Source organism: Athene noctua, unplaced genomic scaffold, assembly GCF_965140245.1.
Source record: "Athene noctua unplaced genomic scaffold, bAthNoc1.hap1.1 HAP1_HAP1_scaffold_31, whole genome shotgun sequence".
NCBI classification, from domain to species: Eukaryota; Metazoa; Chordata; class Aves; order Strigiformes; family Strigidae; genus Athene; species Athene noctua.
In genome coordinates, this window is record NW_027437536.1 from 1,522,401 (window position 1) to 1,638,201 (window position 115,801).

At 47.8% G+C, this 115,801-nt stretch overlaps 2 protein-coding genes across 12 annotated transcripts; both read left to right on the plus strand.

Moving 5' to 3' along the window:
* Positions 1-48,578: 48,578 nt before the first annotated feature.
* Positions 48,579-102,204, plus strand: LOC141974107 (dedicator of cytokinesis protein 1-like). 8 transcript variants are annotated; one of them, XM_074933396.1, is made up of 4 exons: positions 48,579-48,662; positions 49,364-49,820; positions 89,006-89,130; positions 102,034-102,204. In XM_074933396.1, exons 2-4 carry the CDS (start codon positions 49,793-49,795, stop codon positions 102,202-102,204), a joined length of 324 nt encoding a protein of 107 aa, XP_074789497.1. In that variant the 5' UTR covers positions 48,579-48,662; positions 49,364-49,792. The 8 variants fall into 8 exon arrangements, with proteins under 8 accessions (XP_074789497.1, XP_074789500.1, XP_074789503.1 ...); XM_074933399.1 differs by lacking the exons at positions 48,579-48,662; positions 49,364-49,820 and adding exons at positions 70,842-71,045; positions 89,439-89,534 and having other exon boundaries at positions 102,034-102,131; XM_074933402.1 differs by lacking the exons at positions 48,579-48,662; positions 49,364-49,820 and adding exons at positions 70,842-71,045; positions 89,439-89,534 and having other exon boundaries at positions 89,006-89,123; positions 102,034-102,131.
* Positions 102,205-105,233: 3,029 nt separating this feature from the next.
* On the plus strand, positions 105,234-114,399 carry LOC141974106 (protein Smaug homolog 2-like). 4 transcript variants are annotated; one of them, XM_074933391.1, is made up of 10 exons: positions 107,565-107,678; positions 110,580-111,029; positions 111,442-111,675; positions 111,756-111,865; positions 111,958-112,044; positions 112,583-112,724; positions 112,839-112,924; positions 113,023-113,144; positions 113,419-113,499; positions 113,777-114,399. In XM_074933391.1, the coding sequence occupies exons 2-9, from the start codon at positions 110,864-110,866 to the stop codon at positions 113,462-113,464; spliced, it is 993 nt and encodes a 330-aa protein (XP_074789492.1). In that variant the 5' UTR covers positions 107,565-107,678; positions 110,580-110,863; the 3' UTR covers positions 113,465-113,499; positions 113,777-114,399. The 4 variants fall into 4 exon arrangements, with proteins under 4 accessions (XP_074789495.1, XP_074789494.1, XP_074789493.1 ...); XM_074933394.1 differs by lacking the exons at positions 111,442-111,675; positions 111,756-111,865; positions 111,958-112,044; ... (3 more) ...; positions 113,419-113,499; positions 113,777-114,399 and adding exons at positions 105,234-105,345; positions 105,754-105,879; positions 107,998-108,107; positions 108,699-109,070 and having other exon boundaries at positions 107,533-107,678; positions 110,580-110,860; XM_074933393.1 differs by lacking the exons at positions 111,442-111,675; positions 111,756-111,865; positions 111,958-112,044; ... (3 more) ...; positions 113,419-113,499; positions 113,777-114,399 and adding exons at positions 105,239-105,345; positions 105,610-105,879; positions 107,940-108,107; positions 108,699-109,070 and having other exon boundaries at positions 107,533-107,678; positions 110,580-110,860.
* The last annotated feature ends 1,402 nt before the right edge of the window (positions 114,400-115,801 follow it).

Sequence of the window (115,801 nt, forward strand, 5' to 3'; positions counted from 1 at the left end):
GAAGGAAGAAGATTTGTAGCCACGTCATTCCATTCTTAATGACGTTTAACATTTGTCAGATGTTTTTCAGCTCAATCATTGTATACAGATAATTACAAGCAGTGTTAACTGTAACGGTCTGAAAATCTGATTTCTCCCTATTATGGAAAAACTTTGGGGTTTTTTTCCCTAAATTTAATTGTTTAAACCAAGTATTTCAGAATCTTCTTTTTAGTACGGAATATTTCAAATGAAACTGCTAAGTTTAAAATTTAGTAGAAACTTCCAAAGCCAACTTCTGTGCAAGTTTATTATAGCCACTCCTGGGTCTTTTTGAGTTGTTATTAATGCACAGCTTTCAGCCCTGAGAACATTTTTAGTTGGAAAATTTTATATTAATTCGACCTTTGACTTAGCTGTAAGTCTACAGCCAGTGTAAACTGAATATTCATTATATCTCACAGTTTCTTTTATATTACACTAACTTAAAACTTGCAATATGTGAATGGCATGTACTATTTCCACATGTATTCCATTATCAGGATAGCATTTTAATTGTTGAAGCAACAGACAGGTCATTTCCAGTCATAAACAACATTCAGAGCTTTCTGCAATACTCCATGTATAAAACACCCTTACAGAACCCTTCCCCTTGCTGCCAAACCTGAACACCTGAATCAGGCAGGGGAGATCTTTCAGCAACTAGTGATTGAGAACTATGTGCTGTGTCACTCAGCTTCACAGACTCTAAGTGTTTTTAACCAGCTAGTATTTGTTTCCCTCCACATACCCTCATCAATCTAAATAAATTAATAAATTAATTCAAATAATTATCAATTTTTGTGTTCTCAAAAAACTGAGAAAAAAAGCATATTATTTAAGGATGTGAATTCTTGCTTTACATGTCCCCTAGTGACAAACTTCACAATGGTCTTGCATTATTCTGAAAACCATCATGAATTTTGAGTATGTGCCTTAAAAAAATTACCAGTTATTCTGTAATTCTAAGTAGTCTCAAATTGCCTAAAATTTTTCAGTAGTCAGGTCCTGTCAGGTCTTATTCTACTTGCAGTTTTTAATATTAATCTCGCAGAAGAAATCAGCTGTTTAAAGTATTGTTAGAATTCAACATCCAGCAGCTGTTTGGTCAATTTGCGTCACACCAGGGTTCTCTGTTCTTCAGAATTCTGTGCAATCTGTGGTAGATTTGTTCTTTACAACAGCAATGGGAGCTAATCTTTTACTGACTCTAGCAAAGAGCAGAAAAAAAAACTTGCTGTTTTTCCTTAAAAAATTTACTTTTTATTAACATTTCTAGACCTTTTTCCTGTTACATGAATATGCATAAAAGGCCATTTTCAGAGAAACAAGCTACCTAATTTCATGATCACAATAAAAACTCTAAAGACAAAGAAATATTTTTTAATTAAATACATTAAAGTCATTACTAAAAATGGTTTAAAGTTAAATCCAATTAAAATTAATCATTCATTTAAAATCAAAAGTAATTTTTGATACTCAACAGGTTCACTTAATGATTTTTTAAAGAATTGTAAGCATATTGTTCAGGTATTTATTTAAAAGAAACATTAAAAATAAGGAATTATAAAATTTAAAGGAAACACCTCTTAACTAAAGCATTTGTGCGTGTTAACATCACATATCCGGGGCTTTCATGCCACTGGAAAAATAAACCAAAACCACTTTTTTACTTTCTTTCCCTCTCTCAATAGTCTTTACCACAAATTTAGCAGAAATTAAAATGTAAAGCTTTACCAGATTGTTTCTGTCCCTATATTATACAATAGACTGAAAATTGCTGAATCTTAACCACTGCGTAACTGCACCACTCCATGGTTAGCAGCCTTTTGTGGAGAGGATTAGTTTATGAAATGTTTGTGTAATGACTCCTGGAACAGTCTGGGACAGACTTGCTAAAGGGACCGGGACCTTACCTGCTTCTCCTTCAGCCATTTTTTCTGGTATTGCCAAGCGCTATAAAACTGTCCATGGTTAGAATTCTGGTTATCTCATCGCTCAAAGTCATCACATTTCATGAGCTGAAACCTATGCTGCTGTGATTATCACAGGGAACAAATGGGATGAAGAGGCACCAGGCATTGATGGGGAAGGCACAGCAATGGCAAAGATTACAGGGAAAGACCAGAACCAATCTGCTTCTATAGAAGCACCAGTTATCCACTTCATTTTCCTAAAACAACTCAGGAAAGTGAGCACCTTGAACGAGGTTACTGGAAAGAGCAATAAGGTGATATTGAAGCCATTCTGTGAAGAGGCAAAGAAAAATATTTCCACTGCAAAATGAAAATAAAGATGATTCTGCCAGAAACTCCACTGTAAAATTTATCAGTAAAATCTCAGCCCCTGTTATGGAAATGGCATCAAACTTTTTGCATCATAAACAAATTCTGCATCTCCCCACAATGGACAGGGCCCATTGTCATTGACTAGTCAGAGGATTTGCACAATTAATATTCTGCAAACATCAATGAGGTGCTCATCATGAAGATCAAAGCTCTTCGATTCCCAACAATTTCCCAAGCACAGCACAAAAACCATGATAGACCACAAAAGAATTTGTCACAGTGGGATTTTTTTTTCTTTCAAGTTAAAGTCAGTAGCTTATGGTTTAAAGACTAGCATATTAAGCAATATTATCGGAGGTTTGTTGATTACTAAACATCTAGCAGTTTATCAGTTTTACCAGGTTTACATTCCTTATCTGTTATCCACATTCCTACTGCTAATATTTTTCATCCACTCATTTAGCTGCTCTTGCTTACTCTCAGACGTAATAATTTTAATGAGATTTACTGGTTTAGCTTCAGCTATTTCCCTTAAAGTTTAGATTGTCATACAAATAGAGAGGATACACTTTTTTTATGGCAGTCAAAGTGCACAGAAATTTTAACTCACTATCATATTGTGTTACTAGTAATAATTCATCCCTGTCTGCACCCCATGGCCTGAATTAGGGAAAGAAATAAAACATATTCTAAAGTCAGAGTCTGGAACTTTGTACCAAAAAAATGTTTTAAGAATCTTGAATGCTCTTCATGAGACAAAATGTAAAGCATATTTTTGTTTCAACAAGTCATTAACAGGTCATTAAGTAAATAAATACTTTGTATAGGAACATAGATAATGTCAAATATTAGGCCCTAATCATTCTGGCAGGTCTGAAGACCATTTGCTTGAATCTCTGGAGTCTACCTGTGGAGAGGAAGAGGAAACAACCAACCCAGTCATAGAAATATTAGTTAATATTATTTTCTGTCTGAACTGTGAGCATTGCACTGTTCTGCCAACCTCCTTTTTACTTTTAAAGTATCCTCAAAAATTTACACCATAAACTGGGGGGTGGTGGTGTTTCTTTGTTTGTTTTTAAATAAAAGTGAGGACCATCAAAGCAGTTGTTTTTAAAAAAAAAAAAAAAAACAAAACCACAAACAAACAACCAAACAAAAACCAACAAAGAAAAATCCCACCACCAATAAACCTCTCTCTCCTGCACACGCCAAAACCACACTTGTTTCCACATTTTCAACTGCTGTTGGAAAAACTCCCCTGCCTAAAGCAAGGAAATACATCATCACAAGAAAGCTGTAGTTTAGCTATCTCTTGAAGATTTTGTTATCCTCAATATGGAAACACATAGTTATTTCTCTTAATATTTCAATCACAAATACTGAAAAGTGCATACATAATTAAATAATGAGAATTATAATTTGATGTAAGAGAGCAAAAGGAAAACATCTGCTATTCATTTCTAATGATTCTGATGTAACAAGAGAAAACAGAATATAAAATCCCAAAGATCTTGATAATAAGTTCTATTAATAGCCACTTGTTTCTTACATTTCTGTAAAATCTTTGGAACCAAGTCCTTTGTGTTGGCACTTTGGACTGTGGTTCAGCCACATTACTCCTAAATAATTTCCACCTTTCCAGATTCTAAATGAGAAACAACAGAATTTCTTCCTATTTTTTGTCTTAGAAAAACAACGCCAAAAAACCTTCCTCTTTAAATTTCAGATTCAACTCTTCCCTTGTCCTTTCATCAAACTCCTCAAAGAACAAGAACAAAAAAACTTTTCTTGTTTACAACTACAGTGTATTTTATTATGAATGCACTAAAGATCCTTTGAAAGGATCTGATTAATTTTACACCACTAAATGTATCATATTTAAAAAAAAAAAAAAAAGTAAAATAAAAAGCCAAGCACACAATCTTAAAGGAAAAATTAAATGGTTCCTCTGTATGTTTTAACATCAATGGAATCAATTTGATTCCTAACTTTATGATAATGTCTTGCAAAAGATGAATTCTGCATACATAGAGCACATAATCTGACTGACAATTAAATATGCAGGAATGAAGGAAACAGTATTTGACTTGAAATTGCAAGATTCTGTTAATATGTCATAGCTCAAAAGGTCAATCTATTTACATATGGGTGAGAACACTGATTTAAATCCAAACTAATAACAGTCTCAGAATGTTAATCAGACCATGCTGCAACATATAGATCTTAACTCAGTCACAGCATCACCTCGTCACACTACCTTGTAAAGTTAAAGGAACTGTTAAAATCTGTGTAATACCAGAGATCAATTCATTTAAGTTCCCATATAAGGTGAAGGGGGTTTACTGGGCATTAAGTTAGTTATCTGCTGTTGTAATTCAAATCGGATACCTTTTTTTCTGGTGAATGGAAATCGTAATTCCTTTAGCTGGACAAAAAAAGGACCTTATGTTTATGTGTGTGTTTATATATGGATGGCTACATATACTCACAGTTTTGCTGTTAACATTAGAAAGTAATGTAGAAACAAATAAATACTTTATGTGTAAAACCTACCAAGATTTCATTATTAAGCATTGTCTTAGTTTTATGCTGTAAACGTTCCCTTTTTTGTCTCATCTGGGGAAAATCCCTGGATTACAAGCGATAATATATGGAGACAATAAAAGTTGCTGCTAATCTCAGATTTTCTAGAGTATCGTATATTTTATTGGGTCAATTTTTAGGAATTTGTCATTTCCACAGTGCTTACAATCTCACGGTATCCAAGTGTTAACACCCAGCTGCACAAAGCGGTAGTTCTATCCTGTATTTCTTCTTTTAAATCTGCTGTACTGCAACAGAATCAAGTAGGTTTGAGTCCACATTTTTCTATTTGTTATTTAATAGTAGTGATATCTGTTGAAGCTTCCAGAGAGGAGTGGTAAATTTCCTTTCCATAGCTGACACATGTTACAGGAACATCGCTTAAGTGCATGTCTCCATTTCTCACCAAAGAAAGAGGAAGATTTTATTTCAGCATATATTTTCTCTCTGAAAGATACCACAACAGTCTACTCTCCTCTTAAGGACCACTGAAGATTTACTTCCTTTAGGAATGCATTCTCACCGAGTTCAGAACTGTGTGCAATGTAATGTTAATATCAGTGTCAGAATGCCATTTCCATTCTCTGGATGTTTTAAAAAAGAAAAGAGCTCCTTCCACCTCACTCCCAAAAAAACAACCCACACCTATTTAACCTATTTACTTCTGACCATAACAAGTTACACCCTTGTGTTTCTTACGGATCTGTGCAGGCTAACATCTTTACAACCACAGAAGGGATTTTGCGCCCACCCAAAGGAACTTCAGTAAACAACATTTCGGTGACAGAACACAACATTTCTTCCAAGTAACACTTCCTAGTTTATGAAGGAAAAACACACAAAAGGCTATCTTCATTCTTTCTTAGCAGTGCTTTCTGCAGCAAATTAAGTGAAGCATGATCATTTCTCATCTTAAATCTTACCAGAGAAGGATAAGATTTTCAGCTCGATGATTCTAAGAGGCCTGTTCAGGTCTGATAGAGGTTATAGGGATAAACTTGCATTATACAGCACAGTGGCTTAAAGAAGTATTTTAAGACCCCGTTTTTATTGAAATATTCACTTGCCTAAATGTGCAATAGTAAGCTGTTGGTACGCACAGAGCACTGAGTATGACATTGAATAATGTATGTCGTCATTTCCCTGTAGTCCTGTTGTTTATAACTGTAAACTATTTCTTATTTTGTACGTCAGTGATAACCTCTGGAGCAGTCACCACATGTGTTGTGTCTGACCAATGAATAAAACCCTTCTGTTCACAGCTGAAGACAATGCTACATAAGCAACTAAACTGCTACACAAAAACGGGCTGCTGTGAATAGCTGAGGACACTTGGGTAAAACTTATAATGTTACTTTTTTTTTACATTACTAATATTTTATATAGCCATATACTATTATGATTATGTTTTTTAATTTAAATAACATTTAAAGGAAATAATATCAAAGAACAACTCAGCACTTATGGAAATTATTTCTGCATAAGAGACAGTTCTTAAACAAAATTACTAGTGTTTGCACTTCCCTGTCCAAAACCCTCCAGGTCCAACTGATTTCATTGTATTTAAAAGCTTTAGACTCCCTCCCTGCCCCCCCCCCAAATTTTCTTTTGACTGGTTATCAGATGCTGGTGGGTAAAGGATTTATGTTAAAATTCTTGCAACTACTCAAACAGTGCATTGACATTAGATAAAATGTTGTAGGTGTGGAAACCAGCACACTACTACCCAAGTAAAATTATTTCTTCATTATGTGAACAAGATACGAAGTAATCTGAAGAGTTTACAATACTGTTTTATCCAAAGATGCTTGGATGCAACTAGCAAAGCAAGCTTCCAAGACCAAGTCCAGATAATAATTATGGACGTATGAAATGCATTAGATAGCCTAGCGTTTTACACTTCATAAAGGAGATGGGCTTCATTAAAAAATAAATTAAAAGGAAAAAAAAAATCACTGCTCAGAATACCCCTCAAGTTTTGCTAAGGGTGATTGGGCTGCTTTTTACTTTACAGTGGTGTAGGTCAACCGAAACAGTTTCTCTCCTTAAATCTCCAGATTCTCCTCTAATTTCTGAAAGACTCTCTTAAGCATTACAAGCACTTCCTTACTTCAATAGCCTGTTCCTTGAAACACTGACTAAAGTGAACTTCATAGAAGTCAGCTAAGCCAGGTGTTTACGGTTCACTTTTTATAGCACAAGCAGTGTCCTCTTGAACTGCAAAACCAATTCAGCTAACTCCAGAAACACATTCAGCAGTTCAAAACTAAATCTACTATACTTAACATCATAAAGACTACTTCTATTACGGGTATCTTTTTGCTTCCAGAAGCTAACTTAAAGATTTTTGCCACACACACACATCCTAATTTAAAGGAAGCATGCAACTGCATGTTGTATTTTACATTGTTGGCAATACTTTCAGAATACTTCAGAAACATACAACAGTATAAATTCTTGCAAGATGATTTTGAATTCATATGTGATGCCATGAAAATCAGGGAAGTTATCTGCTTTAGTATGGATTGTAACACAATGCATAGTAGTGTGTGAAAAATTACTTCTTGCGTATTTAACAAAAGAAAAAAAACAGTTAATAAAACTGTTGTGTACCTAGGATCAACAGATACAGGAATAAAATAATTAAGTTCTAATATTTGACTATTTAACTGAGCAGTTAAAAACAGAATTTAACATTTTAATGGATTCTAAATGTCATACAAGCTGTATCACATCTAGCCTGCTAGTTCATATTATGCACATTAATGCATACTTTCTGAGAATTCATTGTTGGCTTATTCCTAGAATTTATTCTATTTCTATCACAAAAGTATATCATAGAATGGTTTGGGTTGGAAGGGACCTTAACAATCATTTAGTTCCAACCCCCTGCCATGGGCAGAGACACCTTCCACTAGCCCAGGTTGCCCAAAGCCCCATCCAACCTGGCCTTGAACACTGCCAGGGAGGGGGCAGCCACAGCTTCTCTGGGCAGCCTGTGCCAGTGTCTCATCACCCTCACAGGAAATAATTTCTTCCTTATATCAAATCTAAATCTACCTTCTTTCAGTTTAAAGCCATTATCCTTCATCCGATCGCTACATTCCCTGATAAAGAGTCCTTCCCCATCTTTCCTGCAGGCTTGCTATAAGGTCTCCCCAGAGCCTTCTCCTCTCTCTAGTCTGAACAACCCCAACTTTCTCAGCCTGCCCTCGTATGGGAGGTGCTCCAGGCCCCTGATCATCCTCATGGTCCTCCTCCAGACTCGCCCCAACAGGTCCATGTCCTTCTTATGTTGAGGGCCCCAGAACCGGGCATAGCACTGCAGGTGGAGTCTCACAAGAGTGGAAAAAAGGGGGAGAATCCCCTCCCTCAACCTGCTGGCCACACCTCTCTTGATGCAGCTCAGGACACTGTTGGCTTTCTGGGCTGTGAGTGCACATTCCTGGCTCATAGTCAGTTTTCCATACACCACTACTCCCAAGTCCTTCTCTGCAGGGCTGCTCTCAATCCACTCATCACCCAGCCTGTATTTGTGTTTGCGATTGCCCCGACCCACGTGCAGGACCTTGGTGGACTTCATGAGGTTTGCATGGGCCCACCTCTCAAGCCTGTCCAGGTCCCTCTGGATGGCACATCCCTCCCTCCAGCGTGTCAACTGCACTCCACAGCTTGGCGTCATCCCTGAACTTGCTGAGGGTGCACTTGATCCCACTGCCCATGTTACCAAAGATGTTAAACAGCGCTGGTCCCAACACCTACTCCTGAGGAACACTGCTCATCACTGCTCTCTGCTTGGACATCGAGCCATTGACTGCAACTCTTTGAGTGTGACCTCCCAGCTAACTCTTCATCCACTGAGTGGCCTATCCATCAAATCCATGTCTCTCCAATTTAGAGACAAGGATGTCATGTGGGACAGTGTCAAAGTTTTGCACAAATCCAGATAAATTATGTCAGTTGCTTCTCCCTTATACACCAATGCTGTAACCCCAATTCATCAGGCCACCAAATTCAAGAGACATGATTTGCCCTTAGTGAAACCATGTTGGCTATCACTAATCACCTCCTTATTTTCCATGTGCCCTAGCACAGTTTCCAGGAGGATCTGCTTCATGACCTTACTGGGCACAGAGATGAGACTGACTGGCCTGCAGTTCTCAGAGTCCTCTTTGTTTCCATTTTAAAAAATGAGTTACATTTCTTCTTTTCCAGTCACTGGGAATTTCACCAGACTGCCATGACTTCTTAAATAGGATAGCTAGTGACTTAGTTACTTCATCCACTAGTTGCTCAGGACCTGTGGTTGCATCTCATTAGGTTCCATGGACTTGTGCACCTTCAGGTTTCTTAGATGGTCTTGAACCCGACCTTCTTCTATAGTGAGCAGTTTTTCCTTCTCGCAGTCCCCACCTTCACCTTCTGCGTCTTGGGCAGTGTGGCTGGAGTACTTGCTGGTGAAGACTGAGGCAAAAAAGTCTTTGAGCATCAGTCTACTCTGTATCCAAGGTGACCAAGCCTTCTGTTTCCTTGGTGAGAGGGCCCACATTTTCCCTAGTCTTCTTTTTATCACCAACGTACCTATAGAAGCTTCTCCTGTTGCCCTTGATGGCCCTGGTCAGATTTAACTCTATCAGGGTTTTGTTTTCCTAACCTGATCCCTGGCTACCTAGACGGTTTCTCTGTATTCCTCCCAGGATACCTGTCCTTGCTTCCACCTTCTGTAGGCTTTGTTTTTGTGTTTGAGCTTGTTCAGGAGCTCCTCATTCATCCACGCAAACCTTCTAGTGTTTTTGCCTGACTTCCTCTTTGTCAGGATGCATTTCTTCTGAGCCTGGAAGAGGTGATCCTTGAATATCGATAAGTTTTCTGGGGTTCCTCTTCTCTCCAGGGCTTTATCCTATGCTACTTTGCCAAGAAGATCCCTGAGAGGTCAAAGTCCACTCTCCTGAAGTGCAGGTAGCAAACTTGATGTGGACCATCCTCCCTGACCTAAGGATCTTGAACTCCACCATTCCATGGTCACTGCAGCCAGGACTGCCCTTGAGCTTCACGCTCTCCACCAGCCCCTCCTCTATCACTTGTACAAGGAAGTTATCGTCAATGCATTCCGGGAACTTCCTGGATTGCTCATGCACTGCTGTGTCATCCACCAATAGATATCAGGGTGGTTGAAGTTCTCCATGAAGATGAGGGACTATGAATGTGAGGCTACCCCTACCTGTCTACAGAGGGCCTCCATCTGCTCAGTCTTCCTGGTCAGGTGGCCTGTAGCAGTCCCTCACTATAACATCTCCTGTCCCTGCCCTCCCTTAGGCCTGATCCATATGCTCTCAGCTGCCTCCTCATCCATCCCCAAGCAGAGATCCATGCCTTCCAGCTGGTCATTGACAGAGGGCAACACGCCCTCCACATCTTCCCTGCCTGTCCTTCCTATAGAGCCGGTATTCTTCCATTCCAACGCTCCAGTCAGAGGACCCATCCCCCACCATGTCTCCATGATGCCAATAAGATCGTAGCTCTGCAGACGTCTGCATGACTCTAGTTCCTCTTGTTTATTCCCCACGCTATGTGCATTTGCACAGAGGCATTTAAATTGGGCCCCGATGAAGCTCACCAACTGGCTGGAATGTCTTTGTGCTCCTCCCCAGGTGCTCTCCTGCTGACCCGTGATCCCTTTTGAGGCTCTGAGCATCTATTGTTGGCACTGGAATCAAGTTGGTAGGAGTGGGATGGATTGAGGTTACCCTCCTCCAGCAACTTTAGTTTAAAGCCCTCTTCACCACATTGGCAATCTATGACCAAAGATGCTCTTCCCCTTCTCTGACAGATGGACCCCATCAGCCCCCAGCAGGCCAGATTTCTTAAAGCAAGTCCCATGTTCTAAGTAGCCAAGCCCCTGGCTGTGGCACTAGGCCCGTACCAGCTGTTGGTTTACCAGTTTCAACTGGTCCTTTCAAACTCCTTTTCTTTGACCAGGAGGACAGATGAAAAAACTACCTATGCTCCCTTACCACTGCTCCCAGGGCTCTGTAGTCCTTCTTGATACTCCTCAGATGGGTCCTGGCTGTATCATTGGTGCCCACGCAAAACAGCAGCAGAAAATAGTCAGTGGACTGTATGAGGCCCAGCAGTCTCTCAGTGATGTCCCTGATTCAAGCCCCCTGTAAGCACCACACCTCGCTAGAGTGTGTCCGGTCAGCAGATGGCTGCCTCTGCACCTCTCAGAGAAGAGTTGCCTACGCCTACCTCGTATACAAATTTTAATAATCTTGAAACTATTAAGAGCTAATCTGTTTTTGTTTTGTAGTGTGTTGGAAGAATGATTTACTTCTTCTGTTAGTAGTAAAAGGAGACACGCAAACTTAATTTGGCATGACTTTACAGAGTAAATCTTTTAGTTTCTATATATAATCTCCATCTCTTTTAGACAACATTCATGGTGGCCTATGTATTCCATTAAACAGTGCAAATAATATTTTATCTTTTTCTTCTTTCATACTCCACTTTTTTTTTGTTACTATTATTTGAAAGCAATTCAGGTGCTTCCCAGCAGTAAAACAGACTGCTTGAAAATACAAAGAGACGATTATCCTAATACATCAGGTGAGAAAATTAAGACATTAAAGGTCAAAAGGTCTTACTGAAGTGGTTATACTCGAATTTGATACTTCAGTGGATTCATGGCAAGCAAAATACGGAATTGTTTTAATCAGTTCAATTACACCTCTCAAATCCCTTCAGACTTGGTGCTCTGTTAACAGTGTTTTTCACATTACTATAGAAAAAATATAAAGGTTTTCCTCCCCCACTTTTCTCCATACAGCTGTTCCTATAATCTTGCTAGCTAAAGTCCTTTGGATGCAAGGCATCTTTTCAAGCAAGATATCTTCAGTGTTGCCTGCAGCCACTACAAAGCAGACATTTTCTTTGACCTCAGAGCGGCATGCAGGACAGTAAAGAAGCATTGCAAACCCCAGAGGACATAAATAACCACATTACAGAACATGTTTCTAAGGAAGATTTATTCTACTGAAGCATGGAAATGCCTTCGTATAGAAGAACTCTTGGGCTTCATCTGAGTATTTTAATTAAGTGCAAATGCCAAAACTAAAATCCTATTAAAGTTCTAGTTCTGGTCTTGTGTTTCCCCAGGTGGTAAATGTGATATGATAACATGTCACAATGGGAGGAAAACCAGGAGGTGTTCAAAGCATCGCTGAGCAGAAATACTCAAGAGTAATCTACACACGCTACTTATCACGTAACTTAAGCAGTACTCTTTAATTGAAAAGTGTGTAACATGATTTGATCTGCCAAGCATTCTTCAAGGTTTTAGTGATAAAACCCTTTGGAGATATCTTATCCTTAATAGCACAGCGTTTGCAGCATAGGATGAACAAAGCAGCATTACTGAATCCCTGTTTTTACTGTGAATATCTCAGTATGATTACCTATAAAAGTTCACAAAGACCCTCTCTTCAGAAAATGGAAATCACTGTCAAAATAAAAACCAAAAGATGTCCAGACAGACTGTTGTCTATCACTACACATAAGAGAAATCTCCTTACCTCAGAGGGCAAAACATTAGTGATAAATAAGAGTGATCGTGCAATCTCATGCTTTGTGTCAGTAGGGAACTGCAGTTAATGATCCAAGAAGGCATTTCAAGTCCTATTTGATATGGAGAGGCAAAAAAAACGCACAGCAGTATGCGTTTTTTGCAGCATGCAAACCAGAGTTTAAGAAATCAAAACAAAACAGGAACAAAACTGTAGTTTGATCAACTAGAATTGCAAATGCATCTAAAAATCTGACAAAATGTAATCAGCTGCCAGGGAAATAAAGACCAGTGTGACCAAAATACTAGATGTTTAAATACGGATTGTATAAGGTCTGCCTACAAGATCAGCAAGGGATCAAATATGTCTTTATTTTGCACACAACTAGTAGTGGAATTGTTGAACTAATTAAGGTTAAAAAGTATTTCTTAAAGAAAAACAGTATAAAAAAAAATATTGAGTATGAAAAAACTGTTTTGCACTACAAACACCCTTAAGTTAATGTTCTGTTTAAGGTCACTATCATTGCCTAAAACACCTTTTTTGCTTGGCAACTGATGCATATGAGGAAAAACCTTGAGTGGGTTTCCCACCTCTTCCCATCTCCCCCCAACAACCCCCACTCCCAACAACTGAAGTGCATTACTTCTGGAGAGAGACAAAGGACTGTGTGACTCACTGGTGGCACCTGTCTCAAGAACAAGTATATTCTAGCAGAGGATTCTCTCCCAGGATTAGCACTAATATTGTCAACAATAAAAACTCCATTCTATTTACATCCCATTTCCCTAAAATATAAGTATTTGCACAAAGCTTTTCAAAGCTCTCCACAAAGAGCATATTCAAGCTGCAACCAATATCCTCTACATTTTTCCTTAAGCTGCTTAAATCTTACCAGTATACTCACAAGAGGTGTGATCATGATTACATTTTTACCTCATGCAAAGTATAATATAAAAAGCAACTATACTTCACTAAAACTGAATTGTGACTTACATCAAATCTGAATTCCAAATTTTCTCTGAGTTTGCTTTAGTGCTTGCTGCTATATTCAAAGAGTTTGCTGATATCAAAGCATAGAAGACTGAATAATAAGATGTAAGGAAGGCATATTAGAAGTTGAAAATCACTGAAAAACACTGACAAAGAAAGGTGAAATAGTGGAGTTGCAGAAAGAGGTAAAAGGAAATACAGTATTAACAACTTTGAAATTAAGAAAACCAAATTAATAAACATCCTAGCCATAATGCTAATGTTAAAATCTTCAGTCCAGAACTTCCACCATACCATGTTAAAACTGCATGTTCTTCCCTGAGAAGATAGTGACCTCCTCCAAGTGCAGAACTATACTGACTCCATAACAGTGTGACTATACCTCTTTCTAAATATTCACATTTAAATGAAAAGTTTAAAAAAGGAAAGTCAGGGAAGTCTTTTTCTCCTACGAACTTTGAAGTTTTGCTCCTCCCCCCCCGCCTCCCCCCTCCACCTTCATAACTTTATTCTAAGTGAATAAGCTCTCAGCATGAGCACTCTATCATTTCTGTAGCACAACTAATTAATATTTATAGTTTTTTAAAGCTAGTTATCATAACCCAAATCAGGATAGTTGTATCTTTAATTCATCTCTCAATTTTAATCAATGCAGAAACTACGGTTTCATGTTTTACTTTTTGCCTCTATGGATGCAAGATCAGAGATTACTCATAAAAAGTTTAAAAGTTCCTTAGATCTAGTGTCTACAGTGTCACATAAATAGCTTCATTTTCTTTTAAGCAAAGGATGTAACCTGAGTTATATGCTGCTGAGAATATTCTATTTGCATCATGTTTACTTTGTTGCCTCCTTTCTATGGTTCTATTTCATCACTGCTGTACTCAGCCTCATTAGCTAATCTACTTGGAGGTCACCTCAGGTCATGCTTATTCAGGGCAGACAAGTTCTACTTCATGAAGCTGATAAATCAAAGGGATCACAGACTTGTTTAGAACAGAGATTTGTTTTGGATTCTTCTCAACAGTTCTCAAGGACTGTCACATCACATACAGACAACTCCAGCCAGACAGGGACGTGATTAAGGAAGGTTATCCTACAATCAATTCTAGATAGTGTTCTTCTGATGGATCCCAGCTGTTTCACAAGTCCTTCTCTGTATTTCTACACCTTTATTTCTCATGATAATTAAAAAAAAAAAATTAAAAGTCAACTCATACGATGGAGTAAGAATAAAAGACCAGATCTATATAATGACTTGGAAATTCCAACACAGAAATACTAGAGAAACGTTCAGCAGTTTCCTAACAATGCAGTTCGCTAAGCCCCCATACTCAGGATTCTGCTGTTGAAGTCTGTCCATGCCTTATGGTGCTTGTGGTGTGCCATCAATGAAATCTTGACCCCACCAAGTGCTTGGGACTTAAGGCAAGGATTTTGAACAAGTCAGCCTGCTCACCAGCTGAATACTTTGCTTATTGGCTCACAGTGTAAAGCAAAACATACTTCTTTTTCCTGTTACCAAAAACCCACCACAAAACAAAAACCAAAAAACCAGCCAGATTACAGAAGACAAAACACTAGCAAATACAATTGTTACCTGTGATATGCTAAGGATATTCTGTCTCATGAATGAAATATAACAGCTAATTTCTTCCACACTGACATCCACAGGATTACACGGGACATTTCACATAAAAATATTTTATTCACTGCTGATTGTCAGACAAGCCTGTCTTCTGAGCCTCCCCAGCTCTCTACTTTGTCATCCAAAGGAAGACTTGCAGCATAGATAATCACTACTGGGATTACCGAGCAACTAGTTATGACCACCAAACAGGAGCAAAAAAGCTAGTGTACATCATATGGCCACCCTGCAAAGAAATTTCTTAATAATCCTTCTTTGGCATCTATGCAACTTACATTTATACAGGTAGTGTGAATTTTAATTGCATTTTCACAATACTCTTCAAAAGTATGAAGTATATTCCCACTTTTAAAGAAATTTAAGAGTTTAGCCCACAAAGTCTACCATGTAACAAACAAACAAAAAAAAAATTAAAAAAAAAATCAACATTTTCAACTGGTCTCTAATACTGAAAGAACCACAAAGAAAAGCTGCCCAAAATCCTTAATCAGTATTATGAAAAAACATTGTTTTATCATTAGATTATCTAGGCCTGATTCTAAGCATCCTCCAAATATTCTTAAACAAGGCACACCCTCCAAAGACAGCAGCATTAGGAATTGTTTCTCCCTCACATTTGCCTCGTAGTTGGAGTTCTTTAAGGAGTTAAAGATAAGATTTGAATCTCTTCCTCAGGGAAGCTCCCAGGTATTTCTACACTGTGGTCATGCTGCAACCACAGGTCACCCATCCGGATACCTGAGCCAATGTCAAAAGCCAAAGGTGATTACTGTAACAGTGTAAATATGTCAGTACTTATCCCAGTACTGCCATTGTTCAACATGCTGAGCTACATGCTGCCAAAATAGTACTTTGTTTGACAGTACCCAGGTAGCCAGGTATACATACAGATGAGTTTTAATTATATTCAGTCTTTTTAGCTAAAATGACTTTTTTTTTTAAAAAAAAAAAAAAAAAAAAAGGCTTCCAGATAAAATCCTGGAAAACAAATGCCTATAAGCTTGACATCTACATTGGGAAATGTAGCAGAAACTACCACAAGAGGACAAAAAAGTAAAACAGCAACCCTAAAACACACCAAAAGACACAACACTAACTATGATATCAGAGTCAGAATGTTTTTTCAAAAGTGAAAGAGCACCGTTAGGCTTGGGAACTAGCATTTGAAATAGTTAACAAGTTTGTGGGTAAGGGAGATCCACTGATACTGTCAGCTACAAGGCTTTCAAGATTACTTGCCAAAGCCTCTTAAACAAGCGAAGTAGCCAGGGGTTGAAAGGAAGGTGCTCTACAGTTTGTTGAGAGATTGGATAAGGTGAATTTTATAGCAGAGAAAGACTGTGAAGAGGGTTTCACATGTGCTGGATTACATGCTCTTCAACACTACAGATACATAAATGACCTGGAAAAGAGAAAAAACAATGAAGTGACAAATGTTGCTGATGAAATTACATTGTTCAAAATAGAAGAGTTGAAGGATGACTGCAAAAAACTCTTAAAGACTTTATGAAATTTACTGGATTCTAAATTGGCAGATGAAATTGAACATAAAATTGTGAAGTGATGTAACAACAAAAAAAAAATCCCAGCTGTCTATAGATATTAATGGGCATACCCCTATTAAAAGAAAACAAACTTTGGAGCTACAATAGATAGTTCTGAAAAAAAATGACAGTTTATAGCATAATAGCAGTCAAAATAAACTTAGTAATTATTAGGAAAGCTGCTGTGATTGACAGTGTCCACTGTGAAACTATTTGGATCTCAAAAGTCCCCAAACATCTCTCAAAAGGCTCAGAAGCTGAAGTGTAAATTAAGAGCTCAGAAAAACCCATAGTTGAGAGGTAGTTGTTTTCAGAACATGTTAGAAGCCAGCTATGTGGAATGATTTCTCAGTAACAGCACCGAAACAAATGGACTCGTAAAGAAGAAAGCCTCTTTCAACGAACATACTGCACCAGTTTACTCCGATCACAGAAATTTACATGTACTTGACCAGTGCTTACAGAATAACCAGTAGAAAAATTCATATGAGCAGCATTATATTCCTTTACAAGATTTTAGAGGTTATGTTTTCTGTGTTGAGCCTGATACCTGTTATGATTTCTCCTAGAATCAACCTAAGACAGGGGAATTTGCTCTTAAGTAGTGGAAAGAGCATGACAGTCACATAAGGGCTTCCCTTTCAAAGTAGGTCATAGAATTGCTTTATTTCTGGGATTCAATTTGACACATTCCTAAATATTCTCAAAAATAACTGTAGTCAAATTTAAAACATCTCTCATGGGGTTTGTCTTGTAAATTTATTGTTACTAGGATGGATTTATTTGTATGTTATTTTTCTGCTTTATTGGTTATGAAGTCATTTACGCAGCAGATTTCTCTTGCCCAGCTGTTCTTCCTACTTTGATGCTGCAGAAATAACTAAAACTAAAGAAATAGAATGTTACTTGATCTTCAAAATGACACTATACATTCACAAATAATACAACCCCTTGAATATTTCAAGTTCAACAGTTAACTTTAAGTAGACTCTTTAAAAATGTAGATCTAAAGGACTGTGGGTTAAAAGAAAGACCCCTTACTAGTGATCATAGGCACATGGTATCCATCATCTTACACTGAGAAGTTTGATACCCAGTAGTTTGTACTGTAGCTTTGAGCAAAACTATAAACCCTTTGGATTTCCACCAGGTATACACTACAGTTTTATTCTCTCTTCTGGTAAAGTAACAAGTTACAGTAAACACTTGCTGAATAAACCCCCAAGTAAACAGAGCCAGAATACGACCCACAGTTAGAGCACAAGCAAAATCACACATGCATCTCTGTATTTGCAAAGTATTGACAACTTCTCAAAAAAACCCCCAAAATCTGCAAGAAGTAAGGTGTTTTGCTGAACATCCAAGGAAATAAACAGAAAAGGAAAAACTTAGTGGATTAGGGTAATGTGCAGTGTGTTAACTATAAACCACAGCTTCCTCTTCTAGGTACAGTAATCTCTGCAACCACCCCAGGAGCATTTGGCTTACCTAACAGAGCCTTTAATCAAATCTACAAAATGTGCAAACCTGCAAATTTATTTGATCGGTCATAGTTTATAACCGGTACAAATGCTTCTCCAAAGCTTTTAATATATTAAGACATCTGATGGAGAGGATTCTTTTCTAGAGCTGCTTCTTCAAAATTATAATTTTGTACATGTTAGTCATTAGACAGTGTTCCATAAAGAATCCCACAGTTTCAAAGATCACATTTTCATTTCAAGTGTAGTGTATTTGGCTTTTGTGGAGGTTTGAAAAACATATCCAAAGACATCAACTTTGTACCGAAAAAAAAGGTACATATTAATATAGATATGTTTTTCATTAACTTATTTCATGGATTTTTTCCAATCGGTAAGAAATTAAGAGACAGGTTACTAAAGCCATAGAATACTTTCTATTTAATAATATTTCAAGTATAATACCCCAGTTGTGTTACTTGCTCTGATGTTGCTTTGAAAGGAGTTAGGGGCACTGAAGCCTATATTTGAGACTATACTGGAAAAGAGCCTGAATGAAGTCACACACTGCAATATTCCAAGTAAATATTTATTTTTTCCTCTCGTCAACTTTGCTTTCACAGATGCATTGCTTTCACTTTCTTGATGTGGGAAGAACCCACCTCAAAGCAGAGGGGTATGTGGCACCTCCTGATGCTGCCCTGTCCAGCACCAGCAAAGCTTTCAGTAAGTAGGAAGAGCACGAGGTGTAGGGACTGATAACCAGTGAAGTAAGATAACTAACCAGTGTATCTGACTAAGCTATTCTGTATTTGTCCAGCTCCAAAGTCCATATTTAAATGTTGTGTTCCCTCCACATGCTAATATCTATGACAGGCTAAAACTCCAAGAACATTGTCGCTTTAGCTCATTTGAAGACTACAAGCAGAGATGGAGCTTTCACTTAAAATGAGTGGAGAGCTCTGATCAAAAAAATAGTGTTCTCTTTTCCTTTCTCATGGAATGCTGGGTTAGACTAAGGGATGCCAAGTCCTGGCAAATCTTATTTTCAATTAGTCTTGTATCTTTACAGTTGTTGTCATCATTGACAGTAAGTTATGGTATGCTTGGAGTTTTTGTGGAGAATATGTTTAGTGGTTTTGTGGTTTGAACTCGGCTGGTAGCCAATCATCATGTGGCCAGTCATTTACTCCTCCCCCCAGTGAAATAGGGGAGAGACAAAAAAAAAATTCATAGGTTGAATTAAAAAGAAAAATAATTTGGTAGTAGTAACAAAACAACAGTAAGCCCAAATGGGTAAAATACAGCAGTTACCCACCCACCAGCAATCAGTATGCAGCCCACCCCCAGCAGCAACCCCGACTCCACCAGAAATCCCACTGCCAACTGGGAAACTGAAACCAAAAATGAGAAAGCGTGCATCCCCTCATATACTAAGCATGACATCACATGATATGAAATACTCAAATGATTGATCCAGGCCTGGGCCTCTAGCTGTGCTCCCTCTCAGCCCAAGGAAAGTTAACTCTATCCTGGATGAAACCAGGGCAAGTGTCATTCATCACTGTGATTTATGGAGATCCCATAACAGCAATTAAAAGTGGTTATTTAGTCATATGCTGTCACCAGAAGAGGATATAGCCCATAAAGTGGAATGGTTCGGGAGCCTGCAAAGATTTTATTTGATAGTCACACCTAAAATACCAGCCAAACAAATGATTTTTTAGGGTCCTTTACACATTTCAAGAAATCCAAAAGTCTTGGCCAGTAAAGAATCTTCGGTTTAAATGCTTGTTTTGCCTCTAAAATCAAATGAAACACTTTATTAACTCATTCATAGCCAAAATTCAAAATTACAAAACAGATGACTGGTTTTCTTTGTAAATAACTCTGTGCTGCTACTGGTAAGCTTCATTTGGTGTCAAACAGAAGATCTGAGTATAAATGCCATACTTATTATTCATCCCTTGATCAAACCGCTGTTGCACAACGCATATCTCGGTGCATAAACTGCAGTAAAATTTGCTGGAAGATTTAGACATAAAGGTGATGAAATAAAAAAGGAAGCATTTCTTTTGCTCCACAGCTTGAAGCTGTTCTTCACATCAGGGTTTCAGAGAGACATACAGAAACACAAAGCTTTGTATCCTGAAGATCCTGTGGTGATATATACAAAGGATAATTTAAGTTTTGGCATTCCTAAAGTGAAAATAAACAAGGGGGTTAATATAAGACTACCATATCTCACGTAATAAATAATTAAAAATCACTAATAAGTACAAGATACTTTTCATCAATTCTATCCTGTTAGGGCACACTTCAGAGATTTATAAATATCTGCTCAGCAAGCTCTTTGGAGTGGTGAAATAAATTCCAGGGGATATTACTAATCAATAAAAGTACATGCAGAAGTGTCACACTGTGAGCTGTCTGCAGCACAGCAAACAACTGCTTCGCGCTGCAGTGCAACTGCATGGGCATCCATGCCAATATTCAGTGAAACAGCAAATCTACTTTAATAGACTCAACAAATCAAATAAAGGTGATCACTCCTAAGTGCAGCGGGAAGTGATGCATATCCTATAAAAAACATTATTTCACAGAAGCAAGTCTATTGTAAGTCTCCAAAACTATCAGTGAAATAGCTGGTGTGACCTTCAGTTTCTAATCTGCAAGAATTTTTAGCAATCTGTAACTGTCATAGTTGATGAAACTTTCTGCTACCATACCTAAAAGCTTTGTAAAGTTTTCTTCCTGAGTAATCGGTAATGATGTGCTGTTGTTCTAACACGTGCTTACGCGTGACTGCAATATTAAGAACATACGCTCTGATTTAAAGCAGAGGTAGCTTAACAGGAAGTAGCATATTGATTTTCAAATTTTCATAGCTGGTTTACTTTAATAACATTTCAAAACTTCAAATAATTTCTTCCTTCTGCTGTAGAATATTTTAATAAACACTAAAATCATTACATTTATCTACTTTCCCAGCTAAAAGATTAATTTGTTTAATGAAAACTGCAAGATGGAAGAAAAATCATGATGAAGCTGTTATATGTATATCCCTGCAACACCAAGTTAGGAAATTTAATTGTTGTGAGTTCTTAAGTCAATCCAAAGTTGAACACAATCACATTTTTAAAAGACATTATTATAACCAAAGGAAAATCTAGAACTTTAGCTTAACTAAGTATATCTTACTTGCTAAGGTTACAGGAGATTTGGTGTTTATTCAGAACTGTTCCTCTCCGCATATTTTTCTGTGGCACTTAAAACTAATTTACAGGAATTATTAAACAGTTTCTTTGAGAACCAGGAAAATAACAGACAAATATACTTTGAAAAATTTTCTGGTTTAAGTGTGGATATCAAACATCAGGTCACACAGGTATTCTGCAGTTCACTTTAACTACTCCTCAGGGAATGTATCACAATAGAAAGCAGATAGAGAAACACCTCGTAGTACTCAGTATAAGTTATTAACAAATATTTGTGTTGGGTTCATATGGCAAGGTTATGACTGTGGAGTCACGCAAGGTGGCTTCTGTGAGAAGAGACCAGAAGCTGCTCTCCATGACAGACAGAGCCAGTTCCCACTGGCTTCACTGCTGCCCAAAGCTGAGCCCATCAACAACACTGGTGGGTGCCCCTGTGATAACATATTTAAGAAAAGGTAAAAAAGTGCTGCATGTCAGTTGTGAGAGAGAGGAGTGAGAGAAATGTGAGAGAAACAGCCCTGCAGGCACCAGGGTCAGAGAAGGAGCACGAGGTGCCCCTGGTGCCGGAGCACATGGCCTGCAGCACACGGAGAGACCACGGTGAAGCAGGTTGTCCTGCTGCAACCCATGGAGAAGGCCACATCAGAGCAGATATCCACACTGCAGCCAGTGGAGGACACCACATCACAGCAGGTGGATGTGCCCTGAAGGAACCTGCAACATGCAGAGCACCCACACAGGAGGGGGATGCTGTCAGGAACTGCAGTCTGGGTAGAGTGGCACATGCAGGAACAGTCTGTTCCTGATGGACAGTACTCCATGGGAAGGGCCATGCTGGAGCATTTCATGAAGCACTGCATCCCATGAGAGGAATCCCACACTGGAGCAGGGGAACACAGTGAAGAGGAACGCAGCAGAGATGAAGTGTTATGAACCCCCATTCCCCATCCCCCTGTGCTGCTTGGTGGGGGAGGATATAGAAGCATCATGAGTGAATTTGAGCCTGAGAAGGGAGGGATGGGGGGAAAGTGGTTTTAGTTTTGTCTTTGTTTCTCACTATCCTACTCCATTTTTAATTGTCAATTAATCTTCCCCAGTCGTTTGTTTTGCCCATGAGGGTAATTAGAGAGTGGTCTCCCTTTATTTATCTTGACCCATGAGCTTCTTTTCATCTTCTGCCTCTGTCTTGCTGAGGAGGCGGATCGAGAGAACAGCTGGGTGGGGGTCTGGCAGTCAGCCAAGGTTAACCCACCACAATATTGAAAATCTAGGACAAAAATTATGTAGCTCTAAAAGACTCTGGAACAGCCTTCCAGAGTCATCTGAAACCAGAAGTTAATTGTTTTATGAAAAGGCTGATGTGGTATTATTTACTGCAGAGTGACACAGGACATCAACAGCCCCAACATCTTTTGTACTGAGACCTCCAAAAGTCATACCACTAAAAACTGCCAACCAACCCAAAACAAGCTATTGAACTGTTTTGATCTGCACTTAGCACAAGAAAGCCGGTGCTATGCATAAGACCTTTTAATCAGACCCTTAATGCATCTCTTCAGATAAATGCCTTTAGAAGTGTATTCAGTGATGACCATTATCAACATTTTGGAAAACAGCAGCAAGTGAATGTCAGTGACTGATTCCTGAGAGTATTCAAATCTAAATGAAATAAACCTTCATTTTATATTACCCTGACTACAATTTCAAACACTACTAGTGATTTTGGATTCCCGGTCTGAAATCACTTAGAGTGTGATTTCTAGAAGCCAGGTACTCAACATTGTCTGAAAATCCTTTAACCCAACAACATCTTTTAAAAAGACTCACTTTCAGAATTCCCATTCCAGTTTTACTTACAGATAATTCTCAGCACAAAGGCGTAGTTACTTTAGTTTAATGAAAGCAAACAGGAGAGAACAGAAAAAAAAAAAAAAAAAAAAAAAGCTCTGTGAAAGAGTACCAGCTACTGAATGTAATAGCTTTTTGTGCAGGAGCACAAAATGCCCTTACTGAGCTGTAATATAACATTTCTTGCTTATACAGCTAAATTGACAATATTAAAAATTATCCATCTTTAAGGAACTCGAGTATGGTCTGTGTTTCAAATGAATATTGGAGTAAGAATAACTTCAAATTAAAAAAATATCACTAAAGGTTTATCATGTCAACAGAGAATTTTAGATGTTTTTTTAAAAATACCCACATGAAAGCAGAATGTAAATAAGACCTGACAATATACACAAACATCCTGAGGAATATCAGTCTAAGGGAAGAATTCCGACTTCTACAATAGTTTTTTTCTCACAGTACTATGACATCCAGTGTCTTGCAGATAAAAAAGCAATAAAAAAGGCTATCCTGGTTGTAAGCTCTAAAGTAAAGGATTACTGTGATAAAGTCAAGCAGTTGTCTCTGTAGAGCATTTTACATTGTCTACAGCAAAACCAAGATGAGAGTTAGACGTAAGTTCAGGAAGAGACTCTATCTAGTAGCGTTTGACATTAACTAGTGAAAAGGCCCTCAAACTGTGAGGCTGGTGCTCCTTCTTCCTAGAGCTCTTACCATGTTCCTTCAGGCTGCAAGGTGTTGAAAGTTTGGGTTGGGTTGTTGGGGTTTTTTTGTGGCAAAGAGTACATGGTAGGTTCTCCTGATTTTCCAGGAGAACTCAGACATCCACATACATAAAGTGGTGAAATCATAATCACAGTATTAAAAAAAAAAAATGTTGAACACAACACTTACGGTGTAAAAGTACAAAACTCTGGGGAAAAAGATATCACTGTAATTTCCCAGTGGCTTGGAAAGAATTGATTCCAGGTGCTGCAATTAATTCATTGGGAAAGAAATAAATGGGTAACAGCAGAGAATACCAAATTCCCAAGGTTGATTTATTCACAATTATTTGTATGCCTGAGCAGGTGTCTTGATGGCAACATCAGCAGCAAATTTTACAATTCACAGGTGTAAGGCCCCTTTCAGAACGCCAGCAAAGACAGCTGCGTTTGAACAACTTCATCCTGCCAGCAAACAGTTTCTCATATTCCTACTTTTCCCAAGATGCTGTCCCTAAAACTGCTGCAAGCTTGTTCCACTCGTTCACTACAAAGAAACTAGTCTCTTTGTGCTTAGGCACAATCGTAAGGTTATTTGATGTATTCTTGTTTTGTGACTACATATATAGCAGGATCAGCAATTCACTAGTATACAGAAGCAAGGTTTGCAGTCTTGAAATTTTCCTCAGTTACAAGTCATGAAAAAGTCCAGTGAAAAGTTTGAAGTTTGCTCCAGAACTTAAAAATCCATTTTAGATATTCATGTCTCTTCCAAAGGCGGGGTAGGTGACTCACAACCAATAATGTATTTATCTTTATGCCATCTCTGTGGAAGATTATTACCTTGATTTACAGGGTGGGACATCTGAAACTAGAATCCTGAATCCACGTTACACAACTGTGACTCAAATGTCTAGTCATTAAACAGAGGAAAAGTCAGTAATTTCATTATAGGATTAAAAGGCACCTCAAGGCTTCATTGATAAAAAATTGTGTCATGGGTGCAAAACTAAAATATGCTTTGTGCTGTGGCTGCTTTATTTTGACATACAGGAAGAAAAGATAGTTTTATTATTAATTCTCAGTATGGAGATATTAAAATTGCAGTTTACATGTGCTCTGTATATTCTCAGATACAACAGATATATTCTGATTCATTACTGGGGTTTTTTTTCGATGGTGTGAACACAGTTTAAAAAAATTATTTTAATGGGTATTTGAACACAGTAAAGGAAATCAACATGAGGAAAAAGTCTCTTCATAGTACATTTTGTTTATTAAGCTATTGGTGGCTATTAAAAGCCACCAAGGCTGAGGTACCAAAGAGCATTAATTCAGTAACGCAGCAGATTTATTGTTCCACCGATTTTCATGGCTTATCCTCCCAAGGTCTCTCTGGTCTACATATGAAAGCTAAATCTTTTTTCCTGTTGGATATGTGGTCTAGCTATCCCAAGGAGTGAAAGCACAAGGCTAGTAGAGAACAAAAGCGACTGCTGCACTGAAGGCAGTGCTTTTAAGAGTGACATTTCAGTTCTAATGAATCTCTTCCTGACATCTGAGATACCAGAAGTACAGCTTTTTTGTACCATTGTGATCTTGGTTCCCTGCTCCTCAGTCAGCAGGGGCTGAGACTGACAGCTCATTTAACTTCATAAGGGGAAGAGACTACCTCTTGCCTCATGTAACTTGAAAGTGAGCCTTCTGGCTGGATAAGAGAGACGGTCTCCAATGGGAGAGACATCTGTTCTTACTCCTACAAGGAAGGTGGTTCTGATGACAGGATTATAAAACAGAAGAATGAAAATAGAGCAGAGTGGAGGAGCCTTTTTACACTGAATGATACTTACGATCCCCTAGTGGATATCTCCTATGTTAAACTTCAAATTTTATTCATATCTACAACATCATGTGTCTTGTTCATTAAAATAATTCAATATCATTATAAAATGACATTTTACTGTAAAATATGCTCAGTAACTGCAATCAGGTTATAATTGCTTCACAAATATATTTGTAAAACCTAAACAGGCCCTTAGAAACTTACAGCCACCTTCTACCCCCGCCCCCCCCCCAAAAAAAATACCCAACCCACAACCCAACCCAGCTTCACCTTAATGGCATTTGTATGAACCACTTATTTCAAAAATCTTCTGTATTATATAAGGTCTTCTACTTCATTATAATGTGTTTCTTTACATAAGAAAAGACTGCCTAACTCCCCAGTGGCTGAGAAGAGTTAAATATGCATTAGCAACTCTCATGTATCAATTAGTCATAGAAAATAGGAACAAGTCAGAAGGAAAAAGCTACAGTTCCATAGAAATAATTTTTTATATATATTTCTCATCAGTTGCATGTTGTTATTGCTAAGTTTACAAGTAGTCCAAGGATACTTCTAAATAACTTCACTTTAGAAGTGATAACTTCTAAAATGCACGTATTTCATGGCCCCTTTTTTCAGCCAAGGCATACTTTAGTATTTAACCGCAGTACAGCTTCAGAGGCATTTCCGGTAAAGTCCTAAAAGGAAAATACCTGTTAATATTTTAGAGCTGGAGTAACTAGATAAAATTGAAGGGGCAAATAATTATCAAACTTCTGTGTGTGTATATGTGATGGTGTCCACTTAAGCACAACAGACTTGAATAACTCCAGGTTACTTGGGGATTATTTTTTTTGGGGGGGGGTGGGGTGGGGTGGGGTGTTTTTGTTTGTTTTGGTTTTTTTTTTCCACAGCAGGTTCATTTAGCCTTGAATTTCCATTCGTTGTTTCTGCAATAGAAAATAAGTTCTAAGATATTGCAAATAAATATGGTAATTTCTGCTAATTGATTAATCTAATAAGCTCTTGTGGCATTTCCAGCTAAAGTCATGGAACAAAGAGATTTTGGCTATTCAGAAAGTTGTTATCCCTTGCATATGTTGCAATAAGAATGAAAGGCTATTATTATTTCATGTATTAAATTCTTTATTCTGATCAAGCAAAACAAATGTCAAAATAGTAGCTGAGCAGAATTTGACCCACTAATGATAGCAACCAAACAAATAATTAGTAATAGCTAAAAGAAGTTAGAAAGAAGAAAATTACTGGAATGCAATAGTTCTTAAATCAGTTGAGAGCTTAGTTATTTTGTGAAAAAGTGATCAACATAAACCTGGAGCAAGGAAGAAGCCTGGGAAATGAGATACCTGACGCGGTCTCTAAGATGCACCTTCCTCTTCACCTTCCTTTACTGAAAGAGCTCCGTTCCTTTTCCACACGGGGAAGACAGCTGGGACACAACCCCCTGGTGCCTGGGTCAGCCCCAGCAGCCTTTGGCCCCCCTGGACCCCAGCGCTGGTGCATACAGAATCACCCTACATGTGCTTTGGCACCTGGAGCGCAGCGTCAGAGCACCACTCACGCAGCGCAGAGCTCAGAAATTCAGGCCCAGCCACGGCGGAAAGGAGCTGCTTGCGATAGCCCTGGTCTCAGGCAAGGCTGCACATGGTTCACATGCAGATGAAACGGGACCAGCAGGATCAGCCCCTCATATTGCTCCTATTCAAAAACCCCTACCCAACTCCACCAAAAACCAGCATTCCATTGTGAAAAGTAACTGGTGCTGACTTTACGCAGAATTGCAGGAATTTGAGAAGTGTGCACGTTTTCAGCGCTGGTAATACCGCCAAGCAACGACACGTTAGTCCTTAGAAACTGCCAATCTCACGCCGCGCACAAAACCAAATCAATAGGAGGAGGCACACGTGTATTTTGAAGACATGTCGGTTTTACAGAAGGCAGTTCCTGTCATCATCAGTTACCTGCTCCTGTGCAATGTTCATTTCAATAAAGATTCCTTTCCACACCTTCAGCGGAAGGAACACAAACGTTTTCTCCGCCGCCTCCCAAGCTCTGCAGAGACAACTGTGCAGGGTCCCTGCAGGGATGACTGATCACGCGGGATGCTGGAGGCCCTTGTGGGTTGATCCAGGGCGTCATCCCTGTCCTTAGGACAGAACAGAAGTGCCTTGCTGGGTCACAGCCAGGGGACGGGACGTTGCCCTGTGCGGGCTGGGAACACCTTTCTGGAGGAACAGCGCGCTGTGGTTACCCATCTGGGTAAACCTTGCAACTTCAGCAACAGTTCCTCTGTGTGTCAGCAACGTTAATAACCTGATGCCGAAGCTACTGCCTGCCTCCCCCTCCAGAGGGGTTCCAATCAAAAGGGAAGAATAGCACTAAGACTAATCCCTGGGCAGACTGGCTCCTGGGCATAACCAAAATATCGTTACGCAGGACATGAATTCTCACTCCAATGCCGTGAGGGCAGACACCGCTGCTGCCGTTCCTATATGAAGTGTCATACGTGTCCCACGGATACATCATACAATACACAACACAGCATCTGCCAACAGACGTTTCTCCAGGTTTGCTTCCATTGCTCTTTCCTCGGATTTATTCTAGTCGCCGTAATACACATTTTCTTCGCTTTCCTGACCATCTTTCCCATGCTTATAAACACACTGTAAAATAACACGCAATCTCTCTCAGGTTTTTAGAAACACAAATAATACAGCACTCTAACACCTAGGCTGATGCTTTACCCGTATGATACTGCAAGGCATGAGACACATCTGCCAGTCAGATCTTGCCGTGTCACATGCAAACATTTCATTAACGGATCTCGCAGGGGGGTTGTTTAACCTTTAATCCCCTGATTAGCTGACTGACTCCATGGGTAACGATTTGATTCCAGTCCCTCTGCCACAGCAACATGTTCTCCTTTGTCACTCTCCAAAACCACGAAACTTCTATCACAAGTTAAATTAGCTCAGGATATAGCGATAGAGAGAGTATTCTTGCTCTAACGGTAGGTTTAAGATGGAAGCCTTCCACAACACTCTTAGAGAAAAAAATCAGGAAAGTTACCCTAAAAGGGAGGGTCTTGGCTTCCTGAAGCAACACATTTTCTGCACTAGAAAGTCTTTACTGAAAACACTTCAATGTCATTACAATTTTATGTAAAGATACTTTGTTTGTTTGTTTTTTTTTCCAGAAGAGTTTATGGCTCCCTCTGAGCCTTGTTCAGTTCAGCTCGATCCAAATACACCTGAGAATCAAAAAAACCAACTGCAGTGAAGCGAACGCTGAGCTCTGATTCTGCAGGCACGTTTGTCTGTGCTTTCTTTCACCCTGGAACCGATGCAGGGGACAGAGACACTGTGGGGTGGTAATGGGGTGGCAGCCCTGTCGCAGATGCAAGTATTGATTTAGTAAGAAATCTAGATTTATTAATAACTAACAGCAATTTATCAATACAAAATAATTCAGACAGAAAAGCAACTTATTCACAGATTCTAAAATGACAAGATTCACTGTAACTTACCTAACGGTACCTTAATTTATTCATATATATATATATACATGCACATACACAAACCAGACATGTACATACAGAAACACCCGCCTGTGCTGGTGTAAACAGTGCTCAAGCACTGAAATGCTGCAGCCTGAGCAACAGGCCCCGGGCTGAAGCCTCTACCTTAGCCTGTGGTCATTAATAAAGCAGGGAAACTCGCCAGGGAAAGAGGCAGCTTAGACACCAGATATAATCTGTACGGAATGTATCAGGAGACAAAGTATCCAACTTTCCTTTCGCATCCTTGTTCAAGGCTGAGGACCCACGTATTCTGGCTTGGTAGAAATTCCTTTGGTCTCAGCCGCCGAGCCCTGGCCAGGCTTTGGGTGGAATCCAACAGGAGAAAACTAGGCAAAAAAAAGTTATTTTGGTTTGTCAATCTCTGGTATACAAGGGCGTGCCCGCTCCCAGAGCCTCTGGAGGCCTCAGCTCCGGGCGGAGGCACCGCGTAGGATTTCCCCCTGCCCGGGCCAGGCTCTGCAAACCCTCGCTGGAACCGGGGCTGCCCGCGGGGCTGGGGGACGTCATCCATCTGGAGAAGGCTCTTTCGTAATCGCCGTTTTCTCTCTCAGGTAGTGATGATTTCATGCATTACACTGTGCTCTCCTGTTTGCTGCTTTAGCTGCACTCTTCTGCCTTTCCTTACTGCACATTTTCTGTATTATGCTCTTACATTACTTAGTTATCACTAGTAAAATACACCTGCTCTTTTCACTCTGGTGTCTGAGTTTAATTGGTATCAGAAGTGGGTTTCGGCGAAAAATGCCATTATTTAAGTTCAAAGGTATTTGGTGAAGTCTACCAGATGTTCCTGGTTGGGAAAATCCTCCCTATAGTTCGCTGGCCCAGGAGTGGGCTCAGGTCGGAGGACCGTGTGAACAACGGGAGAGCTGGCTGGAAGAAGCCGAACCATTAGATGTTCTAAACTGTATGAAAAGGAAACCTACTGGAAAAGAGGTTACAAATCGAAGTAAACGAGGACGGATTTTGTTAACTGCGTATAGAAAACACCACCAGAGTAAAGAGAGGCTGTTGCTGGAGCTCTCCCAGCTGGAGTGACAGATGAGTGATTTGCAGAGTCAAATAGTGATGCTGCAATGCCAAAATAATTTGTTTGCTGATAAGCTGGATACTGATCAGACAGTGGCGGAGAAAGCTGTGGGGTGAGCAGCACGATATAAGAAAAGGAAGGGGCGAGTGAATCGTAACAAGGTGCACGCAGTGATTGCGGGTGCCGGTGCACAGTGGGACTGAGACGTGGGATGGTGATATTTGGGAGTCCACAGATTCTGACGAGGTTGGTTCCACAGATGAATTTGTAGATGCAAAACCTGTGTTGAGGTGAAAGACGAAAGCCGATTCTCACGGGCAAGTTGTAAGGAAGGATACAATAGAGGATTATGCACAGCATGAAGTAAATGATATAATTGAAAGGTCTAAGCAGAGACCAGGGGAAGCCCTGCTTGCTTGGATGGTGCGTTTGCATGGTCAGGGAGCTGCAGGGGTAATCCTAGATGCAGGGGGTTCTAAAAAGTTTGTGATTTTATGCTCAGATTCTTTTGTGCAAGATGCATTTCGAAACAATGTTCAGGATACTCATTTGTTAGCACTGGCTGCTCTGGGATGTATACCAAATATCCCACAGACAATAACTGGCCGGCATCTGACCGTCCCTGGTGTACTTTGCGAGACTGTATACAGCGGATGAAAGAGGAAGGGATGCAAGCAGCTATTTTTATAGGAGACGCTGACCTTATGCTGCAGCATCCTTTGTCAGTCACTATGAGAAACAGGGGGATTAAAACTGCTCCACCAGCATATAAGAATGTAATTATGACTCTTCTCCCTAACGAAACGGGGAATTGTCTCAGTGAAGTAATTGGCAAAGTGCAACAGTTACGTGACCTTGGAGAGTGGGGCTGCTGGAGAAGTGCAGGGAACCGAGAGAATTCCGTCACATACGATAACAGGATTTCTCGAACAGAAATGTTTACTGCCTTATTAAGGGATGGTATGCCCCGTGATCAAATTGATGGCATTTTAACCCCAGAAATGTGGAAGATATATAAAAAGAGAGGGTTGCATAAACCCAACAAAAAGGTACAAAATTCCCAGGCCAATAAGGCAGGGACAACTCAGTCTACGGCGCCACCTCTCGAGCCTTGACGGGACCATCCATCTGCTCGCGGGGGGGCCACCACAAGTGGATCGCCGGTTCTGGGGGGTGAGGAGGATTGGGCACCTTTCTCTGACTTGGACCCTTTGCAGGAGGCAAGGGAGGTGAGTCAACATTAGGATCAGCACAAATGAATTAATGGCCAAGCTCCAGTGCAGGGGGTACGGAAGGACCGATGGCCTCACGTGGAGCTCAAAATATTTTGGAATAACCCGTCTCCACAGACTGTAAATGCCCTAATTGACACTGGAGCGGAGGCCTCTCTAATATTTGGAAAGCCAAAGAAGTATAGGGAACAACCTGTAGTTATTACTGGGTTTGGAGGAAAACAAATTGGGGCAGTACAAACACAAATAGAAATGAAAATAGGGAACCTCCCAAAGAAATTGTCCTCGGTAATGATTGTTCCTATTCCTGAATATATAATCGGCATAGACATTTTGAAAGGATTGACTTTAAATCTCCCTGACGGTCAGTATCAGTTTGGCATCAGACCCTATATTGGTGCCAGACCTGTTACCGTCGGCAAAGTAAAAATGCCTCCTGTGCAGATCCCGGCTGCAGCTGAGTTAGTCACAAGGAAGCAGTATAGAATTCCGGGGGGACATGAAGAGATATCACAGGCAATTAGAGATTTATTAGATGTAGGAGCTTTAAAGCCGACCACGACAGCGTGGAACAACCCGATATGGCCTGTCAAGAAAAGTGATGGCTCCTGGAGAATGACGGTGGATTTCAGAGAAGTAAACAAACATCCTGCACCGCTTGCAGCGGCCGTGCCGGACACTGTCACTTTCATAGAGAAGGTTCAGAGACATCCCGGAACTGGGTACGCTGTCATAGATTTAGCTAGTGCATTTTTTACTGCCCCTGTTGCAGAAGAGCATCAGGACCAATTTGCCTTCACATGGCAGGGCCAGCAATACACCTTTACTAGATTACCTCAGGGGTGGCTCACAGCCCCACCATCTGTCATAGAATTGTAGCTGAACACTTAGAGGGAGTACAGCTGCCTCCTCACACACAATTAAGTCAATATATAGATGATATTTTGATCAAGGAAATAATCAGGGGGAGGTACAACAAGCTCTTGAATTAGTGATAGACCACATGAAACAGAAGGGTTGGGAAGTTAGCCCTGAAAAAATCCAAGGACCGTCTCAGACAGTAAAGTTTCTAGGAATTCAGTGGCACTGTGGGCATTGAGAAATACTGCCTAAACCCGAGAAAAAAAATTGCATTTTGCTGTACCACAAAATAAAAAAGAAGCTCAAAGATTCATTGGGCTATCCAGCTTCTGGAGGCGACATATTCCCCATTTGGGACAGATTTTAACCCCTTTGCACAAGGTGACAAGGAAAGAATATGAATTTGAATGGGGAAGTGAACAACAAGTTGCTTTTGAGTTAGCTAAGGAAGCCATTCAAAAACTTTAGATTTATGGCCCCTACAGGAAGGGGAGGTAGAGTTAAACGTGTCAGTAAATTAATCATATGCTAACTGGAGCCTGTGGCAGAAACAAGGGAGGAAGAAGGTTCCGTTAGGATTTGGGGGCAGAAAGCTGCCAGAGGCAGGAAACAATTACACTCCTCCTGAGAAACGATTATTAGCATGTTATTGGGCATTAGTTGAAACTGAACAGCTCATGACAGGACATGAAGTGGTTCTTTGCCCCGAGACTCCTGTCATGCAATGGGTAAAAAGTTCTCCAAAAACTCATCGCATTGGGCATGCTCAGGAATCAAGTATCCTAAAATGGAAATGGTGTATACAAGATACAGCTAAGGTAGGAGTGGGTGGGGTAGCCACTCTCTGTGAGCAAGTGGCAACTACCCCCACAAAGGATCGAGAAATAAACCCTGATGTTACACCTGAACTGGAATCCCCAGTACAATGGGAAAGGCTTTACATCAACTAGAACCCTCTGCAGAGGAACATGTCTGCTTCGCTGAGGGATCAGCGAAGTACACAGGAGGGAAAAGGTTTTGGAAAGCAGTAGCTTATCACCCTCCTTCAGGAAAATTTTTAGAAAGCACAGGAGAAGGACAAAGCAGTCAGTATGCTCAATTGTGTATGTTATCATTTTAATCAGATTGCAAATTGGGAAAACAGATTCTTATCCCTTGCAGAAACAATAGCAAACATATTCGATCTCCGCAACTGCTGGGTCTGCGGGAGCCCAGGCGGATTGGAGGATTGGCCTTGGACAGCCCAGCCGGTGTCACCTAAATGGGGGATCAGCACACGAAGTGATGTAAATGAGACAACGGGATTTTGGACTGACGACAGCGACCCTTGGCGATTGCACTTTCCTGGAAAGGGTCTTTACTGTCTCAGTCGGACAAGAGAACACGGGGTTCAGATGGGGAAAAGTGTTTGTGAATGGACCTTGTCTCCAGGTTTTGATTGTTGGACTCCTAATTGTCCTCCCTATGATTGTTTCAAATATCGGGGCAGATGGAATCAAACACATGTTAAACTTACTAATGGTAGTTGGGCAAGGTGTTCCTACCACAATTACAAGAAAGCTTTTGAAGGTTGTAAAGCAGTAGGATGGGATGGCTATTTTGACCATCTATTTTTAAGCTGTCCCAGAGATAACTCTACAAGTAAGACTCATGTTGTCCATGATTATCAGTGCAAGTGGCAACATCAAAATGGCACTCGAGCTCACTTCAGCGAGTTCTGGTCCAAAGCTAACAAAACATCTTGGGGATGCGATTGTAAAGGGAAGTCCCATGTGGGAGCTTGGAGCTGCACCTGTTGTGATCCTTACGGTGAAGCAACTGTGGTCGGAGGACCACTAGGCCCGGGAAACACATTATATTTTGACCCACCAACTGATGACGAAACCTGGGAAGGCCCCTTTGCCAATGGAGCTTGGGCTTTAAAGGGACATTATTGGATTTGTGGCCAACCTGCTTATCGGAGGATACTCCCAAATTGGTCAGAATATGCTGTGTGGGATACAGCAGACCCCTATTCTTTTTACTATCACAAGATCAGGGAAAGGGGCTTGGGGTCGAAGTATATGAAGATTTGGTTAGGGAAAAACGGTTCATTGACACTTCCCTAACTAAGGGGAGTGTGCAAAAATGGGGACAAGATGAATGGCCACCTGAAAGAATCATAGAATATTATGGACCAGCCTCTTGGGATCCCAACGAAATAGTGGAGGGTGCCAGAGAACCCATCTATAATTTGAATCAGATAATTCGGTTACAAGCTGTCTTAGAAATAATAACTAAACAAACAGCTACAGCTCTTGACCTTCTGGCTGACCAGTCCACTCAAATGAGGAGTGCAGTCTCTCAGGATCGTATGGTCTTAGATTACCTGTTGGCAGAAGAAGGTGGAGTCTGTAGGAAATTAAATGAATCCAAATGTTGTTTGCAAATTAAGGATAATGGAAAGGTAGTAAAACAAATAACTCTAGAGATGAGAAAATTAGCTCACGTACCGATCCAAAGATGGAAGGGCTGGGACCTGGATCCATTTTCATGGCTGCCGGGGGGCCCTTGGATCAAACGTGTCCTTTTCTTTTTCCTATGTGCTGTTGTTAGCTTAGTGTTTATTGCTTGCTTCATTCCTTGCGGTATACAGTTGATTAGGCACGCAGTAATGGAAATGCAATTTGTAGTTACACCTGATGGGAGATCCTCAACTGATGAACGAAAACTAATGTCACTGACCACAGAAATGGTCTGGGAGCCATGATTCACCTATAAGTCCAAGGGCTGAATGAAGTGCTAAGGCTTGGACAACAAGCCCAAGCCAGAGTTGACCTATAGATGAATCCTGTCTATTTTATAACTGATAACCATTGTGCTAACAGGTATTATACTGAGTTATAGCCACCAGCCTGTGCTGACATAAAAAGTGCTCAAGTATTGAAATGCTGCAGCCTGAACAACAGGCCCCGAGCTGAAGCTGCTACCTTAGCATGTGGTCATTAATAAAGTATGTAAACTCGCTGGTGAGAGATGCAGCTTAGACAAAATATAATCAGTAGCGAGGAGAGAACGCATCCAACTTTCCTTTCTCAGCCTTGTTCAAGAACCCAGGTATTTGGCCTTGTTAGAAACTCCCTTGGTTTCCCCCCCTGAGCCCTGGCCAGGCTTTGGGTGGAATCCAACAGGAGGATGAAACCAGAAATTTTCCGCTCAAAACAAAGGTGCCAGCTCTTCTGGCCTGTCGATCTCTGGTCTGTAAGGCTGGGCCCGTTGCAGTGACCCTGGAGGCCTCAGCTCCGGGCGGAGGCACCGCGTAGGATTTCCCCCTGCCCGGGCCAGGCTCTGCAAACCCTCGCTGGAACCGGGGCTGCCCGCAGGGGGATGGGGGATGATAGTATATGCAAGTGGGGATGTATTTTTCCTAATCTCTATTCTCTCTCTCATGTAGTAATGATTCGATGCATTACCCTGTATTTTCCTGTTTGCTGCTTCAAGTGCACTCTTCTGCCTTTTCTTACTGCACGTTTTCTGTATTACACTCTTACATTACTTGGTTATCACCAGTAAAATACGCCTGCTCTTTTCACTCTGGTGTCTGAGTTTAACTGGTATCCTTAATCAGCAAAATAGGGGGGATCTCCTCAAGCATCGCCCATCCCTGTCCTGCATCCCCAGGGGCCACGTCAGCATCCCCCACAAACTCCCCTCGTAGCCCCCCTACAACCCCCAAACCCACCTTGTATCCCCCCTACACCCCCCAACACCACCTTGTCTCTCTCTCCCCAGGCCAGCCACAGCCCCAGCTCCATGATACCTGGGGCCTCCTCCCCGGGGGATAACAGCCCCCACACCTCCGGCTCGGGGATCGAGCAGAGCTCCAGCGACTGGGTGACCACCGACATCCAGGTGAAGGTCCGTGACACCTACCCGGACAGTCAGGCGGTGGGACAGATCGGCGTCATCCGCAGCGTCACGGTGAGACCCCCCCGCCCCGTTTCGGGGGGTGCTTTTGGGGCAGGGAGGGGGTAACACACATGGTGAGGCTGATATCCCACCCCCCTTTTTCTGTTTTTGTAGGGCGGGATGTGCTCCGTCTGCCTGAAGGACAGCGAGAAGGTGGTGAGCATCTCCAGCGAGCACCTGGAGCCCGTCACCCCCACCACATACGACAAGGTAGGGCCCCCTCCCAGCCCCCCCCTTTACCCTGGGCCCCCACCACTCCCCCCCCGACCCCTGCTCCTTTGGGCACCTTCTAGGTCCCCTCAGGTGCTACCCCCGACCCTCTGGCACCTCCCCACAACCGCTCTGGGAACCTCCCAGCACCCCTGGGACCCCCCACCAGCCCACTCAAGGCTCACTCTCCCCCCATCTGCCCCCCCTCTCAGGTCAAGGTGACCCTGGGGGAGGACCGTGAAGCCACCGGGATCCTGCTCCGCATTGACGGGGAGGACGGGATCGTCCTCATGGATTTAGACGACAATATCACGATCTTCAGCCTCCGCCTTCTCGGCAAACTGATGGAAGATTGAGGGGGCCCACCTGTGCCCCCCACCCCCTGCTGCCCCCGTTCTCTTTGTGTCCCCCCGTTCTCTTTCTCCACACCCCTTTCCCCTGCTCAGTGTCGGCGGTTGGAACGAGGTTTAGTTGTCAATAAACGCCTGTGGGTGCAGCCGGGGGGATGAACCAGGGCCCCGCGCCCCCCAGGGCTGGGGAAAGGGCGGTTAAATGCCCCCCCGGGGCCGAGAGAGGGTTGCAGCGGGACCCCCGGGGGTGGGGGGTGCTGAGCCGGGACCCCACTGCGGGGCGGGGGGAGAGTGAAGCGGCTTCAGCGCCGGCCGCGCTCATGCTCTGCCCTTACACCCCGCCTCCGCTTCCGCCTCCTCCTCCCATTGGCTCTGCCGCCGTCGCCACCGCCTCCGCTCCGCCGCCATTGGCCAGCAGCCGCGCCGCCATTGGTGTCCGGCCGTCAGTGACCGCCCCTCCAGTCTTGGTCCCGCCCCGTTCCTCCCGCCCCGCCGCCGCTCATTGGCTGGAAGCGGAGGGAGGGGATTGGCTGCGGCGGCCGCGCGTGCGCCCTGTGGCGCGCGGTGCCGGAAGATGGCGGCGGCCTGTGTGTTCCGCGGCGCCCTGGGAGCCCGCCGGGCCGGGCCGGGCCGGGCCGCGCCGCGCCGCCAGCGGCACCGGCGGTACCGAGGCGGTGCTGCGGGAGCGGCTGCGGCGGCAGCAGGTGGGGCCGCGAGGGGGCTGAACCTGGGCCTGAGGGGACGGGCGGGCGGGAAGGGGGGGCACGGGGCTCCGCGGGTGTCCCCAGCGGTGCCCACCTGTCCCCGCGCTTCTCTGGGCGCCCCGCGCCTGGGCCTGTCTGTCCTCGGGGGTCCCCCGCCCTCCCCGGGAGGCGCCGGCGGTCTCTGACTGGCGCTGGGTGTTCCCAGAGCTCCCCGGCTGTCGCTGGCCATCCTCGGCCACCTCTAGGCCTCCGGGTCTGTTCCCGGGGCCCTCTGGCTGTCCCTGGCCACCCTCGGCCCGGCCAGCACTCCCTGCCTGTCCCCGAGTGTCTCTGGGGCTCTCTGGGCGTCCCTGAGCATCCTCAGACATCCCTGGGGGTCCCTAAAGGTCCCTGGGGCTCTCGGGGTGTCCCTGACCATGCCCAGAGCTCCCTGGGAGTCCCCAGGTGTCCCCCGAAGTTTTGGACTGTCCCCGGGGCTCTGCGGATGCCCCTTGCTATCCTCGACCCTCCCCAACTGTACCCAAGCCCCCCTGGGTGTCCCCAAGCCCTTCCTCCCGGTGTGTGCCTCCCCCCCCCCCCCCCGTGTCCCCTCGCTACACAGGTGACAGAGGGACCCCTGGGACACCCCGCGGGCCTGGAGGAGGATGAGGAGGAAGAGCACAGCCCCCTCCAACCGCGGCAGCCCGAGTTTTTGTGGAGTTTGCGGGGCTGTTCTCGAGGCAGGGGGCCCTCTGCGCCGCGGCGATGGAGAGCGCCGGGCCTTTGCTGAATGCCGTGCCGGCAGCGGGAGGGAAGCCGGGCGCCCCTCGAGTCCCGGCGGTGCCAAACCCACCCCGGCAAAGAGTCAGAGGAAACGCTTGGCTGTCGGCAAACCATTTACTGGGGGATCACTGCGAAAACCGGTGCCGAGAGCGTGTGGCACAGCACATCCTGGGGCATCCCTGGCTCCGCTCTTCTCTCCCGGCGTGGAGCCGGGTGTTGCTGGTCGGGGTGGCTGAAGGTGAGGAAGAGGAGGGTCTCTGGGCAGCTCTTCTCTGCCGGGGGGTTTGCCAGGGTTGCCGCGGTGGCTCAGCAGGGATGTGGGTGTTCCTGGCTCTGTGCCGGGAGGAGTGTGCCAGGCACAGTGGGGGAGTCCCCGTCTGTCCCCTGGGGCCCATCCTTGGGGACAGGGATGGCGCTTGGCCGCTTGGGGTCGCGCCGCGTCACCGGAGCGTCCTGCGGGGAGAAGGATGGGGGGGGTGAGCGGCACCGTTACAGAGGCTCTCAGATAAACAACAACCACCAACAATAAAAAATCATTAACACCATTAACTAGCTCTCGGTGAATCACAGGTGCGGATGTCTGTGAGAGGAGAGCAGATCGCCTTTCTGGGGTCTAAGGGCAACCCCAAACGCTCTCTCGCTCACCTGACAAGTGAGGGCTCTCACCCTCGAGGACCTGCTCAGGGCAGCGTCCCAACCCAGGGCCCCTCGAGGAGTTTCCTTGGGCAGCGTCCCGACCCCAGGGGAGAGGCCTCGACCGCAGCTGCTGCTCCAGGGGACGAGCTCCAAAGGGCTCCCAGGGGACTCCATTTATAGCCAGGTGACTCTGACCTGTAGCCAACAGCGGCTCCCGTTAGCCAAAGGCCCCAGTTACCGCCAAGCCCCGAGAACAGGCAGCCAGGAGCTGCTACGCTTCAGCAGCCAAGAAGCTGCTTTCACTGGAGGGGGCACCAGCCACAGGTACCCATGGGTGGCATCCCCACCCCTTGGACCCTGAGCACCCCGGGATTCTGGGCACTCATGGTACGGGGGCACCAGGGACCCCCAGCACCCATGTAATGGTGGCACCAGGGACCCCGAGCATCCAGGGCCCCAAAGCACCGGGGGGACGCAAAGCCACCGAGCACCCGGTGTCCCTGAGCACCCACGCCCAGGAGCCCCCCCACGGCTGTACCTCGGCGTGGGACGAGGTGTTCGCTCTGCCAGGCAGGTTCTGCTCCACGCCGCTCCCGGCGACCACGCTGCCATCGGGGCGGCCACGCTGTTCCCGGCTGCCGGGGGCCCCCGGCACCGTGGAGTTACCGGCCGCGCGCGTTGCCCTGGGCTGGCGCTGATGCTGGGAGCGCCCGGTGCCGTGGCGGGTGGGGACGGGGGCTGGGCAGACGTCCTGCGGGCTCGTGCCGCTGCCGTACCCGCTCGGCTCAGCCAGGCTGAGCCTGTCCAGCGGGGTGGTGGCCTTCTGGGTGCTGCGCTGGCTGGCGGGGATGAAGGCGCCTTCCTCCGTGCCAGGGAAGAGCTGAACCACGCTGCATCCTTACGGGATGCCCTCCAGTCCTTGTGGCAGAGCTGGCGATACTGGGTGGCCTCAAAGCGGGACTTCACCTGCTGCAGGGAGATGAAGGGAGGCTGGAGGGCGGCGCTGGGCGTGATCCTCTCCCGCGAGTCCCGCGTGAGCGTCATCTTGAGCAGCGGCACCGTCCCACGCAGTCACAGTGCTCGCCCAGGGCTTCCTGGCTGGAGTCAGACGCCAGGCGGACGAGCCCCGGCACCAGCTGATCCAGCGAGGAGGAGACATACCTTTTCCTGGTAGGACAGGCTTTTACCCGTCCTGTTAGCCGATCGGTTCTCACTAACATGTCAAAGTACCCCAATTTTGGTTTTGGCATTTCAGTGGAATTTCCTTTCAGGAAAGGTGTCTGGAGGTCTTTTTCCACTGGGAGCCTTAATTCGTACAGAAGCGTATTGTTTACAAAGTTTACATCCTTCACAGATTATTTTGGCTGCTGCATAAATTCCCAGGGCAGCCCAGAGTCGTTGATTCCGGAGCGCTAAGCTCTTCGGCCCCCCATGAGTTTTTTCGTGATGCCATCGCGTAATCGGTAATAAATACCTTTTGGGGAGAAGCAGCTTGTTACTGAGCATCCATTGTTCTCCTTGGGGCTGGGCTCCAAGCCGGATCCACCGCTCCTTTTCTTCATCAGGGAGGTCTTCATAGAGCTTATCTATATCCAGAAGTTTGGATACATCAGCCCTGAGCCCCCGATCCGGCCGGGCCGGGGGGGTGACGCCAGAGCGAGCTTAATGCCCCTCCAGACCCAACGGCCCCAGCGCTAACGCCCTCCCCCAGAGAGGGCAGGGTGTGGGGGGAGCGGAACCTTGTTGTGTCAACATTGTCACCAGGGTCATGGACAGTGAGGTACCCGACCACGGCCTGCTTGGCCTTGCGATCCCTGGAGTGGGATGTGGTGCAACGGCTCCAGAAGCAGAACGGTGTGGCACAGCGAGTGCTGGGCTGTTCCCCTGAGCGCTGACCGGGCGGTGCAGGCGGTGCTGGGCTGTTCCCCTGAGCGCTGACCGGGCGGTGCAGGCGGTGCTGGGCTGTTGTTCAGTGCCTGGGCCCAGCCGGAGCTGTTAGAGATAACCGCAGAGCCACTGTCAGAAAAGATGGATCGCAACTGTTGCCATAACATCGATGAAGAAATCATGAACCTTAGACGAACTTTGCTTCATTATAATCCCAAAACACCCCTCCTGGTGGAAGGCTGCCCGCCTCCGAGACTGACCATGCCCTGGACGCTCCCCCCTGCCATGTGCGGTGGCCTGGCTGGAGAAGGGGGAGATATGACAACTGAATTCTGAGCAGGGTGGAGACCCCCGAGGCAGAGGAGGAGCAAGGTGTGTTCCTGAGCATAAAAGGATGACTTCTGGACAACGAAAATGGGAAACTTCCCCACCAAGGACCATGATGATCGACGACACAGCATCAGCTGGACCCGGGACCGTTAGGGCGTCGTGAGATCAGCAGTGGTAGCTATAACCTCACTCCCTCCTCTCTCTGAACTTTACTTTTCCCCTTTCTTTCACCCATCTCTAACTATCGCGTGCCGCTTCACGGGCAACACAATAAACTTTTATTGTTTGATTACTGCTACCCCCTTTGGTGCTGGTTGTGGCAACTGAGGCACGGACTCTCCTTTGAAGTGCAGAAGGAAAGACCCTTTATTATTACAATAGCACATACTTATGCTCTCGCCAAAGCTCTTACTTCATAATTAGAAAATCAGCAGTTAGACAGCCATCAACCTTTTCTCCTGCCAGCATGAGACCACTGTAACACGCTCACCTGCTCATTCACGCGCTGGGTAACTTCTCACAGTTCAGGACTTTCCACCGCTCAGTGCTGCAGCTGTCCGTTGTTTTTCCCTGCCACCCCGGCACAACTCAGCAGTTTCTGATCTTTCTCCCAAGGCCTGTTCTTCAGCAAAGCCGAGCTGTTTCTCAGAGGCAGTGTAAGGGTGACAGGCCGATGCCTCCCACATCTCCCCTTTCTTTGTTTTGCAGTGGCATCTGCAAGTCTTGTTTAAACTCTTTATCGATGGAGGTTTAGGCAAACTTCAAAAACACAGCGTACTTAAAATAGTTCCACAGAAGGGTAAAAACCATACAGCAGTTGCAATTACTCACTGAAGAGAGTAGGCTAACTTCACTACCAATAATCAAAGGATATGACCAAATTCTACAAAATAAACAGTATGAAGATACAGAATAGCACACTTACTTAATGGGGTACTAACATTCAGATCTGCAGTTATTGGGGAACCCTGGGTGCAGCGAGGATTCAGAGTGCCCTTCCTCACAAACAGGAGATCCTACGCGATGCGTCCATCCGTAGGTGAGGCATCCAACATCGCTGCAAGCAGGTCCGGCCTCTGAATCAGCGGGCCAAAATCACTGGCACTTTTCTTTGAGCGGGAACATCTGATTCCATCCTCCTGTTGGGTTCCACCCAGAGCCTGGCCACCACTCCGGGGGGAAAACCAAGGGAGTTTCTAACAAAGTTAAACACTTGAGCCCTTAATTCTTAATATTGCTAAACAGAAGAAGTTGAATACACACATTCTTACAGCATTTCATCCTTATTAATAACTACATTTCATCTAAACTACATCTTTCAGTACTGACTAGTAAGCCTAGATATTTCATTAGGGAGTTGCAATTGCTGTTAGCATTTTCTCCTTTAAGAGCTGGCAACCATAGCGTGCTTAAGGACAGAGATAGTGTATTTTGTCCCGTTGCAGTAGCAAGCATTACCCAGACATTCTGCTGAAATGACCCGTCGAAGAGACCCCAAACTGTCGGCACAGGGGCACCCACAGCACCCACAGCCGGCTCCTGGGCACCCACCAAAAGCCGCCTCTCACCCTCAGGTGCGGTCGCACACACCCTGCCGGTAACCCCCGGGGACCGTGACCTGTGCAGACACCAGCATCACCTCTTCCCCAGGTTATTAAAGGAAATGGTCCTTCCCAGTTACACCTTTCCAGGTTTTTGTTAACACTTGAGCCTTGCCCTGGACTTCTTGTTGATCTGGTATCTGCGATGAGAAGTGACGCAATATTGGTGGCACCCGTGAGACAGGGGATGTTTAAAAAGTCCATGACACACAATGCCTGATTTAGCCTCTCGTGAGGCGCAGACGGATACCCTCCCTCTCCCCTTTCTGTGGCTGTAACAGAGGCTTTAGGTGCCAGGCGTACGCTCCACAGTGGCCTGTCCGGCCGGTGAGTGGGGAATGCCGGGCAGAGGCTTGACCCCCACTGTATGGCCGGATGCAAACACTGCTCCAGAAGGGGCATCGACAGACACGGGTCCATATTTTACCGTTCCAAATGCAGCCAAGTGAGAGACGTCACATTGCCGTAATTCCGAGGAGGTGAGTCCCCGAGGGCTGACACCACTGGCTGTTGAAGAGAGGGAGTCCTGCTGGCACTCAGGGCAAGGGGCAATGATGTCTTTAGCCTGACGCCTTGATAAAGATAATGGGTTTTGTATTGCTCTGGAGTTTTGGCGGAAAAAATGCATGTGAAAGCCGAGCTTGCTCAAAGACATCAGGTACCACCTGAGCTGCCGGAGTCAATGCATCTGCACGTCAGTTGCCTTCAACCAAACATCCAGGCAGTACAGTGTGCGCTCCAATATGTACAATAAAATGAGAAGTCTTGTGATTATTTAATAATTGTAAAAGGGTGTGCATTAGTGAATATAACAGTGGATTATTATCATCCTTCAAACACGAGTTCTCCATGCACTGTACAAGATTGGCAACATAAGCAGAATCAGTCACGGTGTTCATTGGGGTGTCCCAGCGCTGAAATACAGGGACTGCTACAGCTGGCTCAGCGATCTGTGGCGATCCCAGGGATCGGGCAATGTCTGATTGCCAGATATGAGTATGCGGGTCTTGCCGTACTATGACTGACTTTCCTGTTTTTCCAGATCCATCAGGAGACACAGTCAAGGCTTGCAACGGTACGTCGCTGCACTTTGGCATGGCATATAATAAAAAATTGTGCTGTAATAATTTGTGTGATGGGCTGTGTACTAAAAGCTGTCCGAGGGAGTCACAGATCGCTGTCTGGAATTCATTACAAAAAGGCATTTGTATGAGCCACTGTAGCACGTGCATAGTAACCGGAACAATGATACACACGGGTTCCTGACCAGCAAGTAACAGCAGGCGCTGCTGGCCCTGCGTGATCATTTGGCAAACATTTCTGGACGAGTAGTGACCGTCTCGTGCATTCGGTGTGACAAAAAAATCCATTCAGCAATAACAAGAGGGTCCCGAAGTGTTTCACCCCACTGAAAGAGCAGAGCACAGGGCTGCCCTGGAGGGTTCAATAACACCAGTTGATGCGGGTGGCCGGGCACACATCCCAGTGCTTGTCTGTCTGAGACGGCGTTGGCCACACGGTGGGGATCTTGTTTCGCTTTCTCTGGGAGTGCTCTGGGTGATGTCAGTGAGGGATCTCCTCACAAAACATCAAACAAGCTATGGGGATCATCATTAGTGAGGCCCACAACGGCCGTATCCAGCTGATGGCTCCCAACAGTTTCTGTAAATCTTTTAAAGTCTTAACATCAGTTTCGAGTTTAACCTGCTGCAGGACAATGGTCTGTTCACAAAGTCTCCAGCCCAGGTACTGCCCGGTGATGATCTCTGTACCTTTTCAGGTGCTGTTTGCCACCCCATTGGAGACAGTGAGCCTTTGGTTAAAGCGAGAGCCTTTTCCATGATCTCCCGTGTTTCTGGGCCGTAAGGATGTCAGCCATACAATGATACAGAGCAGCCTGGGGGACCTGCACTCTAACAGGGCTCAAAGCCTTTGCAACAAACCCTGACACATCGTGGGACTGTTTTCATGCCTTGTGGTAAAACAGCCCAGTGGCACCGTCTTGCAGGTTCACTGACATTAACACTGGGAACAGAGAAGGCAAATCTAGGTGCATCATCCGGATGCAAGGGAATGGTAAAAACCCCAGTCCTTTAGGTCAGTTATTACAAGGTGCCAGTTTCGGGGAATCATTGCTGGGGAGGGCATTCCTGGCTGTAACGCACCTGTATCCTCCACGGCATCATTAATGTGTCAGAGATCATGTAAAAGTCACCGTTTACCACTTTTCTTTAAAATAACAACTTAATTGTCTCTGAATTAAATTGTTCAGGTGGCACAACTTTTCCCTTGGCAGGGGCCACTGACCCACCCACACAGGGGATTCTGTTTCCCAGGTGAGTTTCAGGGGGGTTTCAGGGGGGGTTGTGCTGCAGTGGTGATTAAGACAAATTCGATGCAATTTGAGTTCCCCATCGAGCCATACAGTCACAAACCCAAAATGTCAGAGGGGTTTCCAATATAAATGGACAAATATTCGCTACCCGGTTTTCTGGGCCCCTCATGAGATCTTTGCTTTGAAACGCTACAGCGTGACACCAGCCCCGAAAAGTGCTTGAGCTACCCGAGCTAACGGCCAATGCTGCGGCCATCTGCTCGCAGATATTAGGGTCACATCCGCACCAGTATCTAAAATGCCTGTCAGCTCAACAGGTTCTTCTGCTCTGGTGAGGGCGCATTTTACCACAGGTTGACCTTGTGCCACTGCCTGAGCCCCAAATATTTGAGGAGTACCTGCGGATCCAAATCCTGAGTCACCCCGGCTTCTCGGCATCCTGCTGGGGGGAGCTGCAGTAAGATAAACAAGCTGAGCAATTTTTGACCCTTTTGTTACTGAACACGGGGGTACCGGGGTCCAGGCCATAATTCTGATTTCCCTGTCAGAATTGGCATCTACGACCCCTGGTAAAACGAACAACCCCTGTCAGGTTTAGATGCTCTTCCCAGTAATAATGCACTTTTCCCATTTCCCAGCGGTCCATATACTCCTGTTGGCATAAGGATACCGTGGTCTCTAATAATGTTACTGACTCGGAGGCTGCCAGCTCCACGCCTGATCGATAGTGACTAAATTATGACAAACCGCCACTGATTGCAATATTTTATTAGTGTCTTTTGTTCACACTTGGGCCTGGAGGTCCCCCTATCTCCTTCCAGTGCTCTAAAATACTGACACACCGTGAAACGGCGAATACTACAAACAGCAAAACCCCTCTCAGAACATATAAAGCCATTGCTTGTTGATGATGTGGTGCTGACAGACAAGGGACGCTGCATGACAGCGTCAGCACCTTCTCTGTGCAAAAACTGCTGCTTTTGGGGGGAGGCTGGAGGGCGGGGAAGGCGGGCGCGGGCCGAGAGCGCGGTGCCGGGCTCGGCCGCAGGCGGTCACTCCGCGGCGGGGGGGGCTCGGGGAGGCCCCGGGCCGCCGCCGCCAGCTCCACACTTTGAGAGTGTCCGAAACCAAGTTCCCAGTGGTCGCTGGCTCGCTGGCAGGCTGATCCCCGCGGGCAACTGCATCCCGCAGCCCTTCCCCTATTTCAGCCATGTTGCCGGTTCAGGGGCTGTGACGGCATCGGCGGGATGCCGTGGGTTCCGCACCGGTTGAGGACCCTTCGCACGGAGGTTTCGTTCTGAGTGATCCCTCTCTCAGAGGACTCTCCCGGGTGATTTTCCGTCCATCGACGGCTCTCACGCCTCCTTACTCGTTTCCAACCCAAGGCCTCCCATCCCCGCCGTGTGGGGTCACTGTCACTGGAAACACCGTTGGTCCAAGCTGGTTAAACTGCCCCTCAACCACTGCATCCCGCATAACTCCCCGCCATCGGTGTGCTGGGTCACCGTTCCCCCCGCGCCTCCCGGTGCCCCCCTCCCATCTGAGCCGGCGATGGCAGCGGCCCGAGGGCCACCGTTTCCCCCTGACACCCCCCGCACTGCCGTGAAAAAGGGGTGAGCAGCAGGAGGGGGGGGCGGCGGTGCCGTAGGAATAGGCCGAGCCGATTCCTTCCTTCGCACTCCAGGTCGCTCGATCAGTTTTCTCGGTCGCTCTCGCAGCTGTGGCTCTTGTGAGCCGCACCGACATTGTTCACGCACCGCTCGGGGGGACGGGGCCGAGGGCGGGGGGGGCGGGAGCGGGGCAGGGGGGGCGCCCCGGGGTTGTTCCCTTGGGCGTCGAAGGGGAGACTCGAGCGGCGGTAAATCTGCGGATTTTTGCTCTTGAGCCTCCTGCCGCGCGGGCGCTGCGCGTGAGGCGCCCCCACCCCTCCCTTTAGGAGCTGCCCCGGGGAACAGGGACCCCCCCAACGCCACAGCGGCAGCGGAATCCTTAGGCCGGCGCCTTGTGCCGCTGCTGCCAAGGCAGCGACAGCAGAGGCGATGCTCTGCCGTTCTGCCGCCGTCTCCCCCGGAGCCTCTCGGTCCGTCGCCACGCCGGGGAGTTTCCCGCTGCCGTTGGCACCTGAACTCAGGTCATCCCACCGTGCCGCGCCGATCCTTTCCCCAGGAACTACTTCAGAGGCTGCGCTCGCTGTGGGGATTAGCCCGCGCTGCCCAGCCCATGGCAGCAACTGCCTCAGGTTCCCCGCATCGTAAGATAATCCTCTCCTAGAGAGTGTGTGTTGGAGGAGCTTGACCGCTGCCATCCCCGGGACCGGCGCTGCCGTCCCCGGGACCGGCCCCGGAGCCGCGCTGCCCGCCCCGGGACCGAACACCGGTGCCGCGCTGCCCTTCCCAGGACCGGGCCCCGATGGCGCTGCCATCCCCGGGACCGGGCCCCGACGGCGCTGCCATCCTCGGGACCGGACCCCGGTGCTGCGCTGCCCGCCCCGGGACCGGACCACAGTATCCTTGCAGCTGCTTTGGACACTTGCTGTCATTCTTCCAGCTTCAAAGAGAAATGTGGGCCCGATCGTGCCGTCAGCGCTGACAAACTTTGTGAATCCATGCGAGCCCTTCACCCGAAGGAAATGGAGGACTGGGATGTCGTTCTGAAAGCATCTCGGTACTTTCTGGTAACTGACAGGCCCTTTTCCTTTCTCTTTTCCCTTTGCCAGTCTGTGTTGCAGGCCTCAGCAGAGTCCAGCAGGGCTGGGCTCTGTTCTGTGCTTCGCGAGTCGTTAGTGCACTGCATACAGTGCCACTGCTGGATACTGACCAGCTAAATAAATGCTGGAAAGCCTTGGTTTCACAGAATTTTGCTCACCCCCCATGCGATCTAGAAAACAAGCTGCCGTTTGGAAGCGTACCTGTTTCCATGTTCATAGTGCCTTCTGACTGTGCATAGCACAGCCTTTGCTGCTTCGGGAACCGCCACAGGAAAATACCTGATTAAGATACAAAGTAGATGCGACTTGGTTGTTTTTCAGATAATTTTTGCTTTCAGAAATGAGAAGGGCTGATGCTGACCTCAGCGTAGCAAAGGCAGGTCCCACGCAGGCGGAGTGCTCCTGTGCTGTATGTACATGGGTGTATAATGCAGCCCACATGAGCTGGGCTGATGGCAGCTTCAGTTTCACTGCTGTCAGAGCTTTGCAGCTCCCTGAGTGAGTTGGCTGCTCTGAATGAATGTTAGCGTAATGTATGCAGCCGATAAGCGATGTGAGTGCTTGAGTGACTGGCGAAGCGCTTTAACGTACCATTTTCAGCTCGATGTTACGTGACATCAGCAGAAGGCCACGTGCCAGTCCTCAGGCTTGATATTAAAGTCAATCTGCTCTTTGGATTTCAGAGGCCAGAGGAAACACAGTGCTGCCTGACACAAGCCCACAGACCAGCCCCAACCCAGCCGGTCCCATCCTGCGTTCCCTGCTGGGCCTCAGGTCAGTGTCTTCCTTATCGACGAATCAAGACGTGCGATTCAATGAAAAGAAAAAACTGCGACTGATCGTCTTTGACCTGCGTAATGCCGAAAATGTGATTCTGTTTGGCTGCAGAAAGGGAGCATGTATGTATCATGTGTATGGTTTTGAAGGTATTTGTTTGGAGAGATGAGCTTTTGGTCTGTTTTCCTAAAACAAAACCTACGCAGTTTTGCATATTTATTTGCAAAACTATTTGAATTTCTTACAGAAGTTATTTTTTCAATACATGTCATAATTTAATATTAAAAAGCTTGTGCATTTTTAATGCAGCCTTCTTGGCTCTGACAGCTCTGCCTGTCGCACACAGCTACTGCGTTAGTAAAGGCACTTCATTATCTTTTGTGCCAGGTATTTATTTTCTTTTGAACAAAATGGGGGCATAACAGTATGTCACTGTATAACATTTTAAAAGATTTCCCACATCACTGTACAGTTTTATCCAGGTTCAGCCACACTCTAAGAAGATACTCAATGTTTTTCCGCTTTGCAGGTCCATACAGTTTCTGGTAATTGTCACTGCAGCATTTTCAGCTTTTACCAGTCCCTATACAACGGGAAAAATCGGGGATATGCGGGCATTTAGGTACTTGCAGGCTGATTTGAGTCGGGCCTTCCTGTGTTCAGAATTACTTACCTTCAGCGCATGATGGATTTTCCAGTCTAGGTTCCAGTGGGATTGCTGCCGCGCTACATGACTGCGACGCTTACAGCTTCGGCCGGCCAAGCCTGTCAGAACTGTCTGCGTCGGTGAGAACCTACGCTTTCAGATCTGGGAAGCAGTGCGTGTCTAGGCTGGAACACAAGGGGATCCCGAGCCAGGAGACTTACCAAGGGTGTGGTACTGAGCCATGCACAGTAAAACAGGCTCGCTGTCTGAGTTTTGTTACAGCCGTCCCTGACAGCCCAACAGTTAGCCTCAGAGCAGCGGGCGTGATGCCAGGAGGCACTCCAGCCCTGAATCAGCCGCTCCTTAGTCCCTTCAACATGGCTGGGCAGCTGGGGGGCAACAAGGACTCGGCCGAACTCTCCCTACAGCGAATCTCACCAGCATCCCAGGGCTGGTACCACCAGCTGCAGCAGGAGGCATCATGACTTTGCCGCTGCCAAAGCTGCAAGGTAAGTCACGTTTAGAATTTTTCTCATAGGTTCTTTTGCCTGTTTGTTCCACCTCATCTCTCTTTTAAACCGAGTGATCTCTTTTCCAATGAAATGTTGCTCTTGCTGCATACTGGAAGTTAATACTTGGATCGTTTCTAAATACTTGGTACTGAAGGGATATTCGCATTTTTATAGAAACAGGTTGGAGCTTGCATCTTAGATTCTGTGGGTCAGTAATGTAAAGTACTTGAATGACTCAGTAGGCTTTTCTGTCATCAGTGATTAATCTTCCGTACTCGGTTCACTTCAGAATTTCAAATGGCAACATGAAGACAGGTATTAGGTTTCACCGCCGCTGATTAGGGTAGCTGAATGAACAGGGGCAACTAAACCCACGGTATTGCATCAAAATCACTTTCAAAAATCCCTTTTACTATAAAATCAGAGTTTTCTCAGCTGCCATCAGTGCCCCAGACGTGCATGCTTGTTCTTGCTGTGGAAGGTCTGCTTTATCAGTCAGGTTGTGCCATCCTCATCCGAGCTGTTGAGGGAGTTACATGACTCCAGAGTCACAGGCAAAAAGTTCATCTCTGTATGGATCCTCCCCGTTGTCTCAGCTGTACCATGCTTGCAAGAGTTCTACCCTGAGATCTCTGCTGCGTCCTCCCTGGGGTCTCAAATCAGACTGCAAAGCAGTTCTGCGAGACACCTTACCCCTGTTCTTCCCCAGTATTCTCTGCCGTTCTGGGTCTCACCCTGTTAGAAACAGTACTCAATCGAAACACAGAGGATATAAAATGCAGATGTATTTTTTACTCCTCAGAATTACATTGATTGCTTCTCAGAAAGCCGCTGCTGCTGAACAGAACTTAACCAAGTATGGCAAGATAAGTATTAGCCAGCAGGTTACAATTGAATTGTACAGCTTTAATGGAAAAGGATGCGGAGGGACTGCCCGGTATGAAAGTGATAAAGGGGTGAGCAGAAGTATCAAAGCTTCAGCTTTTTCCATTTCTTTCTTTGTTTCTTTTTATTTCTTGCAGATGGAAATGGTAGGAAAAGTTTTCCTCAGGTGGAATATTAATTTTAAAAAATAAATTCTCTGCACTGTGCCTGAAGTACTGTTTAGTTATTAAGCTCTGGTGACTACTGGTTACCAGGTGAATTGTGTGAAGCACCAAATCCTACAGGTTGTCAAGCAGAAAAAAGAGGAGGCAGCTCGTGTGTCAAGCAAACTCCCTTACAAACCGCGTGCATAGTACTCTCACCTGCTGGAGCAGCGACTTGCCTTTACCTTGTGCCTGCTTTAAAGTTTAGTGTCAACACACCTCTCTTCTCACAGTTGTAAACGGGTTTCACTTTAGTGTTTAAAATACCGTCTCTCTCAGAGCATTAGGCTGCACCGAAGAACCTGTCCTTCCTAAACCACAGATGAAAATGACACACTGACGCACAAATTCTGCTGCGTTAAAATTTGAGAGTGCATGTAAAGCAGGGAACTGGAGATTAAAAAAATAATGCGGGAACAGGAGCGAGGAAAAGCCGATATAACAGAGTGAAGGGCAAGTGGCTTTTTAGGGTGGGTGGGGGATGAAATCTCAATGAAGAAACAGGCATTGCAAAAATGCATCCTTCCACTGCGGAGTGCTCCAGGTTATAGTGGCTGGGCACGTAGTATTCTGCAGGAACATCAACTCGTGCCGTTCTTACATCATTTCTTCACCCCACGGTGCGGAGCTGGAGGGTAGGGATTAAGCTGGGAAACCTTTGCTCTTCATTTAGCCAGGGGCGTCTAATTGCGAGCTAAAAGGTGCAGCTCTGCTGCCAAACAACTTCTGCAAGCAGTGACCTTACCAGGTGAGAAGTTTCCCGCTATAACCGTTGCTGGCAGATAGAAGCATGGGATCAAACAGGGCCTTGCTGGAGCATCCGGGGCAGTTCCCTACCTGTGGATGCCACCACACCTTCCATAACGTAGCGAAACCAGGCGATACTCCTCAACTTTAATCTCTCTTAAACCTCACCGGGCCTGGTCGGCCGAGAGGAGTGGGGGACGTGTTTCCATGCTGTTCTCTGACCTATCTCACTCCTCCTGTTGTCACGCCTGCTGTCCCTGGGTTGCCAGCGCAGCCAAGCCAGGTGTCCACAGCGTCTGTGAGCTGGAGCTTCTCCTGCTGTCTTTTACTTCTTCTCTCATCAGTAAACTGCTAAACCTTTTCATCACAAACTACCTCAGTTAGGTCACTCAGAAGACAACACCCTGAAGACTTTTTGATTAGCGTACGAATTCAGAAAAGTCCTGATCTAACAGAGTACTTGAATTCATACTAAACGCTGATCAAGGGAATAATCCCACTGAATCTTCTGTGATCCATATATGCGTTTAACTGATTTTCTTCTCAGGGGCTTTCAGACCTCAGGGTGATTGGATAAAACAATTACACCTCTTGCTTGTGGAAAGAGAAAAGATTCCTTCAGTGACAGGAATCACAGGAATCATAGAAGAGATATGTTAAGCATTTAAAATGAGAAAATGAGTCTCTTTAGGAATTCAAGGCACAGGTAAAATGGAGTGACTAATGATACGGAAGTTACCCAGTACAACTTATTCAGTGAAATTACCGATTCTTCAGTTGTCAGTTACCTAGAAATAAGATTTTTTTTCCCCCAAAATATATTTGTGTTAAAGTGTTCAGTTGCTGTATGGTTGTGATCCCCACTAAGTCAACGTGAATGTGTAAATTCCTGCTGTGACATTTGCACAAAAATGTGTTTTCCCTGGCTCCTATTAAGCAAATTTCATATGCACAAGGAATGTGCAAAGAATAGACACTTGGAGGACGCACCCTTCTCTCTTCCCTTGCACTTAATCAATTAGTAAGACTTGAGTGATCTGGGTCATGTCCTTAGGAAGGGTTACCATTCCTTTGTGTTCCAAGAGAAAACCACAACCCTTCCTTTTCCGACCACACCAGCTGGCTCTGTTGGAGTATTTGTCCTTCAAGGTTTGGTGCTGCGGTTCTCAAGTGCCCAGAACCCGTGAAAACAATCTGAGATTAAACAGCAGAAATTCCTGGTGTGAGGAAGCGCAGCCTGCCTGTAAAAGGAGGTAAATGGCCACAGGGTCCCTCCTGCCTCTTACTGATTCAGCAGATGCTTATGCATATGTCGGCTCAAGCACTGGGGTGTCCTGTTAAATATAAAAAATGGCCATTGTAATGATCCCGTCAGCTAATGGGGAAGCTGAGGCACAGAGTGGCGAAGTGACTGCCCTGTGTTTCTCAGCAGGACGATAGCAACACCAGCCTTAGAAATCATGTTTCCCAGGTCCCGTCTGCCAAGGGTCCGTTTACAGATTTGTAGGGGAGAGCACGAGAGCGCTGCGTTTAAATTAACGTCAGAAGAGAACGCGTCAGAGAATACGTTGCAGGGTATTTTCCGGGCATTCCCACAAAACTTTTCTTACAGATTGATTTCAAGGCTGAATCCTGCTGGTCTCGCAGGCATATCTCACTGGCTTTAGGGTGGCTGCTTCTGTAAGTAAAATCAGCAATACTGAGTCATGTACTTTAGCCCAAGCAAAGGTTCTGTTAGAATAGGAGAAAAAGAATGGTTCAGAGAAAGCACAGCCGACGGCTGAAGTGTAAATGCTTTTCCTCCTTTTCTGTCTTCTTTCCCTAGAGCAGTACATGGTTGCAGTAGGGGGTGGGGATTAAGCAATCCTGTCCACTTTCTGCACATCTAAAGCAGTTTGTATTTTTGCCTGAATTTTTGGTTTCGGAACAATGTCATGAAAGATTTTTAGTTCTACATGCGGTTACATTTCAAAAGTGTACCTGCTTTTAGAGGCGGGGGAAGGAGAGAAGGGAGGAGTACCAACTACTTGGGTCTCGTGCCAGACTTTAAGGTAAAATTAACTCCTTAAAAAAGATTTTTAAAGAGAACACAACCTTTTTCTAATGTGCATTAAGAATGTTGGAGAGCTTACTGAAGCATGTGCTTTGAGCTTTCAGGAGCAATCTGTGGTCAGGGGTTTGAAATGAAAACTGATCTGTGATTTACATGGTCAGTGGAAAGAAAATTAACTTATGGAAGGTTGTAATGAAATATTAGACAAGTAAAAAAGTAGATGGGGATCTAGTGGAACTAAAAAGTCCCATCTGGAGGAATTGTGTGACATTTTTACATTGATCTGTGTTCTGCGTGAGTTGTAATGTTAGTGGTAATTTTATGGGACTGAACTGAAATGAAAAGGGTGTTGCCACAGACTGCCGACAATATCGGCTTGTGTTCAGTGGAGATCCTGCATCCTTTTCCCCATTTTCCTATAATGTGGCTCATTGCACTTTTTTTCAGCCGCTGTCGTTGAATTGATTCAGCCTTTTACTTGAGGTTATTCAAGAAGAACATCCAGTGCTCACAGATACAGTCTAGCAGCACATTTCAAAGCAACACTGCTGCTTCCACTGACCCCGGCACAGCTGAGGCACTGTCCAGGGGACCCTTTGCAATATCTGCTGAAAGGGCAGGTTACCACTCGGAAACACAGTTTATTGACAGAGTTTGAAAAATACGTTCTCTTCTGATTTGTGACTCATCAGCACAGTAGGAGTGAAGAATCAAAGCTTCTCCAGAACACATCTATCTGTTCCTCTGACCCTTTGAACTCTGCTGTTCAGTGCAGGACATCCCCGATTGCTCTTGCTGTCAGCTTCGTGGAGAATGAAGGGAGAGAAATACGTCAGAGTGACACGATGCCACGCTCCCCGCACTCTTCTCCTGCTTTTGTACTAGACAATCTTTCGCCTGTTTCAATAATCCAGACTTTACTGCTCTGGGAAAGAGGAGCTCTTGTCCTACCTTCTGACATAACCCTCCTTCTGTAGTCTCCCCGTACGACACCTTCTGATTTATCATCGTTTACGCCCCTTGAAATGTAGGGCTCTGATTTGGCAGAAGATTAATATTCTTTGGAATCAGTAGGCTCTATTAGAGCCTTTGGGGAAACTCGTCCCATCATGGATTTAAAACACCTCCAGTTTTCAAAATCTAGAGAAGAATCTTCCCATCAAAGGCTTGCTTCCCTCTGTTATTAAATGAATTCGCAGTAGGTCCTATCAAAGCCTTGTTTGTTGTGGACACCTTATCCCCCTGCTCACAGGAGAGGTGTGTTAGATTTCCCGAGCAGGTGAAAGTACGTTTATGCTATTTCTTTTTCTCCGTTCCTTTAGGAAAGACGTAGGTCTGATTCAAATACATGCCAAGCATTCTAGTTTCTTTGAACTGCACAGGACTTCAGCTCGGCTCAGCACCATGCAGGATTTGGACACTGCCGAGCAAACACAGACCGTAGCCTTGTAACTCTTCTCAGTGTTACTTTTTTCTAATGAAAACTGGAGAATCGGGTTTGAAATTATACCATGTGCATATCACCATTAGCTGAAAGAGGCTTACACATCACATTGTACAACTAATATATGCAGTGTATTAGTTTGAAGCAGGGCGTTGTTGAAGAATATAGCTTGAAAGAAACCATGTTATTTCTCCAGGAAATTAGTTTTGTAAGCATCTTTGAAAGAGGAGAAATATCCCAAATCTATCCCAAACAGGACAGATGTTTTTCAGCAGAATGCTGTGGCTAATGGCTGTAGGAGCAGCCTCTCTAATCACAGGCTACTGTAAAGGTCAGAATTAGGTATTGGCTTTCCGTCCTGTGCATCTGAAACAATATACCCTAGCGAACGTAACCGGGAAACGGTGGTAATTGAGCCTATTGAACCCTCAGCATTGCAGAAAGACGAGTTTTGAGAGAAGATGCTGAGTGGATCCTGCAGCTGGTAACTGTCATCCTGGGAATAATGACACTAATTACTAGATGCTCGCCCCAGACCCTTGGCCTGTGACTTTGACGGAGTCAATGACTGCTGCTCTGGAGAGCGTAGTGCTGGTAGATTTGCAGTAGGTGTCAGCAGAGCAAAAAGGCCCCAGGGAAGAGACTTGGCTCTGATGATCTTCAGGGTCCCCACTTTTACAGACCACAAGGACCTCACTGAACGATCAGATAACGTCTGCACAGACCACAGAGCAGTTGAGGATTTTCTAACAGAGAGATCCATTTCATCATAAAGTTCCTGATTTGTAAAGTTAAGATTACGACCACGTAAGCTCAGACTCATAGCACTTGCAACCAGCAGGTTTTACTTTTGAGGCTGTGCTTTAAATGAACCACAAGCCCCATTTTTTTCTATCGTCCTTCCTCCTGACCCACGTTAAGTGGACTCTATTTCTCCTGGAGTTAGTTTAAAATACGACCAAATCTTTATTGACATAATTTAATTTTTGTAGGCCTTTAAATACTGGGAAGTTTATTTTATGTAGGAGAGTGGGTCTAGTTCCTTGGACTGTTGCGTTCTCTGTCTCTGTCTCTCTTTCTTCCCTCCCAGCCCACAATAAGTAAGTATATGAATCTGGTAATATCCATAAATTCAGGGCATATAATCTAGCTGTCTTCTAAGGGTGAATATCAGGGATAATCCTGTATCCTTAAAATCAATAGTTGACTGGTGGCAACAGAAGAATTCCAGTAAAATCAAGATTCTGTTCATCAGGCACAGAGGAAAATGTAAGGAGAGCTGTATTTCTCTTGCTCCTGCAGTTTGTGAAGGAAAGGATTGTTGATATACTTTGGAATATTAGTTCAGAACCTTTGATCAGATGGAGTGAAAAAACATTTGAGTGCTGCCCCATGCTGGAGCCTGTTTTGTCTCAACAGCCAACAAGGTAATACTGTAACACCGCAAATCCAGGTTACTTACCCTCCTGTGCGACTAGCTGACGGTTCCTCATATTGTCTTCAGGGAGACAGGAGAGACTGTCGAGGCAGAGCTTCTCTTAACTGCATGTGCTGCTTCTGATGGTTTCCCACGGCACTGCGAGGGGACAGGAGAGATCCTTAAGGCCTGGGTGAGTTGTCCCGGTCTGAGCTGTCAAGCTGCCAGCTGACAGAGGTCCTAGCCACCTTTAGTTAGATAGAAGAGAAGAACTGCTTCTAGAAAAATCCTTGCAAGTTTGAAAGAATTCGAAAAACCAGTGCTTAAACATTGCTTTGAATGTAGAACCTGGAGTACAACCCTAGTATCTGTACAGCACTTAGAAGCAAGAATAAACATGGCGCTTGTATGAGCAGTTCATTTCTTTTCTGCAGCCTGCAACAGAGAACTTAGTTTGTAAACTTGCTCTCTGTTTCAGCACTTATTTCTCACAGGCTTGTGCTGGTTTGCTTTGCTTTGTTTTGTTTACTGATTGTGCCCATAAAGGCGAGGGTACGCAGTGCACTTAGTTCCCACAGCAAGGTAAGAATGCTGAAGTTCCTAAGGAAGAAAGCAGAATGAATTTTAGAAGCCACACAGGTACTAAATGGTTCCCTTGGAGACCACAGTGTCATGTAGACTAAGAGGAAGATGTGCCCAGGCGTCTGAAACCAGATACATCAGGTGAATCATTGCTGTCTCCCTTAATGAAGGTCCTGTGATTCCCCACGTGAAAATCTCTGGAAGAGTGTGTTTTATAATGGTAAGTGCAGTGTTTGTCTCAGAAGGAACAAACTATTAGAAAGGTACTGAAGTAGCAGGTCACCATTTCAGTGTGGCCTCTCGGCTCTGAATTAGAAACTATCGGCTGTGACTGGCTTATTGGAGAAAGAAGTCTGCAAGGCTCATTTAAAAACTTAACATTATTTTTTCCCGTTTAAAACTCAGTGACAAAGAGGCTGAAACTCAAGTCAGGTTCAGGACTTAAAATTTCTCCTCTAGAATTTTCAATGTAGATTCGTTTACAGTTGCCAGGAGACTGTAGGGGCAGACACTCAGAAGTTTCTGGTACAGAGCTGGATGACTTGCTGAGCTTCAGCAGAATTGCTGAAATCAAGGGGTCCTTTTAGGTCTGAGTAGTTTATGCTCATCTCTATAAGCAGATTACATCTGCTACGTTAGCTGCTGTTTCTGATTACGCTTTATTCCTTCAGCTCGCAGATGAAAAACTGACTGGATAAATGGCTCCTTCTCGATTTGACGTACTTCTCCAGGGTTTTAATTATGGCCTTTGGAGGTGGAATCCCTTTTATACAAGACCAGATTCACAATCAAAAAATATCAATTGGGTTTCTTCATGAAAAAGTACTTCAGGTCAGTGCAAGGAGACAAGTATTTGCTGTGTTTAATTTTCAGAAAGCAATGTGATGACAAGGGACTAATATAAAAGTTCCGGTGGTGCATGTGGTTTGCCAGAACCAACTCGAGTGGGGGACGTGTGTCCTGCTTTAGAATGGTTTGAAATGTCAACAACCGCGCCTTTCCCCTGTAAAACAGACAGGGGCTCAGCACAGGGGGGGACAGAGGAGGACAGAAAGGGCTCTGCTACGCTTTTACTGCAGAGTTCCTTGGGAAAAGCAGAGCAGCAGGATGCAGTCCAAAGAGAAGTACTGGGGGGAAGCATCTTCAGTTAGAGGTAGTCATGCTCTCTTGTGCTTTCCTGGGAGGCTGAGAGGACAGAGGGGAGAAGCACGGTGCACTGAGAGTCCTAACTTCATAGGGTTCGATACACTCGATGGCAGTTTGTCTCCGGGGTGTTGGTTTGGGTTTAGGGTACAAGATTTCCCTGTGAATCCTGAAGGTAGCTATCAAGTACCCAGAGACCTGCAGTATCTCTTCAGTGCTGTGTTTCCACAGAGCAGGGGGCAGAGCTTGCCCTCAAGTTGTTCTTACTGTAGGTAGACTTCCTAGATAGAGGTATCCCCGCAAAAATTATGATCATTTTTGTACGGTTGCTTGTTTATAATTTTGTTTTCTATCGGTGCCTGAGGAGCAGAGTGAGATCCCATTGTGCTGTGCACTTAGAAAATCCTGAGCTAGAGCAGCTCCCAAAGCGGCACGTAAGGCAGGAGACCCCGGGTTAATATGGTCAGACAGGGAAGACAAAGAAACAGGAAAGCAGTAGCGGTCAGTAGGGTCTTAATGGACACTGTCTGTCCTTGACGGGTAAATGAGAGAGAATGGGGGAAGAGCAAAAGCATGCGTTCTGTGTGGAGAGGAGGGACCTACAGGGATAGTATGATATAAAAAGCTATATAAAAGGGAGAGGGGAGAGGAAAGAGAATCTGAAGATGGCAATTGAGTATCAGCCAGGAGCAGCCCATTTCAAGGAGGGGCAGAGGCACCCCTTCCCTGCTTTCCCAGCCCAGTGGAACATGCAGAGAGAACAGAAACACACGGTCTTACCAGGGCGATGCACATCCAGATGATTAGCCTGGTAACTTCCTAATCCTCGCTGTCTGCTGTTCACAGTAAGAAGCAAAGGGTTGCTCTGGACTCTAGAGTCATATTTGCCCTGCTTGCAGAGTCTCTTTGCATGTGGTAATGCCCGCTGGAGCAACAGCGCCCTGGAACGGGAGAGTTACAGCATCTCCATTCCACACAACCCTCAGTCATACACTTAAATTCAAGTATGTACTTAACAGCACGAATTAAAAGTCATCTCAGCACTTGCCATGAGTGGCAGCAGCACGGAGAGATTCAGCAGTAAAGAGCACACCACCAAACTGGGAAAGAAAAATGTCTTCAGTAGTGAAGGAAAACAAGTAATGCCACTAATGTGAAAATGGGGAAGGAGGGTAGGTCACACCAAGGGTCCGTGACGGTCCGGCAGGAACGCTAAGGCAGATGCTGCACGGAGCTGAAGGGCTGCGCCAATCCTGCTCACAGTGCCAGGACTGCCAGAGCAGAGGGTTACATCACTGACCATAAACCTGGAAGCAAGGGAATTGTTCCCCTGGAGCTTTTTCCCCGAGCCCTCTCTCTCCAGCCTTTGCTTAAGATTCCATCAGTAGCCGTCATTAGCTTGTCAGTGTATGACCTGCCACCCTCTTTGCCAGGATGCTGAGGTCATCAGGGCTCCATTCTTAGCTGCTCGCAGCTCTCTTTCCTACCCCAGGCCTCCCACTGATAGCATTGCTGGTTGTCCCACTGGTTCTCTCCCCTCGCCCTGGGATTTCTGTCCCTTTCTTGCCATCGTGAGAGGGATTCTGTCAGTCCTTATAATTAACAACCCCAACTCTCTCGACCATAACAGACTCTTGCTTTCACCATCCTAACTGTTCCCCTCCAGCACGTTCAGTGCACTCCAAAAGCCAGCTTTTGCCTCCACAGAACAGTGCCCTGTTTAGACGGCCCAGCTGATTCCTACTGGCTGCCTTAATTTTCCTGTTTTATCTGAAGCACACACTCTCCTTGTAAACTTTCTCTGATCAGAACCCTGTTGAGTTTCACAGGCTTCCAAACGTTACCTCAGTGTTCACAAAACGCTCTACGGTTCAATTACAAATGTGCTCCAGGAGCTGTATCATTCTATAGCACATTGATACAGGCACAGGCTACCAAGAAACCCAGCACTAAATCATTTAACATGAGTCCAAAGACAACTGCAAATTGCTATAAGTGGTTAGTCAAAATAGATCCTGAAACAGGAGGAAGGGAAAGAATGTTACAGTGGTCCCTTGCTGAACTCTCAAGCAAAGGAGAGAACTGAAGTTTAACTGTGAAGACAGAATGTGACATTCCTGTTTGTTGATTTTCTTTTAGGACAGTCAGGAGAGAAAGCTGAGGTTTCTTACCCTCTAATTGCGAATCATGACATCTCACTGCCTGAAGAGGAAAGCAAAGCCATCATTCTTTTTCTGACCGTGCCTAACAAAATCCTCAGACAATGGTGCAGCAGCCCATAAAGGTTTCTCCCAGGGTCTGTCATGCTTAATACCTTCCATTAACTGAAGAAAGCAGTTTTTAACTTTCAAATTGATTCAAAGGAGTGGGGAGAAGAAATCATAAAATACCTAAACTCACAATACCATGGAAAGATTTATGTTAAAATAAGCCTTCCAAGAAGTTAACTGTAGCTTTGTTCAGATAAAAGACATAAAAGACATAAAAGAAATCTCCCTTCTCTTCAGAAGACTTTATGATCCATTTTCCCCCAGAAAACTTTCAGAGGAAGTCATTCCAGAAAAAAACAAATACAATAGTGAGGTTTTTTTTAAAGCTGGGAAAATAAAAGAAACAAAAGTAGGGTTTTGGTCAAAGTTGAGCTAAGTGTGATTTTATCTTTTTACATGGTACATATCCTGCACAAAAGCCATGAGACATGAAAAACAAGAGGGTGGGACAAATTTTGACTTAAACCGTAACCCCATTATAATTAATCTGTGCTAGATAATTTACCAACAGGGCAGCATAACACTTGCAAGAGCTTCCATACAACCAGCAGCTAGATTTCTTGCTTTTTATTACTTTCCTTCACGCCTCTAGTATGAGAGTGGCTATCCTGACTGATGGGCTGAATCTCTCACCCAGTATCTCCCTTAGAAGCAGGTATTCCAGGCTGCAGTCAGGATGAAGTCATGCAGGATTTCTGATGTCACGAATGGAGATGAAACAATCCCACGTGATCTCTCTGAGGAAATAATTGATGCTCTTTGCAAGCACTGTACTCCTTGGCCACAACACCGGTGAGACACACTCTTGAACTTCTGCCTTTATCAGTGAATCACCTTGTGTCAAAGTGAACTTTCCAAATACCACTTTTTGAAAGCCTCGAGGGCAACTATGACATGATCTTAGAACTTTTAGTCCAATCTCCCCACGTTGACCTTTCTACCTGCTTCATGTTTTACCTTCTTCAGCCACAGCAGAGGTGATGTAGGAGCCCAGAGCTGGACCACCGGCCACACACGTTGCTGCCTGCAGCTCTGTGGGCACGAGGGTACAGTCCCTCTGTGGCACCAATGCACCCGGAGAATTGTCTGAGGTGGTTACTGCATTCCCCTCCTGACGGGCTCACGCTGAGTTTGGTTTCTTCAGCCACCTTTCTCTCTGCTCTGTTTAAATAGAGCCTTCTCCAGGCTGCGCGTTAATGGAACATAACATCTCAGTGCAGTATTTCATCCTCCAAAGGAAAGAGAGGCCGCTTCCACAGAGATCTAAAATCTTATTTTTAGCAAATTAGGAAAATGTCCACTGTTTTCAGGGGCACTACTCACAACTGTAACAATATATTACTCAGCGCTGGTGCCTACTTGATCTAGAAATAAAAATGAAGAATACTGGAGCATTAGAGGTCCTTATACTATTTGATTACCAAATACTAAGGCAGTTAATTTTTCAAAAGTACTATCGATGGCAATATCCATCTACCTCAGCCAGCTCCGGCCTCATCTCTGCAGTTTACCAGCCCAGCCGGCCTCAGCTGGGGGCAGGTGGAGATGGTTTCACTTGTGGGAATCATTAAAAACTTACAGCAGCTCCCCAAACCTAACGCTGTTCCATCAACCTGGGATTACTAGAGTGAAATATATTAATTTAATTGATTGAAATCTTCTGGACAAATGCGTTCCTTTTATATATGACACGTTCTCAGCTGAAAGAAGGGCCTCTTTCTCCCAGGTTAATGCTGGTGGAAGGTATCATAGAATCCCAGGTTGGAAGGGACCGCGAGGATCATCTGGTCCAAGCTCTCTTGACAAAAGCACAGGAAAGATCTTCCTACAGGAGAAAAATATTCTTTTATTTCCTGGAAAAGTTATCCCTGGTTTCTAGAGTTCGACCAGTTTAACTGTATATGTTGATGAATGTCGTTTGCACAGTAGAGGTGGAGCCAAGTCTACTTCAAGACCTCAAATGTAGATCCCTGAACTACAGAAGGGGTGAATGACAGAGCTGGAGTTTGCAGGTAGGACAAAAAACAGGTGGTGGGGGGGAACCAGAATAGCATGTACCACTGTCTCTAACCTTCTTAGTAAGTAAACCAGAGCTGAGGTGGGTAACAAAACTGAGCAGTTTTGAGAACCACAGGCACCTCCGTTGGCGGGTAGAGTAGCTCCCTGTTGGGTGCAGCTGTTCAGGCTAACTTTATGTAATAGGAAAAGATGGGTTGGCTTATACTACCCATGGGATCTATGTTGCACATCTGTTAAAATGAGATGAATTATCCTCCCCTCACTGATCGTGGAGGGACACCAGATGAAAACACAGAGTAAATACTCACCATTTGAACTATTTTAGGAAGATGAGATCTACCCGAGCCAAACCGTTCTGACAGAAATAGTCAGATCGGTCCTAGCCCTTCCTCTCACGTCAGAGTTGCTGCCATAAATGCTGGTAAATTCCCATTAAGGAGAATATTTAGCCCTTGTAGCAGAACATAGGGTCTAGAATCCACACCCTATCCCATACTGGATGCAGTATTTCAGTTTTTAATCCCCTGTGACTGATGGAGCACTAAAATAAATATTCACAGCATTCTGTACTGCGATGCTGTAGCCTGAGCACTAAGATATAGCTCTTGTTACATTTTTATTTCTTTATATTTTCCAGAGAGCGGACCTGGGTTTTTTATATCCCATTTTGCTCATCAAAACTGCACTGTGTTTGCCGACCCAAGTTCACCACCTCTGCACCTCTGTAATCATTTACACTAGAGCAAAACAGTATCAAGGGAAAACTGAGACCACAACCCCACATTGCAATTCTTCTCACTCCCTTTGTAGGGCTATAACTAAACACAGAAGGTGAAATGGCGAAACAGGCCAATTATTACCTTCAGCCCAGCCTGTTCCTTCCTTGACACGAAATCCCAGCTCGTGTTTTACTCAGGTTTGCCCTTCACTGTGAAGGCAATCACTAAACTGACACAAAGTGCCTTATATTTATTTCTCATCTAGCCTTACAGCAAGGAAATGTTCTTCTCCATCGTGATTCCTAGCATCCACTCAGCAGGGATATGCTTGGCCAGAAAACTACGTGGTCTGTAAGTTACTGCTGCCCTGTCCTGAGCAAATATGATGGTTTAATTAGTATATTCATGGGTGAGCCGTGGTGAAACAGCTTCCAGAGGTGACGACCTTGCAGGAGGAAGCGATGTTGGGCACTGAAGTCTGCCTGCACACTGTAAATCAGAGAAATAATTCTGCGGAATCAGTAAGGCTAAACAGATGTAAAATAGTTTATCTGCGATCGCAGCCAAGTTCTAGATCTCTGCTGCCCACCAATGCCTTCAGCTAGAGCAGGTAGCAATGGCTGCAGGAATTAAGGGAAGGGTATTTGTCTAATATGTCTGTTCTTGACTCTTCATTTCTGCCAGGGACACAAAGCAGTAAAGTTAATTGTTTCTGCAACACATGACCAGAAGCCTCCTTCCGCACAGTGTAGGGAAACCCTAATAAAGTCCTGCGTGGGACCAGGGTCTCACTCTCATGTTTACATTAGTCCTTAGTACATTCTTCGGCCAATTACTTGTACTCATAATTGCATTTCTACATAATCTGTTTTGATTCATTTGTCAAACACGATTTTGAGACACGCTTCAGTGTCAAATGCTTTAGTAAATTCTAGATGTTTTCATGTACTTCCTTCCATTCTTCCATTAATTTAGAACCTAATTTAAAAAAAAATCATTTCTGCTTTGCATGATTTCTAACTGTGAACCTTACGTAAGCTCCCATGTTGTCTCTGAGGAAGCATGACATTTCAGTCAACAGTATTTGTCTCGAGAGTAAATATACTTTATCTCCTAAACCACTCCCAATGTTCCTTCTATTTTTGTGCTTTCCTGGTGCATTTCTGTCACACACTCATTTTTTAAGCCTAAGAGCAAAATGGCATTTCATTATTACATAGTTTTTACATAGTTTTAGATTTTAACTCGGTATGGCCTAAGTATACACGGGTCTATATAGAGCGAGATCAGACTTCTTTTAATCATGAGTCAACGTCTGTTTTATTAGGCTAAAGATGACATGCTGGTTGCATAAATCTCCCCCCAGCAGAAAATCTTTTACCATTAGACGTAGACATTCATGCCGTAGGATTTCCAGTTACTGCTAAGTGTCCCTACCTGAAGAGTTGTCTGCTCTAGAGTCTGTACAGTCTATATAGGCTGTCCAGTTAAGGGCACCATTAGGAGATGATTTATCCCGTCCTGATACATCTGAGATAAGTGGGATGAGTGCTTTCTGCAGCTGTCTTCTTTCTCCCCTGGCCACAAGCGTCCCAGATGACTAGCTTCAACCAGGCTCCAACTCTTTACAAGTAGAGCAGTTTGAGAGAAATTTCTTATCTAATAAAAATAAAAATAATCTGAATTGCTCCTTGAAAGCTGCCAGACCTGAAGACAACATTCAGTACCACGATGCCTTTTGTTTGTCTGAAAGTATCTGCTGAAAATGCAATAATTAGAACGGTGAATTGGATTCACCTCGTTAATATCCGTATCATATACTCATTTTTCCAGGACTGAACTTTAACAACTCTTTAGAATTTTGTCCTGAAACTTAAACATTAGCAAACAATTTGTTGCTGAAGAAATTCTTTATGCATAGTGTCTCCAATTTCTGTCAGAATAACTTACAGTAAATACTAACAGCAATCTTAAAAATCCAAGGAGTGAAATATTATGAAATATTATTTGTTAGAACTCCTGTGTCTTTATAGTGCAGAAGAACAGAATCAATCCATGAAGCAGCGGAAGGTCTAGTAAATCCTTTCATACATACCAGTTCATATTTACTAAGGATTCCCAGGAGCGCGTTCCTGCAATCAAGGGACAGGGCTGCCCAGCATGAAAACACACTCGGCACGGAGCAGACTGCATGAATAACTGCCCGTCAGAGCGGCTTATTAAAGGGGAACTACAGTTTTACAAGACAATTCTTGTATCTGACAGTCCAATCTAAAGACAGATAGCTATAGAAGTATAAAGAGTTCAGGGAAAGCTATTTCTTACTCTGAAGTTGAACTAGAAGTTCCGTTTCTAAAGCATTAAAAGAACAATCAGAATGTTTTGGTGGGCGCATAAGCACGGCCCTTTCTAGACTGGAACGTTCATCCTTTGCATTTGAAGGCAGCGGTGGTATTTGCAGGCGGTGGGATGAAGGGGCTGGCAGTGTGGCTGTGGAAACCATTCTCCCTTGTGTAAGCAGAGGCCGCTGGTGATGGCATCTGGGGTACGCCCTTGAAAACCTCCCAGCAGGTGCCCGTGGTGTACGACTGGGACCCAAGAAGCCTTCCGGAGCCGGCTGCTGCCTTCCAGGCGGGATCGCCCGCAGGCACTTACTGGCATGACCGGAGTCTCGCCAAACATTTTCCCTCTAAATGCTTTACCAGGTTTGGCAACCTCCCACAGGCCCCTGGTGGCCCAGCCCAGCCCCGTGGCCTCCCGCAGAGCTCCGCAGCTTTGCAGCAGGCAGGGCAGGGGCTCCGCACCGCTCGAGGAGGGGCTGAGCCCCGGCACCCGTGCCTCTGAGGAGGCGGGAAGCTCCTTTCCTGGAAGGCCTCGTCCTGCTTCATTCACCTCGTTAATGGGTTTCTCTTCCTCCTCTGACTGATGTAGAGGTTCTTAGAGAGCAGGGAGATTGAAGCTGAAGAGAATGACATTTTAAACATTTGGGGTTTTTGGTGAGGGGAAGAGTGTAAGGAAAATTCCCTTTAAAAAACCCCACGATCCAAACCAAAAAAAGCTGGCACAAACGATCCCATGGCCTTTGGGTGATAACTCCGCTTCATACATCTATTTCAGCCTTTTAAAAGTGTCTTAGCATTCTTTCCGTGCCTTTGAGGTGATTCAAAGGTAGGCACCTGAAAGTGGAAGGACAAAGTACTTCCTTATTGAAGTGCAGCATTCAAAGCCAGATGAAAACAACACCATAGGCCACAGGAACAGCCCCTGCCACCTTGTTCAAACCAGAAACATTTTGTCAGGGTTGGTTTAGTGCTTGAGATCGAGAGATCTAAAGTCTGAAACGTGTTCGCTCAAGAGCTGATCTAGACTCAAAGCCCACCAAAGCCAACGTGAGTCTTTCCACGGATTTCAGAGAGCCGGGGTTGAGAGAACAAAGGCGGCAGCTCTAAAAGTGCTGCCCAGAACTTCCGACCCTTTCTTTTGTTGACCACTGCTGGCACTTTAAGCCGTGTCATGGTCTCTGCCTGGATGCTGAGACTGTCCTAGCAGTGGTGGATTTGATAATGGTCATAATCTGGATTTTCCACTGTGAAATACACTGAGTTGTTTTATTGATCGTAACGCATCATAAAAATCATCAGGTGGAAACATCTCACAGTCACTGAAAGAAAGCTTTGCTCCTTTCCCAGTAATACACTTGATAATGTTTCCCTTGGAAAAAACCAAGCAGCCTAATAACTTTTTGTATAACACTCTGAGAGAATTTACTGCTAATAGTTCTCTCTGAGAACATTCAGATTCCAGGAATATACGGCTTGGTTTAGAAAAATTATTATCAGTTCTGAATGTTATAAAACGGACATAGTTTCCAGAAAAGGTTGTAAACAACTATTGGGACTTTCTGTTCCAGGAAATACATAAGCAGCGCTTCACTGCTTCACCACCCTCCAGAGAAAGTTCTCGTTAGCAAGGCAACCCTTGGTCCAAAGTTAACTAGTTATCCGCCCCTGTCCAAGATGCACACTGTCAATCAAACAAACACACTACTGATGGTGATGCCTGCGATGCTTCTGACAGCACAAGACGTACCACTGATGTAAATTCTATTTGTGCAGAGCACACAGGGATAGAGACTGACTCCTCGTAAAATCTCGTTGCACTTTTTCTCTGAAGAACGTAAAATCTCATGCTCTGGCACGGGCAGAAAACAGATTTCCCTCTTTTGCAGAAATGAAGCCACTTACATTTATTGTAGTACTGTAAAACTCAGACTTTTTTTTTTTTATTCTAGAGCACCAGATGATATACCAAGGTAAAAGCTAGGCTGTATCCATGATAATCATACCCCTCCTAAAACACATCACTTGGGCAACCCTTGGGTATTTACACAGAGTTACTAGGAGATGTTCACACATTTGCATTTAAACATCAAGCTCAGGGAAGCTGTCTTGTTCCTTGTATCACTTTCAGTATAACACAGCAAGAACACTCTGAAGTATTTCCAAAGGAACATAACTTAGGAAACAACCACTTTCAGTACATGCAACAAAGCCACATTTTTTAGGCTAAAACATAAACAGTTTAATTAAAAATATTATGTAATAAATTAATAGTTTTATCTCCTCTCTGAACTGAGAATCTTTATCTCCTTTCTGAACTCAAAAGTAATTAATCAGCCTTTATATTCCTAGTAGTCCCATAATCTGTAAATACAAAAATTCAGATGCAAGAAGGAAGTAAATGCCGATGAAGAGTCAGCAGAAGGGAAGGAGAGGCGCTCTCTTTAACCCCTCGGAAAGATACTACACCAGTGCAATGAATGCAGTAAACGTCACAGTAGCTCTATAAATTCAGATGTTGCCTTTGAATACCTCTGCTGGCAACTGGAGTCCTGCATCCAGCATGCTGGTTATCCCAAATGTCATCCTACTGGAGGAAAGGCTTAAACACACCTGTAGGTGATCAAAATAAAAGTTAGAGGAAGATTAAAGATTGCTGAGCATACTTCAGAAACACCTGGGCAAAGCCTGGAAGGGAACAAAACTTCCCTCTAGCTCTTGCCAGACTTCAGTCCAGGTTTCCAAAAGCCACGCCTTGGCTGGCTGAAGCCAAGAGGAACGTCCAAGGAAATTCAGTTTTGGCTTCTTAAGTCTCTCTGAAAATTGTCCACACTGGTCTGTGACAGACCCCCAAGATGATGATGCGTGTATCGGGTACATGTAAGCCCGAGGCTGAAGTCATTTTTGTAACAGAAATGCATAAACTTTTCTTTCCATTCTGATTAAGAGCAACACACTGTAAAAAAATAGTAATTTTTAAAAGAGTCTTTCCTTCAGATATAAAAATCTTTTCCTTTGTGTATACCCAAAGATGGAACATAGGTAGCCATTCCTCAAAGAAATGAGCTAGAGCATAGAGGTCACTCACCCCAAATGAAAATTGTACAGAAAAAAGAGATGATGAGTATCGGAAACGGAAGCAATAACATTTCTAACAGAATATCTTTAATAGAAAAGCAAACCAGTTATTTATTATATAATTTATAAGCCCTCCACATTACCTCCTAGGAGGAATATTTCCAAGAGGGATTTGCTTTGTGTCTGTAGAATAACCGGATATGTTTTGACTGAAAATGTTGAATTTACCAACAGGGCCTGACAATGAAAAAAAAAAATTACAGAAAGCGGTGATATTTAAGTGAGATGGAACCCACATTCCTCTTTTGTGGTCATACGCAGCAAGTATGAAATATAACTGGACTGCATCTGTACATTTTGGGGAGTATCTCTTATTTATTGCAAATGTATTTCATGCGAGGTAACAGTTCTGTCTCCATTCATCCTCTTCAGAAGATACTCCTAGTCTCTGTGACAAGAATTTCCAATTCATTCATGGCCAAATACTGCCTTTGGGTTTCTCGGAGTTCGTGTTATGAAAAGGAATGTTTCTCTGCTCCAAGAGCAGTGCCTCCGATTCAGTGATGGGATGCACTGAAAAAATAAGGTGAGAACCCAAAGAGATGACAAGATGACAAAACTGTCTGAATTTACGGAAAGGAGCATTTTTCAGTTTCCTCTTTGTAAATGAAAAACATACATGCACAGTGTGAAGAAACACACTGTGCCTGAGATCCGTGAAACGTGTCAGCCCGAACCTTTTACGGTTTAATGACGAATATTTTTCAGGAGGTGTGGGTAACGTATATTCTGTTTGCTGGGGGAAAAGAAAAGTCTTTTCCTTTCTCGATGTAACAGTCCTATCCCACCCCCATTTCCCCTAGCTCTAGACAACCAGCACTGGGATATCTCTGCACTGTGAATTAGGAGGAGTATGAGGGTTGGGGTCGGGAAGCTCCTTTCCCCCACAACCGCCTGTCCCACACTCGGATCAGCCCGGTGATGATGTTAAGCTTGGGCTAGGGTTTGGGTTTAGACATCGGAAGCTTTCTAACCCTCACGGCCGAGGGAGGATTTCCTCGGAACGGTGCGCTCCTCGGCACGGCAGTTCCCACACGCGGAGAGCCGGCTGCCCTTAAACCTTAGCAGAGGCCTCGTTTGAGTGCCGCATCTCCGGGAAGGACGCGGACAGACATCCTTGAGGGCCAGGTGGCTGAAGGGCTCGGGGCCGGGGGTAAAACCAACCAAGCAAGCGGCGATTCCTTGGGCAGGAGCGTCCCGAGGGAGAGCGGGGTCCTCCTGCTGGGTCTGCCTGGCAAGGCGGCACTGAGGGGAGCTCCCGCCGGCTTTCCAGAGAGCCGGTTCTGCGCAGCCGAAGGAGCTCCGGGGCAGAGCCAGGCCAGGCGGAGCGGGGATCGGGGAGCAGCGTTCGGGAGGCTGCCAGGGAGCCCCCGCCCCGGCCCGCGCTCCTCGGTGCGGCAGCCAGGCGGGAGCCGGCCGGCGTTTCCCCTCCGGAGCGCCGGGGACGAGCGGCAGGACGAGGGGGTGGCTGGGGGCTCCGGCCCCTTCCCTCGCGGGGCGCCCCCCGGCCGCCTCCGCCCCCCGGGCCCGGGCGGCCGCTGCAGCGGGGGCGGCCCCCGCTGCTCCCGCCGGGGCCGGCCGCCCCTCAGCCCCCGCCTCCCCCGCGGCGGCCGGCCGGGGCTCCAGGCCGCTGGCTCCGCCCGCACCGCAGGGCTCCGCCGGCAGCTCCTCCCGCCCCGCGGCTGGAAAACGGCGGCGCGGCGGCGGGGCTCTCGCCCCCCCGCCCGGCCCGGCCGCCTCCCCCTTCCCCAGCGCCGTGACCCGCCGGGTTCCCGCCGGAAGGGAGGAGAAACGCGGCGGAGGTGAGGACCCTCCCGGCCCCGCTCCCGCCTGTGGCGCTGCCGCGGGCCTCCCCCGTTCCCCCGGGGGCCGGTGTCCCCGGGCTCGCCCCGCCGGCTGCAGCCCCCGCCCGGCGGGGCTTTGCCGAGGGCGAGGTGACAAGTCGTCTGGAGACGCCGGGCAGCCCGCGCTCGAGTCAGCCTCGCTCCAGAAGCTGCCTCTCCTCTTCCTCCTGCTTCTGGTTGTCTTCCCGACGGCCGCTCTGCCCGAAGAGAAGAGGCCTCGCAGTTATTTTGCCGGCGGTCTCTGCTCCCCCCCGGCGGCAGCTGAACAGGATCCGCTTCCAGCGCCGGATCCGCGGCGGGAGCTGCGCAGGGGCGGAGGGAGGCGATGCCCGCGGCTCCCTCATCCTCGGCAGAGGAAGGCTGTGAGGCTGCCGAGGGAAGAGGCTCTTCCTGTTGCAGGGAGTGCGATTTTCGGGCAGGTGAGGGCTTTCCCCCGCGCGCTGCTGTCCGCGGAGCCGTTTCGCGCTCTGCTTCTTCCGTCCCTCGCAGACAGGGGGGGTTGTTCCGCGGCGGCGGTGAGAACATCCCCGCGGGAGTGAAACGGCCCCGGCCTCGGGTGGCTGCGGGCGGGGCTGTGCCGAGGGGCCCGTCTGGCCTTGGAAGGGTTTCATCTTGATCGGAAGCTTTGTTTAGGGGGTACGGAGAAGAACACTCTGTTATTACTGATTTGTGTCCGCCGCGGTTCTTGGGCTCTGCTGGCTGTGAGGAGCAGCTTGCTTTTCCTATTGACCCCCAGCTAAGCCTTGTGGAAGCAGCGTGAGCAGGAAGCAGGGCGTCTCTGGGTGTGAGTAGAGCCCAGGTGGCTTTTAGGAAGGAACTGTAAATCCTGGGCGCGCATCCCTAGAACGTGAGAGCATGGCTTGTCAGTGACAGGCGGCTGGGTCCGGTGCGTGAGACCTGCGAGCAGTGTCAGCGCTGAGGATGCAGGATACACGACCGGCAAGCAGAAGCGCTACAGCTGGCAGTCGCTCCTTCGGTCTTCCCAACAGCCTGCTTGGTGGTGTGGGCTGGGAAGGGTATTTCTGAAGGACTGGGGTGACCCAGTTGCCGCCTAGGATGTGCTGGCGTTACGGAGCAGTGGCACTCAAAAGCTAGTTCCTCTTTTGCAGGAACTCGTTTGTGCCGCTGTAGTGGGGGCGATTGCCTGGCCCCGGCTTTCCAGGAATCGATGTCTTGGGAGTGATTTTGGGAGGGTGAACGCGTAAGAAGTGTGCGGTAAGCTGAGGGTTTTAAGATCCACTTTTATTGGTATACCTGGTGCGGGGAACTGTCTGTGCAGTAAGAGAACTGGACTGAAATGTAATTTAAGGAAAGAAAGGGTTTCCCGGTTTCAGAAAGTTCAGGACTAGGTGGTCAACTGGTATTTTTCGTTTGTGTCCACTGCTCTGGAGAGAAGTTTGTCCTGCTTTATTAATAGCTTTGTTTTTCTATGGTGGTTTGTCTTTTTCCCAAAAGTTGGGCGAGAGGGATGCTCCTCAGCCAACTCAGGGTATTTCTCTGCTGAGCTGCAGGGGTGTGAGAGGGGAAAGTAGTTGTAGTGCTGCAAGGGGATAAAATCTGGTTTCGAGCTAGTTGAGCGTTGTGATTCACGGGCGGTGCTGTGCTGTTAGAGGCTGTTTTGGGAGGGATAGCTTCTTTTCGGTGTTGCTGGTTTCCTCCCGAGGAAGATGAATATTCAGCTTGGTTACACGTGTTTTACATGTCTTTGTATTGTTGAAAACGGGCGCTTCTGTGCACTGCGAGGCTTGTGCTGTTTTAGTTTTGGCTGCTTATGAAACTTTGAGGTTGTGGAGAAGTGATGCAGCAGTTACACAGTCCCAAACAGAGATGGAGGAGGCACTGTTAAATTAAGCTGAACATCCTAACGTATGAATGTTTTCCCTTCCTGAGTATTTGCCAGGACCAGTCCTGGAGTCTGGTGTTGGGTCAGTATTGTCTGACAGTGAACAGGAACATGTGCCTGTTCCCAAAGAGGATCATGGCTTGAACTGCCGTCTCAGTGATACATAGATGGAGTATACTTGGTGTGTGTGCTTCACTGGAGCAGAAATAACAGGGAAGTACCTACTGTCGCTTCTGTTACTTGTGTCGCAGTGGCGGGAGCTCAGAACTGTGTGCATGTAGAGGTACTTGTGTGTGTATGTGTACAAAATGTGTGTATATAAAATATGCACAGGTGTATATGTAATATATAAATAGACCCTTTTTTTTCCCAGCTCCTGACTAGTGTGTGCCTGTGCACAGCTCGACTTGCTTCACATCTCCAGTCCCAAGGATTTGCTGGCTGTGATGCAGCAGGACGAAATTACTGTGACGCAGCTCTACCGAAACTGTGGTAGGATGCAGGTGTGTTAAGAATCTCTCCTCCTGCTTGACCCGTTCCGCCCTGCACGGTGGGGTTTGTAGATGGTGGTGGGTGTCCAGCATGTGGGTAAACTGAACTTACTGCCTTAAAGCGAGGAGCGCTGCTGCGTAGTGCAGGGGCACTGTCTGAGCAAGCAGTGGTGAGCGTGACTCAGCTCCGCTTCCTGAGAGAATTGAGGCCTCGGCGCGCGGGGAGGTTGGATGAGGAACGGGGGTGGAGGTACTGGGATGCTGCCGTTACTGGAGTAACATCTGGGGAACCGTCCGCAACAGGAACCCCTCAGCTGAGCTGAAGTAGCCTTTTGCCGCTCCTGGTGCCGCGTATCCTTCTCCTTCGTCTCAGCGCCTGGCGCTCTATTCCGTCTCTCGCCCCGAGCCGGTGGGGAGGGCTGTGGTGGGGGGAGATGGCCACGTGGGTGTATGGCTTCCTCAGCAGGGACCTCGGGGGCTTTCGGAGAGCCCCAGGAGCTGCTTCTGTCCGCTCTGTACCCGCGGTGTCCCAAGCGGCTGCGGAGTGTGGCTGCTCAGCCTCCCATTTCCTGCTTTCTGCGTGACACGAAACTCGTAGTATTGGTGTTCTTCCTTGTGCCAGTGGAGAGGAGACGTAGTGAGTTGCTTTAGGAGGCCTGTGAGCCTGAATAGCGCTTCGGGGACAGCTGAAGTTGCTCTAGTAACTTCTGATCCTCTTGGCTTTTGCTGTGGTTTGGCCCTTCTCCTTTGCACTTGAACCTCCAGTGAGAGGTGGGAGCGGTGCTACTGCAGTTACTGCAAATGCCATATTTAAAATGCCTTTGTGTTCAACGGTGTATGCAGACATGGAGTCATTAGACCACTAGTGTGATGGTTTAATCCGGTTTTTTTGGTAAATGGTGAAATAGAAAACTAGTGCCATCTGTGTCTGTGCATGGTGAGCTGCAGGAGAACTTCCCTGCCACGGGGCTCGTGCTCTGTGTGAGATCCTGTTAATTTTCAGGCTGCTGACTCGACTTTGCTCTGCTGCTCTTAATGAGTCACTGCAGAACGTGGATGGTCGTGCCCGTGCGTGATCAGTAAGCCCGTGCGGGCTCTGCCTGGCAGGCAGGGTGCTCCTGCCTTTGGACAGCTTCTAAATTCAAAGCCTTGATGGAGAAAGGGCTGGACATCTGTTGGTTGAGTGTTGCTGCTTCAGGACAGCATGGGATGCCTGGGCAGGTGCTTCCTAATGCCCTGTGTGGGGTCAGGGATAACGTGTATGTCCAGGCCACTAGCACTGTGAAACTAGTCGCTGCTTCTCCGACTGTATACGTACAGTTTCTGCACTTCGGTGGCGTATCAGGGTGCGCTCACGCTGCCCCCGAGTGGGCACGGTGCTGCAAAGTACTTGAGACGGAACCTGTGGGTCTCGGTGCTTAGCCAGTGTCCTGACAGCCGCTCAGATGCGCTCTGTGCTGTGTAGGGTGTGTGGCTGCACCTGCATTAATGAAAAAGACAAAAAGCAGTAAGAAGCCAAGCAAAAACCCCCGCCTACAAACTAAACCAGTTCTACTGTGAGCCACAGCAGTTGGGAGTTGCTGTGTTTTTGCTTGTTCCCGGTGCGTTTTTGTTGCGTGTTGAGACAGGGCAGATGATAACCAGCCCGATTTTCGGTGCTTTGGCCAAAGTCCATCCTGTTTCACATTTCGAGGTTTGGGTGTTTTAGTGCCTCTCTAAGACTGATCCCAGCCATCCGGCTTTTCAAAAGGCGTGTACAGAGGTGTCTTCAAACCGGGTACGCAGAGATATATGTATTTTTTTTATTACTAGGGAGGGGCTCTAACGGGTTGGTGGACCAAGCGGTGATACTTAGGTCATGATACATAAGTTTGGAGACTGAGTTCTGCCCTTGTAATGGCTCTTTGGGGACAGGAATTTGGGAGGAGCGGTGCTGTTGAAAGCACAGGAACTCCGACGGCCAAGCGGTGCTGCTTCGCTTCTGCTGCTCGAGGCAGGACCACGGTGGTTCAGGACAGATTTGAGGCTTTTGTGGAATGCCAGATTTATACTCCACAGCTGCGGGGAGTGGTGTGGCATGTGGAGACTCTTGTTTGCTAAGAGAGTTGGTGATCCTGTGCCTGCATGTTTGTGCCTTAAAGCAGGGAAGAAAATGTCTTGGGGAAAAAGGAATTTTTGAGGCATTTTAGTGATGCTGTCTTGTGAGAGAGGTTTGGGGCTGTCTGGCAGGGCAGGATGGCTACTGACAGCAGGACCGTGCGCTGACACATCCCTGACTGATGGAGTAAAAATGCCCATGCAATATTTGCCGATGCAGTTATCGGTGTGTTACCGTTTTGAGAGAGCACGAGCAGATTCAGTCTCCTAGAGACGACATACCCTACTGTATGCCCAGATTAGAGTTTTATTTTTATATGCTTTTATTTATAAAAAGTATATATTAATGTATTTTATATACTTTTTAATATACTTTAAAAATATATTTATATACTTTAAAAGTTATATACTTTCCTTTGTATACTTTTAATTCCCTGCTTGGTGAGGGGATGCTTCCCCGTTCCTGGCATCCCCTGAAGCAGGGCTAAGGGACTGGTAGATGAAGCACACTTCTTCCTGAATGGACGACCTGAATTTGACTGCAGGCATGTGCTTGATTTCGCTCAGTTTACTCAGCAGCCGCTATTGCTCTCTGTCAATAAACGGTTGTGACAAGCAGCAGATTGGAGAGGGGTAAAGATACCGGATAAGCAGAAGCAAGCGTGTACTCCTGTTTGCTTTTTTTGTCCAGGTCATTGACAACATTACAAACCAGGATTGTTCTGAGAAATCATTTCTGTAGGGATTTACCAGAAATACTTTTTTTTCCCCTTCCTCACAGAGCACACGCGTCCTATAGGCAGCTGATTGCCTATGGTGTAATACAGAGTATTTATTTATCTCTGCGGATATTTATCTCTGCAGATAAGTTTTCAGTCAGTTTAGGGATTTTTCAGCTGTTAATTAACACTCTTGTTCCTAGATGTCCTGGTTCAGCTAGGATAGGGTTAAGCTTCCCAACAGAGAGAGAGGGGGAAGGGATCTCCAGCCGGGTTATTCATACCATGCTGACATCAGGTCCAGGGGTGGAACCTTTTTCACCTTGCTCTTTGGCGGGCTCGTGTGGTGGTGCAATTCCTACCCCTCCCTGCCCTCCTTGTTGGGCTGCTTGGTGCCAGGTGTGATTCCATCCACATTCCCCCAAGCCATACACCAATCTATGGAGATAAGGACTGATAACCTTGAGGAGCCTGGCTCCTGCCCCCCTCTGATTGCTCGGAAAAGGTTATAATGGCCCATCATCTCCTGATGGCCTGACACCCCTGTGCCTGGGATGTGGTCAGATGGAACAGTAACAGGGTTGCATGGTCATCAAATTCTTGTGCAACTGCAGGAAGGCACCAGATAGCATTTGACAAAAGTCAGTTATCTTGGATCCTATAAACTGCGACCACCAGAGAGGCCCTTTGAGCTCTCCTGGATCGCAGCGGCCTGTGACCAGCATCTCCCCTGAGCTGGGAGCCTCTCGGGTACCAAAACCCTTAAGGTGTCGTCTGCTCCAGACGGAAGGCCAGGGCGAAGTCCCCCCGCTCGAGTCTCAATTATCGCCCATTGAGGAATGCCAAGGCATTGGGAGTATTTGCTCTGAACTCGAGAGGGAAATTTTCCTTGAGCCAGCTTCTATTTCACCTGTTTATTGGTGGGTGGGTGTGTGTGTGGGTACGTACCCTTGCCCTTGTTCCTGTGTGCTTGTCCCTTTTGTCTTCATTTTACCGAACCCAAACCCCTTTGTTTCTGTATGTATATGTCTGGTTTGTGTATGCGCATGTACATATGTGTATAAATTAAGGTACCGTTAAGTAAGTTAGAGTGAATCTTGTCATTTTAGAATCTGAATAAGTCACTTTTCTTTCTGAGTTATTTTGTATTGACAAATAGTTGTTAGTTATTAGTAAATCTAGATTATTTTTCTAAATCTTTACCGTGTCAATACTTTCATCCACGACAAATTGGCGTAGTCGGCAGGATGACAAGCAAAATCACCGAATACTTACAAAAACACGGTATCCAACCAAATCCCACCTTCCCAGAGGATTGGGCTTATAATAATTGGCACAACTGGGAAGAGGTAGAAAAACAGTTAACTAATGCCAGAGGCGCAACTAAATTTGGAAAAAATAAAGGTATGATTTGGAAAATGTTGGGAGTGTGCCTGGAAGCTGCCTGTCATGAACGACAGAAGTTTAATCGTAAAATACAAAATTTACAAGATGAGATTACAGAGCAGAAATCCACCAATCTGCTGTTGTCAATTAAAATAGAGCAGCTGCAAGGGCAACTTAAGGAATCCCAATTGAAACAACAAAAACTGGGGGAACGCGTTGAAATGATGCTAATGCAGTGTCCGACCCCCCCTGATATCGTTCAAATCAGAAAATTGATTGTGTCCCCTGAAGATTGGGATGGTAACATTTGGAGCGATACACATAATGACGACTCAGACAAAAATGATTTTCAACCGCCTGAGTCTCCTCCACTTGCAGTCAGACCAATTATTAAAACAGAAGTAACAACAGGATCTCGGGGTGGTGTGAGAAGCCACATCAGCAACACAACCCCTTTTGATCCAATTCAGATAGCCAATTTACAAGATCGTTTCGGCCGTAAGCCGGGAGAAACTGAAACTGAGTACCTATGGAGAGTGTCTCTAGATGGGGGAGATAGAATTTTACTAGATGGCGATGAAGCCAGTGGTTATTTGGGGTCCTGGTGTCTTCTTGGATGCTGGTCCCAACCCCCCGACTGACCCCCACTCACTAACAAGCAGAGTGGCCTATTGGGCTGGTGGCATTGATGTGTTAGAGAGAGGAGAACCTCTGGTGATACCTATCAAATCTCTAAATGACCTCTCCGCAGCTTTTACAAACGCTGCCTGTATCCAAGCCATGCATCAGCGTAATCCTGCTGATGTTCCTCTTTCGGCACCTGTAGCTCCTGCTGTACTCCAACTGCTGATAAAAGGAGCCCCTGCCATGCTCAAACCTTTCCTCATTGCAAAACGGGACGAGATCCAGAGAGACTTAAATTATAACGAATTGATAAATCTACCACGAACTTTTGATAATGGTGAGGAAGTAGACTTAGAATTAAAAGGATTACCCACTTGGGCAACATTAGTGCATGAAACTATAAACCATGCCCGAGAAATGGGATGGAATGAAATTCCCAACGAAACAAAAAATACAGGTCGCACTGTCAGGCAAATTAAATAATGACATCAAAATAATTCTCAGGAACAAAACCCTCCTGACCGACAATCCAGGGGTCAGGAATGGAGAAATGAGCTGTGGAAGCAAGCATTGTCACTAGGAATTCCTAGAGCCGCCATTCAGAGGCAGCCTACTGGCGTCATTCGGAGCCTAATTCAGGCATTTCAAAGATGTAGCGCTCCAAATACTCCAACTTCCCCCTCGCCAGCCCCCAGGAAGAAAGATAATCCTTTCTTTCCTCAGGAGGATCAGTTGCAAAACACAAGATCAAAAAACTGATAAGGTCCGGACGGCAATTGGGCCTGCCAGTCCGGCAAGTAAAAGCTTATCAGTGGATAAATGAGAGCGGCCCTTACATTCTAATTCCAGTTGGTCCTCAACAACAGTTAATACAATTTTTAATTGATACTGGTGCACAAATTTCAATAATTACAAAGCGACATGCCGACAAGCTAGTCATACGACCTAGCCGGCGAAAGGTTAAAATCACCGGAGTTACAGGAACTAGCACCGTGTGCCAGACAGCAAAACTTAATTTGCGGCTCCCTGGCGAAAAACGTGTGACTCCGCTTTGCGATGAAGGAGCACTATGAAAACATCCTGGGTTTTGACGCATTGAACGGCCGAACCTGGCGTTTGCCAGCCGGCAGCCTGTGGTCCTTCGGTTCAACTGCCAACCCTCACCCTAACAAAAAACAAACTGCCACGGTGCGTGTGCTTCGTGCAGCTCCAGCCCTTCCCGAATCAAAAATTACTGACGTCCCACAGTACCCTGTTTCTGCTGCAGCACGAACTGGGATTTCTAAAGTAATTGCAGATTTAGAAAAAGGACAGACAGATTATTTCCCGAACTCACTCCCCATACAACTCTCCTGTTTGGCCAGTCCGTAAACCAGACGGGAGGTGGCGGTTAACAGCCGATTATCGGCGTTTAAATGCTAATACAGCCCCACTGACAGCGGCAGTCCCCAACATTGCAGCTTCAACCGCTACGCTGCAAGCCCCGCACATCCCTGGATGGCAGTGCTAGATGTAAAAGACATGTTCTTCATGGTCCCCTTAAGGGAAGGAGATAAAGAACAATTTGCCTTTACGTGGGAGGGTATCCAATACACCTTTAACAGACTCCCACAGGGATACAAACACTCACCCACAATGGCTCATGCTGCACTTGCTGAACTTTTACAGACAGTTTCACTCCCTGAAGAGGTAAAACTGTATCAGTATATAGACGATATTCTAATCGGAGGAACCTCTCCTAACCAGGTGGGGGAGGTGGCAGCAGCAGTTTGGCAAGCACTGCGTGAGGCACAAATTCAAATTCCACCTGAAAAATGTCAGGGACCAAGTAAAGAAGTACAAGAATGGGCAAAGCAAAGAGAAATAAAGTGGGTATTTCATACACCTTATTACCCACAATCTAATGGTATAGTTGAACGAGCCAATGGACTGCTAAAAAAATATCTTAAACCACATGAAGGACAATGGGACAGCTGTCTTTCTGAGATTATACAGCAGTTAAATGATCGGTATGGTCCCTATGGAAGTCCAATTACTCGAACCTTCTTAACACCTTCTTCAGAAAAACCCTGAACAATGAGCACACCTGGTCCTCAATGAAAGCAGGACAGCCTGTGGTGGCAAAAATCCCAACTGTAGGAACAATACCAGTAACCCTGGTCAAGCCGCGAGGATTTCTAGCATGGGATGCTATTGATGATAATGGAATAAAACATAAAATCAGTACTAGATGGATTTATCCAGCATCCTAAGGGGTAACCTGAAGTGCTAAGGCTTGGACAATAGGCCCAAGTCAGAACTGATTTATAGATGAATTCTGTATATTTTATAACTGATAACCAACATGCTAACAGGTATTATACTAAGTTATAATAAACCACCTAACCTGATGTAAAGGGTGGAAGTGTTGAAGCCTGAGCAACAGGCCCTGAACCAAAACTGTTAACTTAGAATGTAATCCTTAATGACCATGCATAGAGGATGTCTGGAATGTATCTTTCCTTCCCTTTGTATGTGAATAGAGCAGCAGAGTCATGGAGACAGGTGTCTGTCACAGAGACCTGATGTGAGACCTTGCACATAATCCCATCAGATGAGCAGAGAAACTCCTTTGGCTTCTTCCTTGAGCCCTGGCCAGGCTCTGGGGGAACCTAATGTGAGATTGAAACCAGATGTTTCCGCTTGGGTGTACCAAGGCTGGACCCACTCACAGTGACTTTGGCAGCCTCACCTACGGGTGGACGCACCACGTAGGACTTCCCATTTGCAGGGAAAGGCTCCCCAAATCCTCCCTGTGACTGGGGCTACCAGCAACTGCGGATCTGGATGATAGTAAAGTAGGTGATGGATCTTTCTTAATCACTATTCTCTCCCTGGCAGTAGCGATTCGATGCATTACCCTGTATGTTCCTAATTGTTTAAGTGCACTGTTCTGTCTTATCGTGTATTTTCTATATTATTATATTATTATTTTGAGTAGATACACCTACTTTTTCACTCTGGGGTCCGAGTCTAATTGATATCCCTAATCAACAAAACATAACCGGTTCAGTCCCCCCCACCCCACCCCCGAGAGTTCTCTTTTCTTTCCTTTTCAGAAATAACCAACTCCACCAACGACATCGTGGAAACAAACACCACATCCAGCAAGCCTATCAGCAGCACTGGAAACAACCCTCATCTTCAATATAAGAACCTCTGCAGCATTGTGCCTACCCATTTACATACTATATGCACAGAAAACTGGACAAAAATCTCTTATCATGGTCCAGCATGATATAGAAGAAATACATCAGCTGCTAACAAGTTAAAAGGGATGGAGAATGTTATAATCAGACAAAGCCAATTTTTATAAAAATGTATAATTTTATTTGGGTTCAATCTATTTAGGGTGGGAAGCAATAGGCAAAGCAGCGCTGGGTGCATGGAGAGCCGCAGCTCTACCACACGCACCCCGAGTTCCAAAAAGCAGCGTTTTTTATACCCTTGTGCCATCGTCTTTAACCAATCTCCTCCCGTCAGATAGTTGTCCTGCTCTTTTCCATTGGTCATTTGGGTTGCTGGGGTGCGTGTCCTCCTCCTATGGGGTCTTTCGAAAGTCTCGAAGCCTTGGTCTCCTGGCGTGCTTTTCTCCTATTGGATCTTTTAAAAGCCTCATGATCTCATCCTTTTGGCGGCTTTTCTTCCAACAGCGGTTACATGTCAGCTCTAGGTGGGGTTTCTGAGACAGGGTTACACTGTTCCAACCGAATGCTAGGTGGCGTTTCGTTCCAATCCGAATGGCCACTTTACATTTAATTGTTTAACATTTACAGATCATTCAAGTGTACCTACCCGCCTTGCCCAGCCTAGCAAATTAGTTACCATAGTTTATTACAGCACCCGCCTTGCTTAACTTAGCAAATTAGTTGCCATAATTTATTACAGTCCTCCCTTTTTTTTTTTTTTTTAATACCCTAATTTGCTAGTTAAGCTTAAAAATAGCTTCTCTAGCAGCCCCTAAAAAGGTGGGTATCTTCTAATTCAGTCTCTAGTCGGTGTTCTTCTTGTTGAGCTAAACCAGTGTATTGTTGCCTTAACATCATGAGTTGGACAGCTTCAATCCTGTTCTTAACAAGGTTAATTAATTTGTTCAAGATACAAAGTCCAAAAGTGAGAATTAATAACAAAATAATCAGGGATCCAATTAAGGTTGTTTTTATCTCCTAAAGGATCATTTATCTGTATATTGCAATACCAGGATCCCATATCATTTTTCCATACACAGGTTTGATTATAAAAGCTTTTTCCATATAATTTAGCATATTCAGTTTTATTTTTATCTGACTAAAATCCCTTGAACCCTTTGCTATGTCCCTGTTCATTAAGCCATAACCATATATAAATACCTCTATCTTTGTTGATCGATTTATGTGTAAGTGTCCACTGGCATTTACTCTCCCCTCCATCAGTTCCTCCTTTCTGAATTTGGTTCACACAACATCTGCCCTGATTTGGAAACTGGATTCGCCGTGTTCCGTTTTCTTCCCAGGTAGTGTTGTTAATATCACTGTAATTACTCACAATCTGCGATGGAGTAAGGGGTACAGAGACCCACGGCCAGCTCAACAGTCCTACAGGTCCTCCACAGACCCAACAGTGGCTTAGATTGAAAGTTCTGCTCATTGTCTTGGCTAATAAAACAAACTGATTATCTTCAAGGGGACCATATGGAGCACTTCGGCTTTCTGTATCCATTACAGGGCTGATACATATAATTGGGAGAAAAAGGAAACCCCTATAGTGAGGTCCGGTATGGCACATTTTTCTGTTTGTCCCTAGACCCATTGGGTTGCTGCCAACGGTCGGGTGTTTATCTTCTTAACAGCAAAAATGGAGACCAACCTGGTCTTGCCCTCACTTTGAATTTATTTTTAGTCTTCTTCTCCTTTTTGTAACTCTTATTCAATTTCTTATTCAACTATATACAATGGCTTATACACTTACTTATAAAGCAGACACCACAACTTATTATAACAAGCATTCAGGATCTTTCAAAACTTCATAACAAATAGCTTAAATTTTCTTGTTACCAATACAGAGTCCTTCTAATTATTCAGTTAGTCTGAACGAGTCCATCCCTTTGTTGATTCCGCTGCATTTGAAGCTTTAGGTCTCCCGGCGTTGATTCAATCTTCCACTGAGGCTTTTCTGTAACCGGTCCTTTCACCCTGAAACTCGAGTCCACCCTCTCTCAGCAGTTCTTGCAGCAGTTTTTGTGGTTAATAGTACTAGGAATGGTCCTTCTTATCCATGAGATAAGGTTTCCTCCTTCCAGGTTTTAATCATTACTTCACCTCCAGGTTGTATTTTGTGTACTGTAAATCCTAAAGGAGGTGTCTGGGCTAATATGATCCGAATTAAATGCTCTTAGAATTCCAAATCGTGGTAGAATTTGTTCCAGTACTATTTTGGTTACTGATTGAGCAGTCGCTCTGGTGGTAGGGAAGGCTTCTACTCAGTGAGTTAATTGATCTACCATTACCAGCAAATATTTATGTCTCCCAACTTCTAGTGGTTCTGTGAGATCTATCTGGACCCTCTCAAAAGGTTGATAAGCTGTTTTCCTTCCACCAGCTGCAGTCTGTCTCATAGTTCTTTTATTAATCTTTTAACATGTTAAACAACCGTATGTAGTTTGTTTTGCAATTTCATATATTCCAATGCAGCCAAAATATCTCAAGAAATGATCACTCAAAGCCCTAGTGCCCCAAGGACTTCATTTTCTACAATTTGTAATTTAGATTTTGAAACCTTTAATTTTTTTTATTTTTTTTTTTTTTACAAAGTTCAGCAGTTCTATAGTCCCCATCCTGACATCATTCTCAGTTTGTCCAGCTATTAATAAATCATCTACATATTGTAAAAGCTTTATTTTTGAGGATGGCTTGAACGTCTGCAGTACCTTTTTTTTTTTTTTTTTTTTTTTTTAATGCCTGCCCAAAAAGGTTAGGTGATTCTGTAAACCCTTGGGGAAGCACTGTCCCTCTGAGTTGTTGTTTTCTATTATTAGATGGATCTTCCCATTCAAATGTAAAATAGTCTCTGTTCCCCTTGTCCAGGGGGTCAGGACCAGAATGCATCCTTTAAGTCAATACACTGGACAAATATAGTTCGGGGTGGTTGGTTAAGCAGCATCGAGGGGTTTGCTACCACAGGGAAACGAGCCACAGTTCGCTGATTCACAGCCCCGAAATCCTGCACCCATCTGTAAGATCCGTCTGATTTTAAAACCGGTAAAATAGGTGTATTATGTGGAGACATACAAGGTTCCAATGTGCCTTTACTTAATAATTCGTCTGTAATTGGTTTCAGCCCCTCTCGACCCTTTAGGGGAATGGGGTATTGTTTTATCCGAATTGGTGTCTCCCGATCAATTCTATCAATTTTAATAGGCTTTATTTTAAGCTTTCCAATCTCTCCTTTTGTGTACCAGACTTTGGGATTTATCTGTTGCTCGTTTTTTCCCATTAATGTATATTTTTTTTTTATTTTTCTTGTACTATTATTTTTTAAATTTCAGCTTCTGGTAGCAATAATAAATCCCCTAGGAATATTTTTTACAGTTGATTTTTTTCCGCACCCCTATTTGCTAAAAATCCAAACTCTTCTCTCTGGGGCTTCATTTTATTTTTATCAAGCACTCCTTTGACGTCTTTGTCCCCAGAAAACAGAGCTCCGACTCCGTTATTCTTCTTTAAACATCCTTTTATCCTGCTCCTGTTTTCTACAGTTCTGCTGTAAATGTCCCTTCTTCTCACAATAATAGCATGCTAATTCATTTCCTCTGATTACTGCCCCTTTCTTTTCACCTCCCAAAGCTGCAGGTAAATCCATTAGAATGAGATCTCAGAGGTTTCTGACTGCTGCAAATATTTTCGCCTTTGCTTTCTGCTTTTACACTTTCTGTGTTTCTTTTAATAGCTCCTGCAGACTCCGGTCTTGCCAATTGTATACTTTTTCTAACGTTTTCCTGACGGCACCTCACGAATTGGCTACGAATTGAGGGGGGGGGTTTGGTTGGTTGGTTGGTTTTGGTTTTTTAATAAAGCCGCTCCCACGGGGCGTGTCGGCTCTACCCCCGAATACATTTGTAAATTCTTTCTTGGTCTTTCCAGCCGACCAGTGGGTGGTTCATCTCTCCCTTGATGTTCGCTAAAGGCTTTATTAATGTTTTGCCCCCGAGGAACTGCTTCTCTAATGCCGGCCACTGTTCAGTTTCTGAGGTCCCTCATATTCTGCCGGCCCTGTTCTTGGTGACCCCAGTGAGGGCGGACACTGGGCCAGTTCTGATCTGCCGGCGGCCCCGCTTGGTTTTGCAGCTCCCACAAACACATTCCGGCTGGTCGAATCATTTGCCTTTCCCCGGTCGTAAATAAGATGCTTCAAACGGACTGTACTTCTTCCCAGGTGTAAGTATTGGGACCTAAAAATTGATCTAACCTCTCAGCTACTCCGAGAGGATCATCTAATAGAGTCCCCATTTCTTTTTTTTTTTTTTTTTTTTTAATTTGGTACATCGGAGGTGTTGAACGGGACTGCCACAAATCCGATGCCTCCTTGGTTGCCTCCGAGGGGCACCTCCCATGAGGGATTTAAAGACGCTCCCTCAGTTACGGCAGTTTTACTTCTTGTACATGCAGCCGGAGGTAGAAGGGGAACCGCCGGGGCTGGTAAAGCTGCCGGGGCAGTTAAGGCCTCCGGGGCCGGGGCCGGCAAAGCCGCCGGAGCTGTTAAAGCCGCCGGGGCAGTTAAAGCAGCCGGAGTTAAGGCCGCCTGGGCCGGAGCTGTTAAACGCGCCGGGGCCGTCAAAGCCGCCGGGGCCGGATAATTAAAGTATGGAGGCAGCCAGTTATCTAGCGGTTCCCATTCATCATCTTTCTCTATCCCTTCCTTGTTCTTATCCCCTTTTTCTTCAGATTTTTCATCTCTTTTTTTTTTTTTTTTTTTTTTTTACTGTAAGTATTGAAGCTGGATAAGGACATGAAGTCCTGATCCACAATTTTGCATAATCGCTTTCTTCTCAACTAAAAGGTTTTCTTGAGTAAACATATGTACGTAAAGCCTGGCAAATCCAGTCTTCAAAAGACCCAAAAGTAGGCCAGAAGACAGGTGGGTTTAAAGGTTTCTTCGGCCATTCAACCATACAGTATTGGACTAATTTTAATTTACTTTTTCCTTTTCTAGGACCACTTTCATACCAATTTCTAATCATTATGCCTAATGGACTATCTGGTGGTATAACCGGTAATTGACTCTTTTTTTTTTTTTTTTTTTTTTTCTGGTCCCGGGTTTTTGATTCCTTTTGACCCATCTAGGGTTTTTACTGTGGCAACTCCTACAGCCCCTGTAGGGGGTTGGATCCAGGGAGTTGGGCCTTTTACCCATCCATGTTTCCTTTGGGAATTTTCTAAGGCAATTCCTCTCGCCTTGGGAGTTTTCTATGGCAATTCTCGCCTTGGGAATTTTCTACGGCAATTCCTCTCGCCCTTGGTTACCGGTGAGAGTGTCTTGCGGGGGGCTGAACCCTTTACCCACCCACGTACCCCTAGAACCCGTGCTTCCACCCACGAGTCCTATAGGATCCGCTTCGGTCCTTCACCGGCCAAATCCCTCGCGGGAGTTTGGAACCGCGGTTAGAAGACCTCCACAATCGATTCAGAACTCAAATCCTGGCTCCAAAACTACTTTTGTTTCCAGAATGAGGTTCCGTCTCAATCACACTCTCACACACAAGCAACCGAATCCCACCCAACCGAACGGTATGCCTTATACTCACGACTCCGTCGTCTGCGTTCGGATCTTCGTGCACCAGAATTGCGGGTATTTTGTACTGCAGTCTTTCCTTTGGAGCTCCAGATCCTTTGACTATTGCTTCTCTTTTGTCCGTTGGTCTCTGGAGACTGACCCAGACTGCTACTTTCGAGCCACAATCTGTGGGGCGCCCCTCGAGAAGCCACAGTCCAGGAAAGCACACTGAGATCACGTCGGGGTCACCAAATTGTTATAATCAGACAAAGCCAACTTTTATAAAAATATATAATTTTATTTGGGTTCCATCAATTTAGGGTGGGAAGCAATAGGCAAAGCAGCGCTGGGTGCATGGAGAGCCGCAGCTCTGCCACACGCACCCCGAGTTCCAAAAAGCAGCGTTTTTTACACCCTTGTGCCATCGTCTTTAACCGATCTCCTCCCGTCAGATAGTTGTCCTGCTCTTTTCCATTGGTCATTTGGGTTGCTGGGGTGCGTGTCCTCCTCCTATGGGGTCTTTCGAAAGTCTCGAAGCCTTGGTCTCCTGGCGCGCTTTTCTCCTATTGGATCTTTTAAAAGCCTCATGATCTCATCCTTTTGGCGGCTTTTCTTCCAACAGCGGTTACATGTCAGCTCTAGGTGGGGTTTCTGAGACAGGGTTACACTGTTCCAACCGAATGCTAGGTGGCGTTTCGTTCCAATCCGAATGGCCACTTTACATTTAATTGTTTAACATTTACAGATCATTCAAGTGTACCTACCCGCCTTGCCCAGCCTAGCAAATTAGTTACCATAGTTTATTACAGCACCCGCCTTGCTTAACTTAGCAAATTAGTTACCATAATTTATTACAAGAACATCGATGGTGGGAAGGCTTATTTGGATGGTCACCAACCACAACAGGACTTTTTAATTCCAAGACTGTTTAATTCCATGTTCCACCCGGTCATGATTTTCTTAATTCTAATTTTAATATGTTTACTGCTCATAATTGTGTTGTATATTAAGGTTTGGACAATAGTTAAACAAATTGCTCAGTTACAAAAGTATCCCTGTGTGTATACTATCCCAAAATATTTTTTTTTTTCCTGAAGCTAATCAAACACAAAATTTCCTTCAATTATAACTAGATTATGGCATCCTCTGTTTATAGGCATAGAGGCAAGAGGCAACCACACTGCCACTCTATGGACAAGATAAATTGACTTTAGTCACGGGGTGGATTGTGGTAGTGCCATTCTTACCCCTCCCTGCCCTCCTTGTTGGGCTGCTTGGTGCCAGGTGTGATTCCATCCACATTCCCCCAAGCCATACACCAATCTATGGAGATAAGGACTGATAACCTTGAGGAGCCTGGCTCCTGCCCCCCTCTGATTGCTTGGAAAAGGTTATAATGGCCCATCATCTCCTGATGGCCTGACACCCCTGTGCCTGGGATGTGATCAGATGGAACAATAACAGGGTTGCATGGTCATCAAATTCTTGTGCAACTGCCGGAAGGCACCAGATAATATTTGACAAAAGTCAATTATCTTGGATCCTATAAACTGCGACCACCAGAGAGGCCCTTTGAGCTCTCCTGGATCGCAGCGGCCTGTGACCAGCATCTCCCCTGAGCTGGGAGCCTCTCGGGTACCAAAACCCTTAAGGTGTCGTCTGCTCCAGACGGAAGGCCAGGGCGAAGTCCCCCCGCTCGAGTCTCAGTTATCGCCCGTTGAGGAATGCCAAGGTATTGGGAGTATTTGCTCTAAACTCGAGAGGGAAATTTTCTTTGAGCTAGCTTCTCTTGCACCTGTTTATTGGTGGGGGGGTGTGTGTGGGTACGTACCCTTGCCCTTGTTCCTGTGTGCTTGTCCCTTTTGTGTTCATTTTACTGAACCCAAACCCCTTTGTTTCTGTATGTACATGTCTGGTTTGTGTATGCGCATGTACATATGTGTATAAATTAAGGTACCGTTAAGTAAGTTAGAGTGAATCTTGTCATTTTAGAACCTGAATAAGTCGCTTTTCTTTCTGAGTTGTTTTGTATTGACAAGTAGTTGTTAGTTATTAATAAATCTAGATTATTTTTCTCAATCATTACCGTGTCAATACTTTCATCCGCGACACCAGGGCAGGGGGGAGTCCCCATCCCTGGAGGGGTTGAAGAGTTGGGCTGACCCAGCGCTGAGGGATCTGGGGGAGTTGGGGACAGTCAGGGTGAGGGTCACGGTTGGGCTGGAGGAGCTTCAGGGGCTTTTCCAACCCAGATGATTCTGGGATGCTGTGAATGTTGAAGATACCGTGGCTTTTAACTATTTTGCCATGTCTGTGTATAATTGCTGTTACTAAAATGTGTTGGTGGTTGTTTCTGTGTTTCACTGGTTTCACAAATCAATAGATACACTGTAAGAATTGCTAAGAATTTTGTGCTTTGCTTTTTCTTTTAGGAGATATTCGCAGCGACATCTGTGTAACGTTGGTTCAGGGGGATTTTGACAAAGGCAGCAGAACAGCAGCGAAGACTGCAGAAGTTACAGTGTCTGTTTATGATGAAGATGGCAAAAGGTTAGAGGTATGAAAGTATTTAACATCTGGGTTTCTCTGATTTTGATACACATCTGTTTAAGCCTTTTCAACATCTTTCTCTGTCAGCTGAAGTCCCTGTTTTTATGTACAACAAAACTCTCTCCTTGGTCATAACTAAATACACCTTGTCATATCAGTACATGCACGTTGATACTAATTTCAGGAGGAGCTCTGAGCATGAGCCATTCTGTCTCATTTTGACCTACTTCACTGATTATTATTTTTTTTTTGTTGGATGAAAAACTGGTGTTTAAGATAGACATAAACATTTCCTCTTTTGTTTGTGTTTTCAAGAGCGTTATTTTTCCTGGCGCTGGTGATGAACCCGTCTCAGAGTACGTCAGTAATATATTACCAAGGAAAGCAGCCTCGCTGGTTTGAGATGTAAAGGTATATAATCTGTTACCATAGCTTCCTCTGGGTTAATATGCAATTAATATCAGTGTCAGTGGAAAGCCTTGAGAAACAAACCTAGGGAAATTCAGTGCTTGTGTTTGTGTTTAGTAGGACGAACGGAATAGCGCCTAGACGGCTGGAAAACAGATTTGGCTTTTGTTGCATAATGAGTTTGATTTCCTCCTTTTGGTCAAGACAGCTGTTAGGGGGGAACTGCCACACCTGTTTAGGAATGGTTTCCTCCTATTTCGGTGAAGCTGGCCTAGAGAAGCAGGATATATAAGGTTAAAACGGAATTGCCATGCTGTTGAACTCATCCGTGGTTTGGGATCTGTCTGATTGTGCTTTAAGCTTGCTGAATTTGCTGGACTAATAACATTTTAGTTTAAATGCCAAGTTTTAATGTTACAGAGGAGGCTGATGTTAGCTTTATAAAACATATTCTGTGTAGCTGTAGTCAGTGGGAGCAGCATATGTGTAGTGGGAAGGGACTTAGAGCTACTCTGCACCCTGTTGGTTTGAGTCCAAAGTTGCTTTTGTTGCATCTGTAGACAGAGTGGCTGCTAGGGAATGGCAGAAACCTAGACGTGGTGTTGGGGCACGGAGCCTGAATGTGGGTGGGCTCTGGCAAAAATTCTGGTGGAGAAGAACAGTGGTTACATCTCTGCACACTGGTTACGTGTGGATAGTACATGTACCACAAGTGTTGTGTAGATAACAGATACGTTAAGAACTTCTACTTTGTTATTGCTTATCAAGTTCACCTCTACCAGCCAAACTCAAGAGGGGCTTATTCCTGAGCTGGGGGGAGCAGCAGGGGAGGCTTTGAGGTTACAGCCCGCCGTCTGAAGTTGCAGGTCCTGTGGGGTAACTTAACAGGCTGGCTTGCTTCCTTCTCTCTTCCTCGGTGCAAGAACTTTCCTGGGGAATCTGTGAGGTTTCAAGGTCGTCTAGGGCGAAATGAAGCGGGTACTTCACACAGATCTTTTTGAAAGCGCCAGGCGTATTGTTGAGAGGTGTCTCCATGAGATTTGGTAGTAGTCGGTGATGTCTGATGATCCTGCACCGACTGTTTTCTTTCTCTGTCCTCTTTCCCAATCTGTGAAGGTCGCAATCCCTATTGAAGATGTGACCCGCAGTCGTGTAAGGTTCACGTTCCGTCACAGATCATCACAGGGCTGTGCGTAATTCAGCCTTTTTGTTACGGTTCTCGTCAGCATCTGGGGCCAAAATCTCCTGAAAGAGGCACATAACATTCCTAATCTGTGATTGCCGGTTCTAATTGCTTTTTGTGTGGGGATAAGTTGTTTGCCTGCTTATTTTAGGTTAGCACCTCAGCTTCTTTTTTCCATTAAATCTTCCTCACTCTTAAGTCTCGACATTGTTTTTCCTTTCCTGACCAGTTATTTCTCCGAGTCAAATACAAGGACTAGTGAATAAAGCTTTCAGTTAGCAGCTGAAAGGGTTGTGGTATTATATATCTTAGAGCCAGGTGGGTAGGGAGTAGTAAAGATATTAACCACCCCACGTGTGAAGTGGGAATGTGAAAGAGTTTACAGTAGGCTTAGCATCAGAAATGGAAGATTTAGGCATTAAGAGACTTGGTTTCTGCTTCTGGTTCTCGAGAGAGAAATTTTCTTTCAACTAGCTTCTGTTTGACCTGTTCTTTCTCTGTTTATTGGGGGGTGGGTGTGTGGGTACGTACCCTTGCCCTTTTTCCTGTGTGTGTTTGTCCCTTTTGTGTTCATTTTACTGAATCCAAACACCTTTGTTTCTGTATGTACATGTCTGGTTTGTGTATGTGCATGTACATATATATATGTATAAATTAAGGTACCGTTAAGTAAGTTAGAGTGAATCTTGTCATTTTAGAATCTGAGAATAAGTTGCTTTTCTTCTGAATTATTTTGTATTGATAATTTGCTGTTACTTACTAATAAATCCAGATTTCTTACTAAATCATTACCGTGTCAATACTCTCATCTGCGACAGTTCCTCCCTCAAGTATCATTTTTCATCTAAAAATGGGCAGCGCTTTATAGCACAGATCATAGTTTCTGAAGCTGATTGTAACTTCTGTAAAATTGTTGGTTAACGGTCTTCCTTTCGCTTTCTTGAAAATTATGAAGTAAAAATCTGTGATAATGTTTTGGCTCAACCTTTTGGTAAATGAGGATAATTTTCTTCTTTTGGCTACCTGTAATAGTTCTTTGTTCAGCCTCCACAACTGTCTTAGAACATGGGCTTTAAGACTTATTTTTAGCAGTTCTGGAAGTATGTTAACGAATCCTATGGCTCTTTCTGCATTGCAGTGGATGTCGCAGACTGTCTTTTTGTGTCTAAGCTCTTGGAACACTCCAGTTCTCTGTAAACTGCAAGTTATTAATGCTGCTTTTCCGTTAGTAACTGATGTCCTTAGCATCTGAAAGGTTTCCAAAAGAGCAAACTTGGCCACCGGTAGCACTTCAGCTATTTTCTTTGAGAGAAAGTGATAGCATGAAGTATCTGCTTAGTGAACATTCGAGCAGTTGTTAGTGATTTGTGGCAGAATGTATTATAGCCACGCATTTCCTGCCTTTTTTCAGATTTTGCTTTCAGTTTTTGAGGAAGAATAGCAGTGTAAGCCAGAGAGGAGGACTGTCTGAAAGAAGCAAAACACGCCAACCTCCTCAAGAATCAGGGAGAAAGTCAGCTGTTAGAGGCATGAGAATTTTCTGTTCACCATCACGTTGCCTCTTGGCCAGATTCTCGCCCTTTGCCATCTGAGGCAGAAGAGAATGTCCTTCCTCCTGTACCCACAGGACCGTGGCAGCACATGCCTTCATTCTACTTTCAAGACTTCCTGTAACGAGTCTGTCCTTTATGGGCTGAAGAAACACTTGGGCCATGAAACTTCAGGTGCATTTTTGTATGAAAGCTCTGGAATTGAAGAGTTGGTGTGAAGCGGTACGGAACTGTAGAGATGTGTGTTGGAGTCCTGGCCGAGCGCTGCCGTCACCTGACGCGGTTGCAGGCAGCGTGGCACTGGGTTCCCGCCTTCTCTAGGGGCTGGTTGACCCTTGGATAGCTCCCACTTGCTTTACTGTGGTTTGTGTTGTGGGGCACTGAATGCATCAGCAGACACCCCAAGTTTGTGTGGTTTTGTTTGTGTTTACAGTGGTTTTGTTTGGGCTTTTAAAGTCAGAAGTGAGAAATTTGATCCCATATGTAGGGGATGTCTGCTTGCAGTTGGTAACATCTCAGTAGGTGTCTCTGGGCTGGGAAATGTTGGGCCTTCTGTTCTTGGGGTAAATTGATAGCAAGGTGTGTTTTGCATCTGCTCCTCGAGTCACGTCCAAGTCAGGGTTGAGTGTTGATTTTATGATTTTATTCTCCTTTTTCTGAGTATCTGGTTGAGCTGTGACAAACGAGGTCTTGTTTTCTCTTGCACTGGCAGAGCACTTTTGGTATTTGAATCTTCTTCTGTCAGCTAGGAGCTTGGAGATACCAGGAAATACAGAACGGGGGGGCAAAGCGGCGTCAGAAGTGACATCCCCCTCTATACAAACACTGCTGGTGGATAGTGAGTCTTACCAGTGCCTCTGACAGGACTATCAAGCTGGATGTCCTTTTATTATCGGGGCAATGGGAATAGAACCGGAATTCTGCTAACGGGCTTGCTGGAAAATTGTTCTGATTGCCAGTAGTCAGAGAGCTGTCTAGTGTTCCACCCGTGGATTTGCTATGGTGAAGCATCCAGGGTGTCTGTAAGGCTTAGTCAGAGTATTTCTATGTTTTCTTTGGGGCCTGAAGGACTCAAACCTCTAGATAACAGTGGCTGTTACTGATTGGAAGTCAAGACATTGAGGGACCAAGGAGACTAGGCTTTTGGAGAAGAGTTGAGTGAAATTTTACCTACTCATCTAACACCACTGATAGTTTTTATTTAAAAGAAGCAATGCACATGACATGACAAATTCAGGTGCTGAAGTGGCATAAATGAAGAATATAACAATGAATATGTAAATACAGAATTAAACAAGTCAAAGAGTGGAGAATCATATGCTTATACTCAAAAGGGAAGATTATTTCAAAGAACACATGAAAACTTAATGAGAGTGAAAATGTAATCTAACTTCAACTCAGTTACGTTATCTAACTTCAGCCCTGTGACTGGGCTTTGAGAAACATTTGGGTGTCTCCATAGGGAAACCGTTGCCTAGATACAGGTCAAAGAAAGTGCATAGCCAGGGCGTTGGACCATTGGCTTCCAATTGCTCGCTGTGATGTAAAGGAAGATCTTTATATGTAGCCAGTATAATCATAAATCACATTAACCCGAACAAAGTGCAGTTGCTATTGGCTACTTGGCAGGCTGGGGGGTTGTTCTAACCCTTTGCAGTTGAAAATCCTCTGTCTTACTGCTCTGGTATTTCCTGATCACATAAATTTCACTTGAACCCAGGCTGACTACAGTATTACTATTTACTATTGCTCCTCCTCCTCCTCCTGTCACTCCTAGGCTAAAATACCTTTGTACATCCTTATCCTGTTCTACTTCCCGGACCTATTCTATCCCTGGACCTATTAAAGAGCGGGATTAACTGGTACTTTGCTGGGGTGAGTGCTTGCCCTGAGAGAGTGAATACGCACTTCTGCTGCACACTGTGACTTATTTTTCTCTCTCTGGTAGCTGGACTGCACTGACATTTTCTCTCCGCAGATGTGTATTCATCGAGCATCTGCTGTGTCGTCCTGCTGAAAGCACACGTGGGTTTGTTTTCTTGGGGCAATACCCGATGCCATTCCAAGACAGTCTGTGGGCCAGCTTCTGTTGGCATCATTTCTTTTGTCACGCTGGTGCCTTTTTAGAAGTCAAACTGAAATCAAACTAGTGGTGGAAAGCTCGTACCAACATATTCATGAAACACTTCAGTTAGCTCATGGAGGCATCTTTAGTTTTCTTCCAGAAGCAATTTTGCTGTTAAGGTTGAGTCTCTAAGATCTTGGCTTAAAAATCTTATAGACTTGTAGCAGGTTATATTAAAAAAAATTAAAAATGGAGTGCTTGAATTGCTCCAAGCTATAATGTAATAAAAAGCTCTTTACGTCTACTCCCAAAGAGATGATGAGAAGGCTTGGTCTGAGTGCTGCTCGGAGGAGAATCTGTCCCAGGGAGCACTGCAGTCCGTTCCACTAGCAGTCATTTTATTTATTGCTTCAAATGAAAGCTTTTGGGGAAGGTATAGCAGCTGCTCTGGGTCTCTGCCTACAATTTCCAGAATGTACTCTGCAGATGTGTGCCTTGGTAAACATTGTGTTGGTTGTTTTGAAAGTCTGAAATAAAGAGCTGAGGGGATATTGGTTGGGAGAAACTGCCTGTCCTGTAGGAGTTACTGGGCAGAATTCACGTAATATTAACCGTATTGGTGGGTGTAATGTGCAGTAGTAACCCGGTGGCCAAACTTCAGGTAGGTAGTCTTTAAAATCTTCTGGGTGTCTCTCTCGGGGGACTTCTACTGAGGGTGGCTCCCGGAGAGTTTGTCTTGTGCTGAAAAGTGACTTTTAATGGGGCAGGGTGAAATTTTTCCCTGGTGCTGGTTTGGCAAAGGCAGGACGAGCTGGGGTGTTGGGTTTGTGGGCAGTTCCGGTCGCATCTCAACAAATGCTGGGGTGGGTTTAACTTCCCGGTGCTCCAGTGGGGCTGTGAACATTTCCTGGCGTGCTTATTTGCAGGGGGGCACCGATTGTGAGTTCCTCGTGAGCAGCTTTCCTTAAAGGAAACAGAAAATGGTGTTGTGGCTCTTCCTGACTAATAAAGCAGAGAGCGCTTGCCTTCAGCATTCCCGTATTTGTCAGTGAAGCTGCAGTGACACAGTCTAAACGGTGGGAGGGAGGATTTGGGGACGAGCCCCTTGGCAGGTGATTTGTTTCGTGATCTGGTCTGTGCCCCAACTCTCCATCTTTTGGAAGCGAGCAAGCAATTGGGGCATTGGGAGTGAAGCAGACGGCTTTCCTCTGACTTAGCTTATTTTGCAGCTGTTTGCCTTGTTTTGTGCCTTATTCTCTTCTCAGTTTATTCCGTGAGAGGTTAGAAATATTAACGCTGGAAGTATCACTGCCCTGTAGATGTGGCTGTGTCGGTGGCTGACTAATTTCCTTTTGGCATCTTTATCTAAGCACTCAACTGCTGTGTACAACAAATTAAAACTGAAGGATCAGACTTCCTTGGCCGAGATTTTAACGCTGACATTTCAAAAGCAGGCTGCTTGTCCGAAAGCCTGTCAGAGCTCTTCCACGAGAGAAGCTCTGGGCTAACTTTCTGCCGTGTCAGGGGCAGACTAGAAGTATGTTGTTGTCTGGAGAAAATGCCTGACCCAAGGGAGTAAACCTGTTTGTCCTGAACATAGTTATAGGGAGTGTGAGTGACAGTAAATGTTTTGCATGTTAGAACTGTTTTTCTTATTCCTAGCTGACCTCTTGGGACTTCTGAACTGGCGATGGAACACAAACCTGTTGCAGCAGAATTTGAAGCAGCTGATGAAAGTTGATGGTGCTGAAGGGGTTAAGTAACAAGTTAATTTCTTTGAAAATAAATTTGGTATCATAATTTTGCTGAATCCCGTATTTTGTGTTATTCATACCTTTTCTGTTCCCCACGCATCTGCCTCAGCCTCACTGCACGCACGTGCAGATTAAATTGTAGGCAGAGATCTCAGCCTTCGGGATGCTAATGCCTTTCTCCCTGCCCGCAGAGAACGTTTCGCCTGAGTAGTGGTAAAACACATGGAAACGGCCCATTTCTGGAGACTAGGGTGTTTGGGGTTTTTTAGCCCTTCAGTGAATTTTTATATACAGATACATAAAGGCAAAAGCTCTTCTTCTTTAAAGATTAGAACATTGTTACGTGGTGATTTTAAATATATTTTTAATACATGGATGTGGATGCAATCCTGCTCTGTGCTGCTGATACTTTTTTTAAGAAAATGACTTCTGAAAATTCTTAGCTGAGTCAAGTTATTTGCACTTGCCAAGGTCACTGAGAGATTGTAAAGACCTACATAAAGACAGGTTTAGCTGTGGAAAAGAGTAGGCTGGGACTTTATTGAATGTGTTGTAATAAATCAATGTAAAAGAGTGTCAGAAGATGTAATGTATTGGGGAAAGATGACCCTTAAGGGCCTGTAGTGTTGTTTCCTTACTTCAGTGGGTTTTAATTTGGTAAATAGAAGCATAATAAATACCTTATCTTGAAATAACTTAAAACATCTGGGCGTGCTGATATTATCCTTCACTGAGTAGGTTGACAATAGTATCTCGCAGGATTTGTTTTTCAGGAAGGTTCTACCTGCTGCTGTTAGATCTGAGGAGTGTGCTGGTTTTTCTCTCGGCAGATCGCTTTTCTTACCCATTCCTGTCTTAGGAAACCTGTCTGGAAATGAACCACCAGCAACAAGGAGCCCTGGGCGCGTGGGCACTGCAGTGGAGCCCTCACTGATGTTCAGAGGAACCCCCGTTAGAAATGACACCTCTGTGGCACTTGGTCTTACTTATTCTGGCCTTCTCGCCGTGTCTGAAGGGTTTTTTTCCCCCCAACTAATGTTTTGATACAGGCCATCGCTGCATTTGTTTCTGCAGCATGAACCCCCTGTGAGCTGTGAAGTCGTTCTAAGCACACCGATGAATTTATCGTAAAGGTTGCAAGGGCTGACTGCTCTAGAGAGAGGGTGGTTGGGATGGGTTAAGGAATAAGTTGCAATTATTCTGTGGAACCTAGGAATTCCGTCCTCTGTGTTAGGTGTGCAGAGAACTGTGACCATCGATTACTGCTTATTTTCTTTATGGCAAAGCTTTGACTTTTCTGGACCTTATTATTCTCACTGGGTGAGTTTATTTCGTGTCACACTTAACTGCCTGTTGGTATCCTTGACTCACTGCGCACTGACTTAGCAGTTCACTGGCTCGTACTGGCAGCTGGTTCAGCTAACAAGTGCCAGTAGAAGGTTCTTTTCATACGCCTGTCCTTTGCCTGTGGTATAATGCCTTTGTACATAGACAGGATGTTCACAAAGGGGGAACAAACACCCGTTTGTGTCCGTGCACAGCTGTGAGGATGGGTGTGTGTGGTGGGGACAGGGAGAAGCGGGGGGTGAGATGCTCAGCATTGAAGAGTGCTTTGAGTCAGCTCGCAGGCTGACATGTGCTTGCCGAAGTCACCCCGGCCCTTGACTGCGCGTGAATGACGTCCCAGGAAAAAACCTCCAGCAATCCCGTGACAGTCGGTGTAACGTGAGTGTACAAGAAGTTTAACTCGGCAACGGGGAAAAAGCCATCCCCTTTTTCCTGTGATGCACCGTCTTGGTTCTGCTCTCGTTCCCCGTCGTTCTTCCCCGTCGCTGGTTTCTTTGTGCGCTTTGCAGTGCTTCAGAGGAATGAGCTCTGCCTCGGTGAGGGCGGTAATCCCGTGTCATTTGCTTTCCCCAGGGAGAGCAGCCCCTCGGGCAGTGAGCTGGCTTCAGCGAGCGCTTGGCGGCCGCCAGCTGCCCCAAACGCGGCAGGACCTGGGTGACAGCGGGGACACCCATCAGAGCGGGTTCACCCGAGGCCGGGACGAAGCTCCTGAGCCCCCGTAAGCACCCACCCGGGCCGTGCTGCCGCAGCACTCGCTCTCCAGCCCCTTCCCTTTCCGAGGCCGGGCGCAGCCGCGCGCCCGGGCCAGGCCCCGCAGAGCCGCGGAGTGTTCGCCCTCCCGCGGCTGGATGCGCCCCGGGCTGAAGTACCGCGGTACCGATCCTCGTGGAGCCGACCCTGCCCGCAAACGGAGCCGCCGTCGCGGCCGGGTTTGCCCCACACCCCCCTCGCCGCCCGCCCTCACCGCGAGAGGAAAATGCTTTTTTTGAGGCAGCGCTCGCATTTAGCCGGGTCCTCCAAGCGAGCGCAGCCCCAACCCAAGGCGAGGCACAAGCGGCTCCTCAGCTCCGTTCTGTGCCGCCGTGCCACGCTTCCTGCGGCTCCGAAAACCCGCCGGGAGCTGCCGACGTTCCCCCGGGGCAGGGGGGGACCGAGGTGCCCCCGCCCCGGTGCGGCCTCACCTTCCGCTTTTTCCTCCGCGGTGGCCGAAGGGTGCGAACAGCCCCTTGGGCTTGGCGCAGCGCTCCAGCGGCCGCCCCCTCCTGCGGCGAGCGGCTGGCGGCGATGAACGTGCCCGCCCGGCCGAGGGCAGCCCCGGCTCCTCGCCCCGTGTCAGCCCGGAGGGACCGCGCCGGCTCCAGCTGTCGCCGGCGGGGCTGGGGAGGGGGCGAAAAGCGAGCCGAGCGCCCCCCGGCAGCGTTTCGGTGCCCCCCAAGTCCCCGAGCCCCACCGCCAGCGCCGCCTCGTAGCGCTCCGGCTCGGCCCGGCGCTCGCGGATCGTGCGGGGAGCCGGGGCGCAGCCCAAGCCGTGGCCGGCGCCCTCCAGCAGCCGCAGCTCCTGCCGCTGCCCCTCCGAAGCCTCCTCGCAGCGTCCTGGCGGCAGCCGGGGGGGTTAAGAGCGGGGGGGGGCTGCGGGGGGGCCGCGGGGACTCACCGCGGCTGGCCGGACTCTCGCCGAGCCGGTTACAAGCCGCCGCCTCTCCCACCGCGTTCCCGCCGCGCTGCGCCTTCTCCTCCGCCTTCTGCCGCTCCGGGGAGGGGCGGGGGGTGCGGCCCGGTGTGACCCCCACACCCGGCCGGGCCCCCCCCGCGTGTGCCCCGACACCCCCCGAGGGACCCGCCCCCAAAGCAGCCGGTGCCCGGGGCCCGGCCAGTCTGACGGCCCGGTTCAGCTTCGCTGGCGCTCCCAGTGCCCCCAGTGTGCTTCGGCAGCTCCCGCTGTCCCCCACCCCGTGCCCCCCAGTGCTCCCAGTAACCCCCCCACAGACACACCCTGCAGCCAGCTCTGCCCGCTTTCACCAGTATTCCTCTAAATCCCCCCAGCATCCCCCATAAACCCAGCACAGTGCCCCCAGTATCCCCAGTAACCCCCAGCATCCCCCTGTACCCCCGCATGGCCTCAGCTCAATGGCCCCAGTTTCCCCAGTAACCCCAGCCCAGTGACCCCAGCTTCCCCAGTAGCCTCAGCCCAGGGCACCCAGTTACCCCCCAGTCCACCGCTAATTACAACAGACCAAGGAAGCGCTAATTAGTGCGGGCGGGGGCGTCCCATAAGCGAGGGAAGAGCCCCATGTCACCTAACGCCCGCACCCCCACCCCTCCCGAGAGCCGTTTTTGGAAGGTTTCTCCCCATCTCGGCTCCCGGGGGGGGGGGCAGGATCGGGCCCGCACACCCCAAGTCTATGGGGGGGTCCCCTAAGTCGGAGGAGGGCTCGACACCCACCCCTCCCCGTCTAATGTGTTACAAATTATTAATAAAATTGCTAACAAGGCAGGAGGGCGATCCTGCCAACCACACAAACCCCTCCAGTTTTGGTAAAAAACCCAAAACATCCAATTTTGGTACAAGAACTCCTAAAACTCTCCAATTTCGGTTAAAAAAAAAAAAAAAAAAAAAAAAACACAAACCAAACCTGTCAATTTTGGTAGAGAAAAAAAAAAAAAAGCCCCAAACTCCTCCAGTTTTTGGAAAAATCAAACCCCTTCAACTTTGCTTCTCCTCCCCCCCAACCACCCTCCAATTTTGGTAAAAAATCCCCAATCAAACCCTCCAATTCAGGTAAAAAACCCAACCACACCCCTCAAATTTTTGTAAAAATTCCCCACAACCAAATCTTCCAATTTTGGTTAAAAAACCCCAACCAAATCTTTCAATTTTGGTAAAACCCCAACAACTCCTCCAGTTTTGGTAAAAAACTCCAGGGAAAGAGGCGGCTGCCCCCGGGCCCAGTTCGGCGCCGACTTCGTTAGCAGCGCCGCGTTTTTAATTGGGGGGCGGTGCGGGGGGTGAGGGCGGTTCCCATGGGGGAGCCCCCCGCCGGGATCTCACCGTTTCCCAACCTTCATAAAAAACCCCAAATAATTGGAAAATTCCCATTTTTTATTCTACTCGTAAAGCAGCCGGAGGCCCCGCTGTACAGAACGCTCCCCGCAGCCCCCACCCCCAAACCCCCGCACCCCGTCACCGCCGCGGAACAATCAGACGCTGTCGATGTCCCACAGGCAGGTTTAACTCAATTTTTTTTTTTTTTTTTCCCCTCTGTGTGTGTGTGTTCGTTTCGTTGGGGATTTTTGCCATTTTCCAAGCGCTTTTCTGGCCAAATCGTGGCAGTGGCGGCTGCGGGGAGGGGCTGGGGATGTTGTATTTCCTCCCCCCCCGCCGCCCACAGCCTTTAGTTTTGGATTTGAAATATAAAACGCGGCGGGTTGATGTTTTTAATTAATATGAATATAACAGGAGGTGTGACCGTCAGAGCTTCACAGCTTTGCTGACAAAGGTATCACGAGAGTCAGTTGCTGAAGCTGCAGTTGTACAAAACCAGTCGTGACACAGGGTTTGATTTTCAGTTTGTGAAGATGATGGAATATTTGACAGTGACTGGCCACGGAGCAGCTCTCGGTGTCTTGCCCCACAGCGGGGTGAGCAGCTCCAAGTGTTCAGAGATGAAGAGAGAGAGGAGGGCACCCCGGAGTGAAACTTCCAGCAATCCTGGGACAGAAGTTCTGACCCAACAGATGAAAAGAAACACTTGCCATGAAGTTCTGACATTCAGTGACTCGAGACAATCACTGTAAGAATAAGAAAAAATGGAATTTCGCCCTTTTGTCGCTCACCCTGCAGGCAATACAACGCTCTGCTTTCCCAGGCGCATCTCCCAGATTTCTGGAGACTTTGGCCATTTAGCCCAGAGGAACTCTTTTGTTTTTTCTGTGAAACAGACTCCGTTGTATAGAACGAGCCCAGCAAGTACCAGATTACAGATCACTGGGTGATGTTGCCCACAGAAAATGTTGAGACCTCCCCGGGAAGGGTTAAGCCACCAACAGCAGGCCTCAGCGTGGTTTCCTCGTTTTACCACTTTATCTCAAAATTTTGGCATTCTTAATAAGACCTGTGGCCAGCTCAGGTTTTTCCAGTGATTTTTGTTTGGCCTTTCGTGAGGGACAAGGAGGGATTTGCTGTCACTGGATTCCAGCTGCCCTTCTGAGCCGAAGCCTCGCAGGCAGCGCAGGACCCGTCGCTAAAACAGTTTGCTTGGAGTTCGTGGCCTAAATCTGCTAAAGCCGTGCCTTGGCCAAATTCTGCAGGGTGCCGGGATAAAGTTGCTGCTGGGGGAACCGAGCTGCTGACGCGCAGCCTCAGTTTATCACGTTGTGACTGGGGCTGTTTCGCTGCTGGACAAAACAAACCTGCCTGCACGGCCGTGGCGTGCCGGCCCGCTGGAATCTCCGCTTTAAGCGTCAAACTGCCTCGGGCTCCTGAACACACCGGGGCTGAGCCAGCGTTGCACTCGCCAAAACTGTCACGGACAGCCACGATTATGGCAAGGAAGCTGCTGTATTTTTAAGGACGCTAAAGCGAGGTTTGTTTTTCTGCTTCCAGATCATCACACACGTGTTCTGCACTTACCTGGACTCCAGCTGCCGCCTCACCCCGAATATCCCGAGGGCAAAGCCTTCGCTTCCCAACACTTCGTTCAGAGCCCGGATAAACCAGGGACCGGCGCTCACGTTGAGCTGCCCTTGGCCTCCGGGCTCTCGTCAGCACCCTTGAAATCCCCGACGCCTTTGAACCTTTTCATTCCCAGACGCTTCGGATGGAAACGTCTTTTGCACCGACCAGAGCAGCATCAACCCGCCCCACTACGAGCTGACCTACGAGCTGATCAGTCCCTGCTCCTCCTTACATCGGGACTCTAAACCATCACATCGTACAAAGTCCACCGCAGTTCCCTTGACGTTTCAATGCTCTATTCTGTCGGTGATCAAAAATGCCCAGAAATCCCCACCAGGCAGCGAGTCCTTTCTTGTCTGTGGCTCTGCCCCTGATCACACGGTCTGTTGGGCCGTTTCAGGGCCATCAAGTCACCCGGCTTCAAACAACCCTCTTTTCTTGGCCTGTCTCCCGCAACCGTTCCTCGATGTTCCGTTTAACATTTCCCACTTCTGAGAAGTTAATCTTAGAACCTTTAAAAGCATTAAAGGCAGACGCTTGGATTGTCACCCATTTCTTGTGCCTGTCTCAGTTAAAATATTATAATCAGCTTAAGCATGCCTAAAGGAAAGGTGTCCACCCGTCCGTCCTCACCCAGGATTACCTGGGCGGGGTTTTTGGCCAGCCGTGCTCGGGCTGTGCAGGGCACGAACGAGCAGCACAGCGTGGCTCTGTGACTTCAGACTAGCGGAGCACCTGCAGCCTCACGGCAGTTTACTGATTCCGAGTCTCTTCTGCGGAATCACGATGGCCATTGATTGCTTATTTCTAGGATCTCGTTCATGTATAAGAAATCATTAAAAAAGAGAGATTTTCATCTGTTTCCTACCAGTAACAGCCCCGCGGGACGCAGCTCCGAGGAGCGATGCCGAGAGGAACCGAGCAGCGTCGCTGCGTCGTTGGCTGACCCGGGCTGGCTGCGAAAAGGGGTAATTTCAGTTTCATTGCGGGGGGGGAGCGTTTGGCATTCCCGGCGGGGTTTGGGGTGAGATTATTTCAAACGTTTTGCTGCCGAAACGCCGCCGCGTCCAAGCCCCCGGCGGGTTTTCTCTTCCCGGCTCCTCGCCCCCGCGGATCCTGTTCAAAAGCCTTTTGCTGTTTCTGTTCCGCTCTCTGTGGGCGCGGAGCTGAGCTTAACTGACCTGGGGACTAAACCCCCGGCCCCGGGGGCTGGGCCGGCCCTGCCGAGGGCGTGCGGAGCCGCGAGGAAGGGGGCAGCGATCGGGGCGAGGGCAGGAGCCGCGCGGGGCCGGGAGGCCCCAGAGACCCAGCGGGAAAACTCCGGCCTCGGTTTGGGGTCTCGGGGTGTCGCCAGCCCCGGAGCTGCTGGGAGGTGCCGCTGGGCTTCATCCCGGCGTGACGCTGGCACAGAACAAACCCATTTCTCCTGACGTTCCCGGACAGGCGAATCCCCCCCGGGGGCAGCACAGCTGGGACTTTTGGGCTACGGAGAAGGGAACAGAGCCCAAACCCGGCCGGGGCAGAGACGTTCCCGGCCGGCTGACGGGATCGGGGTGTTCCCGTGCCCCAGCCTGTTTGGGGCAGGGAGGGGAAGGGTCTGCTCCTCCCTCCTCCGCCACCGGGGCCGGTACCCCCGGCAGTAGGGCGGGACACCCCAATTCTGGGGCGCAGAGCCCGCCACCCCTCGGGGACCCCACCCTCGCGCCTCAGGGCCCCCCCAGAAAGCGGGTGCTCAGCCCCAAGGTTCCGCTCCCCCCACACCCTGCCCTCTCTGGGGGAGGGCGTTAGCGCTGGGGCCGTTGGGTCTGGAGGGGCATTAAGCTCGCTCTGGCGTCACCCCCCCGGCCCGGCCGGATCGGGGGCTCAGGGCTGATGTTTAGCGCCGGGTTTAGCGCCAGGGGCAGGGGCAGCGGGATCTTCAGGGCTTGTTCAGGGCCAGGGCCATCTTTAGGCCCGGGTTCAGCGCCAGGGACATGTCTCGGGCCAGGTCTGGGCCCCGCGCAAGGCTGCGGCTGCCGGGGGTGCCCGCTGCGCCCCGTCCCCCCCCGTCCCGAGGGCCCCGGCGTCCGCGGCGGCGGCTGCCAACAGCCCGCGGGGGCCCCCCCGGTCCTCCGGCGCTCGAGGGGGCGCCCCTGCCCGTTCCCCTGCCCGCCCTCGGCTGGCGGCGCCGGGTGAGTCCTGGCGGGGCCGTCCCTTGCGGCGCTCCCCGAGGGGGGATTCCGGTGGGGCCGGGCCCGGCGGCGGGAGCGGAGAGGTGAGGGGCAGGGAGGGGGTGTGGGCCGAGGGGCAGGAGGGAGAGGAGAGGCCGTGGGGCGGGAGGAGCGGGCAGGGCTGCGGGCAGGGGGGCGGCAGCAGCCCCGGGCCTGCCTGCCGGCCCTCAGAGGGGCCGCCCCGCCGCTCTCTCCCCGCAGGCTGCTCCCGGCCCCGCCGCCCGGCCCCGCGGCCGCTGGCTCCTGCGCCACGGGCTCCGGCACGGTGGGGAAGGGACGTTTCCCTCTCTGCCCTGCCGCCCTCCTCCCCCTCCGCCGCCCAAAATGGCCCCGAGTTGCTCTCAGCCCCCCAGCTTGGGTATTTTCCTCCGGGAGACCGTCCCCTCCCCGCCCCCGCCAGCCCGGGAGCCGTTTTCCTCCCCATCCCGCTAACGGCACGGCGACAGCTGCGGAGGCCCGGAATGAGCCTCTCGGCCGGTGCCCGCCCAAAGCCAGGCGGCCGCCCACCCCCTCTTCCGTGGCCACCTCGTTTTCCCTTTTCTGGGGCTTTTTTTCAGCGACATCCGAACGGATGCAGTTTTCCCCGGAAGCCGGGGTGCCCCCAGGCCGGCCGTCGCGTTTGTGGATAACAGGCGAGGGGGCACCTTTACACCGCGTCACGGTGGGGAAAACGGCACCGAAAGATCCCCCTCCCGAGGGGGAAGGAAGGACTTAACTCGTTATCCCGCTCCTTAATTAGTGACATGAGTTGCTCGCCTGCGCTGAGCTTCCCCATCATTATCAGAGTTGTTTCTAGGAGGGTGGTGGTGTCCCAACCTGTGCTGTGGCTATCGTGGTGCTCCTCACTCTGGGCCCGATTAATCAGAGCTCATAACGAGGGGAGACCTCGTTAAGCCAGGTCTTTCCTCGCTGCAGGATCCAAAAGAACATGTTGGTGGATCTGAACAAGGAGATGATGAATGAAGTGGGCATCAGAGAGGTGGGAGACATCGTCGCCATCCTCAGACATGCCCGAGTCGTGTGCAGGCAGGTACGGGGAAGTCCTGCCGGCTCGTTCAGCAGCAGAGTTTTGCCTCGAGCCTTCTTGTTCGCCTCCCCACAGCCTGAGGGGGGAGAACCCTTCCCCGTGGCTTTTTCCTCCGGGAGATGCGCAAGGCGGCCACCGAACGGCTCTGCCCCAGCTCCCCCGACGTTCAAGCCGAGCTGCGCCGCAGCGCCGGTAGCGCTGAGTGCGGGTGGGAGGTTTCTGGGAGGTGAAATCCCCTTGCACGATTAACGTAATTCCCTTCCAAAGGAAGGGCTCAGAGGATGGCTGCCCTCCGCGCGCTCCCGGGGGAAGGACCCCTCCTGAATTCAGCTGACGAGATGGACGCTTGTCCCGCTCGCCCAAGCCCCCGCGGTCCCAGAGCTCGCCCTCACTGCGCTGCCCCCCTTGCAGCCGCCAGCCGGACGATCGCCGCCAGCCTGAGCAGAGACTCGCCTCCCGCCGCCCCGCTCCCGCAGCGGCCCCACGCCTCCACGATCTCCGTCCCCGTCTCCAACGCACCGGCCGCCGCGAAGGCAGGTAGGGAGGGGCGACGGATCCCGGCGGGAGCAACGCCACAAGCTGCTTTTTGCTTTGTGTTTCCTGCTCAGGGGCCCCCCAGTCAAATTTTAACAGCCCCTTTGGGTCCGGTGGTGGGTTTGTGAGCCAAGCACGCAGCACCCTTGTCTCTGAAATGGAGAGACAGGGATTTGAGGGGGGGTCCCCTCAGCGGGCGAGGCCTCGGCTGCCTGGCTGCGCTCCAGCAAGGTGTCTGGGGGCAGAGTCCCTCAGTGGTCCCTACTGGGACCGGTAGGATTTAACAGCTTTGCTGCTCAAACAAAGAAATAGACTGGAACAGCAAATCTTTGTACTGTTAAGCAGGTATTCCTGGTTAGTGGCACTGGGATCGCCCCGGGGATTGTCCACCATGAGGCCTCCCAGAAATTAGTAAGGGGCATCTGTTTATATGCACACAGATCATGCATATTCATTAGCTTTCCTGGAAGGGATGTTTTATGATAATGAGTGCCCAGAATTCATTCACATAGACCGAGCATGTGTAGGGAAAACAGGGTGGGGGTCTTTGGTAGTCGAGGGAAGAAGTAAGTAGTCTTCTTCACGGTGTTTGAAGTCAAGTCCAGGTGTGTCCTTCCTAAATCAGCAGAATCACCCTCCCTAGAACAGGGTCTCTGTGTCTCTTTGTTCGAGCCCCCTTATCTTAGTTTGCCCATTCTAGGAGTTGCGCAGGTGTCCACTGAAGGCCTTGAGTCTGCTCTCAGGGATTTCCGTAGGGAGCCTAACGAGCGTCTCAACCTTACCTCAACAGACCTAAACCTAAACCTTACCTAAAGGGACCTCGGGAAGCAGCTGAGGAGAAACTTGACTTGAGAACCAAACGAAGCAAAGCACAAGCCAAGCTTTCGTATATCACATCCCAGTTTAGTCTCAATAACTGTCAGAAATTCATTTCTTTGAGCCCTTTCAGTGGGGACACGGAGAGTGGGATCAAGTGCACCCGCAGCCAGTTTGGGGGTGACCTCAAGCTGAGCGGGGCAGGTTGATGCTCCAGAGAGAAGGGATCCCAGGCGAGCGGGGCCAGGGGAGGCTGTGAGGGGGACTGGGGGGGCTGGAGCACCTCCCGTACCAGCACAGGCTGAGAGAGCCAGGGTGGTTCAGCCTGGAGAGGAGGCGGCTCCGGCCAGAGCTTAAAGCAGCCTTTGCGTGTTTGCAGGGGGCTGCAGGACAGGGCGGGGGGGCTTTTTATCAGAGGGTGCAGAGACAGGCCGAGGGAGAGCAGTGTGAAAGTGGAAGAGGGGAGTTTTCCATCAGAAACTCTTGCCGGGGAGGTTGGTGGGACACAGAACGGGCTGCCCGGAGCAGCTGTGGGTGCCCCCGCCCAGGCTGGACAGCAGAGGGAGCAGCCTGGTCGAGTGGGAGCCGCCCCTGCCCACGGTAGGGGGTGGGTGGTCTTTAAGGTCCCTTCCAGCCAAAGGATTCTGTGATTTTGCGGCTGGGGGCAGCTAGAGGCGGGGGGAGGGTGTTTGCAGAGCCCGGTGCTGGGGGAGCTCTGTTGGTGCCAGGCTCAGAGCTCACTCCAGCCCAGGATGGTGCCCAAGCGCTCGTAAAACCCTCCCACCCCCTGAGGCTCCTTGCGAGGAGAGCTCTCGATTCGCTTTTCCTTCGTCCCCCCAGGATTATGCGACACGGCAGGAGAACGTCCAACGGTCCCGGTAAAACGCCGGCGGGTGACGGCGGAAATGGAAGGGAAATACATCATCAACGTGCCCGGGGCACCACGCCGAGGACGAAGAAAATCCCGCAACAGCAAGCGGCCAAAGGTACCAGCCTTTGGGGGGGTTGATGTTCATTTTCCCTTCCAGAAGCCCAGCTGAGCCCCAAATTAGCCTGTCGTTACGAATCTGGATTTTCGCATCCAGAGAGCGACTGGGCAGCAGTTGTGTTATGCCAAGGAGATATTAACTGACCACAAGCTGTAAAGGCTCCACTCGCGCCCGTTTAAGCCTTAGGAAGGAGGGGACGGGTGGCCATCTGCACGCTTTTGACAAGTGAATTTTATTTTGCCGGTGCCCCAATGGTAGGACGGGGCTGAAAAGCCACGAGCCCTCGGCGCTGACCCGGCAGAGCTTCATTTTCCAGGGAAACCTCCAAAAACCCACGTTTTCCTGAAAACTGCAGGTCTGCAGAGGACATCTGTCTTCGACCGGCTGGGAGCCGAGGCGAAAGCGGACACGGCCACAGGAGGGAAGGTGAGAGGACGTGGGTTTTCAGCTGCGGCTCCGTGTAGCCGTCGCTCTCGGCAGCTGGGCCAAACCCCACCGGGATCCCGGCATCAGGGTCCTCTCCCCCAGGATTATATCGGGATTTGCAGCCTCCCGCTCGCCGCGGAAGGGCTGAAGGAGCCTTGAAATAACGGGGCAGTGGTGGGGAAACACCTGGGAAGAGCAGGAGGGAGCCACCAAAGGCAAGTGGATCCCCAGTCCCTGGGAGATCCTCATCTGCGCTGCTATTTTGACCCCTTTAATGTGGGGGGGATACAGGAGGTTTTTTCTCTCCTCTGGAGCCAAAAAGCTCAGCACGGAAGTCTTGGGGGTATAAAACAAGTTGCAGACTCAGCCCCTCGAGACAAATCCGAGGGAATATGATGTTATGGGTGATGCAGAGACCTGCTTTATAGCCTAGTCATTAATTGCCGCAGGCAGCATTTTGCATCGTTACATCCCAAGAGGGCTGGTATCCATCTGGTCTCCATCCCAGGGGCAGAATTTGGGGGGCAGAGGGGCAGGGCAGGGTAAATGGGGGTGCGGGTGCTGACGGGCTCCTCTCACCTTGTCTCCCAGCCCGCGGGGGTCTTCAGCAGACTGGGCGATGCCTTGGGGACCGATGGGGACAAAGCCACCGAGAGCGACGACGACTGCTCCGTGCTCCAGTACGCTGGCGTCCTAAAAAAACTCGCCAAACCTCCCCCTAAGGAAAGCTCTGAGCCGGGAGGGACCATCAAGGCGAAAGCCACCAGTTCGGAAGCCAAACCGGTCCCCGTCACCGCAGCCACCCAGCGACCGGGTCGCAGGAACGCCGCCGGTAGCCGTACGGCAACAAAACCGTCACCGGCGGCGTCTAAAATCGGCGGCGTCAGCGTTGTGGCAGTGCCGGTTGAAGCGCAGGGTGGTGATGGCACCAGCACGAAGGATAAAAGCGAACCCGAATTTTTGGTGAGAGTCAGAAGGACTTGGGGTCCCTGGTGCCCCAGATCATGGGTGCTGGGGGGTCCCTGGTGCCCCAGGTAACAGGTACTTGGGGGGTGGACTCTTGGGTTCCCCCCAGCCAGAGGGGGCTCGGGGGGGCTGACGGAGCCGCCGGGGCCCTGGCAGGCAGCCGCACGCCGCACTACGGCTCGCAGACGCCGCTGCCCGACGGCAGCCGCACGCCCGCCCAGAGCGGCGCCTGGGACCCCAACAGCCCCAACACCCCCTCCGGGTAGGTCCGGGGGGTCCCCCCGTTTACCGGTGTTGCCTTTAGGGTAAGAGCTCACTTGGTAAGAGAGAAATCCCCTTGCGTTCTGGCCGGTCCTCAGAGATCAGAGGGGCGAGGGGCGGCTGGACTTGTCCCTTAACAGGTGTGACATGAAATTGGTATTAATATACCAGTCGGGACTGGGACCCTGATCCGAGCCAGCCCCAGCGGGCACTCAGGAGAAACAGTCAGATTCACGGATAGCACGGTTTATTTTCATGCAGCGTTGACAGGTTCCCTGAGGCTGCCTACGATAAACGCACAAGCTGCAGGTTGGCTCTAGAGCACTACAGCAACCGAGAAAACCCAACCCGGAACGATTGCAGTCCCACACACACAGTTCCCGCGGATGCACTGGGCGTAGCCCCCTCTGGGGGGGCGAGAGCACGAACCCGTGGGTCTGTCCCTCCGCTTTGGTGTCGGGTGGTCGTCCCTCCAAGTTGGGTGCAGGCTTGGGGGGCTATTTGTGGTGGTAGGTCGGGGTGAGCGGGTGGGGCTGGAGTCCAATCAACATTCTGTCAATACTGACCCAGTTTCGTGGTGCCAAGGGGCACGGCGGGCTTCTGTGGGAAAAGGAGGGAGGACGGGAAGCAAGATGGACTTGGTACAGTGGGTGCAGGAGAGAAGGGAGGGTGAGCACAGAGTTTGAAGGATGCCACGAAAAGTCATATTTGAAGGGAGCCGAGCAGAGGAGGAGATAAAAACCTGAGTAAAAGCCTGGCTGGCTGGCCGGGCCCAAAGAGCTGTGGGGAAGGGAGTTAACTCCAGTTTACCACCAGTGGCGTCCCCCAGGGCTGGGTGTTGGGGCCGCTCCTGTTTAACACCTTCACTGATGAGCTGGACGAGGGGCTCGAGTGCCCCCGCGGTCAGTTTGCAGGTGACACCCAGCCGGGTGGGGGTGTTGGTCTCTCGAGGGTGGGGAGGCTCTGCAGAGAGACCTGGCCAGGCTGGAGCCATGGGCTGAGCCCAGCTGGGGGAGTTTCACCGAGGGCAAATGCCGGGGGCTGCCCTTGGGCCACAACAGCCCCAGCAGGGCTACAGCCTGGGGGAGGAGTGGCTGGAGAGCTGCCGGTCAGAGAGGGACTGGGGGGGTTGAGAATCAGTCGATCAATCCATCAGGGTTTAGCCCCGCGTTCCCCCCACCTCCCCACACGATTGCACAGGGACGCAGCCTCAGTCTCCTCCCTGTCCCCTTTCTTTTGCTGCAGGTGGCATCAGCCCGTGGCCGCAGGAGCCGGCCGAGGCAGGAGTAGCTCTCTCTGGCCCCCCGCCCCCTCCTGCGCCCTGGCAGCACCAACGTCAAGGCCAGCGACATGAAACAGTCACTTTTATCTTGGCGTCCGGGATCAAGAACAAGCTCTGCCTGTAGGAGAGCCAGCCCCTCTGCGAGGCTCTCAGACACACCCTGCCACCCCCCGGGACGGCCGCAGAGCCTTGGCTCTCCGGCTGCGCCAGTAAGGAGCGTTTGCCCGGTGCCGGCGGCGACCCCCCGATGGAGCCTTCGTGCCCCGATGCTGCTCGAGGGCCACCACCTCCTCTCGAGGGGCCCGAAGATGCAGCCACCGAGTCGGGGCCGTCCCGGTCCGCGGCGGCTCCTGAGGAGAACAGGCACCCGCCCTTGCACCCCCCCACCAGCAGCAGCGGGCCGGGGGGAGCAGGTGAGTGGGGCCGGCGGGGGGGCGGGAAGGGGTCTGGGGGGGAATTGAGAGGACAGAGGGGGCGGGAAGGGGTCTGGGGGGAATTGAGAGGACAGAGGGGGCGGGAAGGGGTCTGGGGGGGAAATGGAGAGGACAGAGGGGGCGGGAAGGGGTCTGGGGGGGCACAGTAAGGGCTGAGAAGGGACATTGAGGGTGTCGAGGGGTGGGAGGGGGGGACAGGGAGCTGCTGGGCAGTGAGAGCGGTGGGGGACGGGGGTTGAGGATGGGCTGGACGGGTTGCGGGGGAAATGTAGGGGACAAACAACTTGGGGAGACATTAAGGGGGCCCAGATGGCCGCAGGGAACTTGGCGGGGGGGTGTCCTGCAGAGGGGACCCCTGCCCACCCCCTGTCCCCCCCTCCTCTCCCCCCAGCTCTGCCCTCCCAGCTGCACCCCAGCCCGCTGGAGCCCTCCCTCTCGCTGGTGCCCGGCAGTGCCCAGGGAGGGGGACCCGAATGGGTGGAGGGGGGTGACGAAACCCCTGTCCCCGTGCCCCCCCACGCCCCCCTGCTCCCCCAAAGCAGCGTGGCCTCTTGGGGCAGCGAACAGACCGAGGAGCCGGCCGGCGGCCGCAACACCTTCGAGGAGGAGGGCAGCGGCATGAAAGGTGGGGTTTGGGGGGCCGTTTGGGGGTGGGGGGGGCGTGGAGACCTGCCACCCCATGTCACACCTCTGTCCCCCCCCAAGATGTCCCCTCCTGGCTGAAGAGCCTGGGGCTGCAGAAATACACGGCGCTTTTCTCCCAAATGACGTACGAGGAGATGATGAGGCTGACGGAGCATCACCTCAAGTCGCAGGTGACATGGGGTGTCCCCCGCCATGTCCCCAAATGAAGGGGGAGACACAGTCCCCCCGTCCCCGGTCACTCTGACCCTGCTTGTCCCCACAGAATGTCCCCAGGGGCGCGCAGCAGAGGATCCTCCTCTGCATCCATAACCTGCAGGAGCGGCCAAGCATCCTCAGGAAGCTGGAGAAGGTGGGACGGTGACAGGGTGGCCCTCGGGTCCCTTGGGGTGGCCTCGGGGAGGCCCTCAGGTCCCCAGAGGTGGCCCCGGTTGGCCCATGTCCCCTTCTGCACTCCAGGGGCTGGCACGGGGTGTCCTTGTTCTCTTGTGTACCCAGGGATGGCACAGGTTGTCCCTGTTCCCCCTCATGTCCCCAGAGATGGCACATGATGTCCGCTATGTCCCAGTGCACCTTGGGTGGCACAGGGTGTCCCCAAGGGTGGCATAGGGTGTCTCCCATGTCCCTCCTGTCCCCAGGGGTGACCCAGAGTGTCCCCCATGTCCCCAGGGGTGGCACAGGGTGTCCCTTGTCCTCAGATCCCCAGGGGTGTCCCCCCATCCCTGACACCCCTCCCTGTGTCCCCAGCAGTGGCACAAGATGTCCCTGGTCACCCCTCCCTGTGTCCCCAGGACTGGGGGGGTGGGGTTTGGGGTGTGTGTGCCTGATCTCCCTCTCAGTCCCCACGTTTCCCACCCCTCCTCCTTGACACTCCCCCCCACCGTCCACAGCACATCATATGGGGGGGCAGCCTGTGGATGGTGATGCAGGAGCTCCAACAGATCATAGTGACCCCCATTAAAGCCAGCAACGCCGCAGCCCCCGTCCCTTACGGGGACATCCCGAGGCTGTTCACCCGTGTCATGGGCAAAGGTGAGATACCCCCCCACACCCCAATTCCTTTTTGGGGGGGGTCCCATGGTTCTGGGTGGGGTGTGTGTGGAATCAGGGTGTCTGGGTCCCTCCCTGACCCCCGACACCCCCCAGTTTGCATCCAGTTCCTGACGTCGCGGCCATACAAGGAGAACATCACCAGTTACCTCCAGCTCCTGGAGCAGTGCCTGAGCCACGAGGTATGGGAAGGGCTGTGGGGACTTTGGGGGGCCTGTAGGGCTTGGGAGGGGGGCTACAGCGCTGTGTGACCCCCCCATGTGCCCCCTTCCCCCCCCAGGCGTTCACAGAGACACAGAAGAGGCTCCTCTCCTGGTGGTGGCAGGTCCAGTGGCTGCTCCGCACCTTCCCAATCGGTGCCGATCAACAGCTCGCCCCAGGTCTTCCTCACCTTCCCCCAGGGTACGTCTTGGGGGGGGACAGGGGCCTCCCCAAACCTTGGCGGGGGGTGGGGAGACAAAACCTTGAGGTACCCCCTGAGTGGGGGGAGGAACCTGTGCTCCCCCCCTCCCCTCCACACCCCCCATCCCACTAGGGCGGGGGAAGATGTTCTGGTCGTGGTGTGGGAGGTTTGGGGGGGTTCAGAGTGCCTGGTCCCCTCCCTAGGAGGGTTGGGGGGGTCAGGTACAAATCTTGGGGCCCCCCTTACCCCAGTTTCTGTTCCGCCCCCCCTCAGAGCGTCCCCTCCCCGGCACGGACCTGGAGATCAGCCCCACGCCTGAGTCGCTGTTCAGCATGGTGGAGCAAGTGCTGGGCGGTGAGGGGGGTTCGGGGGGGGCAAAGGGACGTGAGAGGGGTCCAGGGACGGGGGGGGTCCAGGGACAGGGTGGGGACACGGGGGTAGACAGAGACACGGCAGGAGGGAGTATGGGGGGGACACACATGGGGACAGGGTGAATTTGGGGACACAGGGGAGGATGGGGAGCAAGGGGGGGGGGCGCTGGGGGTGGCAGGAAGGGATTTGGGGGAGGGGAGGGGTGTAAGGGGATGTGGCCCCCCCCAAGTACCCTCTGACACCCCCCATCCCCCCGCAGATGGCTCAGACAAGACCTCACCATCTGATGGCGCCGCCCCCCCTCCCCAAATAGGGGGGTCCCCCATGACCCCTCCCCCCATGACCCCTCCCCCACTCCACGGGGGGGTGTCACCCCCTCCATGACCAGTCTCGCTCGGTTCCTCCACCCCCCCCACCCCCAAAATAAGCGGCGGTGAGGGGGGGTGGGGATTAACACAGACACCCCCTGCCCCCCCTTTACCCCCTCTCCCCCATTTTTGTCGGTTTTCACCATTTTTAACAATCCCAAATCTTTGCGGTTTTGATGGGTTTTTCAGTTTTTATTCCTTTTCTCTTCATTACTGTATCAGTACCCCAAATGATATTAACGTATATTAATACACATTAATAATATCATTATTATTTACAGCCCAAACTGAGGGACACGGCGATGCCCCCCCTTCCCTCCCCTCCCCCAGGGTGGGGATGCCCCAGGACCCCTCCCCCGTCGGTACAGCCCCCCGCCCCCCCTTTGTACCCGCAGCGCCGCGGCCCTTTGCGATAGAAAACGTTATTTTAGACACAAGTTGTTAGGAATAACTTTAGTTCCGGCTGTGGCTACTAACCCTGACTACGTTATTAAAGAGAAAACCAGAAACACCCCCCAAAGTGCCTGGTTTTTCCCCAAAACGGGGAGGGGGGACACGCCGCTCTGTCGCTGGAGGAGTCGGAGGCGTCGCTGGGGCTCTCGTCGTCCTCCGAGGCCTCGCTGGGGTCAGGCGGGGGCTGTGCGGGGTCCCCCCCTCGCTGCCCCCCCGGACTCTTCCTCCTCTTCCTCTCCCTCCTCCTCGCCGCTGTTGCTGCCCAAAATCTCCTCCCGGTCACGAGCGGCCCGGGCGGTGTCACTGCCCCCCCCAGCGGTCCCCCCAGCCACCTTCCTCCTCATCTTTGGCCTCATCCTCTTCCTCGCTGAGGGCCGAGCCCCCCCGCCCCGCTCGCTGCTGCTCCCGGAGCCTTCGGCCCCCTCCTCCTCCTCCTCGCTGCCCTCTCCCCCTTCGCTCTCGCTGCCTTCCTCACGCTCTTCGTCTGGAGGAGGAGGAAGAGGAGGAGGGGAAGAGATTATGGGGGAGGGCGTTGGGGGGGCCCCACACATTCTGCCCCCCCGGGTCCCCCTGTTTGGCTGATTAGGGATATCGATTAACCTCCGACAGCAGAGTGGAAAGAGCCGGCGTCTTCTGCTGCAAATAACTCCAGAGTGTGGGGAATAATACAGAGCCCACGGAGTGAGACAAGGGAGAGCAGTGCAACCAGGAGAGCACAGGGCAACGCCTCAGAGCATCCCTGCCCGAGAGAGAGCACAGGGGTTAAGGCAGATCCCTCAGCCCTTGCCCCCGCTGCCAGCCCCCAGCCCCGCGGGCAGCCCCGGTTCCAGCGAGGCTTTGCAGAGCCTGGCCCGGGCAGGGGGAAATCCTACGCGGTGCCTCCGCCCGGAGCTGAGGCCTCCAGAGGCGCTGGGAGCGGGCCCGGCCTTCTAGCCCCAAAATCAGCCCGGCAGGAGAGCCGGCGCCTTTGTTTGGAGCGGGAATATCTGGTTTGGCTCTCACAGGAGATTGCCCCCGAGCCTGGCCAGGGCTCAGGGGAGAAGCTCAGGGGTTTCCCTGCTCATCTCTTGGATCACGCGCAGGGTCTCACGGGTACGGCAGCGGCACGAGCCCGCGGGACGTCTGCCCAGCCCCCGTCCCCACCCGCCACGGCACCGGGCGCTCCCAGCATCAGCGCCAGCCCAGGGCAACGCGCGCGGCCGGTAACTCCACGGTGCCGGGGGCCCCCGGCAGCCGGGAACAGCGTGGCCGCCCCGATGGCAGCGTGGTCGCCGGGAGCGGCGTGGAGCAGAACCTGCCTGGCAGAGCGAACACCTCGTCCCACGCCGAGGTACAGCCGTGGGGGGGCTCCTGGGCGTGGGTGCTCGGGGACACCGGGTGCTCGGGGCCTTTGCGTCCCCCCGGTGCTTTGGGGCCCTGGATGCTCGGGGTCCCTGGTGCCACCATTACATGGGTGCTGGGGG

Excerpts from the sequence above, each read along its gene's own strand:
- LOC141974107 (XM_074933395.1), top strand. The coding sequence starts at position 70,952 with ATGCCCGCGGCTCCCTCATCCTCGGCAGAGGAAGGCTGTGAGGCTGCC. Across the intron at positions 71,046-89,005 it reads GGAGTGCGATTTTCGGGCAG|GAGATATTCGCAGCGACATC; the intron begins GTGAGGGCTTTC and ends TTTTTCTTTTAG. Across the intron at positions 89,131-102,033 it reads AAGATGGCAAAAGGTTAGAG|ATCATCACACACGTGTTCTG; the intron begins GTATGAAAGTAT and ends TTCTGCTTCCAG.
- LOC141974106 (XM_074933391.1), top strand. The coding sequence starts at position 110,864 with ATGGAGCCTTCGTGCCCCGATGCTGCTCGAGGGCCACCACCTCCTCTC. Across the intron at positions 111,030-111,441 it reads CAGCGGGCCGGGGGGAGCAG|CTCTGCCCTCCCAGCTGCAC; the intron begins GTGAGTGGGGCC and ends CTCTCCCCCCAG. Across the intron at positions 112,725-112,838 it reads CACCCGTGTCATGGGCAAAG|TTTGCATCCAGTTCCTGACG; the intron begins GTGAGATACCCC and ends GACACCCCCCAG.